Below are 144,179 nucleotides of genomic sequence, written 5' to 3'. Positions count from 1 at the left end.
CTTTCAGATGGTTGGCATGTATGGAATCTACTCCAATATGGTTCCTTAGGCAAGCTACTATCCTAGAGGAGCAATGGAGGGTTTAGCTGAGTGGGGACACTGTGGCCAGGCTCTGCTGCAGCCCCTGCAGGATTGGGAACATGATGGTATCACACAGCCAATAAGCTGCAGAGCAGCTGTCAGATGGAAAATATATGAGAAGCTGTCTGTTGCTGGGACAACAACAGTGGCAAAATTATTCTCCTTAGATGAACCTTGCTCATTATAATCTCGTTACAATACTAACACACACCTCCACCCCAAAGTTACCCACTTCCAAGGCATGAACATCCCTCACTGAGCATGCGCTTTCTCTTTCTTATCAACTATGTCTTTCAATGAAAGTGGGAGAAGTTTACACCAATCAATAACGAAAGAATGTATGACTAGAGTCACTCAAGCTCCACCTGAGAGTAAAGAAAAGTATAAAAGTGAATGAATGCGGGGAGAAGTTAGGGGAGACTCCATCGTAACTTCTGGGATCAGTCAATGGGCTGAACCTGTCTCTTCCCCCATAGGGACACCTACTGGGTAAGAACTTGACTTATGCATGCTAAATAACTAATCCATATTAGCTGTTATTAGTAATTACGGTTTTGGTTGTATATAGTTTGGTTCTATATTCAAGTTTGTTTATGCAGGCAGTCCCTCTCACCGGCGATCATGAATCTTGTCATGATTTTTTAATGAAGAGCCTTACTCTGTAAACTGTTAACATGAGTCCTTTGTGGGTGCTAGCAGTTGCTGGCAGTGGGTCACACATTCAAACAAAGTGGGCAGACCTGCTGAGGGGTCCCCCTGATGCTGTTGGTGCATTTCGCTGAACAAGGCAGCCGAATTGCCCTCCGATCCAGCTGGACTGTTCAGTGAAGGGTCCCTGTAACGGGGTGCTCACAGACTGGTCCGGCACAAGGGTCTCAGCTTTCCTGGGGTGCTGATAGACAGATCAAGCACCTGGAGTTAGGAACATCTCTCCACCACCACCACCCTTTTTCACGTGACACAGTCAAAACTGAGTTCACTTGAAAACTTCTTTCTGCACTGCTAAATGCAGAGCCATACAGCAGGTGTAATCACCAGCCTCAGGCCGGATGGGAGCTGCCTGTGTGCTGCTTTGTGGCAGGGACTAGCCAAGTCCATCCTGCAGCCAGGGATCTGCTCCGGGCAGCCACTGTGCGGGGCTGGTGCTGCCCAGAGTCACCACACTGCATCACCAGCACCCTGAGATCCGGTGGTCTTACCGTCAGGATCAATACAACTTGTTCCTTAAAAGGACAGTGCCATTTGCTGTGGTGACAGCTGTAGGGGGAACAGCACCTAGAGGAAAAAAAAAAATCTGCTTGGAATGAAATTTGTCAGCTGAGCAGTTTGGTTATTGTTTGGGTAATAGCTAGGGACTTCTAGGCAACAGCACTTTAGGACCTTCTTGGCCCTGGAGCTTTAGAAGGGCCACTGGAGTCAAGCACTACCCATGCTTTTTCTGTGTATTTTCTGTTGAGCCATGAGAAGGAGATTTGGTCACGAATCCTACACACACTTCCCCACAGGACAAAGGCCTTGTTTGGCAGAAGGGGTTATTTTCAGAGATCTCTGGCTGTGTCATTTTGCCTGTGAGGCATGTTTCTCTGTCCTTGTGTTTAACTGATTTCAGAAAAAAAACACCAGATAAATCTATGGAGCAAAACTTCTCTGAGGTCCACTGGTGGCTTACATACCACTTCTGGCATACAGAATCCCTTCACTGCTAAAGACCAGAAAGAAAGAACAGGAGCAATGCTGGTGTAGATCTCTTCTTATGTAGCATCATCTTACTGTCTGGTTTTGGACGCTGTCAGCACTGCACTCGATGGACCTTGGTCTTAGCATTTCTCTCCATCACACCTCTGAGACTTAAACAGAGCAAGGGCTTAGAGCACCTTAGCAAAAAAAAACACAGAAAGCACTGTGGTGCTTCCAGGGTTGCAGACACATATTCCTTCATCAGCAAGGGAGAAGAAAGGCACCAAATATCTCCCTGATTTTTAGACAAGCTCCCTAATGACTAAAATTCAATTCTTTTCAAACATACCTATATTCTGGGTATTGCAGTGGAAGCTCTCGGAGGAGATACAGAACTGGGAAGATTGTTTATGATCAATGTGACAATGCTTTCCTGAGTGTCAGCTGTAATTGATTTTTCAGTGCTTATCTGTGAGAGGAAATTGTACACAGCTTCTCAGATTGTAACGTGCAGACACTCAAGATTAAGTTATCATAAATAAGCAACAATAAAGAAGACAAACAAGGAATCGGGTGATGTCTTCAGCAAAAAAACCTCCACATTCTTGCATTTGGATGAGAGTGAACAAGTTTTTATTATCTTAGAGAAAATGATTACTGACCTAATAAATCACAAAACAGGGCAGCTACATACCCTGTCCATTTCATTCACCAGGAAACAACGGACTGTTGGAATCTAGTCTGTACCTTGCCATAACCATAGATTGCCATAACCAAGGTCTTTCTTTCTTTAAAGAGCAAGGCAGCATGCCTGGTTTATGTGTGTTGCACCTGGCTAACTGAAATTATCACAGAAAGTTCATGTGCATGCTGCGGACTTGATATTTTACATATATATAGTGTATATATATAAAAATACATATATAGTGTATATACGTAACAAGGCAGGTACTTGTTAGTGAGCTTTGTTAGGCAGAGCGAGCTGGAAGCATGCAGGAAGTTAACTAGGAGCACATCTTCCTTTCATTTTAACAGGGATACAAGGTAAAATGAAACAGTATATTTGAATATTCAGAAATATTCTAAGTGGGTTTAAATAAATTAACTCAATATTCATCCCTCCAAAATCAATTAAAAAAAAAAATCCAGTAAAAACTCTATTAGAAGTACTCAGAAAAAACTCAGGAAATAAGAATATCTGCAAAAAAGCTACAAGTCCAGGAATATAAAAATTCCTACTAGAAATCCACATAAATGCATATAAATGCATCCACTCAGTCATTCTTGGATCAAAACCATTTACCTCTAGGTTAGAATGTCATATGATTTCAAATATCCAATCAAAACTCTCCAGAGTACTATGAATGTCAAATTATATCCCTTGTACAGGATCGTCTCACCACTGTTATCTGGGTGACAGTAAATATGATGTGAGTAGTTGCATGGAATTTCTCAACAATTTTTTAACAATAACAGGCGAAATAAGGCAATCAGTCAAATAAATTACTCTTCTTCTTCAGGTCTCATACCCATGTCCCAGTTCTGAAAAATGCATAATCGTTGTTTATATTGAAAACCTGCATACTAAGACCCAGCTTTAATCTGTGCAAAAGCCATGCTGCAAAAGACAGATCAAAAGCTATGCTGAAGATATTCTGAGTAGAAGTACGTGCTGAGTTGGTGATTCTATTTTCATTCTTTGATCCTACCGCCTCTCTTGTTGCCCTAACTATGCTGCGTGTGGTTCATAGCCTGTGAGGTTCAGAGGAGAGCTCTTTTTGAAAATGCTCTGTGACCAAGGCATTCAGATGCTATTGCTACAGGACTTATGAAAATTATGTTCTTGAAAATAATCAGTCTTGCGCTTCCTGAAGCCTTCTTTAATAGCTGGCCTCCAGAAGAGCAGAGCGTCGAGCAAATGAAGATAGTTGATAGAACTGTTGAGTCAGCTAGAAGAATATGACTAATTTTACCTGGAACTTAATTTCTTTCCCAGCTGTCATACATGTGATAGAATACTATCATTTTGCCTCCAGCGGTGTTAGGAATATTTTATTCTCCATTTCATAATATTATTCTGAATCTTATCCAGATGAATACATACAAATTTTTGCCTTTTCTTTCCTTAGTAAAGACATGGGTGCATGCATTTGCACTTAGACTGCCTGTTTTGCAGCCAATTAGACTGCATAATATGACATAGGAAAGAAAATAAAAATGAGATAATCCAGAGATTTTATGCTGAAATCCAGCATCCACATGACCTACTTTTTATCAGACAGACATAGTAGACCAGACTCAGCTATTGCCCAGCAATTAAAAAGTGCCTGTGTGCTTCCCCTGCCCTATCCAAGGCATTGTTACAGTCCGTTTTATGTCATTTAGAAACAAAACAAAATACATGCCTGTCAGTCACTTGTTAATGTAAATTGAAATGACTGCTGTATGCCTCATTCCCATTTGGAAAAAGTAACTGATTACTCACTGAAAAAGTTTTCCAATGATAGCAATGTCTTGGGAGAAAGAAAGTGATAAACTGCAAACCTGAGACTACAGATTATGGCTGAACAAAATTGTGGATGTAGCAAAGACCTAGATCTGTTCACTCTCATCCAGCTAGATAATTTCTATACTTTCCCAAGGCACTATGTTTCTAATTGTAGGGGTGTCTGAATGCTGTACAAGGGTAACAAACTATGATTCTTTGCAGACCTGTAAGGGCAAGGTGGAGTTTGTGCGTTACTTTTTATAGTAGTTCCCTAAAGATTCATTGCTTCTGATGATACATACTTTCTCACACTATATTTTGCTCTCCCTAAGTTAAAAACCCAAAGAGACACAGACTCCTGATGAAATGTAGTGCTGGGATGTTTCCCCATTTGTATTCATTACAAATTCTATGATGCTTTTCTGACCTACTGTTACTGAGAATGTGATCTCAGTGGAAATGCTGATGAACCCAGACTGATTACGAATGAGCTGGACCTGACCTCTGCACCTCATGGAGCTGAATTTCAGCTTGCATTTATACAGTTAAGACCCAGATCCTTGGAAAAAAAATAGGATCTGATACACAGATAACTGAAGGCAATAGAAACTTTTTAATTTATTTCAAATGTTATGGGATGAAGCTTTTATTTTATGTTCCTTTGCAACTGAATTCTCACTGAAATCTGAAACTCATGTTATAGAAATGCAAGGTCAACATTCTAACAGCAAATAAATGAGAAAATTACTATGTGCAACTGAAGGAAAAGAACCTTAACTGAGTAAAGGTGATATCTGGCCCAGCAATAGATCCAGATTTCACTGCTGGCCTAGACTTGCCTAGACAGTGTAATCTGAAACAGGAGTGTGAGATCCTCAGATGGAAGATTTATACCCCAGATCATCAGATGGAAGATTTGCTTGATCTGACTGAAGAAAATCAAAGTTTACTGGAATTTCTATAGAGGATCTGGTTCCTACTGTTGTTAGGGTAATGGCTTATGTGTGATTGAAGCCTGAAAAAATACACCCTGAGCCAGGCAGAAGCAGTGCTGTGCTGTGAGCACAGATGCAGTCACCAAAGGCTGGCCCCTTTTGGATGGTGGTCTTCTGTCAGTTGTGGTTTTCACTGCCAAATCATAAAAAAGTGGGAGTGATGTTCCCTGCACTGAGAGTGTGCTTCCCCTCTGGAAGGGATAATTGTGCATGGGCTGTTGATTCCTGGTAAAACAGGAAGGTGATGTTCATGTCACTGGCAGAAAAGCCAAGATGAAGTGGGCTTTCCCTGCCAAAGCATGCACAGTAATTAGGTACATCCACATATCCTTTCTCCCTCACAAAAGAGCCTGAAAGGATAGCTGAACTCGATGGCTAGAAGACTTGTTTAGCTTCTTTGGCTGCTCTTTCTTCAGCTGTCTGTCTGTGTAGTTCCAGCAGTGCAATGGGGCTTGATAAAACTTTGCTGATGTAAATTGAACATAGGTGTTCCTATGTCTGTTGGGATGCAGCTGATTTTATGAGCTCTCCAGACTTGCACAGGCATTAAATTAGGCAGATATGAGCTCCTAGGAGAAAGTATTTGTAATTCTATAGAATGCTGGAATACCTCTGTTGGTCTGATGGATACCACACGCAAGTTATGTAAACTGTCATGCTTTTTTCTTTTTTCCCTTTTCATTATTGTTAACTGCATGACAGATCACATTGCCTTTGTCCAAGGTATAGCAGTGCACACACACGCCCATGGTGTTCTTCTCTGGCTCATTATTTTGTGTCTGTTGGTTCTCATTCAGAGCACTTTCACATTTGAATGTATGTACTCACAAAGAGTTAGTCACCAGAAGTTGCTTGGGAGTGCCATTCTAAAGATGGAAATGATTGGATGGGATGCCTTTCAAACCAGAGTATTGGCCATGCTACCATGAGGAAAATCTCACAAGAAAATTTTTTTGTTGTTGTCTGTGCTGCACAACTTTCCCTTTAATGTCACTGCAATTTTCAAATTTTTTTTGCACCTTGTCATGTAAGATCCCACCATTGATGTTTCCCTGCAAGCACCTAGTCTTGAGAAGCTCTCGCAAAATCTAAACCTCTGTCTTGTATCATTGAAGCACCTGCTTTGAAGAACCCATGTGGTTTATTCTCAATTAAATCCAGCTTTTTCACATTTTCCTTACTTACCACACTTTTCTGAACTACTGTTGTTTTCCAGGTGGATTCTAGAGCTTGCTTTTTAAAACTTATATTATGCTGGATCCTTCCTAAGTTCACAAAGGTCTCTGCCAAACAGGGAGAGCTTGTAACAATCCTTCAATAAGCTACTCCTCCTACTTAGCACTTTCAGATGTGTTTTGGGTTTTTTTATATTATTATTCAGACCACATTGCCAATTTTAAAAACTAATGATTGCTGGGTAAAACCCTACTCATCTTCTTTGAGAACAAATAGTAAGCTGAACACTTTTCTATGAACTGCAGTTAACATTTTCACTGGTCTTTTTTCCTGATGCTGATCACAATACTTTAAACCGCAATAAATATTCTAGCAGAAAATCAACAGCAAGGAACAGGTCTTTAACGCAAGAGGAAAGAATCTGTTGCTTAATGGATATTTTCCATCTTCAATTCCCTTTTTTCTTTAAAAAACATGGAGGAAAAAAGACAAATAAGCTATGCTGTCTCGTTTGTGGCATTTCAGACATGTTAAACTCTAGAAGTTCTGGATGTTTTTCAGGAGCACCAACTCTCACAAGTTTTTTAGGCACAGTCAAAAAGGAACTGTACAAACTTCAGATTCATATTAGAACTGTAATCCAAAGATAATTTTTGCAGTATTTTAAACCTCAAGTTTTTAGGAATCAATGGGTCATATACCACCTACAAACTGTGAGATACAACAAAAATAATACAACTACAGCAGGTGAATTATTTGCAGGTCAGATAGCCAGCTATTATTGCTGATGCTCTCAAGCCTTTTGCTCACAGCCTGGAAGTTATTTCTGTTAAATGACAGCTGAAGCTTCTTTTCTTTTCATCTCAAGATTCCAAGAACAGGTACTTAGAGAAAAGCTCTAAGTCTAGGTTAGTGAAATTGCAACACTTAGCAAAACTTTGCCCATGAGTCTCTCTGCTTTTGTCTTTTACATTTTCTGTTCTCCATTTTAGACTTGGACTCTTAACTGTAGAGTTACGTCCTCACCTTCTTGTGATGCATACAGAAGCCCAGTTAGAATTAATGAACTACAGTTTTCAGATGTCTAAGAAAGAGTTGTCTGGCACCATATGCACATTTTTTTCAGTTATTTTTCAACATAAGTGCAAACATCTTAGTTTCTAAACAACAGCCCCTGATTCAAAGCCTATATAAGTCAACAGAAAGCCCTCCTTTTTACTTTTGTTTCTGGTTTAGCGTAATTTTAAGGTCTTGCTGTTCAATTTATTGGTGTCTCTGGGGGAAAGATCTGGCATTAATTGAATGTCATGAACAGAAAATTGGGGAAAGTTTTAAATATTTGCCACATGTGCTGCTGTCACAGAATCTCTGTTTGTCACAGAAGAAAAGTTTGGGGTGAAAACATGGCCCACTTCTGAAGACCATGCCCTAAAAGCAAGTTTCCATAAGCTCAGAAGAAAAGCAACCTGTAAGAGAAAATAGAACCTTTCCTCTCTTCTTCTGGGTTGTTCTTTGCTACTGAGGTTACAAACTAAGGTCTTAGACTGTCTCTTTGTCAAAGCTTTGACACTGTTAAGAAGGAACATGTCACCAACACTATTTACACTATAAAACACGGCAGTGTCTAACCTGAGAAGGGCTAGTTTGGTCTGAAGTCTAATGTTTGCTTCCACCATGATGAAAGTTCTGGTCTGAGCTTCTTTTACACTATGATGACAAGAAAACTTTCTACACTGCCTGGCTTTGATGCCACTTCACTGCCTTTGATTACTACTGCTGGGGTGCAACCTGGTTTTGTGATGGTTATACACACAATATTGGTGATTTAACTGATTTTCAAATTATTTTACTTAACCTGTGCAAAACATCCTTTGTGTTATTAACTGTAATTACTTATATGTCTAGGTCTTTTCAGCAGGGGAAAGCTCTACTCATTGTAAGGGGGACATGATTTTATGCTGATACAGTAAAATTGAATGAATTTCTGTGCTGGCCCTCCTACATCACTAAAAGAATGATTTATTTTGCTGTCATTTAAATCACTTGGTGGTACATATGTACTTCACTGCAAGAATATTCACTGAGAAACAAAGGAAGCTTGCATAGCAGCTGATAGACGTTAGCTAATTAAAGCGAGAGAAGCAAGGCCTAAGCAGATGGGGAAGGTTTTACGCTGTCTTTCATGATTTTGCTAGTGTGAAATGTAATTAAATTTGTTGCGTTACTCAATGACTTCATGATCACAGAATCATAAAATGGTTTGGGTTGGAAGGGACCTTAAAGATCATGTAGTTCCAACTCCCCTGCCATGGGCAGGGACACCTACTAGACCAGGTTGCTCAAAGCCCCATCCAGCCTGGCCTTACAAAAGGGCAATGCCTCAGGTAATGTAAATCAATAGAATTCACTGCAAGATAGTGTGAATGTGACTTCTTTACTTCATAGTACAGAAATATAATTTTATTGACAAATGTACACTGCCCTCAGAAATATACCTCTTTTTCTTAGCAGTTTATTTGAGTCCTTGTAACAGGTTATTATGAAGCAATGTTGTAAACGTTTAAGGACTCTTCATTATCTGCACAACCAGTTCCTTACAGGCTTTAATCACTTTTCCCTGTAGACCAATGACTGTTTGTCATTGTGATTTTGTTTGCTATTATTTCTTTCACCCCAGTTCAACACCCTGCTAACCATAGGAGACATTTACATTCCTCTCAGAAAGGAGCATCCTCCTCTCCTCATTATTTTGTCAGATCTAGAAAGTCAGCAAAGCTCTTCATGTGGTTTCACATTAATGTCACATGTCAATTATTTCAATGAAACCTCATGGAACTCCATGCTGCAGCTCAGATGAGGGGCAGATTCCAGAAATCCCTTGCATAAATTAAGAACTGAGGGCTGAACTAAGACAAATCGAGGTGTTTCTTCAGCAGCAGTTGGAGGTCTCTTCCACTGATAAAAAAGTGCAAAGGTAAACAGATTCCTATACAACATGATCTCCATTTCTGGTTCAGGCAAAGATAGATTTTTGTTCAGTCTAAACCTCAGAAAAAAAGTGTTTCCCTGAAGAAAGCAAGTAACAGTGGATGTTAAGTCAGCTTTAAACAGACCTTCACATACAACTTTGCAGAGAAATACATCTATGAGTCCAAAGAAAGCTTACTTTTGGGCAACAGTGTTGTAATGAAATAGAAAAGGTCAGGCATTTTATCAAGTTGAAGGAAAGATTTGTGGTAAAACTACCCACAGGTCATGAGATTCATATCATGAATTGCTTCCTGTTAACAGCTTCATGAGAGCCAATCTGATGAGCATATGTGCTGTAACCCACTTGCTCCTCTGCAGAGAGGGAATGGAAACATCGTGCCACTTAGAAGCATTGATACTCAAACCCTGGGATGCAAATGGTTCACTGAATGAGAGCCAATGTGAAACTGGTCTCGCCAGTTGTTTGAAATGATGAAAATTAGTTCCTACTGAGAGATATGCTAAGATACTAACAGTTTACCTCACCAAGGACACCCAAAATCTGTTTTATTCTGAACAGTCTCTCTCCTAAGGTTAGGAAAATGTTTTGTGTGGAACACAATTGCAACATTCCTTGCAAATTAGCAAGCAAAGTGAAGGCTTCATTTTGTTAGTATATGATGCATCACGTATTTAAAAGAGGAAGGGAGAGGGAATAGGAAAAAGTCTTTCAGTGGATTTACTATCAACATTATATAGACCACATATTAGGCTACTGAAAAAAATTAAAAATGGGATGCATGTGGAGGTACCCGAGTACTATCCTCAGTGTTTTTGTTGCCGCACCCTAACTACCATACATGTCAGTGTGGTATCATTGATCATGCAGGTGTAGACTGGAGACATCAAGGAACTCCATTCAGAAAAAGTAACAAGAAAGTTGCTTTGAATCACTCTCTCTCACTGCAGTTTCCTTATTGTCTGCTTTCCTGAAGTCTAGGTACAAACCACAGTCCAGTTCCTCACAAAATTAAAATGTTCAAGACAGTTGGATGCCAGTACACCAATCATCTAACCATAACATCTGTGGAGGCAGGCACGCTTCTTCCATATTTACATGGACAACTTAGTACATACTTATAACACTGTAGCCATTAGTTTACTAATGAAGAACTTTTCTCATGACCAGACAGAAATAATTCAAAAAAGTATTTTATCATAGAGGAAGATTCCTTGCATATAAATTTAGTAGGAAGTATAGAGGACATGTCAGAAATGCCAGCAGGAAAACAATGTAAATGTTTACCAAATGACTTTGTTATTCCTAGTGTGACAGAACTTGCAATGTCCAAAGGACTCTTCTTATGCTCAATAGGAAGAAAAGCCCATCCCAAACAACTAACAGAGTGTGTGGAGAAGACTAAAAAACTAAAACAGAAACACAGGAAGACAAATGCGCTTCCCAAGATCACAAAGCATGTTAGCTGGTAATAATGTTTTACGTCCAGACATTCTTATGTCACTTCCCTGTACCCTTCTTACAACACTTCATTATAAAGTACAACAGGGTGATTCTCCAGGTATTGTACATGTAAAAGCTCAGACTGAGAAGAACTGAGGTCTCATTTTGAAGCCAGTAATAAAATACTTTTTGCTTTTCAGCTCAGCGCTCTGTCTACAAGCTGTATCTCACATCATCCTGGATTTACCCAAAGGAAGCATGTTCTCTAAGAGGACAAAAAAATGTTAAGAAGATAATCGTTTGTAAAGGATGCATCTCACAAAATAGATGGGAGACTTCTACTCTAAGATGATCAATGTAAGATGGACCAACCATGGCACAGGTCTGCTGCAGACATGTACGGCAGATTAAGTGCAGGTCCTAAACTCTCTGCTGTCATAATGAGTCTCTCTCACATCAGTTTTCAGTAGACAAAGTCAGTACGATGCTCAGAAACATGGTGATTCCAAGCAAAGCATATATTCAAATGAGTCATCAGGCATTGACATTAGGCAATGATAACATGCCAGATTGATTCTTTTCTGTTGTGGTGCCATTCTTTTGACCTGAATCCCAGCATAGGTGAAATCAGGAACAAACTCTCTAGATGTAGATGTATTGCAGTGGCATAAAGTGTACACAAAGGGTTGGAAACTGTCTCTTTCCTGCGTTTGTTATATATATATATATATATTTATATACACATATATATGAATTACTAAATTATTTCATGAGTATATATTATTTCCTGAACAAAATATTTACTTTAGTCACATAGAGGATGAAATTTCTTTGAGAGAAAAGAACAGTTTCAATGGATAATGTGAAGTTTTAACCTTCTGACCTGACCACTCCTATGACTAGGACAAAAGCTATTCTATCACTACAAAATGAAAAGCTATTACCACTGCAACATGCTCTATTTTCCACTTAATGGGCAAATCATGCTGGATTTTGCAGGTGTCTAAAGGACTGTGGGCTCTCTAGTAGCAGTGCTTGGTTTGTGTGAGCTAATTGTGTGCTTACATATTTGCAGATTCTTCTTTTCTTGTTAGATCAGGGTGCAAGTGAACTTAACACATGTACAACTAATTCTGTCCAATGCAGACTACGGATTTGTTGTATGATGTGTAACTACACTATGACATTGCCATAGTAGTAGAACTGCAGCACACATATTTAGGCAGGTGAGATTCAGCACAGTAAGCAAATCCCTACAACGAAGTGATAGTAATGCATAAGTACAGTACTTGCATTCCATAGTAAATATAAGCATTCATCTCAATTGTCCAGTACAAGAAACAAGCTTAAGCTGCACCATGCATTTTATCATAAGCTAAATATATTGTACTAAAAAACTAAAGACTGCATGTCATACTTTCATTGTTCAATGCACACTCTCATTTACAGCAATATGAGTATTTCATTTCCTAAAACTGTAACTAATTTTGGTAGACAAGGAACAATTATGAAAAAACAGCACTGAGACTTTCTGAAATACATTGTCTTCCATATACAGCCTTTCATTTTTAAGTCTGTGCAGGACAAGTGCATTGTATGCATTTTCTGTTAAACCATTTGATACATGGTTTTAATTACCAGTCAGTGCTACTTCATACTGACTTTTGCCATGGGTTGGGATATCTTTTCGCTATTAACGTGAAATGTAATATGAACTAAGATTTCCTTAGTTTGCTGTGTGCACTTCTTAATGTCATAAAGAGCAAGTATTTGCACATACCTTTTGATATTTTCAGATCCCTGGTAATGTATTCCCTGTAATTTACTTTTTATTTGGATCATTGATTGCGCTATCGTTTACTATGTCTGTGATAAAATAGATTTTTGACTAGTATAGGTCAGTGTAGCTGCATCAAAGTAAATGGAATGTTCCCAGCAGAGCAATTGGTTGCTGTCCATTTCATGATAAATACGGCTTTGTCTATGTTAGGAATAAAACTACTGTCCTGGTTTCAGCTGGGGTAGAGTTCATTTTCTGCCTAGTAGCTGGTGCAGTGCGGTGCTTTGATTTAGTATAAGAATAATAACAGACTGATGTTTTAGTTATTGCTAAATATTGCTTACTGTAAGTCAAAGACTTTTCAGTTTCCTGTGCTCTGCCAGCAAAGAGGTGCACAAGAAGCTGGGAGAGAGCATAGCTTGGGCGGCTGACCCGAACCAGCTGAAGGGATATTCTATACCATAGGACATCATGCTCAGTATATAAACTGAGGGGCAGTTGGCCAGGAGTGGCTGATCACTGCCAGGGGGCTGGCTGGGCATTTGTTAATGGGTGATGAGTTACTGTATTGTAAAAACTGGGTTTTATTCCTCTCTCTGTTATCTTCCTTTTCATTACTTCCACCCTCACTTTATTTCAATTATTAAACTGTTCTTACCTCAGCCTATGGATTTTAACTTTTTCCAGTTCTCCTATCCACCCCACTGGGGGTGGTGGGCAGTGACCAAGCAGCTGCATGGTACTTAGCTGCTGGCTGTGGTTAAGCCATGACAACCACCAATATCAGCATTTTCAGGAAAGTGATTTTTAGAAAGAGAAAAGCCTGTGATCTGTATTTTCTGTACTAGTCTCCCTTTACTCTGAAAAAGATATGTCCTTTAACCTAGAAGGGTTTGCTAATTGGGGTTTCTCTTATATTATCATTCTATATGGTAAACTCACAGCACAGCAACTGTCAGGGTGGTGATTCATGACAGTGTCCTCATGAACAGCAAAGCTGTAATAAAACTGAACCCTGAACACAGACATCTAACAATACCAGACCACTGGGAGAACTGTCTGTTGAGAAGGATCCTCAAAACTCCTGTTAACACAGCCTGAATTATCTAGAACACTATCTTTCCATACTTTAGTCTCTCAGGCACAAGTTCTGAAGGTCAGTTTCCTACAACATAAAAGCCAGATACATGTAAGATATTTATGTATACTTACATCCTGAGTTTTCATTCTTTTCCAATTATTAGCTTTTTATCCCACAAAAATTATGAAACAAATATATAGCATGTTCCCACATGCATGGTTTATAGTAGGGCACAGAAGGTACAGTGGAAACAAGGAAACAACTGAAAAAACCTTAATTTGAAGCTGTATCTTGTACACCAACACTGACAGGGCCAGCCTGTGGATATTGTGTAGGCCAAGTCCTCCAGGACTCTTATAGCTTCCAGCAAAAAGTAGATGGGCTTGCTATTCGTATCAGCTGTTTTGCTCTATTTAGTCCAGATAACTCCCTTTTTTGGACATCATATCCCAGAATAAAAATGATGTTATTTAAGAATAAATATTTTCTGAAATTACATCTGTGCTGCCATGCTGCCCTGCTGCCCTGCTCCCCACCCCCACCTCCCCTTGCCCTGTAAAATCCAGAATGGTAGACACTCTGTAATAACCAACTGAAAATAGTTTTCCATTAATAGCTGTGCCAGCTACTTTGCTCATTGACTCCTTTTAGTTAGCTGTTGTATTTAATATCAAAATGTTTCACCAGATCATGAAGATACTGCTAGTTAAAGAAATGTTGCTGTGCCTCAGTCTTGAACACAAATTACATGTAAGTGTGGAGTTAGTTAAGAAATTAGTTTGCATGGCTAGAATTTGGGACTTTAGAAACAGAGTAAAGACAACTTTTTGTCCTAACTTTAAAATACTGTCTTTTGAACATGAAGCTATCATGGATGGAATGACATATTTCACTTGTAAGAGAGAAACAGCAATATATTTATTGGTATAAAATGGAAATTTAGCAAAGTTTGATAATAAGCGTGACAGTATAACAGGATTTGATGGCAAGGTACACTTGATTATTTACTGCACGGAGGACAGGGTCACACAAAACTGCCAGGGAGATCCTCCCATTGAGTCATGAGGTTCAGAAAGGACCCCCTTGCACTCCAAACACCTTCTCAGAGGGAATTTTATGTGTGGCTAGGTCCAGACTCAGTCTCAGACTTGGTCAACAGTTTATATATAAAGAATTATATATGCACAATCAATCCTTAATACTACCTAGCTAAAATCTCAAGGTTTAGCATGCTATTAATTACTTACTGAGGATCTGTTGTGGCAAGGAATCTCTCAGCTTCGAGGAGTAACCTTGAGAGGCATCCCCACTCAAGGGGAGATCCTGGAGTGCATCCACTGCTGTGTAGGAGAGCTCAGTGGGCTCTGAGCTGTCTGCTACATTACGTGGAAAATTGAACGCAAGACTTGACTCTTCAAATAGATACTGGGAGAGCAAAAAAAGCATATGATATTTTTCACTGTGTTTTATAGCTAAATATATTATTTTAGCAGGGATCAAAGACAATGCCACATGACATTTAACAGTCCTTAGTATTGATCTAAAAATCTTTGTAATGAATGACTCGTCAACAAATACCAACCTGGAAGAATACGAAATGCCAAATCTGGGAGACTGTTATAAATGGAGCCCTGAAAACTAATGACAATAAACACTGACATTGTTTGGAAACAAATTCATCCACTGCGAGTAAGATTGCTATTTTTATTAAAAAGGAAAATTTCAGTTTTAATAATGTTTCAGGTGCAGGAGATGATACCCTGAAACTCCTGATTTTTTTTATTTCTTTGTTAAGTATTTTTGGTGGATTTATTCTGTACTTTTCAGCCTGTGCTGAAGACATATTTGACTGGGTATTCTCCCAACCTGGCTTCTGAAGCATTTGAGTAACTCTCTGTATGACACAGAAAGTGTCTGAATATTCTACCTGTCTGTATTTCCTGGAGGAAACGTGATCCTCAAATCCTACAGAAAAGAATACCAGTAACAAAGGTGAACTAAAAAACTTCACCTTCCTCACCACCAGAAAGAGCTGACCCAGAGCAGCAAAGGCTACACCCCCCAGGACATGCTTCTGCTACAGAGGAAGCAGTGACCACTGAATCGTCAGGGTGGGCAATGGAGCCCAGGAAAGTCTCCTTGTGAAGGTTAAAAAAATTTCCCACATTTAGCCTAAGTTTCAGTGTATTGTAGTGCCCAGTCCTGCAATATTTTGATTTCAGGCAAAAAAATTATGCCCTTTATACTTTCACGGGAATTAGGAATGAAATAAAACCTCTTAAAACTGCATAGGATTCTGGTTTTGCTGGATTTCTTTCAGGCCTTATTAGTCTTGACATTAGTGGCCATCCTTCTGAAGCACTGAATAATATTGAACAATTTATTCTAAGAAACATCTGTTTATTTCATGTTGCTACAAATATACTTCTGCCTTTTTGGACAACATTACTAATGGAGATAATGATCACAGATGTTTCAAAAGGTGATGTTTTCTTAAGCATATTGTTGTGGAGCAGTGTGACCTGTTCTTCTCCCTTACAGTTTTACACATTTCAAGAACTAGCTTTCCCAGCAGCATGTCCTTATGCAGTGAAGTGCGTAGACATGGATCCACTCATCCCGAAGAGGTGTGATGTGACAACACAACTGGGAAAGAGTGAATTCATGGCAGTAAAGGGAAACAATTCAACAGACAACAGGCATTATAGGGAGTTTAAACAGTCATCTATTCTTTCTAATTCTTGTCTGACAGACTGAAAAGTTATTCTGTTGGCTTCCTTAGAACAATAAGAATTCCAGTGTGTATGACCATATTTGTAAAGTTGCTTTGAGTAGGACAAAGGAAAAGAGGAAGGGTACTGTGTGCATTTGTACTTGGCTAGAAAATTACCTTTTTCCAAAGGCTCTGTAGCATATAATTATGACAATATCTTATTGCCATTTTATCAGTGAGAAAAATGCAGGAAACAGTAGGGAAAATGCTTATCCAATATTTACCCGACAAGGCCAGACACAATAATGACATGTATCAGTCTTGTTGAAATTTTTTATAGTGGGCATCTTTCCAGGGCTACACCCTTCCCTTATCTCAAACCAAAAGATATCCTTAAGTACCAAACACTGAGATTTATAACAAAGCCACATTTCAGAACTGTCTCCTGACTCAGACAGCAAAATTATTTGCACATTTTCAACAGCGCAGCATCTATAACCACTTTCCCAGTGAGGTTTGGGGTGTGGTTTCCCAGAGAGGTTTGGCCTAGGGCCCAGAGCTCTTTTTTATTGGTTATATTTGAGAAGGGAACCTTTAGATGGCAGCAAGATGCCTTGGGAAAGGGAACCAGAGCAGGTATGGACAAATCTGAGCCGTACTAGAAGTCTGACAGTGGCTGTAGATGCTGCCTGCCTACTGAAGAGGTGGAGCTAAGCATACATCCCTGCCATCTCCAGCATCTGTTCCTGAGAAACACAGAAATAATAGCTATAGCCACAGATCTTGACATAACTTGTGCTAGATAAGGCTTGGACCATTTTGCATGGAGCCTACTCAGAAGTGAAATGAGGAAGGCAAAAAACTGGAGACTCCATTCCTCATCCCTTGCCTGTGAAGATAGTAGCATTGTGTGCTTTTACCTTTCTCATTCTCTTCCCCAACACACCAGGGGGGAGTAAGTGAGTTGCTGTGTGGGGCTCAGCTGTCTGCTGGTGTTAAACCATGAGATTGGTAAAGCACATCCCTGGGAAAAAAATGTGGGTTTGCCTCCTTCATTCCACGGGACAGTACTTGCTGCAGTGTGGCCTTACCCATGGGCCACAGTCCATTTCAGTGGTGTACCTGCTGCAGCGCAGACTCATGCATGGCCACAGACACATCAGAAAACATCTTTCTGTGTCCTATTGCTGCTTCCCCTCCTTCCCCAATAAGCAAAAAGTTTGTGGAAATATTTCTCCTTAAAACCAGATCTGTCATACATCAATTCTGAGCAAAGCACACCTTCATAACAGACAGGATTCTGTTTTCACTATTATAAACTCTCCACTTCAAAATGTATTTGACCAAAATATGTAGCTTCAATTCCAGAAGCAAGAACTTTGCAGCACATAATTAGGGTACAAAAAGTTGTAGGCATTTGCATAATTTTTAGCCACTTGAATGAAAAATTTGCAGCATTTTTGTTACACATCTGCTCAGATACTAGTGTAAATATGTGATCATAACAAGAAACACAGAAATATAGCTCTTTTGACTATGGCATGGTGTCTCCTTACAAAAGGTGTATAAACCTTCAAATTAATGATGTAGGAAACTAGAAGGAAAATTGGATGATCAAAACCACTGCTTAGGTGATAAGGCAGCAGCATTGTAGGAGTTTGATAGGTAGATGGACAGAATGGCAGAACTTTTAAGGTGTTTTGACATCTGCTAAATCATAGTTCCTATGTTCTCTCTATCCATAACTATCCATAGTTCTCTCCCATGCAAAATACAACTGTCTTCACAAGGAATTAACAATTTTTGGATGTGCCATAAAGATCAGGCACTTTACCAGAAGGCGACGGTCTTCTGCAGAAAGTACTGGTCTCATGGGCTGCCAATGCTGACTTCAGTCTGTCACTGAACTAGTGTATCTGATGAGATAGCTGCAGCACAGTCTCTAAATGTCATTAACATAGAGGAACAAGCCTGAAGCATGGATTCCAAGAATGTCCTCTTTCATTTCTAAAAGTTCCACTTCTCTGAACTGTTGAAGTCAGCTGTAAAGTTCCACCTCTATGCAGAAACAATTACCTCGCTGTTAAACCAAAAACCTTACAGCCATCAAGCCATTTGAATTAGATCTGAAATGATAGCACATACTCTGGAAAAAGAACTTGCTTCCACTTAATTGGCACACACCATCCCTGTTATTTAAAAGCAAGGCTTTCTACTGCAGCACTGGTAAAAACAGACTGCCCATCCTGACTGTTGCATTTCTGCCACTGCTCTGTTGATTGAACTCCATTTATTTCATTCTGAAACCAGTGTTTCCTGTACTTTTCTAAAACTTACTCCTGCACAATTTTGGTTAAAAGCAGGAGCCAGTTTTTTTTTTTCAAAGCTGTGCAGTTAATCGCACTGCAGTGCAATGGTAGTTGGAATGGCTAACTGCAGTTCTGAGGTCACACATGTATGAAGGGGATGTGGGAGGGAGGAAATGTTCTCAGTAAGAAATTAGGAAAAAGGCTGATCTGAATTGTAGTAGACCTAACTTTTAGCTTGAAGGTAATTAATGCTTATAAACACTCTGCCTGGTTTCAGAGGAAACGAATAGCTAACTTTTGCTTTTATATTCAGTGATGATAAGGATGATTCATTCTTGTCTGATGGACATTCTTCAAGGATGGTATAAGCAGGACTTAGGCCATAGCCAACACTGGCATGAACACAACGATAAACACAGCCCAACACAATGCAATTCAACTCTCAAATGCCTGCTAGACACACTATCCCAAATACATGCCTCCACTCTTGTATGCAACAGCCACTTTAAGGTTATCTGTTACATCAGAAAATTATCTCCAAACAACTGGCTCCTAAAAATGTTGTGAGCTGTGCTGGCTAGTCATGAAAAATCCTGATAAGGTAGAAGGCTCCTGAGGCTGGTTTATTGAAAGAATTTTTCTGCTACGGTTCATGTTTCTTGTCCTTGTGTTTACCAGTAGAAAGTATTCAAGACGAATGTCTAACACTAATCTTAGTTTCATTTCAGTGATAATAATATCAGCACACATAAACAGAATCCGTTAAAGCTGTTGTGGTTTAAACCTCAGCTAGCAACTAAGCACCACACAGCCACTTGCTCATTTCCCCCAGCAAAATGGGGGAATCAGGAGAGTAAACATGAGAAAACTTGTGGATTGAGATATAGACCGTTTAATAGGTAAAGCAAAAGCTGCTCACACAAACAAAGCAAAATGAGAAATTCATTCACTACTTCCCATCAGCAGCCATCTCCAGGAGAGCAGGGCTCCACCAAGTGTAACATTTACTTGGGAAGACAAAATGCCGTAACTCCAAACATTCCCCCTTCCTTCTTCTTTCCTCCAGCTTGTTATTCCTGAGCATGACATCATGTAGTGTGGAATATGCCTTTGGTCAGTTGGGGTCAGCTGTCCCAGCTGTGTCCCTTCCCAGCTTCTTGTACATCTCCAGTTTTCTCGCTGGTGTGGTGGAGTGAGAAACAGAAGATGCCTTGACTTAGTATAAGCACTGTTCAGCAATAACGAAAACATCCCTGAATTATCAACACTGTTTTCAGTGCATATCCAAAACATAGCCCCATATGAGATACTGGGAAGAAAATTAACACTATTCCAGTCAAAAGCAGCACATAACCCAAGCTTCTTCCTGAGTATGGCTTACTATTGGTATTGTGATTCTACTTACTACTAGAAAGGCCTGTTGTGAGTAACATTCCCTACTACCGGGAACGAGATTTCCTTCTAAGCCTTCCACAATTCTGGAAATTCCCTTTGTGAATTGCATTTTTCAAATAAATGTCAACTAATGTCTTCCGTAATACTAGTACCTTTGGACCAGTAGTGAATAACACCACCTCTAGATCTGACCAAACCAAATGAAAGGAAGAGAAGCATGTAATAGTGTGGCATTGTTTGTTAGGTTCAAGTTTTAAAACCAGTCGACATTTTGCAAACCTGTTCTCGGAAATGTCTAGGCTATGCTTGATTCATTGACAATCCTGGAGTAGTTTTGGCTTCGTTTGAAATTGGACTTTTGCTCTTGATTTTGGATTCCATTTACAATGGTTGCTGAAAAATGCAGTGCTGGTGGCTGCTGGAATGAAAAACCAAGCATCTTCAACCAACACAGTCCTAGTAGTCTCTGACAAAACTCATACCAGAATGCTTTTATGGCCAAATATTAGGAAATATTTTTTTTAAAGTATTCAGCATGTTTTAACTGAAGTAGAATATGTAGTAGTAGTCTACTAGACCAAACTTTATCATTATAGACTACATTATTTAAATGAAAGCTATATTCCTGTGGTATTCTATGCCAAAGTAGTCCTAATGTTCAAGATATTTAGTTTGCTTGTCCAAGAGGTTGTTACTGAAGTTTATGTTTACTCTTATTTCTCCTGTGACTGAAAATTTAGCTAAGTTCAGTTTCTAATTTTCTGTTTACCTTGCTAAAATCTCTACAGCACTTTGAGTAAGCTCAGCTTTCTCCAGTTCCTAATGGTAAGAAGAATCTTTGATGAAGTTTTAGAAATGACAGCACCGCAGATCAGGTTTGAATACCAAATCTTCTAGCATATTTCTGTGTTTTAATTACCCATGCCTTCTGAAATGAGTTTCCTTCTGTTCCTTTCCTTAGTGGTCTTTCTGATGAATTTGCTATCTGGACTTTTGTTTTCAAAGAAACAGGATGTTCACCTTCTCACTTATCTCTGTTGCTAAGCTTTTAGCCCTACAGTATGAAAAAGAGCAGAAAACCCACAAAAGACACACCCTGCTGAGCCTTGGTCTGTCCCTATACCCAGGGAGGTGCCTGATGCCTGGCCTGGGGCTGTCCCGGGTGCCCCCTGTCCTGTGCTGCTCTGGGTTGAGGCAGTGGGACAGCCTGAGCTGGTGTAACAGTCCCTCTCCATCACCACTGGGGGTCCCACACTGCTCCCCACCCCAAGCAGCCTCTGACATAGCTGCATCTCTTAATGGTAATAAACCTGTAGCAGAGCAGTCATCGGTGTGGGCCATAAAAGGCCACTGGTTCTCCAAGGATTTTTGCAGAAGCTAATTTACAACACCTTTACAGCTCCAGAGTGAATAATGTCTCCCTCTAGACTATGTACCTAGGTTGGACGCACATCACTGAGCACAAGTTAGACTTGATCTTACTTCTTTCCCAAGTTCCAAAATAGCTTAGAATAGCGATGACTGTAGAAATAAGCTAAGAAAACACAGCAGCAAACTGTCTGAAAGCAGCAATCGCCTAAGTGATGTTACTAGCCTGGCAATAGGCTTGCTTTACTGCACAGTAGCACGGGATGAAGGTAGGAATTGTGAAAGGCAAGATGCTGACACCAGCACGGCTTGCTTAGAAGAATGAACAATATCTGAAACGATGAGCTTTTGCCTCAGAGTCAATGTGACCTGAAGACACAGTGAAAGCCAGCTCTTACCAGCTCAGAAGACCCTGTACCAATGATAAAACAATAGAAGATTTACCTTTCAAAATCCAGGCATTATGACCACAGCCAGAAATGCAATCAACCAGGATCCAGTGTAACACCCCCAAAACCTGCATGGGACATTGGTGTAGAGCAGTGAAGATCAGTGCACTAGGGACCATGAATTCACACCACCTGGACAGGACAAGCACGTACTGATCCTGCATGGGACAGGTACATACTAGTTATGTGAGCTTGTAGGAACTGATTACCTCACACCTTAACATGGATAATTTGATTGGTCTACACAAACTATATCATAATATAGATAAACCCTGCTTTCCTCTGTATCAGGGCCCTCCATGCATTAGGCTGGGACACCACTGTGCACATCACTAAAATGAGAGAATATATTCCCTTGGTAATTCTACGCTAAGCATCCTTGTCTCCCTCTCAGCTGGTGAAGAACTGACTTCTACAGAATAAACTGGGAGACTGCTTCACACATTTCACATTTCCAGAAGAGCGTGCACTACCTCATTCATGCTGTTTCTCATCTCAGTTCTTCTTCTTTTACATCCCTCTGGATGTGTACCTTGTATTTTAAATGAAATTATGTTGTACAGGTTATGTATGCTATTTGTCCGCTCTGGTTTTGTCTCTCTGTTCATGACTACAGCAAGGTTATTTCTCAGTCTCTGTATAATATGCAAGTACAGACATTCTGGCTCATTGGCAGCCTTCCCTGGCCAGTGATCATGTTCACTCACCCAGTTTGTCACTCACACACAGAGCTGAGATGTCATTTATTGTGTGTCTTTGCAGGGATGGGTGCTAGGTGGTACATCCACAAAACTAGCAACCCTCTTAACACATGGTAAAACATTTTATATACTTGGAACAATTGTTTACAATTATGTTCAGTCACACTTAACTCTCACTGGTAGGATCATCTCCATTTAGAGGTACAGAGTTCTTTTTTTCCACAGGGTATGTTGCGGGGGGGAGGGGGCTCTCTTAGTAGGGGGCTTTCTTTGCTGGGGCTGGATCTTCTAGTATGCTAATTAAGATGGTTCACACATAGATCAAGTAATTTTCTGTTAATGGTCTCATTAACCATTTGGTTCTCCTTGAGCTTATCTCTTTATGCCCCAGCTTGAAGTCTTTATCCATCCTTTTTCCCAAGGCCACCATCTGACAACTGTCTGTAACATCCTCTGTAATTCAGAATCTCTCCTGTTCTTCACTATAGACATTCATGTATTTTGTCTGAATTTTCAAGTTAAATATCAGACTGGGCTTCTATTAATCACATATCTGCAAGCTGGTCGACTACAATCATGCAAGATAATGACCATTCCCTTATTTCCTCTATGGGCCTATAAATAAGCAAAATTAGGAAAAGAGCAGTTAATCCACTGTAACAAAGTATTTTATGCAGTGACTAGTTTCCCATCTTATATACCTTCACAAAATAGCTCATACCTGTTGTAACCGTATGTAAATCTCAGCATTATTCAGTCAGAGTTTGTATCAATAGAAGGCTGAACCTCTGCCAGTCTGTTTTCTCCAGCAGCTGTAGAAATAAACTATTTCTGTCTGACCTGAACCCCCAAAACAGACATGTTCATTCACAACAATACTGGTGTGTGGACTCGAACTCTACAACTCGAGGGGAGTTATAAAGCAGGTACGTTTATTGCAGCGCTGGGTGCAAGGGGGATCGCTTCTCCGAACTTGCACACCGTTTCAACAAGCAGCTGGGTATTATTATACAAAGTCATGCATATACATAAGGTTTCCAAACATTCAGAATCTCCTCCCTCTGGCACCTCTTCAAGATGTACTTTTCACCTTCTTGGGCAGTTACCTGAAGTTCTTATTTATCTTTGCATACGCTAGCAGTCTTTTTTTTTTTAGTTTCTGTTATTTTAAAACATCTGCCAGCTAAGGATGAGCCCTTCCTTATTGTTCACCCTAAACATGTCAAGGTAATATATGCTCACTGGGCTCATTTTAATCTGTATCAGCATGAACCCCGAGAAGGGGATCTACCCTCTTCGGGGTGGGGGCCATTGGAGTAGAAACTTGCTGATCTATTACTACCACAATTATTTTACCCTAATTTGTTTTCTTTTAGCAGCTATCACTTCCTCATCAGAAGGCTCCTTATTTACCTTCTTGTTGAGCTCATCTACACTGGTACTAACTGTCTCTTCTCGAATTGCTAAGTGCTAAGCTCCTGCCCTTCCCTTTCTCGAGTGTTAATGTTTCTGTTATTGATGCAGCTTCTGTCTGCAGCAGAGTTTTAGGTTTTTTCACTACATCGTTACAGAATCTCAGGTTTTAGGGCCAGAGTGGAGTAAGGTGCAGTGCATACTAACTTTCTGAAGAGAACCACAGGTGTCTTTCTAGAGAGGTTCTGGTTTTGATATGACAAAATATATAGAGCTCTTGATGCCTCCAGACAATGTGTCAAGCCTGGATAAGCCTATCATGGAATTCCATGGAAGAGAGTCTTCAATCCCCAAATGTACCATTAGGGGCTGATCCAAGCCCCATCAATGAGAAATTATTTGCATGAGATAAAGGTGACTCTCTTACTTCAGTCCTATTAAATATAATTTTATATAGTAAACTTTTGCATTGTCCTGGCTGAAACTTCCATCCAAACAGGATTTTGACAGGAATCATTAATTTCATAGAAAGCGTAAGCTTTATGGCTGCATTTTTTAAACAAATATTTGTATAAAAAAAAGTTTTCAGCCAAATTTTTTTAAGAGTTTTGAAGACCAACCTAAGGAAAACCATCTACTGTAGAGATTAAGATATGAGGCGAATTTCAGATGCAAAAAAATCACTCTCACCTCTTGCTCCTCCCCCCCTTCCCCCGACATTATGGTTATGTTGCTGCAACACAATGCACTGTCTCTGTCCTGCTCATGCTGATACCATCAGCCACATATTGGCACATAGATCAGCACTGCATCCTGCTTTGATGCACAGGAAAGCAACAAGAGTATCTGAGTGTTCCTGTGGCTAAAGAAAGTCTGCTAGATGGGATTCTTCAAAAGGTCTCACCCTTTCTCTCTTCTGTGACTGATCGTGTCACATGAGTGATGTACACAGAGGTTCACACTTTGAGGGAAAATAAATTTGAGAGATCTTCTGTTATGGTTAAAGGGAACTGCTGATAGAAATGTACTGCTGGAGTATGCTTTTACTCCCCCCACATATACACATTAATCCACATTTCTTCTTTCACCCGTGAGTGTCACAAGACCTTCATATTGTTTTCCAGACCCATTCACAATCTAACTCTGCATCTTACCCCACCCTTAAAACACAACAGGCTGCTTGGTAAGGTGGTACTGTTATTCCATGAATAGCCACAGAAAAGAGATGCTTTGAAGATATTCTTGGAGCAGTTTGCCATATACAAAAAGCTCAATGCATATTAAAAACCTTACCCATACCTGACTGTACCAGAGTTAGTGGTTAGAGGTGACATTGACACAGATCTGAGCTGCAGCAATTTAAACATCTATTCTTGGCAGGACTTCCTTCAGATCCCTTCAGCATGGCTTTGGATCAGCTTAGAGAAATAAGCAATGCACAGGAACAGCAACATAGTACTGATTTATCATTATAAAACTTCATTTATTAAACACAATGACTCTCAACTTTTCTTCATGTAATTTTCAGCAGTTTCTGTGCAAATTATTGTGGTGATTTGACCCTGGCTGGATGGCAGGAGCCCACCAAAGCTGCTCAGTCACTCCCCCTCCTCAGATGGACAGGGGAGAGAAAATACAATGACAGGCTTGTGAGTTAAGAACAGGGAGACATCACTCACCAATTACCACCATGGGCAAGACAGGCTTGGAGAAATTAATTTAATTTATTACCAATAAATCAGAGTAGGATATCAAGAAAATGAAAAAATAAATAAATCTTAAAACAGCTTCCCGCCACCCCTCCCTTCTTCCCAGGCTTAACTTCACTCCTGAATTCTGTTCTTCCTCCCCTTACAACGGTTCGGGGAGCCAGGCAATGGGGATTGCAGTCAGTTCATACGTTGCTCGTTCCTCCTCAGGGGGAGGAATCCACAGGCTCTTCCCCTGCTCCAGTGTGGGATCCCTCCCTGGGAGACAGCACGCCATGAAAGTCTCCAGTGTGGGTCCTTCCCACAGGTTGCAGTTCTTCATGAGCTGTGCCAGTGCTGGTTCTTTCCACAGGGTGCAGTCCTTCAGCAACAGCCTGCTCCAGCGTGGGTCCCCTACAGGGTCACATGTTCTGCCAGTAAACCTGCCTCAGTGTGGGCTCCTCTTTCCACGGGGTCCCAGGTCCTGCCAGGAGCCTGCTCCAGCGTTGGTTTCCCACCGGCTCACAGCTTTCTCTGGGCATCTGCTCTGGCATGGGGTCCTTCATGGGCCACAAGTGGGTATCTGCTCCACCATGGACCTCCATGGGCTGAGGGGCACAGCCTGCCTCACCGTGGGCTTCACCACGGGCTGCAGGGTAATCTCTGCTCTGGCACCTGGAGCACCTCCTCCCCTCCTTGCTCACTGACCTGGGTGTCTGCAGAGCTGCTGCTCTCACATAGTCTCACTCCTCTCTCCAGCTACAAGTTGCTGTTGTGCAGTGACTTCTGCCCCTTCTTAAATATGCTATCATAGAGGTGCTACCACCATTGCTGTTTGGCTTAGCTTTGGCCAGTGGCAGGCCTGTCTGGGAGCTGGCTGGCATTAGCTCTGTTGTACATGGGGGAAACTTTTGGTATCTTTTCACAGAAGCCACCCTTATACACCACCACCACCACCACCACACACACACACACACTGCCAAAACCTTGCCATGTAAACCCAATACAGTTATGTGTAAGAAACTAATAGGCAAAATAACAACAAACAATTCTGGAAACATTAACAGCTAGGTAGTAACATGATTTCTTTCTTAAAGTAACAAGTTGAAAACAATAAAAGACTCATTTTTACTGGCATGTGTGATTAAGTGATGATAAGAGTTATTGATGAATAAGGGTAGTATGGTTTGCAGTGACAATATTGAAGCTAGAGCCAATACAGTTTATACTGACTCCTGTGCTGTATGGGTTGGAGCCATGCAGTGGCTTGGAAAACTGGCAACAACATGACTGGCAAGTAGGAACAAAAGGAGTTTTAGGATGCTTACATTAGGAAAAATTATAAAAATTGGCTTTATGCTCTTCCTTTTGAGTAGGACGAGTATCCACTCACCAAAAAGCTAGCCTTAAGGAAGCGGACTGAACTCAAACCAAAGATAATTGGCTAGCTTGAATTAATATTGCTATGGGCCCTGATTCCACTTAAATGGAGCTGTTAGCCCACTAGGTGCATGCTTCTTTAGTACGTACTGGTACAGATGATTTACTTATGAACATATTCAGGTGTGGCTGCTAATCACTTGACATGCATGTGCCTGATGGTAAAATTCACAGATGGTAAAATTCCCTGGTCCGCTTGGCAAACTGATTGTGTTGGACCTCTCCCTTGAACACCCAAGGGGTGGTAGTATCTCCTTATTGGATTTGAAATGGTATTGGGCTTAGGGAAAGCTTTCCACTGCTGAGAGCAGATGGTCTTGACACAGTGGCAGGGCTTAATTGACAGTTTGGGGATACTCCTGTGCCCTCCAACATGCAATATGACAATGGCGTAGACTTTAAAAATAAAATTATCAAAGGATGGTATGAATGCCCTGGGGTCACCTGGGTATCCCAGCTGCCCTGTGGACCTCAAAGTAAATGGTAAGGTTGAGAAGTGGAATGGTCTTTTAAAATTAGACCAAAGGCAAAATTTATATACAAGAAAGCATGATAGTCTTACTTGAGATCATTTGATGCCTAAAAAACCATCACACACTCACTGGATACCCAGTGAAACGAGCTCATTTTCCAACTATCCAACCCCACAAAACCTTCAGAGACCCCGTTGCCAACTCATCATTTTTCTCAGGGTGACACTGTTCTTATTGGCCACTCTTCAGCAGGTAAAATATCTGTCACTTTACTCTCTCCCCAAGAAAAAGGCATATGGATAGCCATTTCCAAATGGGGACTCTCACTGTCACTGAGGCTTGGCTAATCTTCAAAACCAGGTAATCTCTTATCTCTTTCAGGTAACAAATTGTATCTGGGTGTATTCTTTGGCCTGGACAAGACTACAGTGCACAGAGGAATTCATAACCTTGGGATGATCATGACATCTGTGGTACTGTGCTCATGCTTATTTGTGTCCTGTTTTTCCTTATGCCAAGAATGGAACAATAATGTGAATACAATTTCTCAAATAGGTGAAGTACAAGATTGTTGGCATTGCCTACGTCACCCTCAATCATTTTTTTGGGTGGTTAGCTGAACCTGTTTCTGAGTCATCTTGGTTTCAACGTAAGTTGGCACACTTACTCTCCAACACTCCAAATTATCAACACCAATCTTCTAAAGCACATTCTTGTGATTGAGCCCCATGGTGCATTGACCCATCACAGTCCTTTCTAGCACCCAGCATGTGGCTTGAGACAGCAGGACTTGTGAATTGAGCATGCTATAGTTATAGCAGTTATGAATTAACAGGATCCTGTGTCTGTGGAGTTTGCTTGCTGCACTGAATCCCTATTTTGCTGAGCTTTAGAACATGTTAATACAAACAATGGCCATGTGCTTGGCTTTGGCACTGATGCATTTACTGTGCTGTGGGGGCTGTCTTGTGGAGAGGATGAGAGAACACACCCCCCTCTTCTCATCTGAGGTGGATGTGGGTGGTTATATCGCACAGGCTCCCAAGGTCCTTGTTCACCCTTATGCGAGCTGTTTAATATTACTAACTAACATTGTTGGTTTTGTGGCAAAAATACCCAATTCTGGCTAGTCCTGGAGGCCCCATGTATCCTTGGCACAGACTACCTGAGTATAGTCTACTTCAGGACCCACAAGGGTACCAATGGGGTTTTGCTATAGCTACCATGAATACAGAGAAGATTAAACAGATGTCTATCTTGCCTGGCCTCTTGGAAGATCCCTCTGTTGTGGACTTACTATGGGTTCATGAACAGCAGGTGCCAACCGCTGCCATGACAGTGCACCAGCAGTGATATTGCACCAGTTGAGATCCCCTGGTTCCCATCCATGAACTGATTCACCCACTGGAGAGCCACAGAGTGTCCAGAAAGACTCCGTCATCTTTTAAATGTCCCATATAGCCAGTACAAAAGTCTGATGGAGGGTGGAAGTTAACAGTAGACTATCGTGGCCTGAATGAAGTCACACCACTGCTGAGTGCTGCTGTACTTGATGTGCTAAAGCTCCAGTACAAACTGGAATAAAATGCAGACAAGTGAAATGCTACAAGTGATATTGCAAATGCATTTTTCTCAGTTCCTTTGGCACCAGAGTGCAACAGTGCTTTCATGTGAAAGAGTGTTCAATACACCAGGAATCAACTGCCCCAGTGGTGAAAGCACAGTCCTTACCATTTGTGATGGACTAACCCAAGCTGCACTGGAAAAGGGTGATCCCCCTGAATGTTTATCATACATTGATGACAACATCATGTGGGGCAACAGAGCAATGCAAAGTGGGAAGCAGTGTCTAAGGGTTGGAGCCTGGGAATTAATGTCTAAGGAATTGAGTGGTGGGGTCTCTAGGGGCTGGTGAAGAAGCCAAGACACGTAGGTTCTTTTGGTGTTGAGAAAACTGTGTGGGCTAGCAATTAGAGCAGAGCAGAGGTAGTGAGCAGCAGGGCACCTGGGCTTCCCGGAAAGCAGCAGGATCTAGTGATTCCATCCCCAGCCTCTCCTCTCACAAGATGGGGATCTCCTCCCAGTCATGCCAGTGCTGATGGTCAAGGGTTATGTCTGCTTCCCTGGTGTTGCAGGTAGTTTTGCATCTACATCTTATAACTCAGCTGAACCTGGAGGTGTGAACAGCACTGCTGAACTCTGCCCCATGAGGAAGCTGTATCCCGAGGACAGAGACTCTGAGTGGGGTGATCCCCTAGTGTATCAGAGACCCCAGAGACCTACAATGGTGCCAGTGGAAAATCTCCCTTCTCTCTTCCTGCACTCCCTGTCCAGGGGTTGTCACTACACAGCCCCCGAGTTGTGCCACATAGAGACATAAGGGCAGGGAACAGGATGATTTGGGGCTGTGGGAGACAGGACAGGGGGTCCATGAGAACAAGGGAAAAAGGATCACTGCCTGTGGAGGGGCTTCACTCCTGGAGGAGTTCCCTTACGCTCTGACCATGTATCAAACAGGGTCCCACCGTGGACCAAGCTGGGGGAAGCACAGTCCTCACAAGGTCGGGAAAGGTTGCATTCTCTCCAGTCACTTTCCTTGCAGCCCAGAAGTGTCCTGGCCCATCCCATCTGGGAGAGGGTGCAGCCCTGCCATCTTCAGCCCTGGCAGGGTCCCAGGGTCTGCACTGTCTGACCGGCCCCATCAACACTACATGGGCTGGGAGAGGCCACAGCAGGCCAGGCTGCTCTGGCGAAGATGAAATAAATTAAAAGACAACATTTTCATCCTTGCATCAAAACATGCTTTTAAAAAAAAATCCAAAACTGAAGGCAAATTATTTGGCATTTAGCTTTGACCTTCTCCAATTTGTGGCAAAAAGAGGAGGAATGGGAAATTAAGATAAAGGAAAGAAAGGAGAAATGCAGCTGGAGTGCTTTTCAAAAAAACCCACAAAACCTGAAATGGCCACAAACAGGCTAAACACAGCTTCTGCTTTCCTTGCTGCTGTTGAAATAACCAAAATGCTAGGACTCAGTAACAAGAAAACTCAATATGAAGAAAAAACTCTAGTATGATGAATGTTAAGTTAACATTAAGTTTAAATAAAGTAAGATAAAATTGCAATAGTCCCGCTATAATTTCTCTGGGCTTGGTTAAAGCATCGTTTCTTTAAAAGGAGAAAAACCTCGTTTTGCACATGAACCAGCCTGCATCTTCAGCCGCTGGGTGGCACAGGCTGTAAACTGAAGAAATGCAAACGGTGAAGGAGGGATGCACACAGGAGCAGGCAGCGGCCTCACATTGAAAAACAGTGTTACATATCTGCTATTAGAATTAGCAACCATATTTGATTATATTGAAACACATTTGATCTTATAGAGTTATTTTAATAGGAATATAAAATTATAAGGAATATAAAATTATAAGAAATATTTTAGTGGAGTTTGTGTTTGCACAACAACCGACAGCTACTATGAAATCCTCTGTACAGCCCTGTACCAAGGCCAAAAGAATATGTCAGAATCACCTAGTAGGAATGATTAGAACTTAGATAACAGACTTAAGGTTCAAGATGATTGGATACAGTTTTTACATGTAGACTAGGAGAATGCATTGAGATGTCAAAATGTAGAATTAATGGGAACTGGGGAGAGTCGACTGGAACAACGTGTAGATACCTGCCAAGAAAGAGTTACCTTAAGTAAAAGGTAATTCCGGCAGGGGGAGATCGTGACCACCGACTCATGTACCACCTACCCAAATCGTACCCCAGACCCATTTCTAGATCTTTCTAATCTTTACTGTGCAGAATCGGATATGGGAGGAGAGTATGTTAATAATTTTTGGGAAATATTATGTTTATGCATGGATACTTAATGAATATGCATGAACAACTTCTATATATGGTGTATGATTTTGAAGCTCGGTGTGCATTGATCGTGAGAGGACTCGCTCACGCACCCAGCCGTTAATAAAGAAGTGTCTGCTTATCTACATCACATTGGTGTCGATAAGTTCTTCATTCCGAGATTTTGGTAACAACAGCAGCTCCGCAGCTTTGGTGATCCAGAATGACATCACAATGTGTGTTTTCAGGAAGCCTTTGGGCTTTGCAGAATCTTGAGAACTTTGCAGAATCTTGCGAAAATGAAGGGAACTAAAACTGCACCTAAGAACTCCACAAACCAGTCTGCAGCAGGTCCTGTCCTGCAGCTGAGATGGTTCTGTGTGTTCCCGCTCTCTAGTAACACCTTCAGCACTGGAAGTTCATCCTGGAAATGACAACAATCAACCAAGCAAACAAAAAACCAATTCAGAATAAACAAGGAAAAAAGCAGTTGACCTTAATTTGCATGATTTCAGTTCAGTCTGATGCCACTGTAGAGACACTACTGTATAGACATTTATGTTAAAGTATCCTGTTAAGGGAAGGTTGCTGGCCTTATACAAATCTGTGCACGAAACTTAAGTCAAGCTGGCTCTCAAGTTATCAAAAACTGATGGATGAAAGTAATCAAGGAAGTCAATCTTGAGAAATAAAGAACAGATAATGCTAAGAACACCATTACATTAATTATGCAGAAAGACGTGAGAAAGTTCTGGCTGCAGGAGGAGACAAGCTGATAAGGTGTTGCAGCCCACAGGAAATTAACTGAAAGTAGGACAAAGGTAACTGTGGCAGTGGGAGATCTCCACCTCCAACTCAGATAGTCCCCTTGAGAGAGGGCAAGCTTGGGTGGCATGTGTAGGTAGTAAAACCTTTAGCAGTGTCACCTGAGGCTGCACACTAGTCTGCATTAGAAGCGAGACATTTGTACCCAACCCTGTGTGTGAATGAAAATGAATATTTCATGTACTATGAATGTGCAAGTACTCTGCTGTGTATAATGTGTGGCATCAAGTAACTTGGTGAGCATGCTCAGAGGAAACATTCCCCCGTGCTCCCAGCACTGTAATAAAGAATATTTGCCTTCTAAAACTTCAGATCAGATCTTGGAGAGTTTTTCTTTGTGACCAACTTTACGGTATCAAGTCTTACATTTTATAAATATCCAAAGGTATGATTCCACTCTCATTTGCACAGAGCTGAACATGGAGAAATTGAAGCTAATGTAGTGAAATGAAAAAGGACAAGCACAGCTCAACAGGGACTCAATAGACACAAAAGGAGCCAAAATTCAAGTTTCAAGGTCAGCAGTTTTGTGCCGAGCCTCTCATCTGCTGAATGATTTCTTCTGCATTTGGAATTTAACCTGAAACAACCTTTGTGTACAAACACTGACAAAATATCATTAGCCATTTAATATAATTGCACAGGGAAGCTCTCTTTAAACAAGCAAACAAACAAGTAACCAAAGAAAATCCACCCAACCAAAACAACTTTTATCATTGTAATTCTGTTTTTCAATCTCATAAAATTAAACTTAGGAAATATTATAACAGTAAAAATAATACTGTACATAGTCCCTCCCGAGTAGCATTTCTCCCTTCCTAGTTTCCACCTCCCCAGAATCAGCAATATAAAAAAAAATAAAAGTCAAACAAATCAAAACCACCAATTTACTAGAATTGTTCTAGACTGAAGACACACAAAAATATTTTTTCTGGTGGCACCAGAAAAATTACAGTAATTTTCAGAAGACTTACCTGCAAACAGGAAGAACAAGCCAAGGTTGAAAGGATGCTTCTGCCCCCAGCTGCATGTTCGAGGGCTATTTCAAAGAAATGTATTATTCTTTACTGAAATGCAATCACATATCCAGGAAAGGCACCTCTACAAGTGACCTTTTTCAGGCTGCGATTACAACCCCATAAATAAATGAGAAGTGATTTCTGGGTTGGTGAAGTTGAACTGGAATCCAGCTCTAGAATTATAAGTTACAGCCTAGTAGATTCTGTGAGTTTAGATGGGCTCAAACCATTGAAAACAGAGAAGAAAAATAGCTGGCAGGAGAAGGGAAAAAAAATAGAGAACTGCTGAACTAGGTAAATGAGGACTAATGAGAACTGCCAGCACAGTGCTTTACTGCTCAGCAGAGTGCTCTCACCACTCATCCAGGGTTCCAACAGTGCGATGAAAATTGTGACATTTTCCTGCTCCCACAGGTGCCTTTTCAGACAGGATTCCCTGCTTTCATGGCGGAGGGCAGCCCTGCTACCCCACCATGGCAGAGGATTGCAGTGGTCAAGACGGACAGCGGGCACAGGTCTGTCGTACTTCTTGCTCTTTCACACCACTGTTTCTTCTACCTCTGCTACAGCAGCACATGATGTGTCCACATGTCACACTGCTGTGACAAGCAGCAAACCCAGGTGCCTTTTACCTCACTGTGTAGACACTGTTTCCTTCAGCTTTTCTCTGCCCTTCTGACTCTGGTTCTGATTTCTTTGACCACCCCAATTTGAGCAAGCACAGACTGTGCCAACTCTGCTAAATAATTCCTTTCTCACCACACAAAAAGGATAAGGATTAGGAACCAGCACAATTGGGAGGGCTGCAGTACTGAAATCTCTGACAGTGCACAAAGAACCCTTTGTTGAACATGGGTGGAAGATAGGGCATTGTGTTGAATTAAGAATGAGATTTCCCATCAGAAGTTCTTCCTTTCTGTTATGGCCTGATTAACTCTTCAAGTGCTACCAGGAAAGAAGTCGGGGAAGCACTAAGGCAAAATTGAAGTCTTTTGGGTTTAGAGTAAAAAAAACTCCTTGCCCTCTTCTCAAGGAACACATCCTTCAATACAGCCCGAATCCAGAAATTGCTTTGGACCACATTTTTGGGGGAGGCTCAATGTGGGATAGATTTCTTCCTTCCCTCTTTGCACAAACACAAGAATGCGAGCCTCAGATCTGTATAACGGTTTTCCTTTGGGGAAGCAAAGCTTAAATAAAACTTTAACTACATTCACCCCGTTTGCTTTTCCAAACAGGCTCAGATTTAGTGCAAAATATTTAATTCTGCAAATTAAGTGTAAATTTAGGTGTAAGTAAATAAATGTTTAATCCCATGTAGATAGGATGTAAGGCTCTTACAGAAAGGTGCTGTTGATCTGGCTAAGTACTACTTAGATGTTCTGTCTTCCAGTGTGTTGTTGTGGCTCCTCCAGAACTTCATATATATGTATGCTGGTACACTTTTAAAAGAAAAATATTATTTATTGCCTTGGCCTTGTTCATAAATCAGCATCTATTAAGGAGTGTTTTTTAAACTCAGGAAACTTGTGAATGTAGCAGGAATCCTTCAGAGCACAAAGCCTGAACACTCAGTAGAACAGTGGTGGTGTTCAGGCAACTAGAAGCATTTGCACGGCCCTCTTCATTCTGTAGTGATTAGCAGGAGCTGCATAAGTACTCTTAAAGCTGAAGTCAAGAGGAATTCCACACCTTACGGGTCTGAGCTTGGTAATTACATAGAGTTTTGCAGCCGAACGAGTGGACATCAACATCTCTCCCACACATAACAGTATAGTGCTATTTTGATCTGATGTCAGCATTCAGCTCAAATATTCAGAATCAATCATTCCAGTCTATGGGTGTTGCACAAACAGAAAACAGTAAGGGGAAGTCTAGGACAGACAACTAATTGCATAATAAATTATTGCAGTATTGAGCTTAGACACATCTGGAATACATTTGCCTTTGAAAAAAAAATCATGTATATGGCACCAACAATTTTCCTTCAGAAGAGAATATTCTTAGTTACTCCACTATAAGATGTAAGGATATTCTAGAACTGTGACAGTATCACAGTCCTGCCCTGTTCTTACTGTTTGGGATGTGGTCTCAAATTCAGATGGGGGTGGAAGGAGGTAGGCAGAAGATAAAAGATGCTTCATTCTCCACCTGCCATTATTCATGCAAATTTTTATTTCAGTTCCTTAGACTATGAATACTTTTTCAGATATTCTATGTATCATCATAAAAAATGAGGAAAAGGAGACATTTGTATGCAGTCATTTTAAGAACCAAATATTTGGGAATTAAAGAAACAAAGATGATCATACATATTGGGTTTAGGTAGCAAGGTTTTGGTAGAGCCTCTGCCTGGGACAGGAGGTAAAAAAAACCAGGGCTGCTTAGATGTTAATGCCCACCTGTCACCCAACCCCAGGAGAGCAGGGGATTTTAGCAGGTGCTTCTTAGCTGTATAGCTCTTTCCTAAACTGCTTGAGCACCACACCCCAAAGACCCTTAATGCAGACAGCTGCCAGAGAAGGGTAAATGGGCTCTGCCCTGCTTCTGTAGAAGAGGTCCCCCTGCCTATGGGCCAGTCACTTTTTCCAACAGGGTGCAGAGCAGAAACTGTTCTATCTACTGCTCTTTGATCTGATGGGATTCAAGAGGACAGCACTGCTGGGATGGGGCCTAGTTCCTGCTCTCACATTTCCCTGTTTTGAACACACCCTCCTCCTGCCAGGGGTAGCTGATAGTTCTTTGCTTCATCCGTGGCTCCTCATGGGATTTTTTTGGGTGCTCAAATTGTGTTGAGCACACTAGTGGCTGCTATCAACACACATTACAATGCAGCCATGAAGCAAAGATTACGGTGCACAGTGTGTTGAACACGTTTAGAGCCACCCTTTTATGTGAAGTATGGAAAACAACGAGAGCAGTGGTGAGCAGCGGTGTCTGGTAGAAAGAAGCTCTGCTGTCCTCTTCCAGGGCATGAGAATAGCCAGTAAAACTTGAGCCCTCTCTCAGGGAAGGACACCATAACTGGCAGGTTCTATCTCCATCACTTTCACGTGGCCTCTACAGAAGCAGGGCCTAAGGCTGAAACAGGATGCAGGTGTGTTTTTCCAGACATGATTCTGAGTGAGCAAGTCAGCAAATCAGTCTCAGTCCAGTGGTAAAACAGCAGGTCTGTAGTGACATGGTAGGCCTGCAGTTAAGCCAGGAAGCCAAGGTCAGGATTAGCATGACAATCAAGGAGGTACAAAGGTGTAGATATTACAAAGCTGTGGTATGTAGCACACGTGGGGGCCAGTAAAATCTCAGCTTAAAAGCAGCTTCCAAGTGAAAGAGGGGCATGCTCTCACTTTCAGCTTTCTTTGCTCCTATCAATTACAGAACATACCCTGGACTCTGAGAGTCAAACTTTTTAACTGAGCCTGTACTCAGCACCTTGAAATCAGAATAATTCATTCGGTCATATGGTGACAGCATAGAATACAAATAAGGGAAGGGTCTGCTTAATTTGGTTAACAGAGGTGAAGAGCAGCCTAAATAGCAGCAAAGCTGGTGCAACTGATGGTTGGAGGATGTCTAAGGCATAACAACCATGACATTATTTTGTTTTCAGTTCTCAGAGAATTAAGGAATGTGGTTAGTAGAACTGCTACCTTGGACTTCTGGAGGGCAGACTCCGGCCTGGTTGACAGCTCCTTAGGAGGCAGTCCTGAAGGGCAAAGGAGAGCAGGCAGGCTAGACATTCTTCAAGAATGAACTCTTAAAGGAGCAGGAGCAGGCTGTCCCTAGGCACTGAAAGACGACCTGGTGGGGAAGACCAGCCTGGCTGAACAGTGAGCTTTGGCTGGAACTTGGGAAAAAAAGTTTATGACCTTGGGAAGAAGGGGCAGGCAATTCTGGAGGACTAAAGATGCTGTGTAGTTATGCAGGGGAGAAAATTAGAAGGGCCAAAGCCCAGCTAGGACTTAATTTGGTTACTGCAGTAAAAGACAATAAAAAATGCTTCTGTAACCACATCCGCTGAGCTGGAAAATGGTCAGGGAGCAGAATGATGTCATAATCCAACAGGAAACAGTTAGCAACCTGCTACACCACTTAGACACACAGAAGTCTATGGGCCAGATGATAATCCACACAAGGGTACTGAGGGAGCTGGTGAAAGTGCTCACCAAGCCACTTCCAATAATTTATCAGCAGTTCTGACTAACTGGGGAAGGTACCTGTTGACTGGAGGTTAGCAGATGTGATGCTTATCTATAAGGGCCAGGATCCAGGGAACTATAGGCGTGTCAGTCTGACCTCAGTGCTGGAGGTTATGAAGCAGATCATCTTGAGTGCCATCATTTGGTATGCACAGGACAACTAGGTCATCAGGTTCAGTCAGTGTAGGTTCACAAAAGGCAGGTCCTGCTTGACTAACCTGATGTTCTACGACAAGATGACCTGCTTAGTGGATGCGGGAAAGGCTGTGCATGTTGTTTACCTGGACTTTAGTAAAGCCTTTGACACTCTTTCCTACAGCATCCTCCTGGAGAAACTGGCTGCTCATGGCTTAGACAGGTGTGCTCTCTGCTAGATAAAAAACTGGCTGGATGGCTGGGCTGAAAGAGTTCTGGCGAATGGAGTCAAATCCAGATGGGGCCAGTTTTCTTTAATATCTTGGATCTTAGGATATTATCTTAAGATAATATCTTAATGGTCTGGATGAGGGGATTGAGTGCACCCTCAGTAAGTTTGCAGACGACACCAAGTTGGGAGGGAGTGTTGACCTGCCTGAGGGTAGAAAAGCTCTACAGCACAATATGTACAGGCTGCATTGATGGGCGGAGGCCAACTGTATGAGATTCAACAAGGCTAAGTGCTGCGTCCTGCACTTGCATCATAACCACCCCAAGCAATGCTACAGGCTGGAAAGATGCCCATCAGAAAAGGATCTGGGGGTGCTGATTGAAAAATGGCTGAATATGAGCAGGCTTTAATATCATCAGTGCTCCTTTGCCACACATTCCAGATTACATCATCTCCTGAGGTGATATGTAGGATATCTTGCACTTATCGACAATTTGGATAGGGCCCAGGGCTATTTCCTGTCTGCTTCCAGCTTCACTTGTTGGAAGTTTTGCTGTTGCTTGGGTCCCCACATAAACCAGTCTTGCTTACAGCACTGTTTATAGTGGTTTCACTAGTTGACTGTATCTGGGAATGTGCATTTTTCAGAATCCTACCATTGCAAGGGAATACTTGACAGTCCTTTTTGTTGGCAGCTTTGGGAAACATATTCTTTTCTACCACTTCACTGGATATATCGTCTTCATTCCACTCATTTTACCCCTAATAATTGTATTTCTGTAATGGACTTCAGACTTCTTGATGACACACTTTGCTTTCAGTAGGATTTTAATAACAGCTTAACATTTTTTCAAATATTTTTTCTTCTGCTTGACCCCAGAGTATGATGTCACCAGTGTACTGCTTGTATTCAAGTGCATTGCCCATCTCTAAGTTTTCTTGACCTAGTCCACAGCACATGGTGACACTGCATTCACCCCTGGGGTAGTTGATTCCAGGTGCACTGGATTGCTTCCAGGTGAAAGCAAACTGAAGTCTGTGCCCTTCCATTATGGGAATAGAGAAGAATGTTGGCTATATCACTGCTGGCACACCATTTTACTACTTCTGCCTCCAACTCTTACTGCAGCTAGAACATGTCTCTTAAACTAAACCCTGAAATTACTCCCCTATTCTTATCTACTTCCATGTAAAAAATTCAACCAAGTCCAGCCCAGGTCAAGTGCCACACTGCCCCAAAAAAACAAAGCTTGTTTTCAAACCCATGCTGTGACTGGCTCTGTGTAGTGCTCCACATGCCCCTCAAATGCTAAATGCTCCAAGCCCACTTGGACAAGCTGCTACCTGCTGCCACTTAAAACCAAATGGTAGTGATGAAGGTGGACAAGGCGCTGGTGGTACAAAAGGCATAAGTAAACACCCGCTCTCCATCAGACTGAGCAACAGAAGACAGGCTCTCCTAAAACCCCTACCACTCAATCTCCCCCACTGATCTTGTAGCACCAGAACACCGTCACTAGTTTCCAGTTATACCTTTCAGAGTTCCTGTGGTTAAATTAGAGAACAGTACAGGAGTGAGAGCTCCAGCCACCAGCAGCCTGAGGCGATGCAAAGCACCAGATTAAAAGTAGCAGCACCGTTCCTCTCCTTGTAGGCCAGGCACCCGGTCCCTGGGGTACCCCTCTTTTGTCTTCTCCCAGCTAAATCAGTGTCCCGGTTCTGGCTGGGAGTTAATTTTCTTCTTAGTAGCCAGTACAGTGCTGTGTTTTGGATTTAATATAAGAATAATGTTGATGGGACACTGATGTTTTAGTTATTGCTAAGTTGTGCTTACTCTAAGTCAAAGCCCTTTCAGTTTCCCATGCTCTGCCAGCGAGCAGGTGCACCAGAACCTGTGAGGAAGCACAGCCAGGACAGCTGACCTGAACTGGCCAAAGGCATATTCCATACTGTAGAAAGTTATGCTCAGTATATAAACTGCAGGGAGTTGGCCAGGGCTGCCAATCGCTGCTCAGGGACTGGCTGGGCAGAGGTGGTGAGCAACTGCATTGTGCATCACTTGTGGGTCTTTTGTTTTGTTTTTTTCTCCCTTGGGTTTTATCTCCCTTTCTCTCCCTCTCCTCTTCATTACAATTGTTATTGTTATAACTACTGTTATTATTATTATTATTACTAGTACCTTATTCCAATTGTTAAACTGTTCTTATTTCAACCCATGGGTTTCTGCTTCTCCTCCCCACCCCATGGGCAGGGCAGTGGGGGAGTGAGTGGCTGTATGGCTCTTAGTTGGATGGCTGGGGTTAAACCATGACAGCCAGCCTGATTCCTACTGCCAGCCCTCACACATCGTGTGTTCCAGCCCCCAGCCCATCCTAGAGGCCCTGCTGTAGACTTATTTCAGTTTGTTGGCAACTCTCCTGGTACCTGGAGGTACTCTAACCAGACACAGCATCCAGATGCAGCCTCCTCACCAGTGCTTTGTAGGGGAAATAATCACCTCGTCCCACCTGCTGGCTACACTTCCACTACACAGGCCTGACTGCAGTAGGTCTTCCTGACTGCAAACTCTGTTCAGCTCCCCGTTACACTTCTCCCACCTTCTTTCCAGTCTGCCTTTTGCGAGAGGTCAATATGTCCCAATGCAGGACTGCCCTTATGGAACTCCAGGAGGTTCATGCTGGCCCATTCCTTGTGCCAGTCGAGCTTACTCTGCATAACTATTTGCCTTGTTTATCAACTGCTAACAGTCATCTCCAAAACATGGACTGCCAGGTGGAGCCAGTCCTGGATGTCTGAGACACAGACATAGGAAAATAATTGAACTTAATCTTAAATAAACTCTTGGTCTACAAACCTTGTACACTTTGACCTTTAGCTGACAAGTAAACAATTCTTTTCTGGTGGAAAAATGGCTTGACTCAAAACAGGGGGGATGCTGATATCAATCCCACAAAATTAATTCTCTGAGTGGTGTGGTTGGCAGTAGGAACCTTGAGATTTTTCTGTGGCTTGATAGTGCTGCAGGCTATGCTGTAGTAATTGCATAAACCCCAGAAACAGAAGTCAATGACAGAAATGCAACATCAGTTTTACTTATAGGTAGGCACTGAGGGCCCTATGTGCCGCTCAGGTCAATACCAGGATGAAGGAATGCTCTGATAGTCTGGCATAGAACGCAACAATTTGTTTTTTCCTTTCTAATACTGCCAGTATCAACAATTAACCATTACCTGTATCTGATGCAACATCACAGCAACACCTGTCTCCAAACCAAACTTAGAAAGAAAATTGAGCCCTGCAAAGCTGCAATTTAGCTCTCTATGTCTTGGAACTGTCAGCAGCAGTAAATGCAATCCAGGGTCCCTGAAACACACTTGAGAAAGCGCGGCCAATGTTTGGTTTGATTTTGTCACTGAACTAACTGTAAGGTCCAGAGCACTGAGGTCGATGCAGCAACCATGAATTGTGGATACATGGTTCTCAGAGTAAACTCAAGGCCTGAGGCAGGCGATAACATGCTGCATAAAATAGGATTGCACATGGTCATCCCTTGCAACCTGTGTACATTCTTTTTCAGTGGGACTTCTTTTTGCTTCATTTCAGACCAACAACTTTGTTCAGCTGCTGCCATTTCCTCCCTTCCTTTCCTCTTCCCTTCTTACTGGGGACTCCAACAAGAAGTAATAAAAGGAAACAATTTGCAGTGTTATATGTGGGGTCACTGTAGATCATTAAAAAGGGAAGAATGTAAGAAAAATAGGAGACTCCACTGTTCATTCCCTTCTCCCCTTGCTCTCACCAGCAGTATAGACAGGTCTGTTTCATTTCTCTTTTATTTTTTCCCCCAGTCCAAGGAGCTAGTGCAGCTGTTTGTTGGGAGGGGTTTATTTATTAATTAATTTAAACAAGTGTTAAGACTTTGCTCATTCTGTACGTTGGACCTGAGGACCACATGTATTAACTAACAGTAGCAGAGGACCAACTGAGTACCCTAGAGTGGAGGTTAGCAGTGCAGCACAGTAAATACGGATCAGAGTCTGGATGGAAGGTGGCATCTGCAGCCTCCACCAACATTATCACACAGTGTTTGTGTTGCCAATTTGAGCCATGACAGCAAAAGAAAGGTCAAATCCTGAACCTCATTGGGATGGCGAGTAGCAGCACATACATATTTCATCCTCCAAGCAGCAACCAGTTTTCCTCAGAGCATAGACTCAGGACATGTTCCCTAAGAAGCTGGAAATGTGTGGTTTGTACCTTCGCACTTAAGAGACCCCTGTACTTTGCATCCTGGCTCTAAAGACTTAATTTCAGGGTCAGAGAATAAACTATTATCAAGTACAGAACTCATGGTCATGACTGTACTTCCACAAACCTTCATGATTTTTTTGATTATGGAAGGAGCTGAGAGATGTAATCTGGTCACTAAAGCTCTCCTACACATCGTATGGATGTTCACAGCCTGGGGGGGTTCATCACTTTGTCAATAACTCATGAAAATAGAAGACTAAATAACACCTCTTATAAATTCTGCAAGAAGTGTTTCACCACTGTTACACTGTAAATAGCAATAACAGAATTCCTTGAGCACCTTAAGCAATTGGACAGCAATGTCATTCACACACACAACTGTGTTGTTTCAGCCCAACCCTTGCAAAGGTGCACATTGTCGAGAATTGCTCAGGGCAGAACCAAGCCATATGATTTTCCAGACTCCAAACCAGATTATAGCCTAATGGTAACTTTCACTGCACATTTAAGACACACAAACGCAAGTTGTTCTGAAAGGCTGCCTCAGCAGTTAGCTGTTCAAGACAATCTGAGTACACATTGACAATTAGAGGAAGAAAAGGGAGAGGTTTAATTTTTTTTTAAAATAAACTTTTAATATGCTATATAGGCATGATCACTATGAGATCTTCCACCTATATGCAACACTACACACTGCAACACACTGCATTTTCACTATACATTAATAAGTCTGGGAAGAATATTCCTTCACTGGAAAAATATCATACAATCACTTAAATAAACAAGGACAACATTACAGTGCAAACAAAATCCTGGTTTTATTTATTCTGTAATTACTGAATACTTTCTAGAAGTCTTTTTAAAAAATAATCCCACAGAAAAAACCTTCCCACAGACAACCAAAATTTTCTGAGATTATTTCCTTTTGCTGAACCAAGAACCGTGATCTGACCCTTGAAGCTGTAATAATCTATATACACATTTGTATGATGCATATTGCCTGATTTGTAGGAAGCAAGTATTTTCCCAACGCACAATCTGCACACAGCAATAAAGTGGCACCTGTTGGCTTCAGTTGACTTTCAGTCAGGCTCATGACAAGAAAGATTCAGTAAAACAGTGATCCCCATAAACTAAAGACAATGTGCTTAAGAAAGCCTGGCAAGGCCTTGGTTAACGATGCTGTTGGTTTCTACTGGCAATTGCTGCTAGAGAAAGTAGAGGCTTACTTTTCCATTACAGAAGAAGAAAAACAGGCCATAGAACAGCAACAACAACGCCAGATTCTAAAAAATGCACTTCAACATGCAAAAGAAGAAATATACTATATTTCTGTCCCAAGGGCATGATGGAATTGCTGGAGCTCACATAGGCAGAGAATCAGACAACAGCAGATGCAATCTGATTCCTAATTTCTCTTGAGCTCTGCCACCTTCATGAACTCCTACTCTGGTGAGAGAAAAATATGCTAACTTAAAAATGCCTGTATGCTCTTGCCAAGTGGGTGATGTTCCCAAACGGGAAGTTTGGCTTCACTTGGAGAGGAATGTTGTCTCTTCATACTCCATTGTGCCACCCTTCTCTCAGAAAACCAGTATGAACCTATTCCAATGCAGCTTCAAATTCTGGGTGAGATAGTTTGACCTTCTATTGTTGCTGCACAGAATAACACTGAGCTCCTCACGTATGTGTGATCCACTTCTGTTTAAATTGTGTTAGATGGCATACAAAGAACAAGACAGGCTTAAAAGGAAGCAAAATGTTCATCACCAATGACATTCTATGGAACATCCTTGAGGTTCTTATCAGATTAGACAATACAATGCAGCACTAGTTTTACAGGCAGTAAGTGGTTATTCCGTTACAATTTTCAGATTTGCACTTCTTTCTAAGCATACATGAAATGGAATAGTAGTAGGTAAGAAAGCTGAATTAAATAACACACAATTTCACAGTCCTATTGCAGTCTGTAAAATACATAAACTGCATATAACCAGTTTGCTACTACAACAGCTGATGGGTTAATGCACAGCATTCTAGACATAGGTGAGAGATGGCAAAAAGTGAGGACTAGCAGGCTATTGATTCCCCAGTTCCAGTTTCTGCACAATTATATTTTTTTCACTTAACCCTTCCAATGAGCACAAAGAGCATGTAGAAAATCTCTCTCAAGTGGATGGGCACTGAGTTAGCAGGACTAAGGTACAGAGCAGCTTCTGCAGTGCTTCTGGCTGACAATGACTGAAATACAGCAGGAGGCTTCTGTTTGTGATGAAAATGAACACTGGGCAGAAGGTATATGTCAAATGACCATGTTTTAAGAATGTCTTCATACACCAGAAAAACAAATTCTACTCTGCTACATATGGCAGTCTCATTTATACAGCTGAAAAAGCCATCTTATGGAAAGGCGGTGTGACACACACTTGTTAGTTTGCTGCCTCAGTAGGACAATTGTTTGATCCAGATGAATGAGCAAGTGAAGAGTTTGCCTCCTAAAGCTTTATAAAAGCCTTTGACCACCCTCACGCATAAATACTAACCCACATATCAAAATAACTCATTCCAACTACTTAAAACATTATGGTGTAACTGCCCCAAACAGAATTAGCTGCCTGCATCCATGAATGAAACTTGCAAATGAAGACAGTAACCCTTAAGAGATTATTGTACCAAAAAAGGATAAAAATATACATCAAACTACTTTTTAATTATATCCCCTATTCATAAATAATTGACCATGATTTGCTCTCATAAAATTATTTTAAGACTGTGTGCCTAATAGGAGTTGAACATTTGACTACCCCAAGAAACTGCATTAAAAAAACCAAAACACACCAAGCTGAGTGACAGAGCCACAGGGACTTGCCACTAAGCAGCTCCTTCTCAGGTCCACCAAGAACACCCTAGGGTCCCTCAGAGTCAGGTTACCCTTTCACATGGAAAGGTTTCTCAGGGTAGCAAGAGAATTAAAGTTGCTGGTGTTTTACTGCCGAGAAGAACTTGTTGATTCTTCTCAAAACTTGGAGGAGGAACTTTTGTTGGGAAGTACTTTTAATTCACAGAGAAGCTCTGGGAATTAAATCTGTTCTCCTTGCACTAAAGTAAGATTTCTTTCTCTTATGTAGAAGTTCTAGAGGCAAGCTGCAGCATAAGAGTACCATACACAGTCCCATCCCCAACTCTGCAGAGTGCACACATTCTTAAGACTAAAGGCTGACACTTCCCATCACAGACTCAAGCACTGAATTCCAGCAATGAATTCTGTGCAACCCAGCTTACCTCTCACCTCCCATCCACAGGAAGGGGTGAGACTAGGTTATTAGAGGGTCCGCACAGCCACAGGGTAGAGCAGTGACAGGTGTTCTGCTCCTTTGATAGGCAGCTTTTTTGTGGTGTAGTAGTGGATGACTTCAGGAACACTGTCGAAGGGAGGGCTGTTCTGACCCAGGATGTATTTATCTTTGGTTTTCATCAGTTTCATGTGCATAAAACCTTGACTGCTCCTGTAAGAAAATCAAAGCGTTAGTTAATGCTTGTGCATAGGGAAGACAGAAGCAGCACAGCTTCTCCTTCATAACACAGAAACGTAGAACAAAATGCAAGCAGATCCTGGGTGGCCAAGATAGTGGCCAGACTGATAGACAGCAACTGCTAACTGCAAACCCCCCTGGACAGTCCAACACAAAGGCAGCCTAAGCTAGTATTTTGTTTTCATCACCTGTGCTGTCTGGACCCAGATGCAAGGCTATCTTACCCTGGAATTGATCCAGAGGTGTGTCAGAGGACAACCCCTTTCCTGTTCCTGCCCTTTCCCCCATGTTTTCCTGTGAACTTTTAATTTTCACTGCAAGCAATCATTACTTCTAGACCAAAAGGTATCATTGGGTTTGTCCTGTCAGAGGCCTGAGGCTCTCTTCACAGACACATAGGCAGGCCATAAGCCTCATTCAGGTGAGGCAAGACCTGCCCTGTTCTGTCTCATGGAGACCTCAGAACAGATCACAACCATCCCACCCCAGCAGCAACTTCCCAGAACACGGCTATATGGAGAACCCGGTGGCTCCAGCTGGGAAAACTTCCTCAGATGAGCCGATTCCTAAAATTAATGGCATAAAGACTTCCACCTGCCCCACATGGAGAAAAGGCTGCTACCCTACAGCCTTTCTGCAGGCAGAAACCAGTACATGACGCCCACACCAGAAGCATTCAATGCCTAGATGACCTTCCAGCCTGCATGTATGCTGCCTTTTTGAGGGAAGGCTCATGATTACACAGGGAAGAGTGGCACGGTAACTGCCCTCTCTGCCCCTGACCAAAAGCAACCCATCCAACATAGTGGCACTCCAACAGGTAGCACCCATGCTGCCATGTAGTGCAGTAGGTGGCAGAGGTGACCCTACCTCTTCCCAGCAGTGACCCTTCAGTGTCTGCTGTCTTTAGCATGCCATACAGGTCATTTTAAGAGTGTAAAGTTTAGCCAGGACAAAACAAGAGCACAGGACAGCTCCGACACTCCAAGATGTTAAATAAGGCCTAGAGGATTTTTATCGCTTGCTTGATGTCCCACTCCCAACTATTCTAGCTTCAAACCATTGTTTCTTCCAAGTGTGTCCAGGGGACAAAGACAATAGTGTTAAAATGGGTTGGCCTATGCCAGCAAGGAAACCCAGTTTAAGATGACACAGAAAGCTATAGCAGGAAAACACACCATGCCATGTTAAAAGCAACTTCTCTAAAATCTGCAATTTTCTAGTCATCAGGTGCAGCATTCCCTCCAGAAGTGCTTGTGGCACAGTCAAGCTCATATCTTTCAGATGTATTCAACAACTGCCTGATGAAGTGATCCTTTCTGGTGAGCAGAAACCACTCCAGACGCTGCAATTATAGCTGTACACGCTTAAAAGCTTGCTTTAAATATCAATTTCTTAGCAGAAAAAAATATCTCTTGAATCATAATTGCTCTCTAAATTATTTCCTTTAAACAAAAGTGGCATCTTTAAATACTTCATTAAGAGGACAGATGTACTGCTCCCTTTCTTCAGTTTACTATGTATCTACTTTGCTACAAAATGCCTTGAAAGTGTGCAAATAAATTAATGCAATCACAGATGCATGCTAATTTCAGGGGTACAGTAAGAACTGTAGAACAACCTCCCAAATGCACTTTAATGCAGAATGGGCAAGGACACATGCCCTTTTTAAAACAGAAGGAAAATGCTTTTAATGTAAACAAATGCTACAATCCATGTATTCATGACAGACAGCTGTTGCTTCCCTAAGAAGGACCTATGTAGACACTTAGGTTTGGGTAGTACATAGTCATTAATCTTACAGTATATTAAGTCTACTGCTACCAGAATTCCACAAACAAACAAACAACATCTTCTCTATATCATGACAGGTCAGTGTTTTGGGAGGCCACACTGTTTGTGAAGGTGAGTAAAAAAGATCGTGACCTAGAAGTTGTGGATAGCAGCCTGATAGAATTTAACCAAGCCAAACAAAAAGCTTCTGCCCTTTGGGTCGGAATAAACCAAAGCAGCAGCGCAAGCTGGGGCATGACTGTCCAGAAAAGGAACTATGGTGGACAGGATACAGAACATGACTCAACAGTCTGCCCATAAAGGCTTACTGCAGTCTGGTTTGCGTAGCAGAAGTGTACCAGCTGCTGGAAGAAAGTGACTACTTCCCCTACAGAGCACCAGTGAGGTTGAAACTGTAACTGGCACCCCATAAAAAAGAGAAGCCAACACTGGAGCAAGTCCAGAGCAGGGGCACTAAGCATGGTCTGGGTGTGTGGGAGCACATGATGTTCAAGGACAAGCTGAGGGAACTGTGTTTGGAGATGAAAAGGTGAAATGGAGGGCGTCAGGTTGCAGTCATTCATTGCCTACATGGGAGAGTAACAGAGAAGTCAGAAGTTTCTCAGAGCCAAAAAGCACAAGCTACAACAAAGCGAGTTCCCACTGGACATAGGTAAAACCTTCTTCATGAGAGTAGTGCAGCCCTGGGACCAGGAGATCTCCATCCTCACAAGTTTTCCAAATTTGCCTGTACAAATCTCTCAGCAACCTGATGAGTGTGTCCTGCTTGGAGCAGGGGGTTGGACTAGATACCTCCAGAGGTCTACTCCCAGCTAAATCTCACTAGAAGGCTATGTATAACCTTTACCCTTTGTATATTTTCAGAAACCACTAAGTAGAGCTTCTAGTTCAACAACAATTTTGATTTGAAAATTTTGTAAAAATCTACTATTAAGGAAAAAAGACCAAAAAGAATCAAAGAAATCTGTGAAATTAAATTTCAAGACTCCTAAGTAAAACTTTCCTGACATTGAAAATGTGAGTTCTATGCAATTATTTCACAAGAAAGCACAATAAAATCCACATCCATTTCTAGCTAGGTACGAAACACTATTAAGGGGAAGATCTGCAAAGGGTACAAGTTTTGACACCTGAGAGGTTCAAGAAAGTGAGAAGACAATCCAATGTGATGGCAGACAATACAAGATGGAGGCTGCATGGCAGATTTCTCACCTCCCACTGTTTGGATTTAGCCTTTGCCAACCAGCTAGCAGGGATGACATCACCTTGCAACCATCTATAGAAAAATCTTGCAGTTAATGGGGACAGGATTGTAGAGAAGCTATTATCCTGCAGGGAGATCCGTCCTAGTCTGGCACAAACACTAAGAAGCCAGCTGTCCTAACGGGGCAGGAGAGCAAGTACTGACTCCTGGAAACAGGGAACATGGTACTTTTCTGTGCATTTATGAATTTTAGAATCATAAAGTCTTCCTTTTTAATTTTGTTTTTATTTATTTTATTGCTGCCATCTTCAAGTTGCCAGCTCAGACCTAGGAAAGCAAAATCTGATTGCATGGAGAAAGGACGAAAACACTAGCATAATGGGCTTGCCAGATAAATATGGTGGAGACCATCCCCATCAATAAGCTAAGGCCATGGCCAACTGAGAGGCAGCTCCTTTGGGGTAAGTATCCTGTTCTATTCTATACTATTCACCGCTTTAGCTCCTTTTGGACCAGTGTTCTGGCTTGGCAGTCAGAGCTTCAGACCATTTACTTACAAACAACGGATTGTTTCTGCTGCTGGCTTTTTCCTGCATTGCAAAACAGCTGAAGTATGGCATGAACTAATAGTTCTGTGGTCATGTTGTTTCATGAAAGCACTGTCTCTGGCTCATAGCAATGCTGCGCAAGGCAGCTCCAGCAGCCCTTCTTATCAGAAGAATCTTGTCAATTTCTCTTCCTTTGATGACAGGTGTTTGAAAAGCAAGTTGCAACCACAGAGAGCTGCCCAGCAGGTAGTACAACTCATTAATGTATGCAAACTTTAACGCAGTTCACACCAATGCTGGATATCACTCTTTACCATAACAAAAATAATTTTTTGATCAAGAAGACTATGAAATACTACTAAGAAAATTGACCCTATAACAAAATCACCCACTCCTAAAAAGTAAGATATTTAACAATATATCACATAATTTTGCAGCTGCTGGTGCATACTGCTGGCAGCTAGCATGCACCTCTTAACACCTCTCACTTTTTCTGGCAATCGCTCAGTGAATTTTTCATTAAGAATATAGGGTAACACTTATACTAAATCAATTCCTTTCATGATAGCTGACTCAAAGACACTTGCACACAAAACTGATATGATTGGAGGCGGAAGGGTCACTCTCATCTTTCATAAACAGTAGCATGCAATCCAAATAGTTTGCATTTTGAGGACCAAACTTCCATTTCTGTTTCCTGACATTTCTTTCTTATTTCACAGCAATGGGGTGTCACCCCACATCCCTTCTCTTTTGGCAATTTGCATTACAATTTTAAAGGGCCATAGTCCTGCAATGTTATATTATTAACAAAGCAAACTGACTTGTGGGGTAGAAGGATTAAGCTCAATGTATGAAGGACTTCTCCTTGCATTCACTGCATCATCATTTTATCATCACAGCCCTCTGTGCCATTTGGCTTATTTAGCCATTGAAAACTGACTGTCTATGCTTAACAAACTTGGAGATTTTATTTGCACATAGCTTTTCTATTAAAACCAACTACTAACCAGGATCTTTGTGGAACATCCCAAGTGATTCAACTGTCAACTGTCCATGTTCAGATGAAAACCTGTGAGGGTTATCTTAATTGAGTTACCAATAATCTTCAGTCACCCTCATTCTCAGTTTTTTCCTCTGATTATTCAGTGACTTCTCTAACAGCCCCCAGTTAAGCACTAGCTCCCATTTTCTCTTCAAGGCAGTATATTGGAAAACTGGAAGGAAATAAATGGCCATCTAACCTAGCATTTTGACTATTGAAAAGCAGTTATTTCCCACATCCTACTCTTTCATGTCCCGCCTCCTCTGTACCTTCTCCCCTTCAGCAAATGTGGCGTTTCTTCAGCTTTTGGAGATACAGCAGGTCACAACCTAGAGCTCCTTTTTGCAGGTCTTCCCTTCAGTAGTGTTTTGTGGCTGGTTTGAAATGGAGGTAGATTTTATTGTGGTTTCTTGTGAAATAATTCCACAAAATTCACATTCCAGTCTATTTCTTCCTGTGCATTTCTATGGAGTTTTTTGGTTGTCCTAAAAAAACCCCTGAATTACTTTCATTAAGTAAAACCCAGTCTGAAAGGAAAGTCCCCAGAAATGGATTTCAGAGGTCATTTTGTGTAAATTCTGGGAAAGAGTGGAGGTGGCAACTGGAAGCTGTGTGAAATCACCCTTGAAGCTTTGCAATGTCAAGCATGCAAATTTTCTGTTCATAAAGAACTGAGAGGAGAGAATGTTCAGTTAATGAACTGATTTTACTGATTGCCAGTTTTTGCAGCCCATAGTTGTCACCATGTTGTTAATGATGGTCTGAGTTCTAATTTCTATCCCAACTACTTTTCTGGATGTCCAGAACTCTACGAATTGTGGATGAAAGCAAAGGTTACGTTTTCAAATACTTTCCTCCTTCCCTCCCTTCCTGCCTCCTTTTAGTTTCAAAAAAATATATTGTGAATCTGTTATCTGCCTTCCTTGTTCCAAGTAAACCAACAGAGCTGACACTAGTTGCAGCTAGAAATATCACACCAGACATTTCTCAACTGCTAGAATGAAGAACAAATTAAGTTGCAAGAAATCACCTCAGCACCTTGAAACCATACTTCCAGGTATATAGGATTTGAAACTGTTCACATCTACACTAAGGATCCTTCTGTGCTGCCTTTCCTTCCCCATTTGTTCTTGAAGTCTGTCTTAGTTTCCCCTTTTCTGGTATGCCTGAACTCATAGAGAATCAGTGCCTACCAGTTGTGGGCAAAGGCAGAATGCATCTACACTTATTTAACAGCAGTATTGCTGCTAGACCAATGTCTAGGATTACAGGGACACTGTTCAGAAAGGAACCTGGAAGTCGTACTCCTCCCTCTTCCTCCCTTCCTCTCCTCCAAACCCTTTTGATCTAATATGCAGAGATTACTGCAGTTTCAGGTAGCAATGAGGAAAAAGCCTCGTGGTTGAACCGGCTGTAAATCAGTTTCTGCTTAGTTAAGCACTGTTGGAGTCTACCTGAACAAGTACAAGCAGAACACATGCCTCATTGAAAGAGCTGAGAAATCGGTATTCCAACAGCAATAACTGTGAGAACCTGCCAGGCCCAAGGTTTTCAAAGAGCAGAACCTAAATGGCAATCCCAAATGCATATATGTGAGCACTAATGAAAGCCATTGAAGAGATGAGACATACACATTTTGCAAAAGAACATGCTAGGACCTGACCTAAGTCATATGATATAGTTACTATGTGAATCTGAATGTCACTGTGGTTTCTCAAATACAGCTATAATTATTTCCCAAATTTTTGTTCAACTGAGGGAGAACAGTCAAAAACCGGTGCCACTACAAACAACATTCACTCCTTCCTTTCCTACTGCAACCATTCCCATGAGTTTCAGAGTATTCCTAGTTGCTAAATCCTGCATGAAATTACTTTGGAACTCTCAAGGACAGCTGTTTACACATGATCAATACTTATATCTACTTGATAGTCACACCTTCTTTAAAACGTTTTCCAACACAAGCGTAAAACCAAGTGACTTTGAATTACAGCTTTCCCACACATTTTCCTTCAGTTTTCAAAACCCAATGAGGATGGGAAAGGAATTGTGTGGACAGCTCACCAGACTGTGCTTATTTTGATCTTATGCCTGGAGTGTGATACAGAAATGTTCAAGAAATATTAATTAGATATTAAATTTAGTATTTTTTTTCAGAAGTTGTTAATAGCTTTGTAACATAATTCATGTTCCCAATTAGAAAAATTGGCCAAGCCTTTTGAACAGTTTTTTCTGAACAAAGTGCTGTTTTATCAGAACACATTTTCTGCATTCATTCCAATAAAATGTCACTTGGACAAGGAAAAAAAGTAATAACTTTGCAGCAACATCAGAGAAAAAATGTTCTAGCAATGCAGTAAACACTGTTGTGTTGTTTTGTTTTTCCATTCTGAATTGCCTTTCCATTTCCAAGTTTTATTTTATATTATATGCTGTCACTCTGAGCAAAACCTATAATGTTTCATGCCAACATACAGCAACAAAGAAATAAATTAAAATATCTTCTGAAGAAGAAAAATTATCTCCCCTGCCAGATCAGTGATTACTTTGAAAAATCCTTTACTGGAGATATTCAGGGGCTGACCTGTCCACTGCTTCTCCTGTCTCAGCTCTGTGTTTTCAAGCACAGGATACAGAACACTGTCGTTCTACACCTAACAGCCACTATATCCATGGTACAGTACACAGTGTCTCTTCCCCTACTAGTAAGGGCTAGCAGTGTCCATCTGCCACAGTGTCCAACACATGAATACTGATCCATCGAGCCCAGGCTCTGTTCTCTATAACCCGTTCCCATGTGCTGATTTGAACACAGTAGGGGTATTTAGCTTGTTGGAATTCTGTAGAAGTGACAGAATCTTTGCTGTCTGCTAACAGCCAGGCCCTTATCATTACTGTTTAGGCCAGCAGCAGACTAGTAACACATTTGTAAATACTTTTATTCAACTGCTGATTTAGAGACCTATCAAAAATCCTGCTACCTCTTTATAACTACATTGGAAGCAAGGGGTTTTTTTATATATATAACAAGTTACTTTTGAAAAACATACTGCATGTTTTAAATCAGCTAAAAAGTACAAAGTTCAGCATGACCCAAAGACCCAAACTACCCAAAGTCTATGTTCTCAACTCTGGAAAACAGGACCACTTCTACAGATCAATCCTGCGTTTTCACCATGAGAAAAAAACTTTGCTTGCAGGCCCCTTTGCTATTCCGGGAAAACCTCATGCCAGTTTATGAGTCCACAGGATCAGGTTGTCAGTGGACATCAGCCTCTCTGAATGTGGTTCTGTTCTCCCTTCATGACAATGATTGTGCAGAAATTATCTGACAGAGCAGAAAGCAAAGCCCATTACTGTGCTTACTCACAGTTTGCCCATTTAGCTGACTTGTGAAATAGTCCTGATCTAAAATTAAGAATAGCCACATTTCTCAAAACTAGAATGTGAGTCAGGAAATGAAATGGTGCAGGCATGGTGCACACTGCTGCAAGAAGCCTTGGGAAGGGGAAATCCTGACTGAAATAATTAGCTATTAGAGCCCAACCAGTGGCTGGTCTTCACTGAGCATGACCGAAATGTAATACCCTATACTGAGATGTTGTTCTGTCGTTCATTAGGAAGGCACCTCTATGAGCTTCATTGATACACAGTGTTGGAGTCTACCTGACTCCAGTCATTGCGTAATACCTAAACCACACTTATAAGTGAGAGATGGCTCTCTTCTTCACTTTGCACATCTACTTCCACCGCTTTCACTGGCCTGCTTGCTAGTAAGTAACAGACCTAATATAAGGAGCTTGCAACTAGGTAGTTGCAAGTATGCAAAACCTAGTTGCGACAATGGCAGCCAGAGACTAGGTGCCCTGGCCACAACACAGTTGCCAGGAGCATGGTTGTCTGTTTTTTACCCAGTCTTATGCAATTAAAACTAGATTTAAGGAAAGAGTGGGAGGGTATGAGTAAGTCAAATACCTGCAGCCCTGAAGGAATACAATGTAGGTCTGCTGAAGGAAGTATGAAAGAATGCAGTGCTGTCCCTCAGGCCTTTGGGATCATTTTGTTCTGGGAAGGTAGACCACATTCCTTCCCTCTTCTGCTATGGAGAATTTAACCAATGCCAACAAAGAAGCCCAGCTCTCTGGATCAAAATCCATAGAAAAATGCTTTTTGCCTCAAACATTTGTCATCAACAATAACAATTCCTTTTTTCTAACTGAGATGAGCAACACACGAATCTGTACACCATAAAGACCTTTGATGCCCCCAGAGGTAGTCAATTCACATGCAATTAATTTTCCATGGGTAAGCTATGGTATCTCAAAATAACAGACACTGACATGAGCAACTTAAACTACCCTGATGAATATTTTATCTACAGATGCATTTTTATTTGGTAATGAAGCAATTTTGATGCTTATTTCATACATTTGGAACAGTCATCTTTGGAATTTAAATCAGACAACTCGTGGAAATTTCCCACGTGAGTTAAGCCTGTCTGGCCCTTTATAAAGTCCACAGAACACAGAAAGCTTTCTGCTACTGGAAAAGATGATCTTCAGAGATGTCTCCACTGTGCAATATTCAGTTATATTAAATTAAATTGAGTAAGTGCTACTATCCTTTAACTTTTCAAATACAGGTAATATTGGTGTAGATTCTCATTGCCAGACATTTCTGTGTTTTGGAAATCTAAAGTTAGCTTTTTGTTACTAGAGGAAAGAAAACCATAAACCCAAAAACCAGAGTAAGAGCTTTTTTTTTTTAAAAAAAACAAAACAAAAAAACCAAAAAAACCCCAAGTTTGCTACAGGAAGCTAAAGAACAGACTTTCAATCACTGTCAACCTCAATACAGAATCAGGATGTCATTCTTCCTTTTCCTTGGACTCAGAAACTTGTGATATTTAACTGAAGAAAATGCTGGTGAAGGTTCCTGAAAAGCACAAACACACCTGAAAGACAATGGTGCATATGAATGCCTGGAGGATGCACACAACATTTTGACAGGAATAGATGCTGCAATTTTTGTCCAAATGATATCAAATGATTAATAAAATTGAATGTATTGTTAGTAGTTTGACTTTAAAACAATTAGAACAAATGAGGAGTTAAAGGTTAACTCAAGTTACAAGCAATTTTTAATGCCCTGCTAGATGCTTCATTAAACACCAGCAAGTTCTTTGCTTAAAAAAGGAAAGTACCACCACAAGATGAATGAGCTGACTGGAAGTTTACCACAAGAAGCACTAACTAGGGGAAAGGTAGTTCTGGCAGTTGACTCATTGACCACTGACTCAAGAAATACCCTAGACCCAAAAAGAAGTTGAGACTGAGCATGCAAACTAATTAACATGAGAAGTGAGAGAATTATTTGACAAACAGGAAACTGAGCACTAAGTAATGAAGGAATTATATAACGTGTAAGCAATGAAGACTGATGTCTTTGCTTGCTGAACTGTATAAATAGTGTAAAGTTTCGACAATTGGAGAGCTAGGCATTTGTGGGTGATCACCTAGCTCCCTACTTTGTGCAAACTAGAATAAAGGAATAGAAATACCTCAGCTCGATGTGTGAATTGGCGCTGCACACCAGGTAACGAACCCGCCTATGGGATGACACAAGAATGATCTTAGAGACACAGAGCTACACAATGACCAGAGCTTACCTCACCCCACAAAGGAATTCCACATCCCACTGACCTGCAAATCAGCTCTTTCTCTTTTCTATGACTAAGTAGAATCTTTTTGGCTAAACAACAACAATAATAAAGAAAACACAGGGTCATCTATCAAACAATGCAAACACAGATGACAAGTAACTCCTTAGATTTCAGTATTGACCAGTTAGATATCAGAACCCTAGCTTTAATGAACAAAAATGGAAAAAGGTGGTGCTTCTACACATTAAAAGAAGTGTCTTTTGCTCTTGTAGCACTTGGGTAGGCTTGGAACTGCGTTTTAGAAAAGTCCGTTTCAGCTGTCTAATTTTGTCCAGTTGTAGCCAGCATTCTGTCAGTCCCTTGATAACCTATTTCTACAAGGCAACTTCTTTTTAAAACTAAATTAAATATCTCTCTTTTTACTCCCTTATGTGATTGATTTATGCAGTTACACAGCAAACACCGTTTTATTATTTATCCCAACGTGCCAACGATTTTTGCACATTTTACAGCAGGAGAGCTAGTTGTACAATGCCAGAAACTCAGTACTGGAGTTCACTGCCTTTTTCCAGTCAACCCTCATATATATAAACATACAAATAATTCACTCTCATGGCAGTTTGCTCTCAATACATATTAAAGAATTTGCCAGCAGATGACAAATTACTGTCATGTGCTCCACAAAACAAGAGGGCATAGCGAATTCATTCCTGTGTATGTGTGGATTTGTGCAAATTTAACTGTTCCACAGTATTTCCCCTAGATGTTCTTTCTCCCTCACAGATATGTCAACATGTGTGCCCCTTTATTTCGTGTAGTCACTGATGCGAGTATATAGACATTCTGTTTGCCTCTTACCTATCCCTATCACAGGCTGAGATATATCTGCTGACTATCCCATTTGCTATAAAAGCCAGCTGAAGACCATCTTTTCAAATTTTGTAGATCACGGATTTAAAAGCTTATATTTGTTCTATCCCTGTTGCTCATCCACTGCCTGATCCCAAGGAGTTCATCACATCTCTGCCCTCATCCTCCTGCTCATACAACATATCTGTGCCACGTCTGGCTTCTGGAGCTTTCTTGTGCCTGCCTACATACTAGATAGTAAACATGCAAAAGTATCAGTCCAAGGATACAACAGAAACAGCATGCTTCATGAGTTATTGGGGGAGGGTGAAAGAGCAGATCCAACCCCTGAAAAAACCCACCAGACTAGGGGTTTGCACTCACAAATTTTCCCACCAGTGAGTTTAGCATGTCCCCTGCTCACAGATTGCTGTGAAAAGCCCATATACTGCAAAAACACTGCAAAAGCAACACAGCTGCTGTTATTAAACACAGCTTCTCAGGCCTGCCACATCTGTATCAGCTAAACCCATGTAAAAAAGGAAAAAACCTACAGCCAGGATGCTTAGTCTAGTGGGAGGATACAGGCTACAGCCACCTGAGTGCTTTTCAAAAAAAAAATCTGTTTAATGCAGAACACATTAACAAATGAAAGGTGACTGCAGCATTTCAATAAGGCTTCTGCAGCCTGTCATGATTTTCAATCGATGCATTTAAATAGTGAAACAATCTCTGCTCAAATTTATTACACTTAACAGCAAGACATCATGCTTGATTAGATAACCAAGAACAAATTCTATAATCACTTTAGGACTGTAGTTCAGTAGACTGTCAGAGCACCAGACTGGATGGCTTGTCACAGTAACCTCATAGCTTCATCTTCATCAGCACTCTCCCACGTTAGAAGTACAATCACAGCAGAGATTGACACCCATTTCTTCAGGTTGCTGCCTGAATTACCATTTCAACATAGCTGAATTGAGAAACAGGCCTTAGGGGGGCACCCAGAAGCAGCTCTAAAGTTCCTGAAGAAAATAGCTAATGAAGCTGGACTCTGGGAGATGCAAATCTAATGTATATCCTAGTTGTCCTGTTGTAACCAGTTTGGCTGGTGAACATTTGCCTTACACCAACAGATTTCACTTGGTTTACTGTGCTCAGCTCTCTTCTCTCATACATCAGAGTGCTTCCAGCCTCTCATGTGGAGGGTCCTAGCTTAAGACAATCCACCTGCTTTTACAAGTTTGACAACATTCTTTTTTTGGTAGAGCTGGTTTACACATAACCAATTTAAATAAGGCCTTAAGGTTTCGTTCAGTCTGCCATGAGACCACACAGCTGATAAAGGACTTCATTCTCTACCCGGGCAATTCCCCTGTCTAATGAGCAGGGGTAACGTTCTTAGGAACAGCATAGGAAGAAAAGCAGAAAATCATAAGGAGATTTCAGAGGTGGGGAAGCTGAGAGATGTTATGGTTGAAATCCAGTAAATACTTTTGTTTCAGTTGTTCTTAGGAAGCCTCTGTTCTCTCTCTTGCTTCTGGCAAGGAATGCAGCCAAGGATGTGCTCTTGTGAATCACAGATGACTTAGCATTTGAACAGACACATCAACTCCAGAACACACAACAGTAGCAGTGGCACCAAACCCCAGCCCCCTCCATGTTGTTCCAACAAGACCAAAGAAAGCTATGTGCTTTAATGGAAATCAAACAGAACACAAGTTTGACCCACGCAAAGGGTTTTAGAACAACCTTGCTACATAAGTCTTTCACAGTCTGTGCAACAGCCCATGGGGAACCGATTGCCTCTGTTTTCCATTGCACTAGCAGATCTCCTGGTACTGACTGAAAACACCAAGCATGCAGATGCAAGGGAAAGACAGGCTTCAAGTAGAGAGGGACCTGGAAATACCTAAGGATACTAGCCCTTCAGTTCTGTGAGACAATAAAAGCCCCTGCTGCTCTGGTGCCTCTCCAGACTACTTAAGATCTGCGGTGTGGCACACAGTTGTTTCTAGCTGGGTAGTGTGAAGAGCCAAGGATAGGCATGCGTGGGTCTGATATCATTTAAAATGGATTAGGCTGATATCATTTAAAATGGATTAGGCTGCACAGCACTATCTAGAGACCTTTAGTATTCCATGGGATAACAGGCAGCCTTGAGGCATTAATGAGATCATTCTAGCATGTCAATTCACAAGGTCAGAGCTCAGTCACAGCCTGCCTGTGTTAAGTCATGCTATATGGTTGTTGAATCAATGCACTGAAGAGGTGGGATTAAATTATGAGATGAAGGCATAAAGGAAGTGTCCGAATATACAAAGCCTGCTGGGGTGACTTAGAGGGTAGCCATGGTTACCTTTACTGGCTGAGTACCTGTTATGCCCGTGGACTTAGCAGCAAGGCAAACTCAGATTCACTGACCCATTTGGAGTGACAGAGCTATAGCTAGCAATATAGGTCCCAGTCCTTCCTGCAAAACATACCAACATGGGGCTGGCAATCAGGACACCCCTTAATTTCCAACATAAGGAAAATGCACTGACAAGAAGAGAGAATAAACAGTAAGGTGTGGAAAGTAACATGTTAACCAGCAAGCAGCTTATGCAGGGGAAAAAAAAAATCAAGTTACTATAATTGTACTGGAAGCATGGACAGTCACACAGTTTTTGGGAAACGAGCAGTATACCTCTAGTCAAAAGGCTTCTAAGAAGCAGATATCAAACACCTGGCAGCCACTCAAACAGGACACAAGGACTAGAACAGAACCATGACGTGTGGGGCTTGAGACTGTTGTCTATTATCACCAGCTTCAATCTGCATAGCAATGAATTTGGTGAAATCATGACAAGAAACAGTTAAAACTATAGTCAGCTTCAAAGCCAGTATTTGCCTATTAGCATGTGTCTGCCCTCCCTAACAAGAGGGTCACAGAGTGCTTCCTGAGATGTCATTACATGGAAACACAGGCCACAGAGTGTGTGCTAAGCAGAGACACTGTACAGATAATATCAGAGCAGGACATATGACAAGGACCTAGGGCAAGTTTCAGAAGAAGCAAGAAGCAGAGTCCAACCAGCATGGATATTCAGGAATTAGTTGCAGAGAAGGGCTGCTCATTTTTTCCACTGTAGCATCTATCAACTCCAGAGCTAAGATTCAAGAACTGTATCCTAATGCAGTTATTGTAGGTTAATGAAACAACTGACTAGGTTGCAAGTTTGTAACAATTACATGTGGCTGGTCAGACTTAATTTTGTGCTACAACTTTACTAACAAGCATCCCCGATAAGTACCATGTGTCTTAGTAGTGTGCGACCAGATACTCCACAGCCAGTGCATTTTATTTTGCACATCATAAATGCACCAGTAAAATAAAACAGAAATTTGATGGTGAAAGGTTCTGTTCTGAACATTATTTGACTATGCACATTCAACAACCTTCAAAAACCTTAATCTTTTGTAGGTATCTGACACCTTACAGAAGGCCTCAAGTACCCCCAAGCCTGCCTGTTAAAGGAAAAGTGGGCAAAGCCTGTTTTTATACCATCCTACAATGTCAGTCCTGATGGATTGGTGCAGTAACATGTCAGGCTTTGTGCAGCAGATGTAGGACAAGCACACTATTACAAAGAGTCTCTTCCTCAGTGTCATCAAAAACACTGCAATGAGGCACCTATATACAACTCCAACCATGCTCTTACTAGCAGCCCCAATGCCTGCAGCTCTTTGATGATTTTTTTAGAAGTGAAGTCTAGTTGCATAACCTTCTCACATCCTAGGTATCATAATGAAAATTAACTGCCTGCCAGTGACATCAGTAAGTCTACAACTGAATGTTTCAGGGACATTTTTCTGTAAACAGAAGTAATTTTACTTTCGCAATGGGATCACCACCATGATCTATGCTGTATACATCCTCACTAAGATATGAGGAGGGGATGGCTGGTTGCTGTTGTGTCTATGGTTAATGCTGCCAACTACCCCAAGCACACCTTGTTTGAGCACTTCTATACAAACTATACATCTTTTCTGGTGAAAATGGGAGGTGAAACAGTGTGTCTATATAAATGTCACTCAAAGACGAAGCACTGGGTAGAGTACAAAGCTGCCTGTAGACTTAGCTTATTCACTGAAGTCAAACTATGAAAGAACACAGAGGCTTGAAATCTCTCAGGGGAAAACATAGGACTGCTTAAATTAGAAACTCATTGAGACACACTTCGGGAACAGAATAAAAAATATAGAATAGTTTGGGTTGGAAGGGATCTTTAAAGATCATCTAGTGAAACCCCTCTGCAATAAGCAGATATCGACTAGATCAGGTTTCTCAGAGTCCCATCCACCTTGTTATTGAACATTTCTAGGGATGGAGCATCTACCATAACTCTGGGTAACCTGTTCCCATGCTTCACCACCCTCATAAAAAAATGTCTTCCTTATATCTAATCTGAATCTCCCCCCTTCTAGTTTAAAACCATTACCCCTTGTCCTATTGGCAACAAGCCCCATTAAAAAGTCTGCCCCCACCGTACTTATAAGCGCCCTTATTTAAAGTACTGAAAGGCCATAATAAGGTCCCCCTGGAGCCCTCTCTTCTCCAGGCTGAACAACTCCAACTCTCTCAGCCCCTCCTCACATGAGAATTCTCTCTCTCTCTGCTCTCATGAGAATTCACCTGGAGTATTGCATCCAGCTCTGAAATTCTCAGTACAGGAAAGACGTGGACTTTTTGGTGTGGATCCAGACGAAGGGCCACAGAATTGAGCAGAGGGGCAGAATCACCTCCCTTGACCTGCTGGCCACGCTTCTTATGCAGCCCAGGATATGGTTGGCTTTCTGGGCTACAAGTGCACATTGCTGGCTCCTGTCCAGCTATTCATCCGCCATTTCTTCTCCACAGAGCTGCTCCCTATCCTTTTATCCCCCAGCCTGTATTGATACTGGGAGTTGCCTTGACGCAGGTGCAGGACCTTGCACTTGGCCTTGTTGAACCTCAGGAGGTTCATATGGGTCCACTTCCTGAACTTGCCCACATCCCTCAAAGGCATTCCAACCCTCAGGCATGTCAACTGCACTACTCAGCTTGGTGTCATCTGCAAACCTTGCTGAGCGTGCACTCGATCCCATGGTCTACAGCACTGATGAAGATGTTAAATAGTACTGGTCCCAAAATAAACCCCTAAGAGACACCACTCATCACAGATCTTGATCTGGACAATGAGCTGTTGACCACTGCTCTCTGAAGGCAACCAGCCAGCCAATTCCTTATCCACCAAACAGTCCATCTATCAAATTCATGTCTCTCCAGTTTAGAAGGAAGGCTGTTATGGGGGACCACATCAAAGACCTTACAGAAGTCCAGATAGATTACATCAGTATCTCCTCTTATCCACTTACGTCATTCCGTTGAAGAAGGCCACCAGATTGGTCAGGTAAGACTTGCTCTTGGTGAAGCCATGCTGGCTGTCTTGAATTACCTCCCTGTCCTAAGTGTGCTGAGCATAGTTTCTAGGAAGATCTGTTCCATGGCCTTCCCAAGCACAGAGGTAAGGCTGATAGGTTGGTAGTTCTCAGGGTCCTCTTATCTATTCTTTTTAAAAATGGGTGCAATGTTTTCCTTTTTCCAGTTACAGAGACTTCGCCTGACTGCCATGACTCTTCAAATACTATGGGCAGTGGCTCTGCAACTACATCAGCCAATTCCCTCAGGACTCTAAGATGCACCTCATCAGTCCCATAGATGTATGTAAGTTCAGGTTCCTCAGGTGGTCATGAACCTGACCTTCTCTTACAGTGGGAGCAATTTTGCTCCCCTAGCCACTGCCTTGAGGTCCATTCACTCCAGAGGTATAGGAAGAAAGTTGCCAGTGAAGACGGAGCCAAAAAATATTACTGAGAGTATCTCAGCTTTCTTTTTATCCATTGTTAACAGTTTGCCAATTGTATTCATTGAAGAGTATGCTTTTTTTTGACCTTCCTTTTCTGGTTGGCATACCTATACAAGCTCTTATTATTATTATTTGCATCCTTTGCCAAGTTCAGCTCCAGTGGCACCTTGGCCTTCCTGACTCCATCCCTACACAACCAGGCAGTTTCTCTATACTGTTCCCAGGATACTTGCCCCTGCTTCCACTGCCTTTGTATTTCCTTCTTGCCCTTTCATTTGACCAGTAGGTCTTGACTCAGCCATGCCAGCCTCTTGCCTTCTTTTCCTAATTTCTTACACCTGGGGATTGAGAGCTCTTGTGCTATGTTGAAAGTATCCGTAAATATCTGTCAGCACCGTTGCGCTCCCTTGTCCCTAAGGGCAGTTTCACAGGGGGTTATACTGACTAAGTCATTGAACAGCTGGAATTTTGCTTTCCTGGTTCAGGGTCCTGACTTTACTCTTTGCCTGACCCATATCCCCCAGGACTGCAAGCTCCAACCTTTGTAGCCCAGGCTGCCTCCAAACTTGATGTCTGATTAGCTTACTTGCATTGGTGACCATCAGGTCCAGTGTCACATCCCCTCTAGTAGAGCTGTCTATTACCTGGCTTAAGAAGTTATCCTCAATGCACTCCAGGAGTCTCCTGGACTGCCTACAGCTCACCGTGCTACTTTTCCACATGATGTTGGGGTGGTTAAAGTCCCCCAGAAGGATGAGAGCCTGCACGCATGATGTCTCCTGTAGCTGGAGTATGAAGGCTTTGTCAATAGGCTCCCTTTGATTGGGTGGCCTATTGTAAATACCAACCACAAGGTTCCTTTTGTTGCCTCCGTTTCTAATTCCTACCCATAAGCTTTCAGCCTGCTCATGGCTGTTCTTCAAACAGGTCTTCACAATCTATCTATTTCTTGATCCAGAGGGCAACCCTTTTATCCCTCCTTCCTTCCTGTCCCTTCTGAACAGCCTGTAGCTATTGATAGACACAAGCCAGTCATGGGATTCATCCCACCAAGTTTCAGTAATGGCAACTAGGTCATAGCTTTTCAGTAGCACAGTGGCTTCCAATTCCTCCTGTTAGTTGCCCATGTTGCATGCATTGGTGTAGAGGCACTTCAGCTGAGCTGGCAGCCATGTCACCTTCCTAAAGGGAATACACTTTAATTCCTTTGAGGTATTTCACCAGTGTTCCCCTACCGGCTCCTGTTACCTCAGGAAACTCTGGTTCATCTCCATAAGACTTCAAGTGTGCTCCAGGGTACCCAGCATGTCTCGGAGCAACAGGGTGAGGGCCCTCACTAGCACCCCGTCCCTCTAACCTTTGCATGTCATCTTACAGATTGTCACAGGCAAGCTTTATATTATCCCCCTCCCCCTTCAAGTCTAGTTTAAAGCTCTATCAATAAGCGCCACTAGCTCATGAGCAAAAACCCTCTTCCCCCTTTGAGAAATGTGAATCCCACACAATGCCAGTAGGTCGAGTGCTGGTAGATCATCCCATCGTCAAAAACACCGATATCGTGGTGGTGATGTATTAATTCTCTGGCTCTGTCTGTTTCTTCCAATGTCACTGCCCGCAACTGGAAGGATAGAGGAAAAATACCTGTGCTACAGATTCACTTAACCATCCATTCCAAGGCCTTGAAGTCTCTTTTGATTGCCCTTGGACTACACATTGCAGGTTCATTGTCACCCACACGGAAAAGCAATCATGGGTAATAGTCCAAGGGTGATACCAGGCTAGGAAGTTTCCTAGTGATATCCTTAAGCTGGCCCCACAGAGGCAGAAGACTTCACTAAGAGGCAGGTCTGCCTGGCACATTGGACTCTCTATTCCCCTCAGAAGCGAGTCACCTACAACTATAACCCATCTTTTCTTCCTCATTGAGGTGGTCGTGACATGGGTGGAGGTAGGCCTTTCTGACCTTGACAACATTTCTTGTGTAGATGGACCATCATTTATATCACCCATTGACTGACCTTCCACATACAGAGCTTCATACCTGTTGCACAGAGGCACTTGGGAAGGCAAGGTAGGCAAGGAGGGGGCTGGCCTGCCACCCTGGGTGTGGGCTTGCCTCCATCCAGTCCTTTCCTTTTGGCTACTGCCTTTCGCCTGGCAAGGGGAGATACAAGATCCCCTCCTTGATCTTGGTTTTTTTTTCTGGTGGTTGTTTCTGCATCAGGAAGGGCAGACCGTGGTTCCACCAGCCTATCTCTTTCTTAAACTCCCGATGCTCTTTAACCTTTCTACTTCCTCACATCTTTCTGCCACCAGGCTGAACAGATTGTCTACTTGGTGATATCTCACACTGCTGTTCTCACTGCTACCATCCATTACTAGTGAAAGGCTCTGGCATGCCTTGCACTCACATTTCAACAAAAGATGAAGGAAGCAGGAGAATCCTGCAAGTCAAATAGTAACAGGGATGTAAGATTGCATGGTAATGAAATGAATGGATTTCTCGCTGACCTTAAGGTAAACTGGTACAAAATAACCTCATCACAGGCTGATGTGATGCCTCTAGGCAAGGGAATCAGCACACAAAATAGTATCCCATGTTTGGTACTTTGAAGGGCTAGCTTCTCACAGCTAAAAGTAGTCATAAACCAGGTTGTGAGGAAATCTGGCCAAAGATTATGAGTGAAACCTGAGAACTGTCCAAGAACTTAACTTTTTGAGCTTAAGGAACAAGATCTCCACAATTACCAAAACTCTTCAAAATCTTTGATTGGAAAACCATCTTAATTAAGGAAAGGATTAGAAAACAACAGTGAATTATATATTCAATGTCCTAAATAGGGGGAGAAGGGGAAAGAGAGCCTTATGGCAGTGAGCAAAAATCAGATGTGAACAGCAACATCAAACATAACTTTGTCAGTAGTTTGCAGATGGTAATGGTCAGTGAGATGGCACATAAACAGAAGCAGGTTTATAGCAAAGAAAGTGTGGTTAAATGACATGATTCTTTACTCAGCTAAATATTTTTGAGAGAAAACAGTGATTGCATTTGCAGGATGTCAGGAGACCTGCTGGAAAAAGAGGAAACTGATCACCAGCTAATAGATAGGACGTGAATTCTCACTACAATACCATGGGCTTAAGAGGATTATGTGAGCTTTGAAGGGGCCATAGGAGAACTGTCATCACCACAGGGAGGTGGTATACAGAATTAGACTGCGTCAAGAGGCTAGAGTCAGCACTAATTTTGATAAATGTATGGCAGAAGAACTGAAGAGTAGTGGAAGAATGTTAGGCTCCAAACCCCAGAGATTGATGGAGGTCAGTCATTTAGTTATCTTAACATAGAAGATGTCATGGGGAGACTTAAAATAAGTACCACCAAGAAATCTGGTTTAGAAAACTTTGGAATACAACATACAAAGACACTACAACATTCAAAAGGACATTAAGGGCCTGCATCCAGACGTCCAAAATTGCAAAATAAAAATTTAATTGTTACCTTCTCCTCTTGAAATTGTGCTCTGGTTGAATAACAAAAATCACTGTGCTGATGCAAGAACTAAGTGAAATATTTTTTTTTAAAAAAAAGTCTTATTCCAAAACTTGCAAGAATTTTACAGAAAATTTAAGCCTACACATCTCTGAAGTATGTGCTATTAATGCTTCAGTGTTTGAAAATAGTTAGAGGATTACTGTATCAGAGAATACACAGATCAAATGGCAGAAGGGACAACAGGAGCTAAACAGCATTTCTAAAGTGGGTGTGTTCCAGCTCATGGCGGACAGACCTCTGTATTACACAGAGATCCCAACAATGGCAGCAAAGGAATCAAGATCTAAAAAACAGGCCTGCAAAATATTTTTCTTAAGCCCAAGAAGAGAATCTTAAAACTAGGTTAACAGATGCACTTCTTGTCAGCCCAAGGTGGGGATATAAAACCAGTCTGAAATTTACTCTTTAGACCATCAGGCTAAACCAGGGTAGAGTAGATGTGGTCCTTCATTTCTAATGAACTAACAGATGTAAAAAGGGTCAGGTTTGGTGCTGTCTGTGAAAGCGTTACCTTGTCATAATCAAATATCACCATCATCCCAGAAGTAAAAGTGTCTCCAGAACAGGCTTATGAAGAAACCATGTAAAAGCCAAACTGGCAGGGGTACCACTAGTAAAAAAGGCAGGTGGGCCTGGGTCCCAGACCTACTTGGAAGGGTAGGTTCCACATCAGACCCTATCTTGTAGGGAGGAGAAAAAGAAACAATTCTTTCTGCACTTGCACAGCCTATACCAAGGTCAAGAGGCTTCTTGTTTTTCTGCACGGAAAACCTGGAAACTCCTCCTGGAAATACAAGTGAGCTTATGTCCCTGGCTGTGGGGACTGAGGGTTAGACTAAGTGATCTTTAAAGGTCCCTTCCAACCCAAACCATTCTATGATGCTGTTCTATGGTATGTTGAAGTCAACATCTGTAACATAACCTGATCAGCCTAAGGTAGGTGAGGCAAGTGCAAAGCAGCACTAAGACTGGAACAATGCCCATTTCTTAATTCTGTAGATATTTTATTCTTGACTCTAGGCTTTTTACTTTCAAGAATTGGGGCAATACTGTTGTAGGTTAAACGTGGAAGAATGGCGAGGAGATAGGCAATGGACATCAGTACAGCTATAACCCAGATTCCGTGTAACGAAGCCTTCTGTGCTTTGTTAAGGCAATAGGGGTCATTATTCTACATCACAATAGATTGTTACTTATGTTGTCCTTGGTTAAGTCTTCCCAAACGTGTTATGTATCAAGCAGTCTCCCACAGCTAGCCATGCTCTTTTCATGTAATCACTTGCAAGGATGATTAGGTAATTATAACGTTTAATGTTCATGTGCAAACTCATGTAAATGCTTCAAAAACTCCCGCCCATTATTCTGTTCGAACTGTTTGTCTGTGGTGCCAAGGACCTCCCTGCTTGCTGCTTACCTCACTCAGGAAACTACTGGGGAATCCCCACTGGGATGATGAGGTAATAAACACTTCTGACCATCTTCATGCATATTTTATTTGTGTATCTCACCCTGCATGAGTCTGGACTGGCGTCACTGGCAGAGGCCAGCCTGGTGGTGCCACTGCCTGGACCAAACAGCTGTGTGGCTCTACTACAGTAAACACATGTTATGAAGCAAAAGGAATAAGATCCACAATACAGTTACTTACTCAACCTGAGGCAGAAGCATTTCAAATCAGAACCAGAAAAAAAATAAAACCAAGTTTGTTTAGTTAAATAGGCACCAAATGAAGACAAAAAAATCTCTCAACATCCCCCAACTGCAAGGTCCTAATTCAGTGACTGTCACTATACACCATGCAGACCGACAGTCTCAAACTCTCTGGGTGCCCTCCTGAGCTGAACCAGTGCAGCAATAGACTGGATCATTTTCTCTTCTTGCACCAGAGAAGTTATGGCTTATAAGTTACATTATTGTATTTTACTGACAAATACTTACTTCAGTGAAAGAGAATAGTCATGCTTGCTTGTTTGACTATTTCTTACAAGGTAGCTACACTCTTTACATAAACGTAACAGGTTTTCTGCATCTGTCCGACTGATTGCTCCATGATACCATCTAGGAAAAAGCAGAAAGATTAATACACACATATATGGCAACTCATACTCCTTTCACTACTTCACTTCTTTAAGGTATGAATAATGATTAATATCACATAGATATCTTGAAGATTGAACATATTACAGATAAAAAGCACAGTGCTTGCATTATCTGAAGTTAACTTTGCAGTTTGTGGAGGCCTGTAGTTTCTGTCAGCTGAAGGAAAAAACTTAGATCAGGAGAGCATGCAACATGATTAGTGTACACATTTATGAAAGAAATTCCCACTCAGAGCAACACTTTATAATCTCTACCTTTCAAGCAGTAGATATACAATATACACATTTACTGTTTCATTCCTGTGATATATCAGTATTTCAACTGATACACAAAAGAACAAAAAGAAAATAACATATGAAGAATATGAACAGTTAATAGTGGAAATTATTTGCTAAAATAAATATTTGGAAAAAGAAAAGTGATAAAGTGTGAAGATCTCTAACAAAGACACTTGTTCTAAACACAGCTGTGACAACTCAGAACACTTTTAAGTAAATCTCTGGTGATCTCTGAAGTGGGTGTGACCAGGGAAGAAAGGAAATGGAGAGAGGAGAGGTAGGTCCTTCACTAAACTGAGGACTGCAAACAAAGAACCTTCTCAGCACATGCCGCTCTATATCTGCACTTTCCCCAAGTTTCCCGAGCAATGTAATATGCTTGGCCCCGCACTGGATCAACTCCATCTCTGAGGAAGATTTCTCCCTTCCTGAAATTGCCAGATGCACGCTGAAGCATGATGAGACAAAAACCACTCCTGCCTAAGCAGAATCACACATACATCAGAAGTGCTCTCTGTATGGACCACAACTGTCTGACCAGGAATGGTCACTGGCCTTGTGCAAAAAAGTTTTGTTCTATTTGTTGTGATTTTATTTCTCTACTGAACTTACTCTAAGGGAGATGTTCCAACTAAAAGGTAAGTGAATAAAGACCAGACAGATCTCTTTGACAGATGTCATGCTCTTAACTACCTCGTGCTGATGTCAACTCCACCGTCAAATCAGACGAATGTGCTAAACAAAAGCTGGTGCTCAATTTAAAAGTTCATTATATGCCTGGTTATAATCAAAGTCTGCATTAGAGAAAGCTAAAAAGAGGGTTATACTATTATAGATTATAGACAGATAGAAAGGGAGGTACTGACAGCTCCATCATTTCACAAATAAAATTGAGGCACAGATGTGAATGTTTTCAGGCAGTGTTCTCCCTATCTCCCATTAGAAATTTACAGCTAAAGGATATTTCTCAACATGGAATTAAAGACTAGCTTGTCTTCTAAGTGTAAAGGAAGAATATTAACACTAGGTATAAATCAGAAAACTGATTTGGAAGAGTCTAGAAATTACTCAGCTTGATTTTTTTTCTTTTCTCCCCAAAGAGTCAAATAAAACAAACAAAAAAAGAGCAACCTATGTAAACCCAAGGAGATCCCTCTAAATATCAGAATCTAGGGTAATTTTTTCATATTTTACTCAGATCTGGTGTTCCCCAGTTGGCAGAGAGGTTCACGGGAAAAGAACGTTGGGCTGGTTTCAGGAAGAAAAACCTGCTTTTAAGAGTTGGAAGAAAACCAGCAAAGCATGAAGACAACCGCTGATGGGAGAACATCTGATTCAGAAGTGATGCCTGAGAGCTGTTTTGGCTACAGTTGCGAGTTAACAGAAGTATCCAGAAGTGTAATTGCTAGAGAATCATATACTCATGTAAATGGGACACTCAGATTGCTCCTGTTCCAGCTAATTAGAGAGATAAGCTTAGTGCTATAATCAGCGTAAAGTTCCCAACTAATTTGTTGTTTCAACTACATTGGGTCTGTGTGCCCTGGCTGTGTCTATTTTTTAAATGTCAGCTTGTAGGTATTTGTGCAGAAAGGTTGAATATTCAAATGTCAATGATATGATCACAAAATAGCAAAATGACAACTTGTGAAAGACACCAATGAAAAAATATGGGACTTGAAATCCTGAAGACATGCATACCTTCTAAGATACCCTGGAAAACACAGGCACACCATGAAAATCTCAAAGCAAAATTTAAATATAGCCATACATGTTGACCTTTATCAGGACTGAAAGCACCCTGATTGTGGTTTATAGAACATTCTTCCTGATTTCCCTTACTTTCTCAAAGGTCAGGTTTCAGCCACTAAGTGACCACAGCTCTGCTGAAGACACGACAGTTGCATCAATTATACAGCACGTATAACCAGTTATTACAGCTCATATATAATGCATAACACTACTCTGTTCTTGAATTGGTCAGAGGGAAACAAGAAGTCACCAGATCTTTTATACAAAGCTCGCAGGAATTCACATTCATTAAGACAACAGAAAAAGAACACGCTTTCTTCTTTTTGCTGTTACTGAGGAAATGGAACAAATTAATTCAATTCCCCATGGTCCACAAGTTATTGAGTTCAGACTCTTTAATCACAAACAACTTAAAGTATTTTCTTGATGTATTACCACACCTTGGTATTTCTGTCTGTTTGGGAAACTTCCTAACTTACCTATCCATTTGTCAACTTGCATACTTCCTTTCCTCTAGATCTTGTACTCCTTTTTACAAAAACAGATTCCATTTTAGTAGAGAAAGTTGGAATGGTTTGCCGTGTGCTGTGGAGAGGTTCTATGCTACTAAAACTTGAAGAGTTTGCACGATTACAAATAATCTAAGATACAAGAAATCTAAACTCTTCTGTTTTCTGACACATTATTGTTAACTGTGCATTCATTTCAGGTTTGATCCTGCATAATAAAGAACTAAAAAAAAATTAATGTGATTAACACCTGAATAATTAAAAGAAGCAAAACTAGCTCTGCAGTTTTCAGTTATTATCAAGTTCAGTTATACATAACTGCAGTTATACTAAGAGAGAAAGCTACACAACATATTTTAATCAATATTTATATTAGAAATGTTTATATTAGAAATGTTAATAAGTATTTAATATATTTAATCAGAAGTTAATTAACAGATGCTTAGCTTTCTGTAGTACTTTAAATGTATTTTTGGATGGAATGGTGGGCAGGAACTACCCAAATCTAAGGACCAAATTTTATAGTCAAATTTATAGCCTTTTAGTCATGTAGCTAACAGTATCAATGAGTGATTTCACAATAGTAGTTGCTACTTCATCTGTTGAATATAAGTATACAACCCATCAATGAGCAGAGCTTTAAAAGTTAAGGCTTATTAGATGAAATGTGACACCACATATGATATTTTTCTCAGTTTCAAGATTAAGTTTCCAAATACTGCACATAAAAATAGAATGTCAAAGGAGAAGGAATTTCCGGAAACACCTTCTCTCAGACACAGTTGAAAGAGGGGATTCTCTCCTATTGAGTATCTGAAGTGCAAAAGAATTACTAATCCTCTCAGTACTGCTACCATTCAGGAAGAAAGTATTCTTACAAAGAGCGCACTCACATCTGTGCTAAATTATGCTGTCCCTCCCCTGTGAAAATAAATTCTGCATCTAACTTTGAATGACAGTGTCTGGAATGGGACTGCCTTCAGGGATTCAAGACAAAGCCTCTCATTTTACTGTGTGAATCAAATCCATTGGCTTCTCAGTACTCTCAAGTATCAGTGTAACCTGTGTAAATTGCTCCACAACAAGATTTTTTCGTTGTGTAACAAGTGATTCTGGCCCCTTCTCTGAGGGTAGATTGGAAGGGACCTTAAAGATCATCTGTTTCCAACCCCCTGCCATGGGCAGGAACAGCTTCCACTAGACCAGGTTGCTCAAAGCCACACGCAGCCTGGCCTCCAACACTCCCAGGGATGGGGCACCCACAACTTCACCGGGCAACCTGTGTCTCAACACCCTCACAGTAAAGAATTTCTCCCTAATATCTAATCTAAATCTACCCTCTTTCAGTGCAAAGCCATTACCCTTTGTCCTATTGTTATATGCCCTTGTAAAAGTCCCTCTCCAGCTTTCTTGTGGACCCCCTTTAGGCACTGGGGGTACTGCTACAAGGTCTCCCTGGAGCCTTCCCTTCTCCAGGCTGAACAACTCCTGTCTTCATAGGAGAGGTGCTGCAGCCCTCTGATCACCTCTGTGGCCCTCCTCTGGACTTGCTCCAATGGGTCCGTGTCCTTCTCATGTTGGGGCCTCCAGAGCTGAACGCAGTACTCCAGGTGGGGTCTTAGGAGAGCCGAGTAGAGGGGACAGAATCACCTCCTTCAACCTGCTGGTCATACTTGGTTTTATATAGCCCAGGATATGGCTGGCTTCTGGGCTGCAAGCATTTGTTGTTGCACCATGCTGAGCTTTTCTCCACCAGCGCCCCCGAGCCTTTCTTCCCAGGGCTGCTTTCAATCCATTCTCCACCCCGCCTGTACTGATACCGGGGGTTACCCCGATACAGGTGCAGGACCTTGCACTTGGCCTTGTTGAGGAACTTTGCGGGGTTTGCATGGGCTCGCCTCTCAAGCCTATCAACATCCCTCTGGATGGCAACCCTTCCCAACAGCATGCTGATAACACCACTCAGCTTGGTGTTGTCAGCAAACTTGCTGAAGGTGCATTCAGTCCCAGTGACCATGTCACCAACAAAGATTTTACACACAAGCACAAGTCCCAATACTGACCCCTGCAGTACAGCACTCATCACTCATGTTCACTTGAACATCAAGCTATTGACTGCAACTCTTTGAGTGCAACTATTCAGCCCATTCCTCATCCATCAAGTAGTCCATCTATCAAATCCATGTCTCCCCAGTTTAGAGAAAAGGATGTTGTGCCAGCCAGTGTTGTTCAGGACAGCGTCAAACACTTTCCACAAGTCCAGGTAGGTGACAACTGTTCCTCTTCCCTTATCCACCAACACTAACCCTGCTGTAGAAGGCTAGCACATCTGTTAGGCACTATTTACCCACTGTGAAGCCATGTTGGCTGTCACCAATCACCTCCTTATTTTCCATGTGCCTTAGCATAGTTTCCAGGAGAATCTGCTCCATGACCTTGCTGAGCACAGGGGTGAGATGGACTGGCCTGTAATTTCCCAGGTCTTCCTGTCTTCTCTTTTTAAAAATGAGAGTTATGTTTCCACTTTTTCACTGGACTGTCATGACTTCTCAAATATGATGCATAGTGGCTTAGCCACTTCATCAGCTAATTCCCTCAGAACCACAGATGCATTCCATCAGGTCCCATGGACTTGTGCACCCTTCAGGTTCCTTAGAGGGTCTCAAATCAGTTTTCACTGAGACAAAAATGCTGTTGAGTACCTCAGCCTTCTTCATGTCCCAGGTAGCCAGGTCTCCCGTTTCCTTCCAGAGAGGGCCCAGCATTCTCCCTAGTCTTCCTTTTATCACCAATGTACCTACAGAAGCTTTTCTTGTTGCCATTGACATCCCTGGCCATATTTTATTCTATCAGGATTTTATCCTTCCTGACCTTATCCCTGGCTACTCAGATAATTTCTTTGTATTCCTCCCAGGCTGCCTGTGCTTTCTTCTGCCCCCATAGGCTTCCTTTTTGTGTTTCATTTTGTCACGGAGCTCCTTGTTCTTCCATGCAGGCCTGCTGGTGTTTTTGCTTGACTTCCTCTATGCTGGGATGCATCACTCCTGAGCTTGGAGGAGGTGACCCTTGAATATTAATCAGTTTTCTTGGGCCCCTCTTCCCTCCAGGACTTCATCCCATAGTACTCTACCAAGCATATCCCTGAAGAAGCCAAAGTCTACTCTCCTGAAATCCAGGATATGAGCTTGGTATGCACCCTCCTCGCTGCCTTAAGGATCCTGAACTCCATTACTTCATGGTCACTGCAGCCAAGACTGCCCTTGAGCTTCACGTTTCCCAGCATCACCTCCTTCTTGGTGAGAACAAGGTCCAGCATGGCACCTCTCCTCATTGGCTCCTCTAATCACTTGGAGAAGGAAGTTATAAACAACACATTCCAAGATCTTCCTGGATTGCTTATGTCCTGCTGTGTTGTCCCTCCAATAGATAGCCAGGTGGTTGAAGTCCCCCAGAAGGGCCAGGGCTTGTGAACGTGAGGCTGCACTTACCTCTCTGTAAAAAGCCTCATCTGCTTGGTCTTCCTGGTCAGGTGGCCTGTAGCAAACCCCCACTATAATGTCACTTGTCCCTGCCCTGCTTTTAATCTTGACCCATAAGCTCTCAGTCAGCTCCTCATCCAACCCCAGGTGGAGCTCCATGCACTCCAGATGGGCATGGACACAGAGGGTGACACCTGTCCTTGTCTCCCCTACCTCTGCTTCCTAAACGGCTTGTATCCTCCCATTCCAGTCATAAGAGTCATCCCACCATGCCTCCATGCTGCCAATAAGATTGTAGCCCTACAGGCATGCACATCTCTCAACTCTTCTTGTTTAACCCCCACTACATGCATTTGCATACAGGCATTTAAGTTTATGCACGCACACCCACACCCACCTCCTCTGAAGCTGACTTACTGGCTGGGGCAGCTGGAATTCCTTTGTGTTGCTCCTCAGGTACCTTCAATCCTTCTCAAAGCTCTCAGAATTTCCTGCTGGCACCAGCCTCAAGCTGGCAGGAGAGGGATGGACTGAGACTCCCCTCTACTGGCAACTTCAGTTTAAAGGCCTCTTCACCAGCTTGACAAGCCTATGACTGAAGATGCTCTTCCCCTTCTCCAACAGACAGGCCTCATCACCCTCCAGCAGATCAGCTTTCTCAAAGCGAGTCCCACTGTCTAAGTAGCCAAACCCTTGGCTGTAGCACCAGTCCTGTAACCATTTGTTCATTCACCAGACCTGACTGGCTCTTTTAAACCCCTTCCCTTTGACCAGGAAGACTGATGAAATAACTCCCTGCGCTCCCGAGTCCCTCATCACTGCTCCCAGGGCTCTGTCAGCCTCATACAAGTCTGGTACCCCTCAACTGCTCCTGGTGGGATCACTGATGCCCATGTGAAACAGCAGCAGTGGGTAATAGTGGACTGGATGAGGCTTGGCAGCTTCTGCGACACCCCTGACGCGCCCCTGCTCAGCAGCACAGCTCTGGAGAGTGCGTTGGGTCAGCAGGTGGGCGCCTCCGCACCTCAGAGGAGAGTTGCCCACTACTGTCACCCATCACCTGCCCGTGGCTGTGCTAGCTGTCACACGTGGAGCAGCCTGGGCCACCCGGCTCTGCTCCAGCGACTGCTGATGCAGCAGGTCTTTCCTCTTCAGCCTGCGGAGCGGTGAAGCGGTTCTGCCAGTGCACCTCGGGTTGCGGGGAAGCCCCTTCCTCCCGCGGCATTGCTGGCCCCCCCTCCCTCCCGCGCCTGCCGGTGGGCGAGTTTTCGGCGGTCTGGCCGCGGGCGGGGGGCCCGCTGCAGGCTGTGCTTGGCACCGGCCATCGCACTCCTCCTCGGCTCCCGGAGTTACGAGTCCTCTCCCCTTCCCACAGGCGATCCCCGCCCGGGCACGCCGCTCGCAGGCCGGCCCGGCCCTGCCCTGCGCCGGGGAAAGGCCCGGGCACGTCCCGCTGCCCGAGGCTGCGCCGCCGCCTCCCCCGCGCCGCTCCCTCTGGGCAGAGGCAGCGGCCGCCGCCGGGATGCGCGGCGCAGACCCCCAGCCACCGCCTCCGCTCCCGGCCAGCGCCCCCCGCAGGGCCCGGTTGCCCCCGAGGGCCGTCGCCGGCCCCGCCCGCCGCCGTGCGAGCTGCCGGCCGCGCTCCCCGGCTCAAGGAACCGCCGTGCGCTGCGCTCCCCGCTCCGCTGCGGAACGCGCCTGCGCTGCAGCTGAAGGCCGGGGCGACGGGTAAGCACCGAGACGGGGAAAGCTGAGGAGGGAGAGCTGGACTGCAGGGTCTGGGGCACTTGCTCCTGTAAGTGGGAAGGGAAAGAACTAGAGAGCCATTACCGTGCTTACTTACATCTGCTTTTCCAGTTGAACAGTTGGATCTATTCTCTCTCCCAGGATCCCGCAAAACTCTGGGCTGCCATGTTTGATGGGTTTAAAGCCTCCTCCAGGTGCTCTTAACTGCCTGCGCTGGTCATTTGAGGGAGGCGATGCTTGGCGTTTCTCACTTCCATTAAACTGGGCTGCAAGATACACAATAATTACCTCTCCAAGCAAGCTTAAAAAGAAACGAATTAGCTTTAGCACTTAAGAGAGGTTTCATGCTTCCCAGGGGCACCCGCTAGCATCAAGTAGTAGTAATTTATTTATTAAGATGTAGCGATTTATCTGCAAAGTTATATGTATCACGTAAAGGTGTTTCTAACTAGGCAAAATATGGTCCCTAAAACTTTTGCTTTTGCAGTAATAGATTACATAGTCTTCTAAACCTTAGCAAAATAAGAACTAGTTATTGTAACATTTGATACTTTCCTCCCCAAAAGATGATACTGAAACAAGTAACAGTAACAGAGATGGGCTTTCAGTCACATGCCGTAATTTCAGTAACAAACAAGTGAGGAACATCAAGAATCCAGCTTGCCTCAGTTTATGTGTAATCATCCTAACAGTAATCCAGGTGCAAATCCAGACAGCTAACACACATCTATCCACATCAGAAACAGAGGCAAGCAGCAGTGAATTCAAAGTGTATCCACTTACACAATGCTGGCATAGCACTTTTGTCTTGAAACATTAGGGGTAGAAAACGAGGAAAAGGGAAAATGGCATTTGTTACTTTCTCACATTAACTACGTTATTCTAAGAAAAGCAATACAACTTATTTTGCAAAGCTGTAATTTCTTAAAGCACTGCAACATCTGTAGCAAAGCATCCTCATTCTACACCTACTACACTTACAGATTCTACATATCTATAATCTGAAAAAATTAAAGGACACAATATTGCCAGAAACAGTGAAAGGAGCTACCCACACAATATTCCTGACTCTCACTGCCTTCTTTGATGGTTTGCTTCTTCATCAAAAACTAACACTCACAGCTGCAGATGGATTACTGTTTTAAAATCATCTAGGGGGATACCAGGCAGAAAAAACTTCACTATGTCAGGAGGCAAACATCACAATGCGCACAAACACAGAGCACAATCAGCTCCTCTGTGAGTTTCAACAGCAGTATCAGAGAAAAATGCCACAAGGACAGTCAAAGGGACTCCCTACAACAGCATGTTGTAGATCTCATGCATTTAACCCCCCACTTCTAACACACAGACACTTAGGCACGTTGCTGTTAATATTGTTTTGAGGCAATGCTAAACAACAGAGAGACCTGTAATGTTTAAAAAGGTAATGCATACAGAACAGAGATGTGTTGGGTGTGGAAAATGTTTTGCAGTGTTGTTGGGTTTTTTTTTTGGAGGGGAGGGTTATTTTTATATGCTTTCTTCATGGGGCTTAGGACACTTCCAAATTCCCCCTCTACTCAAGGAAAGGAGGCACAAATTATTGTAAAACTGGGCAAATGTATTCAATCATATTCTGAAATATGTATGGCAGAAATATGCTGGTTATTTCTTAAAATGGAAACTTAGATTTAACCTCATTAATATTCAGGATATTATATATAATTATATTGTATTTCAGGATAATAAAAGCTGATTAGCATAACAAGGAGAAACATTGCATGTGTGTACTTGCCAGTGACTCATATGAACAGCACTTATTTCAACTGTAAGAAAAACACCTGGATGTAATTTTGATAAACAATTTTTTACTTTAAAAGAGAAAAAAATGTAAGTATCTATAATGAAAAACAAGAAAGAATTTGAAAAACAGAGAATGTTAGTTAAACATTACAAATATTTAACAGGACATGGCCTTGGGAGAAGGAATAGACACCATAAATAAATCAAGCTAGGAAGTAACAAGATAAGCTCAAGGAGAACCAAACGGTTAATGAGACCAAACAGCAAATTACTTGAACTATATGTGAACTCTCATAACTAGCATACTAAAAGTTCCACCCTCAAGCAAAGAAAGCCCCCTACTAACAAAGCCTCCTCCCCACAGAACATGTGAGGTGAAAAAAAAAAAGAATGCTTTACCTTTAAATGGAGACAGGGCTTGATAGAACCAATGACAATTGAGTGTGACTGAACATAAGTGTAAACAATTGTACACACTGTATAAAATGTTCTACCATGTGTTAAGAGGGGTGCTTGGTTTGTGGATTTGCCACCCAGCATCCATATCTGCGCAGATGTGCAATAAATAAATATTTTGACTCTGTGGGTGGATCAGCTTTTGCACACTGGGTCAAGAATGCAAATTTGAGATAACAATTTGGGAACTCTGAAAACTGGCAACCTTAACATCTGTTTCTGACCAAGTAACATCTGTCAGACACCAAAAATTCAGTTCACAAAACATATGAAACTCTGTTGTGATTGTAAACAGCAGTAGCTTCACAATACGATGGTTAGAAGTAGGATCTGTTGTCCAAAAATAGCACAAAATTTAATTTCAGATGCTTTTGAATGTTGCCTTTGCCTGAAAAGCTCTGAATTGTCTTTGGACTCCTGCCTTTCTGTTTGTTTGTTTGGTTGTTTTTTTTGTTTTTTGTTAAATTGGCAGGCAGAAACAGTCTGAAAGGGATATCCAGATAGATTGAACTGGTAAGTGTGATATCCAGTCAGGCACCAACCCACACATGCAATGTTGTTCCCAGGACTGAGTTTTGATTGCTGTAAGTCATATCTTAACTAAAGCTGTAGTGTATATATAGTGAAGGTTCAGAAGCTCTATTCCATGCAGCTGGGAGCATAAAGTTTTTTATTACTATGTTACCTGTGTTTACATAGCCATTACAGTTATGGATGTGATGATGCATACCTGACCCTTCCTCACTCTGTGTAACCTCTCTTCCTCTGCCCTGTAGCTGGTGCTATACCCAGCTTTAATTCCCCCAGGGTCCTATGCACCAGCTTTCTGTGCAACACCAGCTGCAGTCACAGACGTGACCAGGTTTGGCATCCTCCTTCAAGAAGTCTATGACCTGTGCTGAGAACCACTTCCTCTTCAGAACAGAGGCCCACTTATTTTTTAAAGCAATACTAAGATCTCTACATGCATTTGCTTTACCCAAAGGTTTGCTATCCGCACATGACAGCCTGGAAAGGCTTGATTTCTCACACACTCACATGGGAGCTAGTGTCAGCCTGACATTCCCGAATGGGCTCTCCAGTGTTGCCATCTCCTTTTCCAGCCAGACTTAGGTATCAGAAACCTACTTTGTTCCTGTTACTTTGCCAATCTCAGCCCTTCTGGGCAAGCCAGTTTGCCCAGCTCCAGCAGCAGGCCTAACAAGACCTGCTTGCTTCCCATAAAAGCCATCAAAAATACATTTCAGCCTCCAATGAAACAAAACCAATTTTGTTTGTGAAAGAACTCAAGATGCAGACAGTCAAAATGGTGCACTTCAGCTCTGCTAGACAAGTCCCTGAGGAAGGCTAGGCACAGCTTGCTCCACAATGTCAGCATGACAGCAATCCCAGCCCTATGCTTAGGAGCCACAGTGCAGACACGTTCCCCTCAACCTGAGCAGACTTCATAGCTTGTGCACAGTTTCAGTCTGGCACATCTCAGTTTCCAGGCTGGAGATAAACAGGGTTTATCCATGCTTCAGCAATGAATCTTAAAATCATGGCAGAGGAAAAAAACGTTTTCTCAAAAGATTTGCACAAGTAATTAACTTCATTATAATTCTAGTGTTGCTTGCCATTTTGGTTTGTTTACTAGGTCTAGCACCTGACAAATAAAAAATATTTGCTGCATAAGTCTCTTTGTGTCTGCAGATCACAAATGTTTGTTGTTCCCTTCAGATGAACTTCTCAAAATAGGAACATTTTAGCAGAGGGTCTTTTCAGGTTCACCACAACTCCAAGTAGTTGGGGGATGGTAGTTGTGGGTCTGTAAAGTGGGACTTGCCCATTGCTAGAATTTCTAATACCACTTAGACCAACATTGTGCTCTTAAGAGAAATCCACTTCAGCTAAGAACTAAAAATAAAGCTCACCTGGTCTAGCTACATTAGCTAGATAAATTATGGAACCACAGTATACACTAAGTCAGAAAAACGCACACCTCAGCAGAAGGTTAATACTTCTCCACTGCAAACTTCCTACTGTTTCAAACTTAGAAGTTGGACCTCCTTCCTTATTTTAAACACTTAAAATTCCTGGGAGTTAGGTTAAGTATAGACACATCAGATGAGACAGCAGCTTGAATCTATGCTTGCAGCCAAACCTTACATACTAGTTTGTAACAAATAACCAGGTACCTAAGACATACTAAGTTACAATGAATGACAGATGCAATCACAAAATCTAATTTACCTCAAGAAAATATTTGCTCTCTTAGCATTTAAAAGAGAACTCTGCATGCTGAACCCATAAGGAATTCAAACATATCATAATACTTCTTATTTAAACTTGTTTTTAGTCTATTACTTTTGTAAAGCAATATTTTAATTTAGTGTGCTGTCATAAGTACTAACTGTATAATGCCTAGAATAATATTTACACATAGGCAAATCATAAAACGTCATATTGGATGGATTGTGCTTTATTAATTTACAGTTACATACAGACAAACAAAACTACAGATGAAGAAAAAAATTAGATAAAACTAAGATTACAGTTTTTTAAATAATCACTCAAAAAACCCTATAGCTATTTCAGAGTTTACCTGACAAAGAGCAAAAAAGTGGGAATGAAGATGATTACAGAGCTCCAAGTCTTGAGCTCCATAATGAGTTGTGCAAAAAAAGGTATGCAGTAGAAATGCAGCAAGGTAGCTTGCATATGCAGCTTTCTTCTCTGGATTCAATGAATTACAAATCAGCCATTTCATATCATATGCACGATACATGAAGAATAAGATCTAAGTTTTCCATATGCACTCATATGACTCCTAAGACAATAACTTCTAAGACTAATAATCCCATTTCTGTGGCTGCTGTATTATTAGTTCAGAAATCTGTAAAGTGTTACCTCACTGACCACGGACTGGTACTGGTCCCACAGCTTGTATCTCAGTGTTGCTGAACAATGAAGTTTCTGGTTTAGGTATTTTGCATACTTTGAAAGAAAAACTACTTCCGGGTAGCACATAATCACTAACCTTGTGTGGGAAGCTCCCAATAACTCTGATATTACTCTTAGCTTTTGGAAAATTATCAAAACTACTATGTAAGGAAATACTCAACTCAGATTCCCTGTGTTACACTAAGCCACAGAAATAAGCTGCAGAGAGATTAAAAGCCCTAAAGTATTCCACCTTTGAAGATCTAAGTGTCACCTGCTCAAGTATTTGTTTCTGCCTGCTCTTTTACGCAGTCCAAGGGCTTTACTTACCCTCTCACCTTCAAACAAAATATTCTTTGCTCAAAAGTAGCTCTAATCCCAAGCTGCCCAAGAACACAAGCAAGAATGGCTAAACACACCTCTGGCCAAGCAAACACTGGGCAGGTTAGCAAAAAAATAACTGGAAGTCTTTCAGCTAACACAGTCAGCAAGAATTAACTGTTTAGCTTCCTTGCAGGAGCTCTTCAACAGCAACCTGTAATCATTGTAGCCCAGACATTCCCATGGCATGTGGCCTAGCCCAGAGGGCTATAAGGATGGGGATGAGTGAGGAAGCACATCAACCTCCCTTGAGGGCAAAAATGCGCCCACAGCTAATAGGAGAGAGTCTTGGGTGATAGAGAGCACGTGTTTGAAGGTGGGAGAAGTCCCAAAGAGATATAAGAAGGTAACAGAGTGGCAGCTGGCGTCAGGTAGAAGGATGAATGAGAAAATCTAGACATAGAAGCAGTTCTGTAGGACAAAAGAAGGGGAAAAAGTAGACTACATAAGAAGGACAGATGGGCAAGAAACAGACATGGTGGCACGGGGGAAACAGTGGAAACCCCTCCAGAATGGAGAATAGAGAAACTCCCTGGAAAAAACGCAGAAGGCAGCCTAAGACCCACTGTGTTCTGCTCTGCGGAGCCCCTGCATGTGCTGCGGGTAGCTTGTGGATCCTTTCGGGTAGCCAATACCCTACTACAACAGATTTGCTGTGGACCACACTGCTGTGTAGTAAGCCTCACCGGTCACAAGATGGAGGCTGCACATAGGCTGTAGGGAAAGGTAACACTACTGCCACCACAGGGACACATTAAAAGACATGAAATACGTACTGAACTGGGGCAGACATCAATGCCATAGCACAAAGCCAAAGCAGAAGGCTTTACACACGTGCCAGACTGATATTCAGCACCTGCAAAACAGCCATTGTGGCACTGGAAAACTAGTGATAGATGTCTCCATTAATTAGCCTATCTTGACATGCAATAGATATCCCAAACCATAGCCAGGATCTCACAGCCAGGCAATCTCCCAGCACAAGTCTTCCAAACTTTTTAATTGGTCCAGCAAAAGGGATGAGTCAGCTTAGGCAAGCCTGAATCAAAGCCTGTTTCTATGAGGCAGAGCTCAGCAACAGAACTGTTTATCCTGCTAGAAACCACACAAGCAGGTTAGACTTTTGTGTTGGAGTTCATGCTCTTTAGGGAAATAAACTATTTTACCTGCACAACATCCAGCAGAACTGGATCCTGGTTTAGATCCAGCCTCAAAAGAACTATCAGCATATGCTTAATGGAAAAGTGACTAAGCCTGGAAGTCTGCAAGATTGTTAACAGCTCACATGCCAGAGCAAATCATAATCATAGGAAGTAGAAATCAGTTTTCTCTAACCTCCTCTTCTGTTCCATAAGAGCCCAACAAGAGGAAAGGGGATGCTGAGCAAGAAGGGTTTTTTTAAGCAGCTATTTCAGGTTTATCCATGTGTCTTTTGCTCCCACTCACATTTCACAGGATGGATACTGCAGACATCAGCTTGACTTGGAAACAAACTCAAATCAACTACAACCTGAAGATATAAGAACGAGTGAAACACAGAGGTAATATCACTCTCACAACACATTGCCACTGCTCTCACTGTGCTAGAAAATAAACACATTTAGTTTGCCCATGTCCACCTACCTATTAGGTGATCAGGTCAGAAACACCCAAGAAGGGTATTGTCCCAACAAACTCTGTTTACAGAACAGTAGCCCTGCATAGCTGTGGAGAGAAGTCACTTCTTATTTCTGTAATGTGGCAATATCATGGCACACAGAATTGCAAAATCAGAATAATTCAGGTGGAAATGGGCGGTGGGAGGTGTCTATGTGATCAGATCAGATTGCTCAGAACTTTATCCAGTCATCCCTTTACACAGGATGAAAAAAAATAATCTAAAGATGGATGTCATAGCACCATCAAAGGTAGCTGGCTGCAACAAGGCTTTTACCATCCCATGCCAGGTTAACTTCAATACATAGTTCCCACACCTTGCCCCGGCACAGCCACCAATCCCCCACAAGTTTTCAAAAGTTTATCTACTATCCATGCTGTTTCTTCAGCCTCTTCAGGCCAGTCCACCCTGCTTCTTGCCTCTGCTGCGTCCCTTCCATGTCTCTCCTACATCTCGGGCACTCTCTTTCCTCCCTCTGCTTCTTCCAGGTCTCTCTTCATTTCAAGCTCCTCTTCATACGGTCCTTAAAGCTATTTAACTACTCAGCAGGAACCAGATACAGCTGTACACTATCCATGTCAGCCAACACACCGCCCCTAAAGCAAGCCTACAGCTGTATATTATCAATGTTAATTAACCCACCTTCATTCCTCTACAATTCTTCTACAGATGGACACTGCAAGAGCCCCCGGACAGTTGGTTCCAATGCATAACTATCCTTGCAGAGGAAAAAAGTTTTCCCCAGACCAAGACAGAACCACTCCTGATTTAACTTATATCTCATCTTCCCATCACATACCTGCTCATTTGTGAAGAACCTGGCTCCACCATCTTGAAGATCTCATAGGCAATGGAAACTTGCTATTACATCACTCTAAAGCTTTCTAGCTTTCTCTTCTCCAGGCTAAGCAAGCCCAGTTCTCTCAGTTGTCTCCTCAGCAGTCATTCCTGCAGTTTCCTGTCATTTTGATGACACTCTGCTGACTTCAGTGTTTATCAACTTGCATCAGAATACTGGACACAGCATTACACATGTTGTCCAACATATGTAAAGTAAGGAGGAACAGTCACTCTGCTTGATCTACTGGCTATGCTCCTATTCACACAGGCAAGGATGTCGCTAGCCTTCATCAGTGCTGGGCAATGCTGCTAGCCACATTTAGTCCATTTTCCCCTTAAGCCCCTTCCATCAAAGCTGTAACCCAGTAAGCCAACCAGTCCTTGGTCCATATCATTGCATGGGGCTTGATCTTGTCCTGGTTGGATTTTGTCAGCTTCTTGTGAGCCCATTTCTCCAGCCTGTTCAGGTGTCTCTGAATGGCAGCTCTGCACTGCCCACCAGCTCCCTCACCCATCTGCCCCCTGCCACTTGATATCATTCCAGACTTCACAAGGTGCATTTCCTCTCCTCCTTCTCTGCCTTACTGATAAGGATGCTGAACAGCAAGGGTTCAAGAACAAATCCCCTGAGAAATCACACACAGTTCCCCCTTCAGAATCACAGCCTGACTGAATGAAGCCCTGCTCAGCCATTTCCACAAAGCAACAGAAAGGAATAAAAAGAGTGGTGTAACCAACACCAAGCACAGACATTCAGGGACAGAAAAGAGTTTGTGTCGAATCTCCCTGACTGACAGGTTCTGATGTGGGCGAACTTCAGCAGTTCAAAAGGATTAATCCAAGAACAAGTTCTACATATCCATAGAAATGTGTTCAATTATAATGCAAATATTCCACTCATTACCGAGTAGAAGCATGTTACTTCATGCATGTTACAGACACTTTTTGTCCTTCACCTGTAAGAATTGCCCCACAATTTAAGGACCTTGCAATGCAACACCCTTATCATAAAGCCACTCAACACAGCCTACATCTCATACATTAAAACGGGGGTAGAGGCAAGGAGTGGGAAGAAGATAAGTTTTGCTAACATGAACTCAGTGCTCAGATGGGTGACAACAGGTCAGCTGAAGCACCAAAAAAATTCCCCATTTCTGCAGGAGGTAAAGTTTTGAGACTACCCACATTTGCTTTTCAGAGATTTATCAACCCCACACATACCCCAAAGAGCTGAAACACTTGAGTTCTCCTAAAGGCAAGTACATATACTATGCTGTGAGAGAGAATTTCCTGATTGGGATCTAGGAATCGTACCTGCTAGAGCTGGGATGGTGACTTTGTTCCACTCCCATGGCTGATCATACTCATCTGCAGGCCTGTCATCATCCTGTGGCAATTTGCTTTCTCGTAAATGGTGACTCACCACGCTTTCAGAATCAGATTCCACAGCACTGCCTTCTGGTTCGTAGGGTATGTCATAAAGCTGCATGTTTTTCTGATGGGACTTCACGCCTTCCTGCTTCGCAAACTCTGTTGGCAAGAAAGAAAATTGCTTCAGTATCACTACTAACCATGCCTTATCATTATAGTCAATAGTTTTAGAGCAGTCAGCTTCCAACCATTCCTTAATAGACACATAATTATGCGGATGGCAAGCTTGTACAAGACTTCTAAATTCTACCTCTACATTTGGTAATTGACTAGAAGCAAAAGTTTGCTCCAGCTGACAACCACAGTGCAACCTCATGCCTCCACCAACATTCCCCATCTTGTGCTGAGCCAGACTACAGGAAACACACAATCCCTGTCAGCCTGTATAAAGCACACTTACAAGTAACTGCACATAAATCCCCAAGAATGCTAAAACTTGTGCATGCAGTTAACTCTTAAAGAGGAGCTCATTCAGAAGTGCAATCTGAAGATACAAAGATCACAAAAAATATATATCCTACAGTATAATTACATATGCTGATAAAAAAATTATCTGGAGTTACCTCTACAGAATATCAGTAGAAAATGAGCTACAACTACAGAAAGAACACCAAATAAAAGCATTGGCAACTAAAGCTTAGCTCACATTCTACTAAGGAAAATTTTCTTTAACTTAACACTGAACTTACCAAACAATAACTATGTTGAAGCTTCACAGAAAGAAACAGTGTACTGCTCTCCTGAATACAGCAAACCAAAACCTAGGCTTTGTTAGAAGAAAGACAGCTAGCAAATCAGGAGCAAGCTGCCTTCACCCTTGGCACCAGTGAGGCACCCTCCCAGTAGGTGGGTCCTACTGTGTCCAGTCTGCATGCTCTCTGCCAAGGAATGTGCAAGGAGTGAGCTAGTTCGTAAAATGAGAAAGGAGACAGTGCAGAGCTACCAAGATAGCAGGCTCCTTGGGCCTATGGTTTTAGTTAGTCTGATGAGGGAAAGACCAAGGGGGGTGTAATAGCAGCTCCCAGCTGCCTGAAGAGGGGTCAGAGTGAAACGCTTCTTGGGCAGTGTCAGAAGGTGCAATAAAAAGAAAGACATAAGAGGTAGCTTGAGACATCCAAGTGCGACGCTGGGGGAAAATTTTTTCCATGATGTGTAGTGCAGCCCTACAATAGGTCACCAGATAGGTTGTGGGAGGTGGCTCCATTCTTCAGAGTTTGAAGAGCCTTGGCTGATAAAGCCAGGGTCGCTCCATTTACTGATACCAAAGTGGATGGAGTGGGTGATAGATCAGATAGCTGTGTTGCCATTCAGGAGAACCTGGAGATGCTGGAAAATTGCAGACTAACTGGCTGGAAAGCAACTCAGCAGAGAAGGACTCTGGGGTCCTGATCAACAGCAAGTTGAACATGAGTCAGCATTGCACCCTCACGGTAAAGAGGGCCAATACTAACCTGGACTGCATTAGGAGGAGTATTGAAAGCAGGTCAAGGGAGGTGGTTCTTCCCCTGTACTCAGCACTGGTGAGGCCACATCTGGACTGCTAGGTCCATGTCTTACCTCCCCAGCACAAGACACACATAGATGTACTGGAGCAAGTCCAGCAAAGGGGCATGAAGCTGATAATGGGACTGGAGCATTTTTCAGATGAGAAGAAGCTGAGAGAGCTGGGACTGGTCAACCTGGAGAAGATAAGTATCAGGGGGAACCTTATTCCAGCATATAAATACCTGATGGAAGAGACTGAAGATGGAGCCAGACTTTTCTTGGTAGTGCCCAGTGACAGGACAAGAGGCAATAGGCACAAATCAAAACACATGAAATTCTATCTGAACACAAGAAAACACATTTTTACTGTGATAATGGTCAAACATTGAAACAGCTTGCCCAGAAAGGCTGTGAAGTCTCCATCTGCAGAGATACTCAAGACCTGACTGGACACAGTCATGGGCAAACTGTTCTAGTTCACCCTGCTTGCTTGAACAGGGTTTTTTATTACATGATATCAAGAGGTCCTTCCTAACCTCAGCCATTCAGTGATTACCTTGACCACCACAAGGACAAAATTTCATTAACTGTAGCAAATTGAGAAGTTACTTAAAATAAACAAAAAACCCCAACCAAAAAATCTTGGGGATAAGGGAGAGAACTTCTTAACCTACAAATGAAGTAAAGATTTAAAGCAGTTCCCTCCATCATTATAAGAAAAGTGATTAATCAATTCATCTATCAGCAAGAACATTATACTGAAGTAATTGCTCAAAACTATTTCAAAAGTACTATGAAATGTCTACAGTGTGACTGTGTCCTTATTGTTTGGAAAAAAAATTGTGTTTATATACTACAAATACCGTAAACTTGAAGAAACATACACCAAAACCAACGATGTAAATACAAACAAGGTAGGTCACAACAATTCTTAGTTATGAATGATAATCACTTTACTACTTTTCTATACAAGCAAAGCAAAACCTAGAAAAGGATATCTTAAAGGGCAGCTTATTTGAAAAAAGTGTTTAAACCTTTCCAATTAAAACACAGACTCCGTCAGCTACCTTTTGAAAAGGATTTTGCTTAAGGAAAGATGCTGTATTGAGAAAAACTTGTATTAGAAAGACTACACAGCTGGTAGTCTTTCTCCTGGATCAAAAAGATAAACAGCTTATTCCTCCTAAAGTCAGAAATATGGTCTGTCTTTCAGTACTGTAAAGCCAGCCATTACTATACCAGGAAGCGTGCATTTCTGATGAACAGAAGCCATGATTTTACCAAATCAAAGACTTAAAAAAACCCTACAAAAACCCAACCAAAAAACTAACAAAAAAAAGCCCAACCAAAACAACCCACCACCCAGAAAAAAAGCACAAAACCACAAGCCCAAAATACACATACCAAATCAAACAATTCCTTTTAAGTGCCAAACACGGCTACACCGCTGGCTTCTGGTGTGCCATTATATTTCTATACAGGTATCCATGATAATTTTTTTTTTTTTTTTTTTACTTACTGTACCAGAGCATCAGACCACACTGGAAAGATTACCTGTAAATAGAAGGTGGCATGCTACAGATATATGGTTCATGCTCACAGATGACAACTAGAAAAATTACAAATATTTGATCCTAAAGCAGAACAGTTTCTCTAGGAAAAACTAAAACCAAGGGAGAGTGCAGAAATGAAAGAAGAAGAATATATATACATGCATACATAAAAATATATGCCTGTATACACATACACACATGCTTATGTGCAGCCTCTTTTATAAAGATTCCTACAAATTTGCTTGGGAGTCCATCTTTTAATTAATATATTGAAAGAGTATTCATAAAGAAAAGTAATTTTACTAAAAGTTAAATGAGAAGCAGTTCCTTTCAGTAACAGACAGCAAAGTTGAATCTGTAACACAAGAAGTATTAGCATTATACACACCGATAGCTCAGTGCAGACTTGATATTTAAGAATTAAGTAGTTGAAGACAATAGAACATTTGTGATTAAGCATTTGTCATGGCTGTCACGCAATCTCTAATAATGACAGCTTTAAGTGCCAAAATAGTTACTGGAATGACCAGGAAGTCCAAAACTGTGCTAATTTCACTTTTTTTATCTGTTTTTTTTCAGGAACGCTAATTTTGTCCTTTGAACTTTTAGTGCTGATAAAGAAAATTACATTTTTATAGAATTACGCTCTTTGAGATAATTGGCTACTAGAAGAAGAAACAACTGAAGTTTTGAAAGAACTTATTTCACTAGCAGGCTGGAAGACCCCCACAAATTATTCTTATCCTTGCAAGTTAGCAGTTATCACAGAATTAGGCTCCAGGAGTCTGGACTCCTGTGTAAATTAATCTGATCAGCAAAGTACAGAAACTGAAACATCTGGGAACACAAGATGATGAGATTATAAGACTGAACTTGATTGTTCAGTGAACAATTCCGACAAACAGTCACATATGGAACAAAGCTCCACTGCACAAGTAGATAAGCTCATAGTAATCTTTCCAGCAGCCACACTAGACCTCTTCATAGTCTTAAATTCAAGAGTATTACTCATAGATGCACCATTTTCCTGAGGTGAGTTTGGAAAGAATTAGGGGAAATATCAAACAAACAGAACAGCTACAAAGCCAACAAAAGGAAACTTTGAGGACAGTACTACTTGTTTACAGAATGCAATAGGTAGGCTTGTACATTTTTCTTTCCTAGAGGATGCAACAGACAACAAAACAACCAGTTTCTTCTACAATGTACAGATGCCAATAGATATTTCCTTCACTTCATACTAAACCATACAGTAACAACAGGTCAAACAACGTAGTTGCACTCTTTAAATAGAAGTTATGATAACATAAAAACCACTCTGTTCTCCCAAATCAAGCACAATTGTAAGTATCACCAGGCAGTAATAAACTCAACATGATTTTACAGCCCCTTTGCAACATTTCTTTGAATGAAATGTGATAAAAACAAAATGTAGGAGTCCTGCAACAGTTGTGTAAAGAATGTGAGATGCAGAAAGACTCCATGAAGTAAAGCATTTGTAAGAAAGCTTTTGTTTTCCTGTGTGGTGAAAAACAATGAGCTTGAACTAAAGACCCTGTTGGGCTGGCTGGGAAGTAAAGCCAGCTTCCTGTATCATAGTAGCAACATATCTTGCTTGCCTACATCTAATACGCAGAAAGATTCTTAGCCTGCAAGAGACAAAGCATGAAGTTATATAAATCCCCCAACTTTTTTTCCAGCCTCTACTGTTCTACTGGCAAAGCTTCTAAATATTTTACATGCAAAGACTTCACAGCATCAGTGGCAACACAGGCATATAAGCTTCCTTACTGTCATACTGACAGTAAACAGTAATTTATGCATGCCCCACTGAAAAATAGAGATATTTATAAAGTAATTAGGTACAGACACATTAACTTACAGACTAATCAACTGCAGTACAATAAAGCTGGTTTTGACTTACAAGTAAGTCACATTCCAAGGTGTACTGACCCACACATTCCAGGTGTTACTCTGATAAAACAGACCCATCTCCACTCCAGCTACAGATTTCACGCCTGGTGGAGGATTTCCTGCCATCTCAGGTGCCTTCTCCACCACCAAAGACCTATCCTGGTGAGCTAAATCTAACTATGAAGGTAACATGCTGAAAACAGTATTGTATTGCCATGTAAAGCCAGCTTTTGAAAAGCTAGCATTGAAACTGACTTTCAAGCAAAGTACAAGGGCTATCAAAACCCTTTGTACCTGACAAGCCTAAAAGCAGAACTTGGGACAGATGACAGAATTCTACTGCTGGGACTTTATGCAGAACATTTAGTTGCACCCATCTGCATTCAACAGTACAGAGCTCAACGCAGATTTTAAACTGGTCATACTGGCAGATAAAGCTTCACCCTGTTTCCTAAAGCATGGGACAAAACACTTGGCAATACCCTTAACCTCAACAAATGGCTGCTAATAGAAGCCCTTGAATGAAAGTACGATGGTTTTTCAAGGTCATTTGTGCATGCACTTAACTTTGTTCAGATACATAGCTACTCGAAGGAAGTCCAGCAGATTGTTCCTTCGTTTATTTAACACACCAACATGTATACACTGTGTTGGAAAGGAGTTGTACAGAGCACACCTGTCAGCTTTAAGAATTTCTGCCTCCCCATCTCTGGATTCAGAGCACAGGCCTCCTCCAGATGGTTGCTTCACTTATGCCCTCTTCTCAGGAGTCAGCATTTAAACAGCTTCAGTCCTAGTGACCTGGATTTAGTTTCCTGCTAACCACATAAAAAATGCAACTTCCTGTCAACTACATGACATACAAGACTATAACCAACCTGGAGTGAATACCACTATGATATTATTCTTACCTAGTATGTTCACATCACTGATGCCTACTAGATAATTCCAGCTGCCTAGATCTTAGCAGTCTTAAATCGAAGCACCTTTATCTGGAAATCACAGGTCTTTGTGATGTTGAGTTTAAGGCACACAAATTAAACTTTCAAACATCCAGATCTTTCGGATGATAACTAAAGCAAGCAAGAAAACAACGATCCTGTGCTAGAGTCCACTGGTTGCATCTTGTTCTGTATAACCAAAATGCCCCACAGGGAGAGTGGGTGTTTCATCAGTTAGGGAATAGGCTAACCTGTCTTCAACTAGGATAGTCAGAGCAGAGTTATGAGAAGCACAATTTTTGAAATGTGGATTTAAACATTTTATATTAAAAAGCCTCAGAATGGCAGTCCACAAAGTGTTTGGAGGACCTGCTGCAGCACATTGGCTTTCTATAGATAAGCCCACATAACTAGAAGAGCACCATACAGAGAGAGAGAGAAAGAGAAGAAAAAAAATAAAAAAGATACCTGAGAACATAATCAAAGAACAAGCTTGTTTGTGGACAACAGTCACTTGTATTCCTTGTATTTTGACCTGTCACTGAAAACCTGAAGTTATCAGTGGGAGTAGAAAGAAACTTGGAAAGCCTCCAGCTCACGTTGAGAGGTACTGGTGAATACCTGGTGCATCTCCCCAGACATTATCCTGCCAGCCTGGTCATCTATAGCAGATGAAGGACACATCAGAGCCAGGTCTGAACACAGAAAGCCAAGTCTCACCTGGAGTTCTTTCACTTTATCAAAGAACAGGTCTTGCTGAATGGGCCCAAACCTCTACTCTCCACATGCTCTGCTCTTGAGGTTTCCGATGGAAAGCCACTGAACCAAGCATGTAACTGCATTAAAGGGCAGTGAGCTGTTTGCACCAGGTGTACAGGTAAGCTGCGCATCAACCAATTGCCAGTTTGCCAATGGTACAAGACAGGTGCTAAAGCAGAGATCACAGGAACATTTGCTCCCACTGAATCCATTTCCTCCCCCTCTCCATAAACAGGTCAGAAATACTTAGCCAGCTGCTTACTTATTCCAAGCGTCCAACCCATGTTTCTTTTCACACTCATCTTGGCTAGATAATCTGAAAACATTTAAGAACTCATGCTGTAGAATTCTCATTGCACTAGTGCGAAGTCTATTCATCACAGAAGCTAAGTTTTACCTCTGCTCAAATTTTGCCTCAGGCCATCAGAAGTCAAACTGCTTCCTGCTCTGCTTCCAGGTCTAGCTGAATACCTCTAACTGCTGGGACACAAGAGAACACCAGTAACATTCGAATAGCAGGGGAGGCTGTTTTACTTTGAGACTGCAGCAACTGCTTCCCAATGCTCATGATTCCAGATTTTGCTGCAGGAAAAGTTGGACATGGGAAGACCTCTCCTCATTTTTCTTTCTGAACAGAAGCCAAGTGGCTCAGAAGTGAGACAGTTTCCAGGAACGAACAACAGACATTTGCTCCGTTGCCTTGTTGTGAGAGCTTGGCATAACCTATTGACGTGAAAAGCAATGTCTTGAAACAGACTGCATCATGACAGAAATCCTACTGAAATCCAAGTATGACTCACTACCCCAGAAAGAAGCATTCAAAGTGATTTTACATTCCAACAATCCTGATACAGAAAGCCTATTAAGCCAGACAGAACAAGGGCATGGGGGGAGAAGGCCCTTTACAATAAGTATCAGTAGGTCAGCAAGAAAAAAACCTTAACACAGAAGGTATGTACTGAAATGAAACAAACAAGCAAACATACCCTGCCCAAGACAACAGGAAATACATGTGTTCCTTCAGGGGTGGGGAGGGGCAGGGAAGAGGAGCGGTGAGTGTTGGTGGAGTCAAGGGGGGCTGATAAAGAAAAACTAAAATAGAACTCATGGGAAAAAACCCTAAATGCTGGTGGATTGGAAGAATAGTAGTATTGCTTCCAAAGGACATGAAAACTGTCCTTGGAGATGTATTTCTTTTATGGCAGATAAATATATATAACAAATAAATAATAATAATAATAAAAATATTCTTCAGTTTCCTGAAGGCAGAAGTTTATTTTACAAAGCCTTCCCCCTCCACACCTAACTTTCTGTTAAATAAGCAGTGACTGAACATTATAAATGCCATCTTAAAATTCATAATGTCTACAGACTTTACTCCTTGAATGGTGCTTTGATGCTGCTTAGCTACTTACTCCTTACACACTTCTCAGAAAGATACAGGATTAGGAATGTTCTTTTTAGGGGAGGGGGAAAAGTATGAAAAACACCTCCACAAGATTCTGTGCATTTACTGCTGCTTGGCCAATAGCTGACTCCAGATGTTGCTATAGCCAGCTGCATCATAATACTATACCTATGGTTTGCTTGTAGATTTTCTTGACTTTTCTGATCAGAAACACTGACCTTTGGGATTCAAGGATCATTGTTCCATGGACTAAATGGAACAATACAAGTAGCAACAATGCAAAACAGAGATTTTGGCTCATTCAAAATCTGTGATTCTCATTCCATACTCTGAAGCTTCTGAGCTGTGTAGAAGAGGATTCATTCCTTGTGGTAAGTGGGAATAGAAGCCCTCTTGAAAACAGAGTGCAACGCAAGTAATTTCATGTACACCTGTTATCACAATGGTTCTCACAACCCCATGACACAGTGTCCCAAAAAATTTGTTCTATGATTAGCATGAACAGAATCTATTCTCTTTGAAAGGCATTTTACCACTAAAGTGGTGGCTGTTTTAAACAAGCTAACACTCTCTAGTGTCAGGAAAAAAGAAGCTTGCAGCAAACATGAGTGCTATTTCCTGGAGTTAGATCTGTTTTGCTACTCATGGTTGCTACTGATGTTCACAATGCCCTTGCCAGCTCTCTTCAGGCACACAATCTCACCCTTTCATGGGAATCACCTGGAGAAGGGAAAGGAGTAGAAGAAGAATCCATTCATAATGTAAATGCCATCCAACACGTACACAGAAATAAGACCTTTTCTTGAATCTCGTCTGTTTGTGTCTCTGCTTCCTGAAAGTTTAGTCAAAAGCACTGAATGAGATAAGTACCTATCAAAAAGATTTTTAGTGAGTAGAGGTATTTATCTATATTTCGTTTAAGATTATATTGGAATGGATATCTAGATGTGAGGAAAAGTGTGTTTATTAAAACCAAGACAAAATATGTAACTATTTCGCTGATAGCTGGAGGTTTAAGTTCAATGAAAACTAGAAAGGAGTTATGTCCTCTGCATATAATTAACTTTGAACATTGTCTTATTTGGGATGGGGGAGGGGGCAGGGAAGAAGAGGAAGTGGATAGAGGCCTCCCTCCAGACTTAATTGTCCTGTGATACATAGCAGGGAAGAAGTTGCCTACAGGAATAACATACACGGTAGACTGAGGGAGTAGACTCACATAGCCAGAAGAGCTGCCATATCTGATTTAACAAAGCCACATGAGATGTCCTCTTAGCCTGATGAGATAGGCTTGTATCCCTTTTAGCCACCTGATAGCATTCCCCATAGAGTACAAGGCAGGGAGAAGGACTGTTGCTTAAAAGCTCCTAGGATAGATTTCTTCAATAGTCATGATGGCTACATGGTGAAAAGCAACACTGAAATGTGGACTGTATACGTGTTTCTAGAGAAACATCTAGCCTGTGAATGATTGTGTCACTATGATTAAAAAACAAAATAAAACTGAGAGCTCAAAACATAGCCTGAAGCTTCCTTGATGACTAATATCCATTATTTTATCTTTGTTAGTAATTTTTCAGGAAAACACCATAAAAACAAAGAAAGTCAAAGTTTTGGAAGTAGTATCTGCATTATCTACAAGAGAACTTTCCTTCCGACCAGGATTCCAGCAAGAGCAGACGCTATCAGCAATCTGTTTCCTCTTTTGGCAGGACTTAAAAGCCACACAACATCTGCATATCAAACCACCTGTTTTTTTCCTGTTCACTGCAAGGAGCAGCCACAGGGATTATTTACCACAAAGATCATTTGCAATTTTGCAAATAGCAAGTTGCAGCCATAGTGATTATTTGCAATTTTTCTCACTTTGACTTACTTTCCCAAGAAAAGTGTCCTGGTTGCAATCTTTCTGTTCTGTTACTCAAGTTGAGCTAGTGGTACAATCTAGGAACTCTGATCAGTACCTAAAGCACCTAATGAAGAAGAACCACCATCTGTTGGACATGAAAGCCTTCAGATACAACTCCAAATATTAGAATGGGAGATACAGTAAGCTCAAATTGAGCACAGTCCTGCACATGCACTTGCTATATGCAAGGATTATTAATGTAGACATTAAAGATGGTCTACTTTTGCTGTTCAGCTCTGGAGACAAAATGGTTTAATTTAGAATTCCGCCTCCACATGAGTAGACCAAGAAAGCTGCTCAGTTGTCATCACATCCAGCCACAGATTTTTGTTTTTCACAATCCAAGGCCTCGCATGCAGAAAAAGACAGCTAACTTGCTAGCACAGAAAAAGTGACAGGGTTATGGACATTCAAATTACCAGGAAAATGAAAATCATCCCCTTTGCCCTATAATCCCTTTACTCGAGTTAGCTCAGCACTTGATCAACAGAAGGAACAACCCATCATTTGTAAGACTTCAAATGCTCTATACTGAGCTGACCATCTGCTAATATTCAGTACCTTGCACTTATCTGCAGATTTATCTTTAGTTATACTACTCAGGCAAACCCTGACTAGATGTCAATTCTTAGCTGAAAGCTCACTTACAGAATGATATGTTAGTGATGCTAGTGATGCAGTATTGTTCTTTTCCCCTTGGACAACACTTCTGTATAATAGTACAGAATGTGAAACTGTATTTGAATACATGCAGCTATTGATAAAATGCTCTACAGTCTACAGTCTTTAGCTATGCTACAGTCTATCATGTCACCACCAGCAAGTAAATCTGGTTAGCATTCAGCAGAGCATCATTAAGAACAGACCTTACTGTTAACGACAGCAAACCACAGTCATGCAAACACCATAAATCAGTTCTCTTTTTCCCTTCTTGCAACAGAAGCATCAAAAATCATGAAGAATAACATCTGGTATTTTCCAATTAGGTCAAGTCAGAAAACTTTGTATTATAAAAATCCATTTAGCCATGACTGATGTGTACAACTGAGTCAACACTTTCTGGTAATTTTTCCAGTTACACTTTTATTTTCCAATATGCATCTCTAAACTAACCAATGTGCATAGAAACATTTTCAATGCACAAAACCACACCCAAAGAACAATTGTTGAAAGCAGCATTTTTTTCTGGTTATTTTGTTCTTTGTTTTTAAAGAAAGATACAGAAAAGATTTTTACAAAAAGTGATCAGGAGAGGCTATTGATAAGCTCCATATTCTACCACGATGCCAATTTTTCTCAGTGACAGTGCATCTCAGCCAAAGGAAAGGGCAATAATAACCGTTGCTCAGCTTAACATACAAAAGGAATAGTATATCTGAAAGATAACACTTTTTTTCCTTTGTCTCTCTCTTTCCTTTCTATTTCAATCGAGACAGTAGCACAGACACCTTCTAGCCCACCTCAGGCTGCATTACAGCCATAACAGCTGCTGCAAGACTTGCTTAGGAAAAGCTCAAGAGAGCTCAGCTATGCCATCACTCTTTTCCGCTTTGCGGCCCACCTCAGAGAAGTGCAACTGTTTGACAGACCATAAGACCTACAACAGCACAAAAGCTATAAAACCCACTGCTTCTTTACATAGCTTTTTGAATTACCCACTCCACAGAAAATGAATACAGAACTCAAAGCAAGCCCAGAGTTCCTCCAGGCAAGCCTCACTTCCCTCCAGTTTGCCTGGTTTGTTGCTAATTGCTAGTCTGACCTACAACAGCATCAATTTTGCATGCCTACATCCTGCTTCATAAAACCAACCTGTATGCAAACTTTCTCACTCAAGCCACCAACACATGAAACTGAACAAGGCAGAACCAAGAGCAAGCTCAGATGAAGATTTAGTATTTCCATCCTTTTTGCACATATTGATGTTGCTCAAGAAATTCAGTCACAGTAGCATGACATGATCCAGCAGCAAGCAGAAACACACTACAGGTTTCCTACATCTTGGGTAGGGATGCCAGAAAGAAATGCATACATCATCACATGAAGACACACCAAAACCAGATGAGGCTTACCTGACCCCATCCAGAAAGCCCAGGCTGTTCCCGCAGGCAATAGCCTCTCATTATTTCAAAAAACAAAATGGTAATGAACAGCTGAGTTTGCATAGGTATTTGAGCTCCTCCAAAAGAACACTTTCAAGCAGAGTTCTTCATAGCCAGAAACCAGAGAAGCTGTATATTGTTGCCAGCCTACACAAAATGCACATAGCACGAAAGAAGTGTTTCTGACCACTTCCCACTGAAATTTTAAGCTAATTTTATGACACTGCTGTAAAGCCACATTTAAATGTTGGTAAACTGATGTGGCCGGTGATCAGTCTCTGTGGCAAGCAGACACAGAACTGGCTGAATCTTCAACTCTCATTTACTTCTACAGGTAAGAAAAGCCTCCTCTGGTTTGGGTTACAAAACCAAAAGCATGCAGGAGAAACTATAGCTACCACATTACAGCTGATGTCAGAAACAGACTCTATTTATTTAAGGATTCACTCATGTTTTATCACTAGAGACTTTCAGATTTCGGATGCAAAACCAGCAGGCAAAAGGGTGCAAAAGCAGCAAGCTAAGCACAACAAAGATGACAAAATATCACAACTGAAAGGGTATCTTGTTCCTTCCGAGAAGTATCATGTTTACATCATCACATGCTTAACTAATACTTCCTGTACCATTGTCTTCGAGCTTACTTTTCTGTACAGTATAGAGAAAAAAACCAAAGTGATTGCAACAAGAGAGAATATAATATAAAGAAATGATTGAGAAAGTAATTCTGAGAAAAAAAATCTTCACTAGTTAAAAAAAAAGAAAAAAAGAAAAAAAAGGATGCCTAGCAGAACCTTTGACCTGAGCAGAGCTAGCTGCAGAAAGGGTACAAATTCCTTCTGACTCCATAGCACATGATATTATTTTTTTTTTAATAAATCCAGATAAGGGTAGAAATATGTATTCCTAGGGTTGTAATCCTAATACTAACTTCATTATGAAAATGTTGATGTTATATGTTTTCACACAGGCTTCAAAAACTTCCTTTGGCTAAAATCCTCTTTGCAAAAGAACAACAGGAAAAAGAAGAGGAAAACAAAGCATAACTTTGAAGAAAAGGCATATGAATGCAATGTGGGGCTTTTGTCTCACTTTTTGTCCCAAGTGCTGCCAGTCTCATTTTTCCTTTTAGCATCACTGTTCCAGCTCCAATTAACAAACCCCTGTAAATCTCCTCAGCAACAGTCCACACCTCTCCTGAGCTGCTGACTCTTCATGTAAGAAATTCTCTCAATTCTGCTTTTGAGCAATGTTGCAGAAGAACAATAGAACTGTGAACAGTTTGCGAAGATAGAGAGCTGAACTGAAAAGTCAGCAAGATGTACCACTGATGTCCCCCCACCCAATAAAGTAACACTCCTCACAGTCACAGCCAACAGTAAGCTTAGAGCTCTCCCTTCCTTTTCCATGCAGACCGCAGTGGCATCAGTCACCTCCACTTCCATCCCACTTCCAGCTGGAAAGCACCCAGAATTCCTGCTAACAGTGTCCAGGTATGCACATACAGACCCAGTCTATCCTGCATGCCCATCTGTACAGCCTCTGCTCCTTCATCCTAAGAAAGGATAGTGAACAGCTCTCAGGAATCACACTCTCTGCTGCAAAAACATGCTTTCAGCATGCATATCCCCCATTCAGTGTTACCTTCAGAAAGCTGGGATAGTTATGGGTGAGGCACTGCTCAAGCTATGTTTCAACAAGTTGCTTCTTTATGCCCCACAACCACATTTGGTCTTTCCAGCGATAATATTTAAAAAGATCCATACTGGGAACACACTGACATGGTGGCAAAGCTGGAAATGGCCTGAGATCAAACAAACATGGTTTCCTACAAGCTAGCCTGGGGTATCCTGATTCTCACAGCCATTCCTCACTTTCACAGAACAGCGACAGATTAGCTGCAGGATCACAGGATAAGTTCAGTTAAACAAGATCTCAGGAAGTCATCTTGTTCACTCTCTTCCTCAAAGCAGGGTCAGCTATGAGGTCAGACGAGGTTAGTCAGGTTCTGATTCCTCAGTCAAAAAAAATTTCAAAGACGGAGACTACACAATCTGACTGGGCAACCTCCACCATTTGACTGTCCTCACAGGAATTTGTTTTCATTACATTCAGTTGGAGCCCCCCATTTCAGTTCATGTTTACTGCCTCTCACCTTTTCCAGGCAAGGAAAGGACAGATGTAACAGTCATGAAATCAGAAGGAATCACAGTCTAGAGAACTCTGCTTTCACGAGGAAATGCAAAACAATTCCATTTTTAGTTTACTTCATCCAGTTTAAGGGTTTACACAACTCACACAAAACTGTACAGGACAGGGAGAAGCTTCCTTTGCTGCTATAGGCCCCCATGCACGCACAGGCATCTTCTGCATAAAGAATCCTTTGCAACAAGCTGACATTCATCTTTTCTATCCCACTGGATGGCCAACACAATGAGACATCTTCAAATACCTGGTACTAGGGAATAGGGTTGGGGGGAGGGAGACTAAAATGACCTTGAATAGAGCAGCAGCAAGTTGCTTAATCCAGCAAGATATGAAATAAGAAAACAAGAACCTCTTTCATCTTTGTAGTCTGAAGATTTCCAGTGAATTCAGGCTTCACTGGATTCTTCTTGTTCTAGAGCCACATTTTTTGTATTTCTCAAGAGACAACTGCTACAGTTCTAAAATGATAGATCCTCTTGGACCACACAGACCTCAGTGCTCCTCAAACTGCTACCAGTAGTATCCCTGTCTTGCAGGACTGGTAGTTCACATTCAATATTAAAAGGATTACTGTTCTTAAGAAAAGAAGCCCCAAAACTTGAGACTTGCCTGGGGCTGAGGGGGATGGGGTAGAAGGAAGAACTGTAGTAAGTGGCAGGATAAACAGACACAGAACTGAAGCAACATGTTGAGAAACTTAAATACAATCTTCTAAGCCAAAGGTGATACTGCATTCAAACTGCATACAGGACCAAGGAATAAGCACCATCGGACATGACAGATGTTGCTTGTATTAGGAAAGCATATAGGCTTTGCCTAAGTAACCCTCTTGATCAAAGTGGTTTGAAACTATTGCTTCTTTATAAATATGACACAGGGAGTCTTCCAAACTGTAAAGAAAATTTTAATAGTGCTTTGAGCTCAATGGTTTCTTTCCCAATCATCCAAGCACACACTCCTTCACTTCGCTTTTTGTGGAAGAAAATAGCCAGATTCATCTGATGCTGAGCAAGTAAATCACATGAATGAAGTTAAGTTCCTTCTACATGCACACTTAGTCAGTCTATTATGATGCTGACCTACCTTTCCAAAGTTCTGAACATCTTGTTCCCCTTATTTTGGGCATAAGTTGTGTCTTAATGAGAAAAAATTTCAAGAAACTGAAAACCCCCTCAATTTATATTCAAGCTTGTGATTGAAGATTCACCATTCAGTTAATTTCCACACTACGTCAAACTATACAAGAAAGATGAGGGTGTTGAAATGGGGGTGGAGGGGAGAAGATAGTTCCCTCTTGGTTTAAAATCATTCTGGACAGTATGTTTGTATACTGAAACTAAGGGAAAAAATCTGTGCATGCAACTGATGCATTGAGTGGCAAGACACGGGGTCTTTTTCTTTCTAACTCCTATTCCAGAACAAGATCGGGGGATAGTTACTTTTTCAGGAAAAGGCTAATTTTACAATTATCCAGCTGTACTGTACAGAGTAGAGAAGAAGAGTTAGGTCTTTTATTTTCATGTATTTGTAAGCTGGCATGCACCATCCAGAGCAGCAAGCACCACCATAGTAATAAATATTAAAGACAATGCCTTAAATTACTTTAGAGGAGGAGACAGATTTAAATGTAGACAAATGCTACTTATTTTATGCACAGTTGGTTTTCCATCCCCAGTTACACATCCATATATAGCAACCACAGCACACCCAGTCCCTCCCAACATGAGAAATAAGACTCTATACATTCTGGCTTTATCTCCTCACACTCACTGATGGAGTGCTCCATGAAGACAGAAAGAGGAGTACTGATCATCAAGGCAACTGGACAAGGATCTAAAGTGATAGTTTTGCAGCACATGTAAGATCCATTGCTTTGCTCAGAAAGAAGGTAAGGACTTGTGTTAAAGCAGATCCAGCACTATTTCAAACACGCCTCAATCCATGCACATCAGACCTAACGCAAAAGAAGTTGTCCTCTTCTATAACTGTCCTTAGACCACTTCTTTCCTTTAAATCATTGCTAATTGAAATCCAAATTTCTAATGAAGAAACAACTTGAAACAGATACTGCAGCCCAGGAGGTTTCTAACTAACATTACATCTAGCATATTTTAAAGGAGCACAGCTGTTCAGAACGTATCTTCATACTTCTACTGGGCTGCACAGAACTCTGCATTACAATCAGGCTTGCAGCAGGTGAGGGCCAAGCTCTATAAACGTATGCAGTAACAGTAGCACTGTGCTCCACATGATGGGTATGCCAAGGACACATCAGACACCACCTTCTTATTGAACTCTAGGAAAAGCTCCCCAAGATTTCCAGTGCAGCCCCCTTTAGAAAACTCCCAACACACAAATAAAACCATCTTGTTACCAGTCACAAGCTTACTTCTGTGTGCTATTGAACTTCTTCAGATCTCACCTAGTGGCTTTTCCACATTGCAAATGATGAGAGCACAGACACATCAAATTCCAAGAGTGAAGAGGTGCCTTGCACTTTTCCCTACTTTTTTTTAAGAAAAAGAAACCCCACCCTTAAAATTTGTTCTGCTAGAATGACCAGCATGTAGTCTTATTCTCGCTATATGGCAACAGAAAAATGAACATAAGAGTTTTTGTTCTCAGTACCACAGAAGCTGGATTGATGATGGATATTTTCATTTTCAGCTGATTAGAAAATGGGTAGCTAGTGTTAGATCCTCAAATGGAACCTAGAATTGGAGCACACAAAAATGTAGGAACAAGAGAACAAGCTTAAGACTTTTGAAAACTATGCCAGCTTAGTGGGCACACGGTTTCTTCCCTGTTGGCTACAGCTGTTTGCCATGTTCAAATACAACCAGATAACAAGTTTTAAACAAAGCCACTACAGTGTTTAAAGATCATAGACTGTCTTTCTAGGCTCAGTGAACTTCACTAGGCCAGAAACATTCTTCCTAAAGATCCCATGTTATATGTGATAATCTATGTGGCCTAATATTTATCAAAGGAATTTTATCGTTACTCATTTTACACTATTTGCAGTGGTAAACTCGGCACCAACAAGCAACATGCCAGAGGCCCTGGTAAAGGATTTTACAAGAACTGACTCACTACCAATGTGCTGTAGTGACTATTCAGATTAAGTTACATGTCTGAACAAAAAAAGGCCTCTCCAGTTACAAGGGAAACTGACAGTCAAGACCTTTTCAAGTAGGTGCAGGTTCATGGGAATGCTGTTTTCCCCGCACTCCCAGCATTTCTGTGATAGCTTGCGGCAAGACAGAGCTACTGCTCCCAGCATGTCCGTGGGGAGCTCCAGCTAAGGCAGGTGCACTGCTTTTGCTAGGCTGCCTATCATACATTGGTGATCCCATTCTGATTCAAGCACAGACTCTTACTGCAGTCCCTAGGAAGAAGCAGAAATGCCTTCATACACTGAAGGCATTTGAAAGTATTTGCTCTTCTCACACTGCCTGAATTTAGAGAGAAGGCTCAGTTTTCCGCATCCACGGGGAGGTAAAGCACCAAACCCCTAGGTGTAAGGCAATTAAACTTGCTCACTGCTGTTCTACTTCACTGCCAGGATGATGTATATAGAGACAGGATGATAAATACATGAAAAAAGAAGAAAGGAAGGAGAATGTTAATGTTGTAAGCCTGTGAACAAAGCTATGAATTTTTCTTTGGAATTCTCTCTATTATCGCCCTTATTTAACCTCAAAAAAGCTCCTGTTGGCAGAATACTTGCATTTGTTAAGGCCCCTCTGAATGAAGGTTCAGCTCTGCCACAACAAGCACTTCCCTTAGTTTATGTTCACCTTTACTGATAATGCAGTTGTGCCATCACCCAGGTTGATGAACGCATTTAACACCACAGGCAAGACAACAGGTATCTCTATGCCATGATCCAAATTCTCTATAGCATCCCCAGAAATAATTTCCAGCTCCTTAGGTCCAGCACCCAGAAACTTCTGTACCAGTCACCCACGCCTGGAGCATGCACATGAGCTCATCTGTTCGGCCTGCCCCACACAGACTAGGCTTGTATGGGGAAGGACATGTTCTTTTCAGATTTAACTACATCCAGGAGACTTGAATTCAGCTTTCCATTTATGGCCAGAAACCCTCTAGTAATTTACTTGGATATTGCAGCCCTCAAGTAGTACCGGCAGCACGCTGCCATGTTGATTTGGGACTGACTGCATGTACACTGAGCATTTCCCTTGATACTGTGGGTCAGCACATCCCACCTATAAAAGCTAACATGGCCAGTTTCCAGGACAACTGTGTGACTAGTCTCCTGTGAGAAATGGATCAATAACACAACTGAATTCCTGCTTCCTCAAACACCTGCCTTTGACTGTCTGGAAGGAGACATTTTTAATACCCTGGGCAGCTTCTAAAGTTATGCCAAATGGAAGAGAGATATGGTGTGTATTTTATCAATAGTGCTATAACAGCTTTCTGAAATCTGTTCACAACACAGCATTTGCTCCATGAGGAATACCACAGCATGTTACATCTCAGGGAAAGTAACTGTTTTCAGAAATGTTACCCATTCGAGGTCTACAGAATTCTGAAATACAAGAAGAAGGGCTTCCCCCTGTCTACCGTATCCTTGAGACAGATGCATGACACAGAGGCCAGAACCCCATGCAGGGGCTGATGTCCCTGGCACAGTGTTAAGTGATACCTAAAAAAGCAAAGGAAAAGCATGGTGTACATTCAAACTTCCAGGCAGGACACAGACCTGAGGCACTTCTAGGCCTCAAGGAACTTTGAGAACTCTAAGACTTTGATGTACTGTATGCTTACCTCTACTTTCAAACCATAGTCCTAACTCAAGGGCCTAGCCTGCCCCAACTGTCCTTCACTACTCATTCTAGAGCACAGAAAATACAACTCCTGATCTGGAAAAGGCTGAATTGTTTTTGCCAACACATATCCCACAAAGTAGCATGCCCTTCAGATAATGCTTTTTACTTCCCCTCTCACCACCCCCATTTTTGATAATGTGGTTCCAAACCAGTTTGAAATTTGACCTGACCTTAATTTTACTGTGTTCAAGTAAGCTGATTTTTATATTATAGCATATATCATGCTAGGTATCATGTACTCCAAAAATTATGAGTTGGAAGTAAGGGGCTCTTTTCAAAGCCAAGCAGCAAGTTAAGAAAGGCAACAGATGCAGTCTGTTATTTCATTCTTGTAGCCAGTATTCTTTATCATACCTTAAAAGGATACAGTTCTTTGTGCAACAACTTGGCTGGCGGCCTCTGAGTGATGATCCAAAAATTGGATCCTCCTCCAAAGCTGAGTTTTAGATGCACATCCAGCATGCATATGGCTGTGGTATAGACTGCCTTGATTTGGCGTTTGATTGTAAATTTTTCATGCAGTGCGAGGACTTGACTTAATTCCTTCTGAAAGGCAGAGATACCTGGAAGAGCTGTGTCAACACACACAGTTGTCAGGAGAAAATAGAAAGGCTCTATCCCTTCCAGGTCACAGGGTATGGCTGGGATGGGGCCTTACAACATTGAGAGGATTTTAAAAGGAAAAAAAAATAAAATCACATTTTTCCCTGGCATAGCCATATCCATGTACTGAGGGCACATTTCCTCCTCTCAGGTAAGGGATTACCACAGAAAACAAACAAAACCCTCTCCAGTATTTGGCATCCAGTGCAGGCTGCTAGGAGTAAGTACTCAGGGAGTACCTAACTTCCTTTTCTCTAGCATTCCCTGAGAAGAATGGATGACAGAACAGCGTGGATGTTAGAGGCACCACCACTGTGGCCTGATAGTATCTCAACCATTCACTTCTGTTTAAATGCAGCATCTCCAGCCACTGGTCCTTTGGGAAACTCCCTCAAGCACGAAGTACCTCCTACACCTGATCCAAGCAATGATGCTTGGTTACAGGCTTGGTAAGGCAGCACAGGTCTGTTCCTGTGACAGGCCGCATGTTACTCAGCAGCTAGGGACTGACACATGGGGAAAAATAAGAATTGGAAGCTTGAATAAGAAAGTAGTGGAAACACCATATTTACAACACATTTGGATATACAATCTAGCCCTTGCAAGGGAGCGATGCGATTTATACTGCTGTTCCAAGAAAGAACAGAGTCCTTTCAGCTCCTAGACAGCCCAGATGTAACTAAGCACATGGGGTTGCAGCTTTACAAGAACCCCAGCCACAATAATGTTATCTTGCATTGTTTCTTCTTTACTCCTCTCTTTGCCTCCAGTCCTTCCTCATTTATTTCATGCTAGTATATAGTTATCCAGGCAGTATGAGCCATGACAATATCTTCTTAGCCGATTACTTCTTTCTCTCTGGTCCACCTGCTTCTCAGGACCCTTAGAAATCAGCACCTTCTTAGCCATCTCTACTTGTTTTCATGCATGCCTGCAAGCACAACAGCAGCCAGGCCAGGATCTCACTCCATGTGCAGTCCAGGATACAGTGTATCAGATACTAAGATCACAGAGAAATTCCTTCTTACACCAAACATGCACTAGGACATTCAACCCCCAAACAAGTTGGGGATGAGGCAAATATGCAACACTGTTCCTGTGGCTGTGAGTTACAGCCAGCCAAGCTGTGAGTTACAGCACACCAGAAACTGTATTCCCAGGGATTTTCTCTGAACCTCTGCCATGGATTTCCTGAATCCAGGAGAGACACTTATGAATAGGAGCACAGGTCAGCAGATATGTTTGGCTGTCAGGGGATGACAATTTATAAACATGCATTTCTTCTCAACATGCTCTACCCTAGCCTCAGCTGAAGCCTTTCCTCAAAAAGCCTTTCCAAACATTGGCATAAATGTTGTTTTCCTTCACTCAACATAACCACAAATCTGGGAAGACAGTATTTTTTGGAGACACTATCAGCAGGAGAAACTTCCAAGCCTGATTAAACCCAATTCTAACTACAGACAGCATGGAATCAGACAGACTAGTCAATAATTTATTGAAATCATCAGCTTCAAGGTTTTTTGTTTGGTTGTTTTTTTAATTAAACATCAGCTGAGAACCAACTGCATCACAACTGTGAGCCCACAGAGCTTTCAGGGAGGAATAGTAAGTTTTGGATGAATGTATTAGTTATTTCAGGTATCATAAATTTCTATTCAGGTGTATGCTTACCTTCTCAAATTATATTACATGGACATTTGCTTTTGCCTCATCTTCTACTATGTCAAGGAGCATGCAGCAAGAACAGAAAGTTTAGACTCCTATTTCAAACTAACCCTTCCACTTTCCACCTGGTTTCCACAGTTGATCAAGAGTTAGGGTAAACAAGGAGTAAATAATAAAAAGCTGTTTGTTTTCTGTCTCTCCTGAAGTGCATTCTGCTGGACTATGCAGATTCCCCCTCTCTCTGATTAACCTGTGCTAAATACAGTCAGGAGAACTTCACCAGATTAGTTAGACTAAACAGATAGCCATATAACATTCTTTTTGACACAGTCTCCCGTAACATCCTCATACATAAACTCAGGAACTGTGGACTAGATGAGCAGAGAGTGAGGTGGGTTGAGAACTGACTGAATAGCAGAGCTCAGAGGGTTGTGATCGACAATGTAGAATCTAGTTGGAGGCCTGTAGCTGGTGGTATTCCTCAGGGGTCAGTACTCGGTCCAGTCTTGTTCAACTTACTCATCAATGAACTGGATGAAGGGACAGAGTGTACCCTCAACAAGTTTGCTGATGATACAAAACTAGGAGTGGCTGATGTGCCAGAAGTCTGCACTGCCATTCAGTGAGACCTGGACAGGCCAGGGTGGAACCTAATGAAGTTCAATAAAGGCAAGTGTAAGGTCCTGCACCTAAAGAGGAAAAACCCCATGCACCAGTACAGGCTGGGGGCTGACCTGGAAGGCAGCTCTGCAGAGAAGGACCTGCGAGTCCCGGTGGACAGCAAGCTGCCCATGGGCCAGCAGTGTGCCCTTGTGGTCAGGAAGGCCAATGGGATCCTGGAGTGCATTACAGTGTGGGCAGCAGGTCAACAGAGGTTATTCTCCCCCTCTACTCTGCCCTGGTGAGGCCACATCTGGAGTGCTGTGTCCAGCTCTGGGCTCCCCAGTTCAAGAGAGACAGGGAACTACTGGGGAGGGTCCAGCAGAGGGCTGTGAAGATGACGAGGGGACTGAAGCATCTCCCTAATGAGAAAAGGGTGAGAGAGCTGGGCCTGTTTAGCCTGGAGAAGATCAAGAGGGGATCTTATCAATATCTACATATATCTTAAGGGTGATTGTCAAGAGGATGGGGCCAGGATCTTTTCAGTGGTGCCCAGCGACAGGACAAGGGGCAACGGGCACAAAATGCAACACAGAAAGTTCCTTCTAAATACGAGCATGGACTTCTTTACCTCAAGGGTGACAGAGCATTGGAACAAGCTGCCCAGAGGGGTTGTAAAGTCTCCTTCTCTGGAGACATTCAAAACCTGCGTGGACTTGACTCTGTGCAACCTGTTCTTGGTGAACCTGCTTTAGGTGGGTGTTGGACTAGATGATCTCTAGAGGTCTCTTCTAACCCTGACCATTCTGTGATTCTGTTCATCAAACAGCACAGCTAAAACAAACAAACAAAGCAGTAAACATTTTGAGGCCAACAAATCTGCAGTCTAAAAGTCTTCTAAATAGTATTAGGTACATAATAGAAATATGTCACTTGGGTGACATAAACTGAATCTTTAAAAACTCTCCAAAAAGATGCCTTTGGATTTTCATCTGCCAATTAAAATGCAAAAGCAACATTTGTGCAATAAAAAACTCAAACATAAAACCACATGCTTGAACATAGTGGAATATAATCTGACCTCACTGAAGGTTATGGGAAGACCTTCTCAGTTTCTACCGGCATCAGGATAAGATGACTGGAAACCAAATATCCCCATCTCAAAACAATAAATATCTTCAGGGAGTTATCAAACATATTCTATTGGCTCAATCAAATGCATAGTCAGAAAAATTGCTATATCGTTACACCCAATTAAACCTCATTTCCAAAAGTGCCTTTAGCATCTTTGAAAGCTCCTCATATTTGCTTTATGTCTGCTCTGTATGTTGTTATAACAGCTTATCAGCTGCACCAAACACCAGTTTGTCAAAAGGGTGTCTTGCAGTTGCAAGGGTACACAAATTCACTGTCTCTTACTTTAGCTAAGCCATCCCATATTGAACACTAAATGATCTCATTTATTATGGCTAATCTGGAAAAGGACATAGAATAAGCTACTGTTCTAAACACAGAAAGAAATCAAAGCACTGTTAACTTAATAGTTAAAACTAGAAACTCTCATCACTGATGTATAAAGAGTAAGAACATACTGGGACTAATTTGTTTTTCTGAGAAATTACTCAACTAGAAGGAATAGATTTACACCAATGAGAAATAAAAGCTTCCAGCCCCCCCTACAAGATACTGAAAACTTCCAAACAATGTAGTCTACATGTCATTTCCTGTGTCTCTCTTCAGAAATGCTATTTAAGAAAAGAAAAATAGGAACACTTGCATGAAAAAAGGATCTTTGCATCCAACAGCCTCATCTTCCCCCACTGATTAATCTTTCCTGAGGGCCCAAAACAGGAGCTGCCAATAGAAAAGGAAAGCATACAATCAGCTTAACTGGGCACAAGAGTGACTTTTATCTCATAATGAGAAAAAGAGGACCTGCTGTACAAATCCAAGAAATACACAGCTGATCTGCACAAAGATGTGTGTTGACTGAGTCAAACCATCATGAATTAAAAACATATGGCCCCATGCCCCAGGAAAGTTTACAGACTGCACAGCCAACAAGTAGTAAATGAAAGCAGATAATATGATGAAACGACATGGACAATACAGTCGCATAGTGTCAGGACAAGGGTTTCAAACAGTCCAAACTCCTACAACAATGCCACTGTTAACCACCTCCCTGCATGACAGAAAATGACAGACACTACCAAGAATAGCAGTTAAAGGCTCATGGACATCCTGAAGTATCTCATTTTGACCATTGGTACAAAAACCGTAAGAAATGAGGAAGGAAGAAAGGAAGGAAGGAAGCTACACAAAGATGTAGCTTTGCAGCCCTTCTCCAACAGAGGGAAGACCAAGAAGTCTGAATCTGATTGAGGTAAAAAAGCCATAAGTAAATTGATCAACTGTTGTTCAGTGAACTAACACGATGTCATGCTTTGGCCATCCATTCTACTTACGTAGACGACAGCCTTGACATTGCCAAGCTGAGCAATACACACTCCAACACCCACTGCTCACATTTTCACCCACATGACCATACAATCTATATTCAATAGTGAGGTCCAGAGCAGCATTTTTAGATATCAAGGCATGTGCAGGCACATGAAAATTCTCCACAGCATTTACTGTTGACTACCTAAGCATCTTCAGAAACATGGTTTTGCATGCCAAAGGACATTTTTCTTTCATAGCTGCTGTAATATCCATGTGAACTGCTATGCAATGAAAGCTCACATGTGTACCTGTCTTTTCTTACCAGTCATTATTCTCTGAGCTTCATATGGTTCCATATAGCCAGTGTTCTCCCCTTTTCCCATTCTGTTCAATTCACTTTTGGCATCAAATGGATCTGAGTAGTCATCAGCTATTAATACCTGAAAGACAGGAAAGTAACTGTTACTAGAATTTCTAGTCTGTTGTGCAAACCAGAAGGTAGTAACAACTTATCAGCTAAAAAATACCCAAAACAGTTTCACACAGCTGCATCCTATGCCATCTTCACAGTGCAGTTTGAGTTCAGAGGACAAATACACAATTGCCACAAACCAGTTAGTAAATGTTGCTGAAACAGAAGTGTGCTCCCGATCATACCAGAAACCTCAAAAAGGCAAACTCTAAGTGAAAAGATTTCTGACTAGCACAAGATATGCAATAATTGGGATGGACAAATTAGAAAGATCCAATCAGTCAGCACATGCAATCCATTGCAATTCTTATCAGAGAAGTTTGCTAATATTCAGCAAAAAAAAGCACACTTTCACTTACACTTACTTCAGTGCCTCTGCTTTTTAGGTGTATCAGCCACAACTGAAAGTATTATATTTTTTTCAAAGAAATACTCAAAGGCTACTCTTTTCACTGCACCAATAAGCAGCTTTGCAATTTTAGTTCCGAGCTGAAAAGAAACAAGAAACAAAACAAGTTTCTTGTTTAAACTTAGTTCCTTGACCCATTTGTGCCATTCTTTCTCTTGAAGAGAGATTATATTTGCCCTGTATTTTGTGAACCAAGACAAAAGGCAGCAAAAAGAAATTATGTCAGAAGAACAAGTTTCCTTCATCCATCATGAGATCAGAAATACCTGAAAGTTATAAAACGTCTCTTCTTACCCTACGTTACCACATTTCCTGGATCCTGGCAAAATCATTCTATGCTGTGTAAACCCTGCTGCTTATATAGGCTTTTTAATCAGCTCATTAAAATAACAGGAATAATTTCTCCCTGTTATTGGAGGGGTAGAGTTAATCCTGGTTTCTAGAAGCTGACAAGGGGACCAGGGCAAACGAAAAAGTCCTCACAGGATAATTACTGCAGAGCACAGATGTGATGTAGGACAGGCAAAAGAACCTGAAGTAGAGAAAGAAGAGGCAGGCACCAGCAGCAGAATCCCCACAGGAAAATAAAATAAATCAGGGGGGAAAGGACCACAGGAGATCACCCTGTCCAACCCCTCACTCAAAGCAGGGCAAGCCTAAAGGGTTCTGCCCTGAAGGCCTATTCCCTTTAAGGGAGATTTTTCAATCAAGACTCTGTCCCACCAGTTATTTACATTTTTAAGACCAGCACCAGTACCACTGACAGCAGACTGCTATTCCAACAGCTTCAATCTTTTCAACAAAGAGCCAGGAATATGTTGTCAGCTATTAGACTGCATCTGCACCTGCTTCTGTCGCCTGCTGTCAGAATACCCCACCAGACAGAGCAAAAAACAGGACACACAAGGATGAGCGGCATTCCTCAGGGGTCCATACTGGGACTTGTGCTGTTCAATGTCTTTGTCAATGACATGGACAGTGGGATTGAGTGCACCGTCAGCAAGTTTGCTGACAACACCAAGCTGAGTGGTGCAGTTGACACACTGGAGGGAAGGGACATCATCCAGAGGGATGTTGATAGGCTTGAGAGGCGAGCCCATGCAAACCCCACAAAGTTCCTCAACAAGGCCAAGTGCAAGGTCCTGCACCTGTATCGGGGTAACCCCCGGTATCAGTACAGGCGGGGTGGAGAATGGATTGAAAGCAGCCCTGGGAAGAAAGGCTCGGGGGCGCTGGTGGAGAAAAGCTCAGCATGGTGCAACAACAAATGCTTGCAGCCCAGAAGCCAGCCATATCCTGGGCTATATAAAACCAAGTATGACCAGCAGGTTGAAGGAGGTGATTCTGTCCCCTCTACTCGGCTCTCCTAAGACCCCACCTGGAGTACTGCGTTCAGCTCTGGAGGCCCCAACATGAGAAGGACACGGACCCATTGGAGCAAGTCCAGAGGAGGGCCACAGAGGTGATCAGAGGGCTGCAGCATCTCTCCTATGAAGACAGGAGTTGTTCAGCCTGGAGAAGGGAAGGCTCCAGGGAGACCTTGTAGCAGTACCCCCAGTGCCTAAAGGGGGTCCACAAGAAAGCTGGAGAGGGACTTTTACAAGGGCATATAACAATAGGACAAAGGGTAATGGCTTTGCACTGAAAGAGGGTAGATTTAGATTAGATATTAGGGAGAAATTCTTTACTGTGAGGGTGTTGAGACACAGGTTGCCCGGTGAAGTTGTGGGTGCCCCATCTCTGGGAGTGTTGGAGGCCAGGCTGCGTGTGGCTTTGAGCAACCTGGTCTAGTGGAAGCTGTTCCTGCCCATGGCAGGGGGTTGGAAACAGATGATCTTTAAGGTCCTTTAAATTCAAACCATTCTATGATTCTTTCATTTCCAGATTAAACACCTGCACAAATGCCATGGAGTAACACTGTATTAGAAAAAGGCAGAGATCTTTAAGATTAGAGTATAAAACATCTAACACACTTCAGAGTCACTGCTCAGGCCCTGCAACACTACCACACTGAATTTTATACAGATTTGTATTTTGCTTACCAAAAAAAACCCAAAACAAAACAAACTAGTTAACCAGAAAGCCACCACCACATTCCTTGGCATAAGCTTGCAACAGTCATAAGCACATCCCTAAGAAAGGACATCTTAGAACATATATTTGTTATCACCGAAAACACAGACGTGTCAGAGCAAGATTTAGCCGTCTTATAGTCACAGGTTAACAGGTGGGATACCAAAGTATCTGAGATTGATGTTTCAATTATAAATTTATCATATACATTTATCATGTTTTCCTCCACTCAAAGTTTGAAGCAATCAAAATTTTCTGTTTGACCGGAAACCACCAGAATGACATGAATAATAAGAGGGAGGAAAAAACAATTTTTTCTTTCACTTAGTATCTGAAATTACTGCCATATTATTGCAAAAACCAGTTAATCCAATGGAAAAGAAGTCCCCTCACTCATGACATATGCACAAGCAGCAAGGCAAGTGACAGCAGCTGCACCCACTTAAACTGCAACCACTTATTCAGCAGTAATTTCTCCTAGTCAAAAGACAAGTTTATCTCCAGAAGTGCTATAGTTGACATGCCATCCATTTAGCCTTCTGATGAAATCCTGTCAAAAGCTGCTGGATGGTAGTATGGGCTCTGTGCTGCTCTCCTATTACAAACGTTGACAAATAACATGTGCCAATTCTTAGTGTAACCATACTAAACCATAAAACAGCAGTAACAGTTATTAGATATTTCTTCTTTATTCGCAAAAAATACACTATGAGGAAATTGATACATACAAAAAGCTGTTAAATGACAAAAATTAATACTGGTTAGCTTTAATCATGATAGTAACATATTCAAGACCTTACTGTACTGAACATGAACAGAAAGACTAAAGCAACTAACTTGTTATTCAGAGGTCTAACAAAGTAAAAGCTGCTTGCTAACATGGAAATTTAAAAAAATAATCTAAAATGGCCAAACCCCACATTAATTCATTACTGTATTATTACTATTATTACATTTTGCTATCTGTAAATCTGTAACAGGTCATACTGAGGCTGGAAACACATCCACTACAGTACTCCCTGAAGTGAAAATCTCCCCTAGCTTGGACAGTGGGTGTAAATTCCTCCCCTTCAGACAAGTAATAGTGTCACAAGTACTATGAGACTCTATACAGCTTGCCATAACGATGTTTTTAATCAGGTCACCTATCAAATTTGTCAGATTGGCCAAACCTGCTCCCCCAAATGGCCACCCCCAAAAAACCCCAGCCAAAACAAACCAACAAAACCCAAACAAAGGCCCCCCAACAAATCCCAACCCTACTTTTCAGCACTAAGGAGGCAGAAAGAGAAGTCTAATTCAACTTCCTGTATTTCCTTATTAAAAGAAGCTTTACAGCTCCCCATGTGACTGTTACTGTTTCCGTATATATTAAAATTTATTGATTGTCAGCCTAGCTATAGGGGCTGGCCAGTGCCAACATTTTATTTCTTCTATACTTGCTAACAGCTGTAAGTTCCTCACTTCTAGGAAGTCTCAAGGTTTTCTACTTCTTTCAAAAATAAGCCTTCAAAAAGAAGCCTTCATTCAAAAAGGCTTGAAAAACCTCAAATGAGTATGCCTGTTAGTTCTATTACAGCATACCTACTGTAAATGTCTAAACTTCTTTTCACAATCCCAGTATAGAAGATTATTTTTCCTGTTCTTGGAGATCTCAGCCAGAAAAAGCATTTCTACTCTGCAACTCTTTGTGTTATCTCCCCAGAAATTACTTTTACATTGGCAAGGTCATCTTCCAAGCCTATATGCAGTAGGTGAGACAAAATACAGAAAGTCTTTTGATGAATTACAAGGTTCTGAGTACAGGAGTTTTCTAGTCATGGTACACACATAATAAACAAAAGATTTGCTTCATGCCAGAAGGTATGAATATATTGTCCTCATACCCCCTCATGCCATCGTCCCAAAGCATAAGCTTGCCAATGTTACACGCAAGTTCTACTCACAAGCCTATGAGTATCCCAGATACATCCCTTGCATGTGCAGTGGGGCTCTTTAGATCATGATCTTAGTCACCTCCATGACACGTGGGAAAGATCTGATGTAAGAGTACCATGCTGTCACCTCTCCCCCATGGGCATGCAGGAATAGGCCTTCTGTGTGGTAATGAAAGCGCCTCCATGTTTAGCAGGGCTCTTTGGTGCCAGACAGGCATGTCTGTGTTGTGGTTTTTTCTCCCAGCAACCACCTTTCAGACACTGTCCAGCAAACTGGTCTCTATCAACCCTTTGTCTTCTGTGGCCCAGAGGCCAAGGCCAGCCCAGAAGATGCTAGGTTAGGGCCTGCATGCAGTGCCCCTCCCACATCTTGGGTTAAGTACACTTCCCAAGACAAATGGCTAAACTTGTTCAACTGGCCTCCAAATTGGTCTTTCATGTTAGTGACTGACAAACAGAGGACAGGAAGGAGAAGGGAATGGATGCCATCCATTGTCTACCAGTGCATCCCCCCCTGAAGTCTCAATTCACCAGGCAACACTGTATCTAATGCTCTACCAGCCATGTCTGCCTTAGACACAATCAGAGGAGTGGCAACGTGCTGAGGTTGTGCAGCTGCAGGCTAGAAAGGGCATTTACACACAGGGTCTGACCTTCGGAGCAGGACAGAGTTACTTTGCCTCTCCTTTCTGCCAAATCCAGCCACCTTTCACTTTGTTCTTCCTGTCAAAATGAATCATAGCTATCAGGGAATCCCCAGAAGGCCTCAGACAGCCATTCAGATTCCAAAGTCAAGTCTCAATTGCCTGCATTTGTCAGAGCTATTGTTAAAGACCTGTGGCTTATCTCTTAACAGAATGCAAGATTATCAGAGTGGACTGTGAGCTCCTACAAATACTGAATCCCGTTCTACACAAGCCCATCCTATGGCACCCAATAGGCACATGATACTATTTTCCGTCATGTAGATCAAATAATAGTATCTTGAGGCATAAGTAACTTCAAGTAAAAGAAACTCCAAAACATAAATAGAAGTGTACTGATCAAATGTAAGCAAAACTTCTATTTGAGGTTCCACAGTCAGAGAGATCAAGAAGGATTTAGGGAACACTCACAGTTCTCCCTAGCAGGTTGTCTGCTAAAGTTTAAAAGCAAAAGAAAAGGAGTATGGCTCAGTTACCAGCCAGGTTGACAAATTCAAAACCATAGCTCTAGCTAAAATGTCAGTTAGCAGATACAATATCAAAAAACAACGATCATCCCCTTCAAAAATTAAATACAAGCTGAGATTCTGGTTTACTCTTCTAATACACATTAACTAGTGTGCAAGCTTCACTATTGATGCATAGTCTTTGTCCTTCTGCAGTCTTAGAAATGTAGTAATATATGTAGGTCTTAAATGATATTAAATACAAGTTTAAATGTATTTGCATATGCAAAAACATGTTTTGCATATGCAGCCATATGAAGAAAACAAAGAATATACCTAAATGCATAATTTTGCAGATATCACTGACTAAAACACACATTTTAAAGAGAGCAAACAAGAAAGAAATAATGAGAACTTACAACACTGAAATAAACTGAGACTTTAGGGATAACCCTTCTTTGAAATGAAAGGAAATACAAAAGATCCATCCTTGAAACAGCAACTTCAGCACAGAACCATTTGTTATCTGACTGATTTAGTGGCTATTGTGAGTAAGGACACACTATTCTGGAAGAACATAAGAGGAACTATAACTAATATGAAGCAAAAAAAAGAAAAGGCCTCTCCTGCTAGCCAAACCTTTGGGAGACTTATTATGCAAGACTTCTTTAGGGGGAGATTTGTTATTAACTATTATATATTATAAATATATTAATAATACATACTTAAGTTAGAAAAAAACAAGCAGACTGTATATTCCTCTGTTGGCTTTTGGGCCCAGCAATTAAGTCCATGATAAGAACATGTGACTGTCAGCAGAGACACAGAAGACTAGCACTTAGAAACTGAATTTGTGTCAGAGAACACCAAGGTGAACAGATTAACACAATATAGTGAAAATTCCTTATGCTTTCTGAGAATTTATAGTCACAAAATACCAGTCACTAGCTACAGTAGAAGTCACTCTATAACAAGTGTTTTTGTTTTGTTTTGATTTTTTACAACTTTTGACAAATACCAAATTCCTCTCCTTGTCCATGAGTGATTTCCAGGTGTCACAACACAAACATGCCCTAGGCAGATATTTCATTAAAAATAGTATTTTCATTTAATGCTCAAACACTAAGCATCAGACAGGTCTACGATTATGAAGCCTAGACAAAGCTCAGCCTGCGTTCAGAAGGACTGCGGAGTTGGTCTGAATTTGTGTTCTAAATGAATAAAGATTTGCACTTATGCTTTCTTCTATGAAGCACTGAATCAAAAAACTTCTTGGGTAATCATCCCCACAACCTCAGTACTACTTTTTTTTCAAAATTGAGTTCACAGCCTTGGAAAACCTGCAAATACAGTGATCTGTACATGTCTTAATTCCCAAGAGGATCAGCAGAGGGATCAGGAAGAGTAAAAGAAGGATTTTTAATATCCTGCTAATGAGCCATAATTTAGGTCATGATTCTAGAGGACTAACTCTATAGGTGGAGCTGTGTATAAAGCCTTCTACTCCTAAATCTGAGTGTTGGAAAGACCTGCAACAGCTCTGCCCCTGGCAGAAATCATAGTCCTCATTCATAGCTTTGATTTCCAGAGAGGAACACATTCCTTGTCTAAAAATGTAACTGAAGCACAAATTGGGAAAGGGAGCTCCTAAATTTCTGACACAGATGTGGACTGGTAGCAGTGTTGGGGCAAAATAATAAAAAAGCCAGTGTTTTATAACAGGGTTTCAAAAGCTACTCCCCCATACACAAGGCTTGGTTTTCAGAGAAGGTAAATTGCTCTTTGCAGTTTCTACCAGTCCACACACCCACAGTGACAGACCCCACTGCTAACAAGCCCATATATAAACAATTCTTCTTGGCTCTCCATTTCTCTCCTCTATGTCCTTGATACCCCATGCAGTAATTGCAGTTCCCAGCTATTCCAGGTGTGTCCCTACTTCACATAGGGCAATGCAGGTCACCCAGACAGTGCTGCTGAAAGTTTAAAAACAGAGCTCAACCTGCTTTCCTCTCAGTAAGGAAAGGGCCCTTCCCTGACCCATCCACTCAACTATATTAAATTTGAAAGTACACCTTCCAGCACCTGCCAATATATCCAAGATTTATGGAAGGAAGGACAGAGCAGTTAATAGGTATTTTTTCCTTCAGAAAACCAGGTTAAAAAAAAGAAAAAGTCCAACAAAAAAAATTTTCTATCCTATGCACTGCCATTAGCAGATTATGTTTTGTAAAACCATTTTTTCACTTCACACACAATGCAAAACTACTTCAAAACCACACCTTATGTCCGTTTCCTTGTCAATGGACTGTTTTACATTACCATTTACAGAAACAATGACATATCCAGGAAGATCTCCACCACAGTCCCTTTCCTATCTATCATCAGATTTCACCATATGCTGTTCCAACTGCCAGGTGTCTTTCATATTACTTTCTCCACCACAGTGCCTAGCATACTGTTAGTCAAAGATACAATCACATTAACATCAGGCAGCAAAGGAATGAAAAGTCAAACCATACTCCTTGCCACAGAGCAGCACTCTGCAGGAATGTCTGAAAATCAGATGCTATAACCAGCCACTGGTAGGCAAGGATATACACAAAAGTGCTCAGAGACACAAGTATCTCTTCCATACCAAACAGTGTCCGTGAGCTTGGGGAGCAAAGAAGCTTATAAAAAAAATACAGAATAGGCATTTCTTCAGTAATCCAAGCAAATATAATGGCAAACTGGCTACCGCAAGATAAGATTGCAAACCATAAGTTTACTAGTGAACTTGATGGTTAAAAATAAAAACACAGATTCACCTTCTCCCTTTCTAGGTCCATTCTCTTCATTAATCAGGTTAAAAGCCATTTACAGAAGTTCCAATTTACGTTCTTACTGTGCCTAATATCTCACTTAGAGTTAAAATACCCTTTAAATCACAATAAACTGCATAACTTTATTCTGTCTATAGAGTGTATCACTTCCGTATATACATTACATTAGCACAGTCCTAATGCTAATAGTTTGCTTGCAAGTTTACTTTAAGTTGGGTGTGTAAAAAACTCTGTAATACAGACTTCTTTCCTTATCTGAACAGTTTCGAAGGAAAGGATGCAGACATAATCTGTACTATAACGCAGTAGTAAGGAAGTTGGATTTATGGTGGCCCATAATGGTGTTGAAAAGTAATTGTTTAATGTTGTTTTAGTTATGTTTGGTGTCTCAGTACTTCTGTATTCACATATCAACTTAAGTAATCCAGCTCTTGCGCACACCCATGTGAAAATTCAGCAGACAATCTACAGAAGAAAGCACAATTCATTCCTTCTTGCTGATCCACATCGATATTCAGCCCTGCTTTAGTATCCTCAGAATATCACTCTCTCCCATGGACTCACCCAGCCACACCCAACTGTACACACATGCACTTGATCTGAACAAAGCCCTATTCATTTCTTCATGCTTTTTCAGATGGTATGCTTGTATGCTTGAGAGACTATTGTCAGACTAACACCACATGCACTTAACTGCACAGGTTCATCTGCAGAACTAGGAAAAGCACTCCAGATTGTCTGAGCTGTGTCTTAGATCCTGCACTACTGTCCTTGCCGAAATTCTCGACACTAACCCAAGTCTGTTGGCAACGCTCAGGCTCCAAGGCAGTTTTTGAGCAACAGAGTAACATTAAGACTTAGATTCTGTGAGATCACTGAGGGCAATTAAACCACTCTTTTACTCAAAGCACGTGTGATACGAAAGCTAGACCAGGTGGTTCAATGTCTGGCCCACACAAGTTTTGAAAGTCTCCAAAGAACGAAGGCCCACAACCTCTTTCTCAGCAACATAACTTTTAAAGTATATTTTATATTTTTATCATATTTTTAATATGTTTGTATATATTACTATATAAATGTATATATTACGTATGTATATATACATATATATAATGTAAATTTCAGAATTTCATAAATAATTTCAATATATGTAACAAGAAAACCTAAATTTACTTAAATAAAACTGGTAGACTAAAGCATCAGTTTGAGATCAGACAGATGTGTAGACCAGAGGATGTGATTAAGTGGGCATTTGGATTCCATTCACAGATATTACAGTTCCCATAAAGATGGAACACATCCAAGTGCTGCACTAATAGACTGGTCTGGACTCAGCTCAATAATTTACAAAAATCCTCCTACAGGCAATACGTTGTATCCACCATGCAGTTTTCACTTGTATTTGAAGTCAGCACCTGCAAGGCAATACATCTGCTGTTGGTATTTTGACTCTTTTCACCTGCCTTCTTTTGCCACCCATGCAAACTCCAACACTGCATTCATTTTTAGGTTGATTTTTTTTCTTTCACTATCCAATTGAGCTTTATCTAACATTTAGCCATATGCAGGTTGTTACTACCTTTTCAGTTAAAACAATAAACCTCGGCCTTGTCTCCTCCATTCATTAGCTTTATCAGACTGAAGGCTTTAATTAGTATTGCTGGCTGAACATAAAAACACAGTGACAAAAAAAAGTGTAATCATAGGGACATATCTCACTACTGCTTTATTTGTTCCTCTAATACTTCTGGTAAGCTAATCTGTTTACAGATGCAAATTTCACTTTTACAAGGAAAGCTCCATGGTCTTCATATGCGAAATAGCAATCTACCGATATTGCAAGAGCATGAATTGCATCTACAGCATGCAGCTTATGCAGCTTTTTCTTCTGTCTCCATGAAGTTGTCAGCGACTGGAATCAGGTCAAACTCATCACTACTGAATAAGTAAAGACATGTAAAAGCAATGGAATACTTCCAATTTCTCCCACATCTGGCTTTTTTGAGTATAGATATCCTTCTATGCATATATGAGGATATATCCTTATAGCAATCAACAGAAAAATTAAGTGGTGAACTTAAGCAAAAGAAGTAACAGGTAATTCAACTAAGAAATGCACAAAGCAAGCTTTTAATGGGCATGCTAATGCTAGGACCTGGAAGACTACTGCATGCAGTGACATCCTTCCACAGGCATCCCTGCAGCCCATCTGATTATCAAAGATTAAGCACCAACCTGCTGAATAGCAGTAGGGCCACATGGCTCCTCTTTCTGCACCAGAAAGCTGAAGAGAGGAGAGAAACAGGTGCACCCTTCCGCCAGTTCAGAGATGCCCAGCTGTGTAGCCCTTGCTAAAAGATTTTAACTGTATACAGATACTTACAATGTTGCATAGAGCCTAAGCACTTTTATGCAAGACCTTAGAAGTTCAAACAGCATTTCCAGTCTATTGCAATGTCAGAAAGGTACTTGTTTCTTACATAATGGGGGGGAAAGCTTGCAAGGCAAACAGCTTTAATCTTCGTGCTTAGCTAGCAGCCAGATTCCTGTACCACACGCTTCTGTGGTGGATCCCATGGAAACAAGGATATTTTTTTTCCTTATATAAGTGCAGAATTTACACATAGATATTGTTTTCAGTCCTTTGTAAATCAAGTCAGCAACTACACTGCCCTGAACAATTTCCTGCCTGATTGCCACTGCCACACAAAGTTTACATGCTTTTGCACTGGATCAGCTCTGCATATACAGAACTGAGCTACCTTCTACAGCATCAGATTATGTCCTGTCCTGTGGAAATGGATCTAGCAACTTGCAGTGTCTTTGGCATTCAACATCCAGAACTGCTGCACAGTTCTGCCTCCACTGCACAAAGGGAGTTCAAAATGCTGCTTATTATGAAATTATCATATTTTAAAGGACAAGTATGCTACAATCCCAGCTTCTAAATCCTAAAAACTTTCTGCAATGGAGTATATGCTGCAGCTGATCTTGGAATAGCATTCCAGGTTCTTCAGCTTCAGGGCCAGGCAGAGAACTGTTTAGGTTCAAAAAACTGTAATAGGTGAGAAAATGTGCAACGTATCTTTTCACACAGCCATTTTCCCCTCAGCTATTATTGCTTTCATGGATTTACACATACTACACAATGCGAGATAGAAGTCACTCAGAAAGACTTCAACTCATTCTTTCAGATCCCCAGTTCACCAAGTGGTTTGTCAGTTGTGTTGATGTTAAGCCAAATCTCACATTTATTCTCACACAAGTACAGTAGCTGCCAGGTTGCTCTGGCATACAGCCACATGTTGTTCCAGTTTGCCTACACTCATTCACCACAGGAGAGCTAAGAAGTTAACATCTCCCAGGCCAGCATTAAAAATGGAAGCCAGTAATTTCTTATGTTGTTCTGGCTTGCCTACACTCATTCGTCTGCCACAGGAGAGCTAAGCAGTTAACATCCCACAGGCAAGCACTAAAGGTGGAAGCCAGTAACCTCTTATCCTCCATACTAGAGGTACTGAGGTGCTTCTGCCATGAATTAAAACACAGCCAACTCTCCCTTTTTGAAGATAAGTATCACTGTTAAAGCCCTAAAACCTGCCTGATTGTACTACTTAAATAAAAAAATCCACCCACCAATTTGAATTCAAAGACATCTGACAATGATGACTCTCTCCATTGTAGAGGTTAGTCACCTCACTATTGAGGGTACATGGCAATTTGGGTTTGTCTGCTTCAGCTTTAGGTGGTACTTCTACCTTCAGACATCAAAGCTTCCTGAAACCCAGGTACATTACATCTTGTGGTTACTTTTACAGTCTATGCCTGGAATCTTGCAGAATACAATCATGCCTGCCATTGCTTTTAATCTCCATCTCCTTTACTCTCTGCATCAGCTAGTCTGCCATTTTTTTTTTCCCTGAGAATTTTGACTAATCAGTCTGTTGTTATTCATATTTTGCCACTTGTCCTTTAAAAGTAACCACACCAAACAAACACCTTTTTTCCATTCTAGTAAGTCTTTCAAGCTTAACACACAACTGACCTCTTCAGCCAACTCTTTACTGATGACTGATCACAAAGTTTATAAAATTGCTCATTGAATTTGTGGAAAACCATACTTCTCAGTTAACACAAAGGAAAACAGCAGTCTATCTTGGTATATGAAAAAGAAAAAACCCACAGGTGCTGGAATGGAACACAAGCATTTAGCCAACACTATTGGATCATTAAACACTAACGTTCTTGTACAATGACAGACCTATACAGCAAACTAAATCTTTTTTCATTCCTGAGGTACTTGCTAGCTTAAGCTATGCTACTCACAGATTCTGTCTGCCCCCCGACTCCAATGTTTTTAGCATTCCGATCAACAATTCTGAATGTCAGATCTCTGTTTTTTGATACCATCCCCTCTACTATATCCTTCTTACAGAAGGTTATTTCCACTTGTTTATTTGCCACTAAACTAGACACACAGAATTAACCAAATTCCTCATTTTTTCTCCTCAGTGAATAATGACAGGAGAGGAGAAGTTCCCTGCCTGCCCACTACGACCACTGCTTACCATGTTCACCTGTCAGGCTTTACCTTTCAGGGCTGTGAAATAAGAGATAAATTGCATTTCTGAGAAGAAATAACACAATTGAACAAAAGACAAGCTATGTAGCTCCTCAAAATCAAACTCTGTTGTAGGTGAGGGCAGGCACACTTACCTTTTGAGGTGCAGAGATAACTTTATGTTGCAGACATGTTAAGATTTCCTGATTGTCACATATAGTGCTTGCTCAAAACCAGAAAGAATGTGACTATGACATGAGTGTTCTGTACCTTCTAAAAAAAAGTTGTAGGCTGCTCATTCAAAACAATTTTAGAACCTGCAACAAGGCCTTGGGAGCAGCACACAGATTTATGACAACACAAGGTAGCAGGTTACCTAGCAACAGATTTAGTTTCTACTTAAAAAATGGCTTCAGTCGGTTGAAAATTGAAAGACAATGTTAAAAAAAAAAAAAAAAAAAAACACAACAAAAAAAGGGAAAAGAATAGCAGCTGCATTTGGAAGCATTTTGCCCCAAGCAATTACTTTCTCTGAAGTGTGAAGGTGCGGAAAGTATTTGCCTAAGAGCAGATACATGGTATCAACACAAGCAATTGAAAGAACACTGAATATACTGTAACATAGTGAGATTCTAATCAATCACTTCCACAAAAGAAGTTGTTTCCAGTCAGGAACGACACCTAAAATGACAGACACTGTAATAAATTCTAGACTTTTAATCTTGTATCATCACCATCACAAGCTGATTTATTTGGAATTCCACCTAGACAGGATATAATTTATCAAGTTGTCATGGAAATGTGTCACTGCTCAATGCAATCATGTTACATATTTAAACATGTACATACACATCATTTAAACTGATAACATTCAGTACATACTAAGAATTCCTGGGATGTGACTTTACACTGAAGTTATAAATGCCAATATACAAAGTGGAAAAATACTAATTTCCAATATATGAAAAACCTAAACTATACTCACAGGACCAACAGAGGCAGGTGGATATGTGCTGTGCTTACAAAATAATTAATGCTGCTTCTCTCTGCAAAGCTTCCCAGCTGTAACCCAAGTTGCTGACCCCAGCACTTTCCAGTGCTGTGTCTACACTATTTTGTTAATATCTGCGTAGAATGACCAGTTAGAGAGAGGCAAACATTTGCAACTGAGCCAGTAGCTACAGAGTTTGCTTCAAGTACCTGCCAGCTGAAAACACAGTTATGGAAGTTGTGATGCCGTTCTAACACAGGACTTCGAACTACTTCACCTTTGACACTGAACTAGGTGGCAAAAAGAAGTTATTACTGAATGCATGACAAATTGTCTCCTTTGGGATGGCATTAGGTTTGTTGTGGGGTTTTTTGTGTGTGTGGGTTTTTTTCTTTGGTTGGTTGGTTTTTGTTTTTAATTTTATATACATGAGTGCTCCAGACCACATGCAATGGGGCTGAGGCTGCAACTTTGGGTTGCAAGAACCGGGCTTCTCAAGCAACTCTAGGGTTCCCCAAGGACCCCCTCAAAGACCCTCATTCTGTTCTGCAGCAGGATGCCAGCCCAAAAGCCTTGACACCAGTCATGATGTTGTCAGTGCACCATGCCCCAGAGCAGAGCTAGGCACGCCTGCAAACCTGCCCCGTCACCCAACAGGAGGTGAGTTTGAAAGCCCAGAGGACAGGGCACCACCACTTCATGTGCCAGCCTTGCATATGCCCTGCCTGCCCTGAGATATAAAAAAGGGTCAGGCCACCCAGTGAAGAAGAGTGGAGAGCAGCGGTGGCTCCAGGTGCATTCCAAGGGGAGCTAGTCCCCTCACCAAAACCCCTTCCAGGGGCTGACATCGCCCCTGCCCTACTACCTAGTCTATGGGGGCGGGAGAACAACACTTACTTTATCTTTCACAGCAGCGGGGACAGAGGTTGCCAGCTGCTCAGAGCCCTTGTTGAGCTTCTTGCCATCGCTGCCACCGACGCCCTCAACCTTGATGAGCCGGTGCTTGGGCGAGACGTACTTCACGTCGGGCGGCGTGGCCGGGCGGCGCTCGCTGTGGCTGCGGAAGAGGTGCGGGGAGCCGGCCGCGCAGGGGGCGGGGGGCGCGGCGCGGCACGACGCCGAGGAGAAAGCCTTGGGGGCCGCCTCGCCCAGCTCCTCGGGCACGGCGTAGTCCGGGCGGCACATGGCACGCAGCCTGCACAGGGACGAGCCGGGCCCGCTGTAGGGGTCCTCGAAGTCCCGGTCTTTCTGGGCGCGGTAGGCGCGGAGCAGGTCGCTGGCCTCGTCGCGCAGGCGTCGCCGCGGGAAGCTGGGCGAGGTGTGGTGGCGAAGGTGGAGGTGAGGCGGCCCGTCAGGGCGGGGCGCGCCGCCAGCACCGTTGCGTTTCTCTCGGTAGTCGGGCCGCGGCGGCTGCGGGGGACTCTTGGTCTTGTTGTTGCCGAGGCTGAAGTACTTGTTCAGCCATTTGGCCATCGTCTCTCCCGGCCGCGGCCCCTCAGCGCCGAGCGCTGCCCACGGCGCCCCGCAGCTCAGCCGCGCCGGCCGCCGCCGCCCACATGGAGAAGCAGGGCGGCGGGGCGGGCTGGCACCCCCGCGCACACGCCGCCCCTCCGCAGCCCGCGACTGGAGGGGCCTCGCTCGGGCTCCCGACCTGCCAGCGGGACGGGACGGATCCCGGCCCGAGACCGGCGCTCGCCGTAGCTCCGCGCCCTCCCCCGCGGCTCCGGCGCTCTCGCGAGCGCAGCGGCAGCTCCCCCGCGCTGGCGGCGCGGCGCGGCCTGACCTCAGCACGTACCGGGGAGGCGGGGGATGCGCTGCACCAGGCCTGGCCGCCGGGGCCCGCCCACCGCCCGCGCCCGGCACAGGCAGCGGCGGCGGGGCCGGGCCAGGTGCCGGTGGGCGGTGGCTGCGCGGCGCGCCCCGCCCTGGCCGGAACGGGGGGCGGGGAGCCCGGGCCGGGGCTCGCTGCTGTCTGTCGGTAATCCCCGGGAGGGGCCGGAGGCGCAACCACCTCCGGGGAGCGGGAGAGTGTCGGTACGGCCTCTTCTTCCTCGCCCGGCGGTAGAAGGGACGCGGCGGGGCGTGCCAGGCCCTGCTGGGCCGCCGCTGCAGCGGGGGGGGGGACCCGCCGCGGCCTCTGCGCCCGTGAAGGAGCGGGAGCGCGGGGCTGCCGCCGTGAGGGGGCCCGGGCGCGGTGCCTTGCCTGGCCGGCCCGAGGCTCGGGAGACTCTCTCTGCCCTCCGGCCGGGCCGCCTGCAGCCCCGGGGGGCCGGTACCTGTGTGTCCCCCTTCCCCCCAGCAGGGTAGGGGGTCTGAGACTGCGCGCGGTGGCCCCTGTCAAAGGGCACCAAGCCCAGGGGCTCACTAGGGCTGATGCTAAGCAAGCAGGATATTGTGTATTTTGTTGTCAGGTCCTTTCCCAGGTGTGTTCCTGGGTAAGGGCTAAGTGAATCAAATACAGACATGATGCCTGTGTGAGTCACGCTGCTCAACCTGCATACTGGCAGAAGGATTTGTCATCTTCTGGGCTGCCATGGTTGTGACGAGTTAGTATTTCTCATTTTATCTCTCTTCATCTGCCCAAAGGTAAACAACAACTATAGTAGGTTTTCCCAAGTTTTTTCTGTCCATCTGTGATAGTCTCACCTGACTCTTGAGTCCTCATCCCAGTGCTGATTTGGTCTGGCCTTAGATAAGGCTGGAGGCCCTGAACAGATGCAGAGGCCCTGAATGGATGAGGAGGCATTGAATGGATGCTGAAGTAGGCATAGGAACATCTTTAGGCCCACCTGTGGCCCCTGCCACAGGAAAGACATTAAGCAGCCAAGGTGGTAGCTTGGCCTATGGTGCTTCATTTGTGCATCCTGATCTGGGATAGGAGGGCTGTGTTGCGGTTTTGTTCTGTGTACGCTGCACATGTGGAATTCAGCCTCAACTGAAGAATGGAGAAGGTCTCACAATTACATCTTCGGGTGTCTTCCACCAATTAGAATTCAGACACATCGATACAAGCAATTAAAAGTTGTTTTTTCTTTTCCTTTCAGGATATTTTTCTTTATCCCTTCAATTCAAACCATTCCAACTTTATAGATCTGGTAAACTGTGTCATAAGTTGGAATGGTTGGATTGAAGGGATATTTGAATGGATTCAAACCATTCCAACTTGTGACACAGTTTTCCAGATCTATACTTTCACGTAAAGCACCAGCTTCCTCTTGCTTTATCAAGCCCATAAATGCAGAGAGATGAGCAAGGTGGGGACCTGCAGCTCAGGAGTTCTGTTCTTTTCATACAGGTCAAAGCTCTGTAAAAAAACACCCCAGTTTCATTAGGAGTCGTGGACTTGTTCTTAACATGAACAGCAGAGGTCCTAACATGCTTTCTGCACAGAAGGGTAGCCTGAAATTAGAATTCAGATGTAAGCCCCTTCTGAAGATGGGAAAGGCAGTGTTGTGCAGTGTTTAGAGAGTGGTGTGAAGATGTCAGGAGCTAGTCACATTTTGGTCTGCTGCTTTTAATAATTTGAGAGTTGGACCTCTTCTTATCTTCTCTTTTTATATTCAGAAGAGGGGAGGGCTGAGAAGAGGAAACCTTTTATTTACTTCTCATTACAAATCACCTGTGTAGTGCTCTGTTGCACTTTGGCAAACACCTACATAGTGCCCAACATCAGTCATGCCTGTAGTATATTTTACACACCCACCCACAGTCATGAAATCTGAGGGTAGAATAGAGTTATCTTCACAAATCAGTTTACTTCATGAGTTAAAGACAGGCTGGATTTTCACGTAAAGTTTTTATCTGGTTTATGGACCATTTTAACCTTGCTCTTGGCTGCACATTCTCTATAAGAAGCTTCATTCCTTCATTTGAATGCAAATGAATATTCCTCAGTTTTGCAAGGAATGCCTTGCAAAACTTTGCAAGGAATGCAAACTGCTTGGGTTTGGTCATTATCATGCGGCTTGCTCAAGGTAAGCGTGTCTGGCCTGTATGCTTTAGTGACCTCCTGAGAACTGAGCTCCTCCACTATGAACACAGGGTTCAATTGCAATTCCTTCCTGGCAGGACTTCCTGCAGCATTTTCATCAACTTCTGTGGAAAGGAGCATTGCACGTTCTCTTCACTGGCTGAGGCAACTGGAAGTGTTTCTGTTTTTACATCCTTGGTGCTGTTCTCCTATCTCTGCTTGGCATATTCATCCTGTCCAACTTCAGATTTTTCAGAGCAACTTCTCAGCCTGAGCTTGGGAAGTGTCCTGTTTCTTGACTGCCCGTACCAGGGTCTTTCAGCGGGTTGCAAGACTCCCAGGAGTTGCTGTTTCTAGGACTGGCATGTTCTAGGCCCTTTATACAAGGGTGAGTTTTTGCCCTGAAGCAAGATGACTTTCAATTTCTTTAAAACTGAAAGGATCTCATTACCCAGAAATCTAGCAGTGGCTTAATTCCTGTTCTGCCAGTGTTTCCACCGAGAACTTGGCTCCAGCATGGAGGTGTGGGAGGTGCTGGAAGGCCCCAGGAGTATGCCAAATTCAGACAATACTGTCCCACTCTCCCTTGTGGCTTAAAGTGGAGCTACATTTTCTCCACTGTGTTGACAGGCAGCTTGGAGTGACAGGTGATCAAAATGAAGCCAATGTAGGGCAGCTTCTCTAATAATTCAGAGATTCTTTTAATTTACCTACCATAATATCTCAGCAAAGTGGGAGGATAGGAAAGATGGGGATAGTAGATAGCCCCAGGAAAAGCCAAACCTGAATAATACCTGTGAATGAAATAGAAGAATCAGCAGGACAGGAATAGCAGAGAAGTAAGATTACTGTTTCTGTTGCCTGTGAGGCATGCCAATCTCAGAGTCTGTTTTTGTCTGCAGGGACCACAGCACTCTTGGATGTGCACAGGCCTCTTTCCAAACACATTCTGCTCTTGCAGGGTATATCTGCACCTGCAGTGCTCCTAGTCCCTGCTCTGAGTTGTTTTCACATGGCTTTTTTGAGGAACATGGCTTCATCTTTTCAGAGCTTTGAGTGGAGTTATGAGTTCTGGTTGGTTGGTTTCTGGCATAATTTTTTGCCAAACATAGGAATGGAGGGGTAGCGGTGAAAGAGAACTTTCTTAAAACTTCTTTGTGAAATAATGAACCCGGAAATTTTATGATCTGAACATCTGCTTCTGCTTGGCTCTGCATCTCTTGAAGTAGAAGTGCCAGGAGAGGCTTTGCAATTTGTTCCAACTTAGAGAATGAGTAACAAAGAGATTCTTATCTCCACTGAGACCGCATGAAGAGCTGGCATTTGATACATGTGTATTATGTACACAAGTCATTCATTGTGCTGACTCAGTATGCACACTCCTAATCACATCAATTAAATAATGAAGTTAAGTAGCAACCACTCTAGAATTTACAAGACATTTGTTTCCTCTCATGCTTCTAGTTTCCATGTGTAGTAAGTGTCGCAGTACATGCAGTATATTTCAAGTCAAGATATAGAAGAAAAAGTAGCAAGTAACATACAAAGCAAAGAACTTTCTGGATTAATATAACACTCAAGCAGTGCTGCCATATCTAAATTTACAGTTATCCTACAAGAAAACAAATCCAACATTTTTAGTATTGATCAGCTGTTCACATTGAAATATCCACAAAAAAAGCTGGAAAGGAAGAAAATCCTGGTTATTATGGCTTTGGGCTAGGCAAAAAATAACAAGCATTCAGCACATTAAAAACTGCCTTCATGAAACAGAGAAATGTTCTCTTTCTTGATATGCTTCTTTCTTGGTGACTTATGCTGAATAATTCAGAAAGGGTGTGTAGCATCAGTAATGCATTTGGATTCATCATATTCGTGCATATTGCATCATATTCAGGTAATGATTACAGATCAGTTTATTGCCCACAGGTTATCAAATTTCTGAGTGTTTTTTCCTTGTTGTGTATGTGTATGACTAAATGCAGGATTGCTAGGAAGATCTGATTTTTCTACTTTCCCAAATGACACCTTCCAGCAACAAGTTCATTCCTGAGTAAGGAGAAGTGCTCATACTCTAATAATTTTTTAGTTATTTAAGTCCAACCAATTTGTCCCATATTTTCATGCTGCAGGAAAAGAGAAACAGATAATACTCCTCTTTGATTTTACCTTTGTGATGATCTCTTTCCCGCCAAAAACCAGTATGGTTCACATTCAGTCATTTTTAGTTTTCCTGTATTACATGTCCTATTCAAAATCAGATTTGGAAGGGTTTTGTCATTAGTTGATGCACTGTAGCATTTGCAGCTTCACAGAGCCAGATGAAATTAGAATATAGGCTTTTTGTAAGCATCCCACTCGTCATTTGCTTGCACCTTTAGATGCCTCTCTTTCTGGAAATCTCTGACTCAGGTAACCAATATGGGCTGCACCATAGGGCAGTCTGAAATCAGAATTGTGTTCTTCAATCCCAGCTACCCATTCTGATAATGATGTGACTGCAGCAGCACAGGGTTCTTCATGGGTTTCAAAATCTTGCTGGAACTTCAATTCATCCTGAACTCAGCTGGGTAAGTGGGAGCTTTGTCACTTTAATGCAAGCACTTTTCCTTGCTTTGTGCTGTAATCTGCAATGATTTCAGAATTTCTGACTGCTTCTCTGCTCTGAGTTCCATTGCAACACACAGACTCCTGGAAGTAATGGGACCTTCTGCACAGTGATGAAAAGTTAGGCACTGGTACAGGGGCCCGGAGAAGAAATGGAATCTCCATTGTTAGAAATTCAGACCTCAAATGGAGACGGCCCTGAACATGCAGGTTTATACTGGCTCAGCTTTGAGCAGGACAGCGGTTCAGAGATTTCTAGAGGTTCTGTTCAACTTAAATTGTTCTGTGCTTCTATGAAGCTGCTCTCTTATCCATCTTCTTCTTAGTTCTTGTGCTCCTGTGCTGCATAAGGCAGGACATGGCCTGTCCCAAAGTCTGCACTGGCACAACAGGATGATTTTCCAGGTGGATATGCCTGATGGCTACCCTACCGAAATGTCACTATTCATCCTAAACTGAAAGCTGTTGTACTACTTGTAGCCTGCCACTACAGGGACAAACATATTCTTTTGGGGATCCTCAGCAGAATGATGATGACACGAAATTGTAGTTATAATTAAAGCTTTTATTTTAACGTACTTTTATGATCAGTACAGTATAGAATTTTATGATCACAATAGCACATTATTTTTGTGATTGGACTCAGTGTAGCACAATTTTATAGGTAGCATAGCATGAATTTTGTAATAAGCATGCCTTAACTTACATTTTCTGGTCACCTGGACTTTCTGCAGATCGGGTCAAATCTTAATACTTGGCTTGCATTATCAATTTAACAGTTGTAATATTAGACTCAATCATTAGAGGAAGCAGACAACAGTGGAGGTGTCCCTACCCACTGGGGGATCATGGGTTTTTCCATCCAGCAGGAGTTCCAGTCCAAGTCCCACTTAGGTCTTATAACTGCTTGATTTTATAGACCATACTTTGTGTGCTGCTGTGCTTCATATTTTTGTGATGTGGTCATCACAACCTGTTTGGCTGGGTGCCTGCACCTTCAGGGCCATAACAAGGGAAGAATGTTGCCTGGTGCCCAGGACATGTGACAGAGACAGAGAATAGCTGTTTTTCTTATATAATGGTGTTAGTTATGCTAACCATATTACCAGGTGTCAGGAGCAGAGGGTACCAGTGGCACTACTTGATAGTCTTCCCACTGTGTTTTGCTTTGCAGTTGACTGTGTCAGTACTTCTCACTCTACCTAGCTTTCCTGGATCCTCTGGGAAAGGAGATCCTCTTAAGATACCCTCAAACTCTTCCCTATCTGTAGGTAACCTACATTTAAGTTGTCAGCATGTTTAGCCAGCTCAGTGTTCAGACTCTCTTCCAAGTAATTATAAGTTAACAAACCACAGCAGTTCTAGCGTGGATCCCACAGGCTTGCTGCTGTTAGCATCTTTCAGAGGTGAGAGCTGGTCATTTATGCTTTCTCCTAGTTTTCCATCTCTTAACCAGTTTTTACTACATCACAGGACTTTAACTGCTGTTCTTTTGTTACTTCACTCCCTTAATAGTCTTCTGTGAGAAACAGTACCAGCAGCCTTTTGAAAGCCTAACTAAATCCTATCTTCAATTTATTAATTATCTGTCACTTTAATTTTTCTTGAGAATTTTAACAGTGTCTAGGCAGAGCTTCACTTTCCAAACTTGTTTTTTACATTGATCCATTGATCTGTACATGTGTGCACTGAGTGATGCATTTCAGGATTTAAAGATACTTAGTTGTTCCTAATCATACTGTTTTAAAAAGAGACTTAACAAAATTATTTTATTTCCAGTCTCGGGTAAGGCTCTGAAGACTTCTTTCTACAACATATTCAGCATCTCAGAAAAAGCACCAACTACACCAAACAGTAAAGTTCACCAGCTCCTGGTGTCCCTTTCTCCTTATAGGCTTATAAGCCCAGGGGAAAATTTTTAAGTGGTCTAGGAACCTTAAGATCTTCCAGTGTTTTCTAAAATGAGCTAGGTTGGGAGCACATTCCAAAGTTTACACATATATTTCTGAACATATTCGTGATTTGTCTTTTTTTTTTTTTTTTTACTTATTATTTCTTGATAGAACTTGCATAAAACAGATTTCACGATTGCATGGCAAAAGAAGATTAACTTCAAAATTGAAATTCAAAACATTGAGGAACATGTCACCCAGCATAAAAAATTAACATCTGAAAGGTGTTTTTTCTAAGTATGGATTAGGAAAGAGAAGTGAACAATATGAAAGTTCTCATGTGAACTACATATCTGGATTTTGGAGAAGTGATAAGAGTAGGGGATGGTTAGCATTAAAGAGGAAAAAATACTTGCTAAAAATATAGTCTCTCCACTTATATTAAAGACGATAAAGCAGAACTGGAGCCTTCAGTAGAATAATATAAAACAAGATATATGGAACTTGGAGTTAAGAACAGTATCTCATTGTATGAAACTGCACAAGCTGAGACAAACAACATGGGTCACAACAGGTTTTGTGTTTGCCATGCAAGTACAAAAAAGTGCAACCAGTGTCTGTTGTGCTGTATCATTATCAAAGGCTTCCTTCAGCAGAGGAGGGACCAGCACAGCAACAGAAATCAAATCAAAGTTTGGTACTGTTCTGCACAGGAGTGGGGCAGCAGAAGCAGTGCAAGGCTCTTTTCAGATCTCAGTAACAAAGGCCAAACAAAAAAATGGTGTGATAAAATAGCCATTTTAATAAGATAGCATGAAAACAGGAATATAGATAGTGAGTCCGTCTTATGTCCCTTCAGATGCTTGGAGCTCCTCTTTCATGCAGCATTGGACAGACTCCAGATGGGTTTTTCCATGGCACCCTGTGCACATCTTGTCCGTGGAGAAGTTCCTTCCCCCTCACATAGCATGGTGCCTTTTATCTTGTGTAAAAAACAAAACCATAGATTCAACAGAGAGTGAAATTTTTGATAAAGCACAGGGAAAGATGCAAAAACAGTTCACAGCGTTAGGAAATTAATTTCACTCAAGCAGATCTTTGATCATCAGCAACTGCTGACCTCCCCAGATAGGATGATAGAAAGCTGTGCAACAACACAGAGTAACTTTGGGATCAGATGAATTTTAAAACTTGGGTTTAGTTGATTCACTGAAGATTAGTCAGTTGCTCGGTACTGTTTGCTGATTATTTGTGATGTGAAATACAATAAAGGCAGAATAGGCATATTCAGACTGTAATAGGTTGGTCTGTGTTTTTTACCAAAACTCTCAATCCTTCATGTGCTGGCCATGCTACCTCTACCTGAACATTGACTGTATCGAGCCTTAGGACATCAGGAATCATGGTCAATCAGTGGAGATACCATTACATCACAGGGAGGATTAGAATGGAAATAACAAATTAGGAAGAAATTGGCTATTCTGTTCATGAAATGTCTGGATGGAAAATTCCCATTTAGAAAATGGGTGTTTTCTAATTTGACTTGGAATTATGTCTTCTAAAAAGTCCATTGGGCTGTGAAGAAAACAGAAAGTTCTCAGTAAAGCAGCTTTCGTACCATCTGCAAGACTACATGGCTGTCTTGTGCATCCTGAGGGCAGTGGTACTGTTGCATTGCTTTAGGTCCATTGTTCAGGAAGCATCATTTAAAAATCATTAAAGTGAAATTCCAGAGCCTTCTGAAAACAAAAAAAGGAATTAAGAAATTTTTTTTCCCCATGTTCTGATCTTATTCCTAATTTTTGTGGGCTAAATAAATTTGTTAATGAGGAAACACCTCTTGTTTAAAGGGTTCCACATTACATTGTTAGACTTGTGGAAGTGGCAGTTCGGAAACTCACAAACAGCTTCCAGATTTACTGAAAAGATTTAAAATAAAAACCCCCACTCCTTTTAACCCTTGTTCACATCAGTCTTATGACTACTACTACTAACTACTTTTCTGATATGATAATGAAGAAGAAATAGTAGTTTACAGGAATCAGTCTCTGTACTCTCCAAGAAAAATATCAGAATAATTCCTCTTCATAACTTGTTAATGGATGATTTATCACTGGTCAGAGATTGGAAGTGAACATTTATTCAAAATGAGCTTCTCAGCAATGAATTAGAACAGAAACATATGAAGTTCTGCACAGTAAGAAACATTTAATCTGCCTTGATCATTTGCAAGGAATTGAGATGGAGCTCAAATCCAGAGATTCCAGGAAATTAACACATCTACCCATAAGCATGTATGTTCCTCTAAATGGCTGAAGAAGATATGGTAGCACAGTAAGTTCAGCCTCAGCAGCTGGGCAAGTGATCATATACAGATGCTTCTGAAATACGTAGAGTGGCAGCTACTGGGACAAGAGATATAAGAAATTTCATAATCTTGTTTTCAGAGCTGGTCTGTAGAGGATGGGGCTTTGCTCCCTCTGTGAAAGAAGAAATGAAGCTGATATTGAATATCGGCTCACAACCTACAATCCGTCCAGCTGGTGCAGTAATAGACCCTGATTTCTATGGATACACAAAGCATGATTCTGTAATTAAAAGCTGAATTATAACACCTGCATGTAAACTGTTGAATTAAGTTTCTGTATGCAACTTTTATTTTAACATTTCCCAAATCTACAATGCAAACTGAGTACTCTATTATGTTATTGGCTATGTTTTAACATTGACCTTCTTCAAGCAGAAGAATGAATGACTTTCAGAGGTCCTGTCCTACCTCATTTTCCTGAAGTTTTGGTTACCACAGAAAGAGGAACTACAGTTTCTTCAGTTTGAGTTTTTAGATTAGCCATGTATCTACCTTTATGTCTCTGTTGGAAGATGGGCCTGCAGATTCTGCTGTGGATTTCCTGCTTGTTGTGGATCTAAGAAAGAAGATACTGTTCCAGCTAATCCAGATCAAGTGTTGCTTCATGCCTGTGAGAGTCAGCAGCAGCCATTTGCAATGCATATATCTGGCCCAGTACACTTCTGTGCAGTAAGCAGCTCTTCTAGCACTTCTACAATTCCTGACTTCCCCAATTCACAGCTCTTCCATCATGTGCTGAATGTTCAGCAGGAACACAAACCATATTTGTAGGTCCTGATTGTACTGTGTTGAAAAAAAGGACCTTGCTGTTCAACACCAACATTTTCCCACACTGAGATTTAGTAGGGTATTTTTTTACTTCAGCTTGTACAGAAGAGGAGAATGATCTGTAACCAAACAGTACCAAAGTGTTTCACAATAATTAAGCTCCTACAAGGTAAACATGCATGCAGCCATTGCAAAGGCCTGAAATTCTGCCTCTAAAGAAGGAAATGGTTCAGTGACTTGCACATTGGCATATGCTGCAGGGCAACCAAGGCGGCTCTGATTCTTTAATAAATGACTCCTATGCCTTGAGTCACTTGTCCTCCTATCAGACATTTCATTCCATTGGACTCAATGCAAGGTTAATTGCTGCCTTATACCTAGTGTCTGCTGGCTTTCACATGTCCAAACTTGGCCATGTTACATAACAGGAGATTCTGCAATGGCCTTGCATCCAGACAGAGATTTGCATTTTAACATGCTTGGAAACCATAAAAGGAGCTTTAAACAGAATCAGATTGTTCAAATGTAGTCAAATGGCAGAATTCTCAGTTAAGGTAATGTAACTCATCCAAATAATATAATTAAAATGCCAAAGGTCATTTTATGCACAGTTATTACAGTCTTTGCACTGTCCTCTTGAAGCCCTCAGAGTTCAGCAAGTTTTTAAAGAATATTTGTAGTCTGACCATGGAGAGACTAGTGGCCACTAATTAATCACTGCAGACTTCATAACAACCTGTAGTGCTCACTGCACATGCACTCATCTTGGGCAAAGAAACCTTTTTTTTTTTTTTTTTGAGAAAAAATGTTGGTGATTCTCTATTATCTCCCTTTAAAATATTCACTGAAAATTCAAATGGAGGATGTCTAGGTATGTCAGCTGGTGACTGTGGTCACTTTTAATAGGCAATGCTGAAGTGCAGTGGCTTTTTAAATATAAAAGATCTTTTTGAAAATGTTTTATACTTTTTCCCTGAACAAAGGCAAATGATACTTTGAAAGAATTCAGATGATTTTCTTCTTCAACGAGTCAACATGAAGGATAGAATTAGAGAATTATAGAATAGTTCGGGTTGCAACGGACCTTGAAAGGTGATCTAGTTCAACCCCTCATGCAATGAGAAGGAACATCTTCAACTAGATCAAGTTGCTCAGAGCTCCATCCAACCTGACCATTTCTGAAATGGACAAAAGCAAAACCACAGTATTTGCAAAAATTTCCTGAGGTTGATATTTCATTAAATAGGCCAATCATTTAGAAAATACTATGTAATGAAACAGTAAGTAATAAGTATTATGTGATTTATTATGTTACAGTTTTGGCAAAATTCCAGCTGTCAGTGCTAACAGGCATTTGTGCTACCTATGAGACATAAGGCTCTATGGAGAGAAATCAGTAGGAGATGGGAATCTACATGCACACTGCAGCTCTTAAGCAGCAAATACTTAACCTGTTCTTGCTTTCTCAAATAACCATCATGCAAACCCAATATGCTCAGCTCTCCTACCCGTTGCTTTTAAAGGGGGCAAATCTGGATATGCATTTCCTATGGAAGTTGGCAGACCTAATGTATTTTATCAGCTGGCACTCTTTCCTGTATAGTAATGCTCAGCTGAGCTTTTGAAACCTGTGTACAGTCCACCCCTGGCCTTTGTGTCACCATGTTACCAAAGATCTTAAAAGGTGTAGGTTCTCTTTGAGACTGGGAAAGACAGAAGATAATGTTCAGAGCCAAGGCTGATGCTGCTGTGAAAATGGTTGCCCATTTAAGAGCTCCAGAAGTAGGTTGTTCAAGATCTGGGAACATAGTGACTCTTGATAGTGAAAGTGCTTCCACATGCACATGCATGTTCTCTTCTTATACTTTGACCTCTGATGACTCTTCTCCCTACTTTGCAACCTGTGATTAAGACTGATTTAGTGCTGTGAACAGGGGCAAGGTGCTTTTCAGTTATTGAGGAATCAGTTTTCCATGTGTGTGGCAATTATCCACCACCAGTAAGAACACAGCAGTTTCTGACACAGAGGAAATGTGGCAGTTCTGGATAAGTAATAGCTTGGAGACCTACCCACTTTGCATTAGTATCACATACATCCACCAGTATTAAGTCAAGAAAAGGCCTGTCCTAGCCCATGAAGGAAGTGAAAGATTTCTTAGTCACAGTGAAGAAAAGCACCACCTGAGGCAGTCACTGGGAAAAGAGAATGTCTCTTGTCCATTCTGATCTTCTCCAGGATTCAAATGCTGCAGAAATCCCAGAAAGCAGGTTGTCTTGGCTGTCACTTTTCATTGCTGGTTGTCAGAATTTGGTTTCATGTTAAGCAAGAACTATTTTCCTTTTCTGTCAGTGACAGACAGATCCTGACGAAGTGACTCAAGTTTGCTACTAGTGAAGCAGATAAGGATGTAATGTGAATGGGACCAGGGGATTGTGGTAAGTCACATCAGCTAAGGGCCTGGCTTTAACTTATGCTTTGGCTACCTGAGGAATTTTGAACTCAATTAGTTTCTAGGTAGGTCTTTTACAGAATATACCTTTACACAGCCTGGCATACCTGACCAGCAGATTTCAATTGCAGATATTCAAGTGCGTATATTGAAGTGCTTAATCCAGGTTTGCCATTTGGTACTGTCTTTAAAGAAAATAAAATTGTAAATATATCCATAAAATATAATTCCTAACCCTAAAATGAATTCTATTTCAGGTTCCTCCATTTCTCTAACCAAAAAGGGTGTCCTGGCTGCATGCCATTCACTCAAACCAGAGTGCATCACTGGTCAGAGAAGCTGCAGCAGGCCAAGATGTAGCAGGTGGGAGAAAACAAGAACAAGTGGACAAGGTGGTAGATCTGCTGTACTCTAGCATCAGGGTCGAACAGCATGGCTAAAGGGAAGGCATGGTTTGCATCCACACTGCATCTTTCTGATCCTTAACAAGACTTCTACTTACAGGCCACTGGAAAGCTGACTGACTACATGACCAGTAGCAGAGCAGTAGTGACTGGGCTTGTGAATCTGCTATGCTGTCTGCCACAAAGGAGATTTTGACAGAATTATAGGGTGGGGCTCGATTCTGGACCCCCTGGAAGTTACTGGCACAGACTTCACTACAGTGACTCCTGGAAAAAGCATCTTAAGTGTGAGTCTGCAATGGCTGAATACAGCTTTGAGGGACAACTCATGCCACCAAAATGAACAGGGAAGAACAGATATATTTATGTTTTAAGACCACAATAACGTTTCATTATTGGGGGTACTAGAACTTAATATCCTTTGGATTTCTGATCCTGAATCCAGATAGTTATTATCTGAGAGTTACAGGGGTCTGTTTCATAAACTTGTTTGACTTAAAGCATTCAATAGTGATTATGTCTTTAATTGGCATTAATTTTCCACTGATGGTAATGGAGCCTGAATATTTATGTTTTCATTGGATGCAAAAACCAAAGAAAATTTTGTCTTATTGTAAGCTCATGTATTTGTTTGCTGCTCTTCCAAACTGATGTGTGGTATCAAGGGAGGAATGATCCTTACATAGTTAAAAACCTACAACAGCATACATGTTGCTGCAATCAAAATACTTTAATTGCTTTCTTTCTAGTAATAAAAGAATGGTGGAAAACCAGAATTTTCCTTTCACAGGAGGCACTGCAATTTCCTAGTTGCATTATTGTGTGAATCACAGTGAAAAGCCAAAACAGACCAGAAATATCAGAGCTGAAGAGCAGGTTATTTATTTTGCAGTACACACAAATAAATAGTAGATTAAGTAAGTAGATTCCACCTCAGGTTGTTGGTATAAAAATTACTGGGTTTTAAACATGATAATAGTAATTGGAAGAAAAATACAGATACTGCAAAATCTACTCTAAAGCCATATGGATAGTCAGTAACTTCCGTTTAAATGCCCTCAGAGACCATGGTGTAACCTGGTTTACACTCACATCTGACCCTACTGCATATTTGGAAGCCCTATGCCACCCTTTCCCCAAGCATAGAATAGGAAATATTCAAGACTTCAAGAAAATTTCTAGAGCTATGGCAAGCCCTGAATAGTACGTCTAAAAGTTTGGGCTATCTGTAAAGTGTCTATGAATATAATTTTCATACAAGGTAATCACCAGCTTCTTATTCTTTAGCTTATTTAAATCTCAGTTGTGAGTATTTGGTGCCTAATTTGCTTTGCCCATTTCCTTCACATTGGTACATACTCTTCTGTGGGTTTGGACAGAATAAAACTGTCATAAACCAGTGAAATTAGTATCATTCTACAGTTCTTGATCCTATTAGAAATACAGCTTTTGCTAAGCCGTTGGTGATCCTATTTTCATTTAAATGAAGACATTTGACCCAGACTGCTCCATGTTTGTCCAAAGACATTGTTCATATTAATACATTAATTTTGCTGACAGGAAGAGAACAATCAGTAGGTTCTGCTAGCGCAGTTGTATTTCAGGGTGAGATTGACTAACAAATCTGCCACATCTCAGACAAATGTGGAAATGCATTCTTCTAGGCATGAAATTTCTACTGAAATACTTTTGGACTTGATCTTGACCAAGGCTTGGAATTGCTGAACACTTGGCGATAACTTGTGCTGGCCATGCAGGGAAATTTCACTTTCATCTGCAGTAGGCAAGACTTTTGACCTGAGAGACAAGGTCCTGCAAGTTTTATTTTGACAAGGTCCTCCAGGTTTCATTCCATCTCTCAGAGGCACAGCACAGAGCTGGAGATTACTGGATTTTGGAAAAAGAGGAATGAGGTCTATGCTCCTACCCCGAACAAGCATTTGTGACAGGGAGCTACTGTACCGTGTCAGCTCACAGGTCACCTAGATACCCAGGCAGAGTCCTACAGCAACTGTGAGGAGGCATGAAAAGGACCATAGTTCCCCAGCTTGAGAGTAGACATCTCCTCAGCCTTCATTTTTCCACAGGTGTTGCTTTTGGTCTGTAATCACAGTGGGGTCAACAGAGTTGGAGATTTAGTGAGGAATTCAGTGGAATACTTTGAACCTTAACTCAGCCTTTCTTGTCTGTCTCCTGGCAGCTGTGTCCCAGGGAAGGTAGAGACCATTTCTGTCACTAGTCTTGGGAAGGGGAATGGAAATCTCCATGTTTGACAGTCTACCTAGTAGTTACATCAAGCCTGTCCATCGTTTCTCCAAAAGTGAAAATGTCTGGTAGTAGCACATTTCTTAGGAACATGTGTCCACTGGGTCCATTACTGGACAATGTAAAGACAAAAGGTAATGTTGACATTTATAAATACCGTAGACTTGAATTCCACCCTTAGTGATACGGGCAGAGCTGTGAGAACTGTTCCACCAATCTGTTGGAGGATTTTCAGGCTGGTTGGAGCATCAATACAAGTAAGTTTCTGATGGCTCAAGCATAAAGGTACTTCCTTAAGCAGAGCTAGTGTAATATCCAGGTCATTGCCATTATCATAAATGTAAGGGATAACTCATTTTCCTCAAAGGAAATTGAAAGTGTTCAGTGTGCTGGCACACATTCACCATCTTGTCATTGCAATTTTTGCATGACAGGCTACCCTTAACAGAAACTTGGACATCTAAGGAATAGACAACTTGCTAGATGGAATGCATCTGCATGGAGGGCAGAGTTTTTGTAGGTCTGCAGTCTACTCCCTCTATCTGAGTACTTTGCAGAATGTCTTGGCACTTACACTTTGGATAGACATCAAAGCTAAATGCCACACCTTAGTCCCACTTTGGTCCAGAGCTCATAGCGTGATTTTAATCTTTCCTTAGGGACTATGACAGGTGATCCCCATGGTCTAGCATCTAGGTTATTTACTGCATTTAAACTAGTACCAGAATCTAGCATCTAGATTATTTTAGAGACACAAATAACTGCTCCACCTTAGAGGTGCACAGGCTAGCAGGAGAATTCAGACTAACTGAAATAATTAACTTTTTTCTTTTTTCTTTTATTTTTTTTTCTCCAGCTACCCACAGAGTGGATTGTAGCAGTGCCTAAATTAGGCATTTGGCATTTACAAAACTGCTAAAGACCTCAGTTCTGGTGGAGCTGTGTGTGCTGGAAAAGACCAGGGTAGAAGAAACAAGACTCAATCTGAGGATAAAAGCATTAAAAGCCTTTGATGTTTGCTGTAAAAATAGTCACTACCATTTAGGTAGAGCACTTTCACATCCTGTAGAGTATCCACAGGTCAGAGAAAGGAACAAATTCACCTCACTTCCATTGAGGTTTTCCCTTGCATACTGTCATTCATGAAGAGCAAATTTCACTTTTAAACTAGAAGTTATCTCAGTGGAAAATTGCTTCAAATGAGCTCATGAGTACTTTTCCCCTTAGCTATTGACTACTTCATATTGCAGACACTCTGTACACGCTACTGCCACACTCTCTAATCCAAAATGCAATCTCCCCTATTTATTCTTTGTCTTTTGTTCTGTCAGTCAACAAGCAGGCTCTGCAAGCTGGTTGCATACACTTGAACTTCAGCACCACAAGGGCAGCCTCTTTCTTTGTGTACCCAGATAAAGGTGTGAGATGGACTTAGGATGAACGGGTACACATACCTAAGGCCTTCCTGCTTTTGGTAGGTTTCTTTTCATCTCCTTTCAGCCCCTGCTAGAGATCAATGAGTTTCAACCTTAATAAAAAAATAAATTTAATATCTTGATTGATGTTAGTTTCTTGCAATTTGGATTTTTAAGGGAACTCACCTTTGTAATACGCCAGGCATTTGGCTACAAACAGTAAAGACAGAAGATAATGTGGTTCAAGCAAAGTTTTTGTTGCAACTTTTGAAATGAATTATGCTTTCCAGGCTATGAAGAGGAAGGGAATTCTGTGAACGAATTCTGTGAATTCATAGCATGAAAAAGGCAGATTTCTATCAAGAATTCTTCATCTTTCCTTTTTTTTTCTGCCAGTACTTGTCTAGCTGTGTTGTGAGCAAAGATTTCTGCAGCTCACAAAATCTGAGATTTTTTTTTTTTCCTGTTTTGCCAAAAGACATGACCAGGCAACTAGATACTTGTTCTTTTCTTTAAATCATCAGGTTGTTTATTTTTATGAATTTCTCAGCTAGGATGTTAGTTTGGCAAAGAGGTGATCAACATCCAAATGTCTGGAGCAAAGGTTCTTTTTTACCTTGGTATGGATGGCCTTTGGCTCCAGTGATTGCTTGGTAGAACAGGGAGTTCTCATTGCTTCCAGATGAAAAGCTCAGCTGTTATGAGTCACCTTGTCACACATCTGGGAGTAAGCCATTTGTTTTTTAATGGGCTTTGTGCTTTTCTTTGAAATCCACTGTGGTGAGTCAGGCAGGCAAGCTTGGGAGTGTCTCAGGATTCAGAAGAGTCCAGCAGAACCCTTTTGACCCTCCTTTTTCCTTAATCTGGACAAGTTCCTGCATGGCAAATCAAAGATTTTGTTCATATCCTTAAGTATTTAGTTTCTTTCCAAGAGCAGGTATTTCCTGTGGCTACAGGCATTAGACTCTCAGCTGATACTATGTGTGTGTGTGTACATATACATACACATATATATATGTATGTATGTGTAAATATATATGTATATGTATATGTGTACACAGACATACATATATAAAAATACATACACACTATTCTATACATCACCTTCATTAAAGCTACACCAATTACTTTTGCTCAAAACTGGGCGGGTAACATACTACTGTTGAGTGTTGATTATGTGCAAATGTAGCTGTGACACTGATTTTCACTAATCAAGGATAATCCTTCGGGCCTCAGCTATTTAGGACCACAGATATGGTCCTGGCCTCTCTCTTATTCACAGAAACCTCCCAAGGAAAACTCTAGATCAAAGCAACAGAATGAGGAAAGACATTACCAAGGCATTTTTACCATGATCACTAAGTCCTCTCTTGGCTATCGATCATGAATGACAGGTGCTAATCAAAAAAATCTAGGCTACTCCAGCCCAAGGGACCATGGGCCAATTTATTTGCATTGATTTTGGATTCACACTGCATTTTTCCTTTTTAACCATGTGGTTTTTCTCCTGTACCATCAGAGGCAGTCATTAGCTTTCACCATCATCCTCATGCACTACAAAGATTTGCACTAGATAGCGACAGCT

At 41.8% G+C, this 144,179-nt stretch overlaps 1 protein-coding gene and 1 long non-coding RNA gene across 3 annotated transcripts; one reads left to right on the top strand and one right to left on the bottom strand.

Moving 5' to 3' along the window:
• Nucleotides 1-42,961: 42,961 nt before the first annotated feature.
• Nucleotides 42,962-126,252, bottom strand: SHB (SH2 domain containing adaptor protein B). Of its 2 annotated transcripts, XM_056325150.1 has the most exons (7): nucleotides 125,353-126,252; nucleotides 110,360-110,477; nucleotides 85,470-85,685; nucleotides 76,212-76,380; nucleotides 68,189-68,308; nucleotides 55,853-55,900; nucleotides 42,962-45,674 (listed from the first exon to the last, which is right to left on the bottom strand). In XM_056325150.1, exons 1-7 carry the CDS (start codon nucleotides 125,926-125,928, stop codon nucleotides 45,491-45,493), a joined length of 1,431 nt encoding a protein of 476 aa, XP_056181125.1. In that variant the 5' UTR covers nucleotides 125,929-126,252; the 3' UTR covers nucleotides 42,962-45,490. The 2 variants fall into 2 exon arrangements, with proteins under 2 accessions (XP_056181125.1, XP_056181126.1); XM_056325151.1 differs by lacking the exon at nucleotides 55,853-55,900 and having other exon boundaries at nucleotides 125,353-126,249.
• On the top strand, nucleotides 75,984-85,455 carry LOC130142784 (uncharacterized). Its single transcript, XR_008819504.1, has 3 exons — nucleotides 75,984-76,096; nucleotides 83,114-83,199; nucleotides 83,985-85,455. It is a non-coding gene; the product is annotated as an uncharacterized LOC130142784 (long non-coding RNA).
• Nucleotides 126,253-144,179: the final 17,927 nt, after the last annotated feature.

The sequence above is a fragment of the Falco biarmicus genome, chromosome Z (assembly GCF_023638135.1).
Source record: "Falco biarmicus isolate bFalBia1 chromosome Z, bFalBia1.pri, whole genome shotgun sequence".
In the NCBI taxonomy this organism is placed as follows: Eukaryota; Metazoa; Chordata; class Aves; order Falconiformes; family Falconidae; genus Falco; species Falco biarmicus.
This window is presented reverse-complemented; position numbering and strand designations above follow the sequence as displayed.

Coding starts and splice junctions, on each gene's coding strand:
- SHB (XM_056325150.1), bottom strand. CDS start 125,928: ATGGCCAAATGGCTGAACAAGTACTTCAGCCTCGGCAACAACAAGACC. Junction 76,381..85,469: donor CACCATCCCAGCTCTAGCAG/GTACGATTCCTA, acceptor TGTATCTTGCAG/CCCAGTTTAATGGAAGTGAG. Junction 55,901..68,188: donor GACTATTCTCTTTCACTGAA/GTAAGTATTTGT, acceptor GTCATCCCATAG/GCGGGTTCGTTACCTGGTGT.